Source organism: Kogia breviceps, chromosome 14 (assembly GCF_026419965.1).
Source record: "Kogia breviceps isolate mKogBre1 chromosome 14, mKogBre1 haplotype 1, whole genome shotgun sequence".
NCBI classification, from domain to species: Eukaryota; Metazoa; Chordata; class Mammalia; order Artiodactyla; family Physeteridae; genus Kogia; species Kogia breviceps.
In genome coordinates this window covers 81,500,548-81,640,479 of record NC_081323.1, presented here as the reverse complement: position 1 = coordinate 81,640,479, position 139,932 = coordinate 81,500,548, and the positions used below count along the sequence as shown (strand labels likewise).

General features: G+C 54.2%; 2 protein-coding genes and 1 non-coding gene across 31 annotated transcripts; 2 read left to right on the top strand and 1 right to left on the bottom strand.

Annotated features, from left to right (window-relative positions):
* Positions 1–50,217: 50,217 nt before the first annotated feature.
* Positions 50,218–82,582, top strand: ELN (elastin). Of its 29 annotated transcripts, none has more exons than XR_010836559.1 (37): positions 50,218–50,674; positions 56,547–56,597; positions 57,588–57,617; positions 58,501–58,533; positions 60,675–60,704; positions 61,975–62,010; positions 62,509–62,604; positions 62,850–62,912; positions 63,002–63,064; positions 63,748–63,795; positions 64,788–64,859; positions 65,139–65,168; positions 65,888–65,959; positions 66,586–66,627; positions 67,037–67,096; positions 67,680–67,748; positions 69,032–69,127; positions 69,213–69,263; positions 69,829–70,041; positions 71,219–71,272; positions 71,859–71,972; positions 72,188–72,226; positions 72,628–72,714; positions 73,566–73,622; positions 74,596–74,673; positions 74,758–74,817; positions 75,369–75,500; positions 76,179–76,217; positions 77,456–77,527; positions 77,613–77,672; positions 77,976–78,059; positions 78,384–78,631; positions 78,834–78,887; positions 79,268–79,312; positions 79,698–79,727; positions 80,373–80,423; positions 81,557–82,582. XR_010836559.1 is itself a non-coding variant. In XM_067013318.1 (37 exons), exons 1-37 carry the CDS (start codon positions 50,593–50,595, stop codon positions 81,598–81,600), a joined length of 2,376 nt encoding a protein of 791 aa, XP_066869419.1. In that variant the 5' UTR covers positions 50,218–50,592; the 3' UTR covers positions 81,601–82,582. The 29 variants fall into 29 exon arrangements, 25 of the variants coding, with proteins under 25 accessions (XP_066869419.1, XP_066869421.1, XP_066869420.1 ...); XM_067013318.1 differs by having other exon boundaries at positions 78,593–78,631; XR_010836560.1 differs by lacking the exon at positions 60,675–60,704.
* A 10,302-nt stretch (positions 82,583–92,884) lies between these two features.
* On the top strand, positions 92,885–117,800 carry LIMK1 (LIM domain kinase 1). Its single transcript, XM_059037231.2, has 16 exons — positions 92,885–92,994; positions 94,939–95,035; positions 101,543–101,681; positions 102,006–102,115; positions 103,609–103,815; positions 108,520–108,625; positions 108,715–108,881; positions 109,970–110,153; positions 111,002–111,088; positions 111,413–111,544; positions 112,862–112,921; positions 113,298–113,363; positions 113,741–113,897; positions 115,917–115,972; positions 116,193–116,350; positions 116,428–117,800. The coding sequence occupies exons 1-16, from the start codon at positions 92,940–92,942 to the stop codon at positions 116,588–116,590; spliced, it is 1,944 nt and encodes a 647-aa protein (XP_058893214.1). The 5' UTR covers positions 92,885–92,939; the 3' UTR covers positions 116,591–117,800.
* A 14,176-nt stretch (positions 117,801–131,976) lies between these two features.
* Positions 131,977–132,049, bottom strand: TRNAG-CCC (transfer RNA glycine (anticodon CCC)). Its single transcript has one exon. It is a non-coding gene; the product is annotated as a tRNA-Gly (tRNA).
* Between the last annotated feature and the right edge of the window lie 7,883 nt (positions 132,050–139,932).

The following is a 139,932-nucleotide window of genomic DNA, read 5'->3' as shown; positions in this document are numbered from 1 at the left end:
GGGCATTTCAGGAGGGAATTTCCAGGCAAGAGGACCAATTTGAGGCCCACGGACCCAACCTTCTCCCCCTGGATGGTCCCGGTCGCTGCCCCTCGCCCACCTCTCCCTGCTCCTCCTCTGTGGGTCCTGCCTCAGCGGGTGAACCTGCCAGCCCCTCACTTCCCACCAGAGTCCTGGCAGCTCTCTAATGACAGCCACATGACTGTTGCTCCAGGACAGACCTCTCCATCCCTTACACAATCATTCACCAGCCTCTGCCAGAGACCTCCCCCCTCCCCCTCCCCTCTCCCCCCCGCCCCCATTCCTCCTCCCCCCAGCCTGTCTGCCTGCCTGTCCAACCCCATCAAGAGTCAGGGCAGGCTTGTAAAAGTGGCACATGGGGCCATGTCACCTTGAGCCTTACGTCCTCCTTGGCTCCCTGTTGATGGCAGAGAAAGTTCCAGGTCCTTAGCTAGTTGTCAAGCCCCCTGGTATCCCAAGGCATTCTTGCTCTCCAGGCCCCAGTCTCCCTTCCAGGTAAAACATCTCTGGCCCCTGGAAGGTCTGGGCTGTTCGACAGCACCTCCTCAGTCCTAGGCCTGGATTTGGCTAAAACATGCCCCCTTCGTGAAGCGTTCCTGCTGATTCCTTTGGCCTGGGGGACTTGCTGTGGTGCAGCCACATGCACTGTTATGCTCAGGGGCACTGACTGGGGTCTTAGCCCTCCTTCCCCATTACGGTGAAAGCTCCTAGAGGCAGGAGTCAATCTTGTTTCCTGGTCTTTGCTGCCCCAGTGCCCAGCACAGGGTCTGCCCCAGAGAGAGGCTATGCAGGAAGTGCATTCATTCATTCATCCATCCATTCCCTGCTCTCGAGGTGTTTTTGGAAGACTGGACAGCATTCTCAAGCGGGACAGCCATGGGCAGCTGTGCTCAAAACCACAGGGTTTGGGGACAGCTGACAGGACCTGAGAAGCAAGGGGGGGGGTACAGATGATTGGTGTCTGAGGGGGAGACCTGGCCCCTGCCCCAGGGAGACCCGTTTTGCAGTAGCCTGGTGCACGGGACAGCTCGGGTTTAATTTTAAGCTCTCCTACTTCCTAGCTGTGTAGCCTGGGTAAGCTGATTACGTGCTCTGAGCCCACAGTGACGTTTTCCCCTAGAGTTTCGTGAGCAAGGAGGGGGTGCTGATAAAGCACACAGTGGGTACTTGCTAGATGGCTACTTTCCACCCCTTGCTCCTCTGGGGAGCTTCTTGTTCAATGTAGGACACTTGGAGCCTATTCTCAAAGAATCAGGGCGTTGGGACTCCTCAGCCTGTAGAAACCATCATGAGGTGGCCCTGGGGGAGTGAGGACGACACAGTGGTCCTGGAGGTCTCTGCCTCGGGAGAAGGGGCTGCCTGAGTCAGGGGCACAAGGGTGCGTGCCTGCCCTTCTTGCCCACGAGCTGCCACGGCCACTGTCCTCTACGCTCCTCGGCAGCACAACAGGGCCAGCACTGGGTGCGCCCAGCATTGGCCCTACAACCGCTGGCAGGGCCAAGCCTGCAGCCGGGCCTGGCCCTGCACCTGGTATCCCTCTGGCATTGCCCGGGCACTGGCTTCCTGCAGACGGGTGCAGGCTTGTGCCCTGTGCTGGCAGGCCCTCCCAGAGCTGAAGGTGCCTGGGGCCAGGCCCCCACCCGCTGACCCTCCCAGGGAAGGCCCGATGAACGGAGGCTTGTCAGAGAAGGGCCACATCTCCGCACAGGTCACAGCAACCAGGGCAGGGTGACACCTCCCTCCTCTGACTGGGGCTTTTCAGAGCAGGGCCTTGCCCACGGCCCTCCTCAGACTAGACTTTCTGAGCCAGGGCTGTGTCACCCCGCTCAGATTAACTTACTTTTTTGGGGGGGGGGGGCGGTCCATGCCTCCTCCCTCATAACCAGCTTCACGGGACAGAGTCATGACTCTTGCTCAGACTAAGAGAGAGGACGGATTGCAGGCAAGAACATCCTAGAAGCACCTGGTGGTGGGGGAAGCATGGGGAATCCAAGGCCCTACAAATGGTCCCATGGGTGATGGGTGTTCAGTGGTAGAGGAGGGAGAATAATGGATGAAGTGTGCTGGGCCCTACGGCACCCTCAGGCTGGACTTTTGTCCTGAAGATTATGGGGACCCGGGGAGGGAAGCAAGAGGGTCAGATGGGCGAGTCCCACAGATCCTTCTGGCTGCCGTGTGGACCACGGGAGACAGAGGCCTGGGCTGCCGAGTGGCGGAGGGTACGTGGCGGCGCACAGGGGGCCGTTTGGGAAGGACGGCTCTGGTGGAGTTGGGGGCGGGGGATGGCGGAGTCAGGCCCAGGCCCCTGAGCTCGGCTTGGGCAGTTGAGGCAGGGTCTCCAGCAGGGCAGCGATGAAGATGATCATTTGGGGCCTGCACCTGAGAGGTGCCCCGGGGCTGTGCAGGTGGCCGTGTCCAGAACGCAGCCCTGGGAGGGCTTTGAGTCTCAGGAGTCCGGGGAGGCGGGCAGCAGGTGCTGTCGCCCGGCGCATGGGAAGGCGGGGAGACGGAGAGGCAGAGATTTCCCCCACCGCCGCGCCCGCGTCCTCTTGCAGAGGAGCGGAGGACTCGTCCTGCCTGGCTGGGGTGAGGGCCCAAGGCAGCCGCTGCTCGCACGGCTCCGTGGGCTCCCTAAAGGGCCACCTTCCTAGCGTGAGGCCGCCTGCCCTCCGCTCCAGCCCTTCCACTCAACACGGAGCCCTCACACTCCCCTGGAGTTTTCCAGGTGGAAATTCACCTCAGAGGCCCTCTGGCCCCGCATACTCCATACATCTTGTCTCTGGTCCCACCCACCCCTGAGCCCCAGCAGTCCTGAGCGGTCCAGGACCGAGGCTCCCCTGGAGCACTGGGCCCTCCTCCTAGGCGGGCAGCGGCCAGGGAAGGAGACAGGCCCCCTGGTGAACCCCACGTACTTCTCCCCACTCCCCACCAGATCCAGACACATTTGCGATTTATCTCTCTCTGTTGTTTATTATGTGGAGTCCAGGCCTCCCAGCCAACTTGGAGCTGGACCAGCTAGCCATGGCCCGAGACGGCCGTCCCAGCCAAGCCCTGAGCAGCCCCCCGCCTGCCGTCCTCTCCACCGCCTCTGAGCCAAGCAGGCCCTGAGCTCTGGCCGGGCCAGACGCTCTTTATGGAACCCCAGGGCGCGTCTCCCCTATTGTCTGTTCATGTTTACAGCCTCGCTGTGTTGGCCTCACGATTTTATTGCAGGTGACGCCCCAGTCTGGACAGGGCCTGCATGCCATCCTGCTAAGGCCTCTGTCATCGCCCGGGCCCTGGGCCCCTCATCCATCATTCCGTTGAACCTCACCCGCCTGCCACAGCACCACTGGGAGGGCTTTTCACCCACAGGAGAGCGGGTGAGAGCACGGCGGGTGAGCGGGGCAGGAGGGGTGCCTGCGTGTGTGTGCTCGTGTGTGTGCCTGTATAGGGGCACGTGCGTGTGTTCGGGGTTGGGGAAGGCACGTGCGCGCGCGCACACACACACGCGCTCTTACCCCCTGAGCCTGTCAACTGTTGCCCCATCTCTGCTGTTGCAACACAGCCTGAAGAGCTAAGGATGTGGATGCTCGCAGATCTCCAGGCCGGCTCTCTCCTCCCCAGGCTAAGTCACTCACCTGTCTGGGTCTCGGGTTCCTTTTGGGTAAAAAGAAGGCTGTGTTGATACCAGCCTCACAGCACGCCTTTGGGCAACCAGAAGGGCTGTGCAGGCCTCTGGCTGCAGCCCTAAGCCCTGTCTGTCCCTCCGTCCCTTGCTCCCTCAGCTGCAGTTGTTAATTTTTGAGGCTTTTCCCAGAAAAACACAAATGTACACATACAGGTAAAATTCGGTAAGTCACCTGAAGCACCTCCCTCAACCTTCTGGTGAAAAACCTCTATGAGGCTGGACAGAAAACTCTCCAGGAGGCCTAGAGTTTCCCATCACAAATGCAATAAGAGTGGTAATCACCGTGATGTCCCAAGAGGCCAACAAGGGACCCAGGCAGCCGCCCGGGCCCGTCTCCTCTGTCCACCAAGAAACAAAATAAGGGGGCAGGTCTCAGACACCCTGAGGCCAGGTATGGCAGATAACCTGAGGTCATACCCTGACACTGGATTGTTTGATGACAAAGGTTGGTGCCCCCAAGTCTAGAAACCGGGGGTGCTGGAGTGCTCACTTAGCTGTGTGATCCTGGGCTTAGGTCCCCTGCCAGCCCCCTGGCTGGAGTGACTGGGGCAGACCGTGGCTGAGAGCCTGTAGCTCTCCGGGCCGGGGAGCGGACGTGAGGGGAGGATGGGGCCGGGTGGTGTGCAAGATGGCAGAGCTTTGTGGACATTGCTGGTTCTTTATGGGGTGCTGACAACCAGGCAGCGCTGCATAACACTTCCCAAGCGCACTCCTGTCCCTTGGGGCTGGAGCTCTAGAGGCCAACGGTGGCAATCAGATGGCCACCACCTGAGAATCCCAGGGGCAGGCCCCGGAGGTTTGTAACTCCTTGGAGACATCAATGCCCAAGGCCACCTGCCTGGGATGCCTACCCGCCGACAGGGCTGGATTCCCAGGCTCTCCCTTCCTGGGGAGCCACAGCTATATTTCTGTGGCCCCCGGTCCTCTCTCTGGCACCAGACTGGAGACTGGGGGCCAGCGGCTCCCCAGTGGGTCCCCTGTCCCTACCCATGGGCCAGTCCCCCAGGAGCCTGGCTGGAGGGAGGGACGGACGGTTCTGGGGAGCCAAGCTCCTCGTCCCTCTCTGCGGCCAAACCTGGCGCTCAGGAAAGGCTGCGCTGTGCACATGTGTGAATCCATGTACACTCGAAGCCTCGGGGGTCTGTCCAGCGTCTACAGAGACAATCAGACACGCCCTGTGACTCCGCGGCAGACCACGCGGCTCCATCTGGGAGCCCGCGGTCCCGGCCAAGCACGGGCTCGTGGCTCACCCGCCCCGCGCACACGCAGAGGCCAACATCCCTCTGATCGCCCGCCTTTCGGAGAACAGAGCATTGGGAGCTGAAGGTCTTGGGAGAGCCCATAAAAGCGCCAATAAGTGCACTTATGTTCCTCCAAATGACACCGTAACGAAGCACACAGAAGAAAAAGGCAACGTTTCGCTTGCCTTAAATCATGGCCATGAGGACCGTGCGATTAATTTCCATTTATCAGCTTCCCTGTGCACTCGAAACGTCCACGTCTCAGACTAGCCCCCTCCCCCACAAGCCGGTTTCAACCAGACGCTCATAAATCTGTTTTGCTGGTTCCACACGAGCTGCCTGGGAAAAGGCCCCATGTGCCGCCTCTGCTCCGCTGTCCAAGCGTTCAACGCCTTCGAGATTTTATGGTTCCAAGTTATTGCCTTGGCTTCCCGGGTCTCCTGGGGCAGGAGGTTGTTTGAGAGCATGGCAAGAGACTTGGGGTGACCTCAGGTTCACCCCCTCGCCTGGCCGGAGCAGGTAGGACCATGCAAAAGGCATGTAGCTGCCCAGGGGCCCTGCGGCCTCACCTGGGAACTCCTGGCGGACCCTGACAGGGCTGCCCCTCTGGGACCTGACTCAGACCCCACACCACACCCATCCTGAGGCCCGTTTGTCCTCAAGTTCCCCAACCTGCCTTGCCAAACCCTCAGCTTCTGCTTCCCTCTCCTCCCTCCCTCCCCAGCCCAGCTCCTCCTTTCCCCAAGGATGCCCCCAAGGGAACAGACCTGAAGTCAGAGTGTCCTGAAAACAAAACGTCCAGGTGCAGGGAAAGGTGCGCAGGGGTAATGCCCAGGGTCATTCACTCCATAGCCACGCCAGGCCTCCTCCGTGCCACACGTAAAGGCTGGGCTGAGTTTCAGCCAGTACGTCCTGGAGAAGTGGCACGGGTTGTTAAGTACTTTGACTCAGGCCCAGAATAAGGGGCACGTGCCCTTGCCGGGAGGGAGCTCGTTCTTGAGGGGGAAACAGGCAAGTAACTAAATAATGATGATTCCAGTGTTCAGCATGACGTGGGCATTCAGAGGCACCATCTGCCCCTGATCAAGGCTCCTAGGGGAGGGGCAACCTCTAAATTAATCCCTGAAGGACCCGCAGAAAAACTAGAAGTTTATGGTGACAGAAGGGATTGGGCGGGGGGGGTGGGTGGGAGGTAGGAACTTACAGGCAGAAGGAAAAGCATGTCCAAAACCCAGAAGCAAGAGAGACACATTTGATGTGTTTGAGAAACAGCTTGTGGTGTTGATGAAACGGGGAGAAGAGGGCTGGATAGGTTGCCCAGGGCCAGGTGTGAGCTAAGGCATCTACACAGCTGGGCTTGGGAGGCTGAGGTTTGCCTGTGGGAGACAGTTTAAGCAGGAGAGTGATATGGTAAAGTTTGAATTTTGCCAAAACCATCTTTCAATGAGGGGAGTTGATTGGAAGAAAGAGTCAGACCGATAGAGGTCACCCTACCTCACACCATATACAAAGGTTAATTCAAAGTGGATCACAGACCTACCTGTAAGAGCTATAACTATGAAACTTCTAGAAAAAAACATAGGGAAAAAATCTTAATTACCCTGGGTTTGGAAAACATTTCTGAAATGCAATACAAAAAACACAAACAATAAAAGAAAAAAATCAATAAATTGGACTTCATTAAAATGCAAAAGTTTAGTTAGCCCTTCTGAGACACTATTAAGAAAATGATAAAGGCAAGGCACAGACTGGAAATTTTGTAAAATATATTCCAAACAAAGAATATATGGAGAAATTTTACAGCTAAGTTGTAAGATAAACACCCAATTTAAAAATGGGCCAATACCGGAACTCTTATTCATGGCTGGTGGGATTGTAAAATGGAACAACCACTCTGGAAAACAGAGTGGCAGTTCCTTAAAATGCGAAACGTACATATACCTCATGACCCAGCTATTCCACTCCTAGGTATTTCCCGAGAGAAATGAAAGCATCTGTCCACACAAAAAATTATACATGAGGATCCATAGTAGCTTTATTTGTAAGAGCCCCAAACTGAAAACAACCCAAATGTCCATTAATGGGTAAATCAATGAATAAACAAATTGAATTGTAATTATACAGCAGAATAAGACTCAGCAATAAAAAAAGAATAAGCTATTGATACACGCTGCAACATGGATGCATCTCAAAATAATCATTCTGAGTGAAAGAAGCCAGACCAAAAAAGAGTACAGAAAATCCTAGAAAATGAAAACAAATCTATAATGAGTTGTTGGAGGATGTGGTGGGAGGCTGGAGGGAGGGATTGTGAAGGGGCAGGAGGAAACTTTGGGGGGTGATGGATGTGTATGTTCATTATCTTAAAAGTGATGATGATTCCATGGGTGTATACATGTGTCAAAACATATTGAAATTAAACATTTCAGATTATCGATGTTAATATATGTCAATCGAACCTCAATAAAGCTGTAAAAACACAAACAAACATGCAAATTACAGTGGGCGACCAGAGAGGTGTGGGGTGATGTCATGACTGCGGGTGGAGTATTAAATACATGATCATTCATTCACTCATCTTTTGCTAAATTTTAAGTCCCATAAAGGAATAAAGGAAGTCCCCCATGCCCAGGTTATAGGAGGCACTGGGGCAGAGAAAAGTGGATTGTCTCAAGAGGCATTTAGAAGGTACTTGGCCAGACCTGAGGATGTCTAAGGTGAGAGAGGTTGAGGAACCAAAAATAACCCTCCATGTTTCCAGCTCAAGTAAATGCTGCTGGGGTACAGATCTGAAGGGGAGAGGAAGGTGCATTCAGACTTGGGGATGCTGAGTTCTTGGTGCTGGGGACCATGAAGTGGAGACAGACAGGATTTGGGGGTCACCAGTGTCTCTCCTAGTGGTTCTGAACATTGGCGTCATACTAGAATGAAAACTGGAAAGTGTTTTTAAAAATATTGATGCCTGGTCCCCACCCCTAGACCAATAGAATCTCTGAGGAATGATTCTGCTTGGCACTGGAATTCTCCTAAAGCTCCTAGGGTATTCTAAAGTTCAGCCAGGGTTGATACCCATCACTGGGGACGGTAATTGAAGTCTTCAGAGAAGTTGAGCTCCCCAGAGGAAGGTGTGGGGAGTGAGAGAGAAGAGGATCAGGGACCGAACCTTCAGGAGACTACAAATTAAAACCATGACAAGATGCTCCCACATGTCTCCCAGAATGCCCCAAATGAAAAAGACTGACAATTCCAAGTGTTGACAGGATGTAGGGCATTTTATACTTACACGATGATAGAGGAAGCATAAAATGGTCGACCACTTTGGAAAATTATGTTGTAATTTCTAATAAGGTTAAACACACATCAACCCTCTGACCTAACAATTTCATTTCTAGGCGTATAGCCAAGAGGAGTGAGTTCACAGGTCCTCCAGAAGACTTGCATAAGAATGTTCAAGGCAGTTTAATTCATAATGCCCCAAACTAGAAACAACTCACATATCCATCAGCAGAGAATAGATAAATGAATTGTGGTATATCCCATACAATGGAATCTACACAGCTGTAAAAGAAAGAACTAACTACTCATTCACACAAAACATGAATGAATCTCAGAAACATGTTACTGAGAAAAATAAACTGGGCACAAAAGAATGTATATTGTATGACTCCACTTTTGTGAAGTTCAAGAAGAGAAAAAAGCAGACGTGGTGATAGAAATGGAAGGGGATGTGCTTCCTTCTTCCCTTCTTCCTTCTTGATGACTGGAAAAGGGTACAATGGCTGGAGCTTGAACAACCATTTGGGGCCATGAGATGGATGCTCTATGTTGATGCTAAAGATAGCAGGGAAGCAAGAAGGAAGGATCCTGGGATCCTGATGATTCTTGAAGCTTGACCTTGACTGCCTTTCTCTAAACTCTTTTTAGAGAGCTATAAATCTCTTACTTATTTAATATACGTTTGTTTTTTTTGACTGCATTGGGTGTTCAATGTTGTGCGTGGGCCTTCTCTAGTTGTGGAAAGTGGGGGCCGCTCTTTGCTGCGGTGCACGGGCCTCTCATTGCAGTGGCTTCTTTTGTTGCGGAGCACAGGCTCCAGGCGCACGGGCTTCAGCAGCTGTGGCACGCGGGCTCAGTAGTTGTGGCTCGTGGGCTCCAGAGCACAGGCTCAGTAGCTGTGGCTCATGGGCCCAGTAGCTCCACAGCATGTGGAATCTTCCCGGACCAGGGATCGAATCTGTGTCCCCTCCACTGGCAGGTGGACTCTTAACCACTCTGCCACCAGGAAAGTCCCAAATATACTTTTATTTTGGATTTTCTATCACTTATGATCCAACATTTTCCTAACTGATACAGCAAGAGAGAGGTGGAATCTGGCCTGGAGAGGGAGGGTCATGAGGATCAAAGGTGATGGAAAATAGAAGGACCTACAGACTGGAGGTCCTGATGCAGTGGGGGCACAGTGGGAGTGGGAGCCGGGAGGCTCAGGATACTGGTGTCACAGAGTGGTAGTTACAGAAGGGGAACAGCGTAGTTGATGACACTCTTCAGGGTGGGTGGGATTGGGGGGCAGAAATAGCTTGGAGGTGAAGGTGGCCAAGAAGCATGCAGGCTGTCTGTGCTGTCCCTGGGCAGCAGGAGGCACTGGGGCTGGGCAGAGATGACGCATGCAAACTAGAAGCTGTCATCTCCTGTGAAGGACAGGGGTGACCAGGTGGTCAGCAGATGAGACAGGGGAGAGAGTGGCTTACCCACAGGGCCCGAGCCTTGGGCTCGGGTGGAGGAACGGCTTGGAAGAGGCGTTAGGAGGCAACAAGATTGGCAGGCAGCAAGGACTTGAGATCTGAGCTGGCCAGATTCTGAGCTCGCGGCCAGGTGAGCCTGCCCCAGCTGCCTGGTTGGTGCTAGAGACAGCCGTGGGGGAGAGGGGGCGCTCCGGGCTTCCTGGAAAGTATGCTTGTGGCCTGCTTTCCCATAGGCAGGGGGCAGGGACTCAAGCTTGGCAAGGAGTCACTGTGCTACGTCACGCTGCTCTCCTAGGCCTGGGTGCCCTCCATTCCCCACAGGGCACAGCTGGGGAACAGCTGTCTGAAGCCACACCGTCCCCGTTTCTCTCACATCTCTCCTGCCCCCAACCTTTCTCTCCATCCCCACCCCGCCGGCCCCGGGCACCCGAGATTACAAAGCACTGCCCTGGGCCCTCCTAACCAAGCCTTGAGGTCAGCAGTGCAGCCAGCACAAGTCCCAGCTCGCAGGGTGGACGGCAGAGGCTCAGCCCCCTCTGACGGCAGGGGTCCCCCTCTACCAGCCCGTCTCCTCTCTGCTGGCCAGTTCCGGCATCCTCCTCACTGCTCACCCAGCCTCCTGTCTCACCTCTCCCCCTTCGTGATCCACGTGCTACCTTACCAGGGGCTGCTGGAGCCCTTCAGTGGAGCCACTGCCTTCAGGCTAAAACTCAAGTCCCTTGGCGTGGCATTCAAGGCCTCTGAGGCCCACCCCATCTGCCTCTCCAGCCCGTGAGACCAGATGGGGGATATGGGACCTGTGCGGGATGTGGAGGGGTGTGGGGCTGAGTACACACTCAACAGGCAGGCTTTGGGGCGTGCCGGGGGAAGGCTCCAGAAGGCCCACGGCACTGTCCGGGGGTGAGACAGAGCAGACAAGGCTTGCGTGCAGGAAGGAGTGGAGGCGGGTTGCCGCCGGGGGTGGTCTCTCCGCCCCACCTAGGGATGCACGTGGCCAGGGCACAGGGGTGCAGCTCAGGCCAGTCACTGGTGACACATCTGACTCCCCGGGGAGGAGGTGTCAGCATGAGTGGGTCTGGCCCAAGGAAGTGGGAGTTCGGCACGGACGCTTGTCCCAGTGGGGAAACTGAGGCAGAAGCGTGGACCTGTGGACCAGGCTGTGCAGCAGATGAAGAGAAAGGGCAAAGCCTGGGCCGCTAGGAGAGTTCAGCCGATTGGTGGTGGGGTCTCAGGGCGGAAGGACCCAGGTCCCTGCTTTGCTGAGGTGAGGAAGGTTCTGGGAGCACCAGATCCTGTGCTGGGTTCTATAGCAGGAGGGTCTTGGCAGGGGGCCGGTGATACACCCAGAAGGATTAACAGAAGCAACTTTAAGGAAGGGAGTGTGTGAGGAAAGAGATGGGGGTGGGACACATAAACCCAGAAGGGTTGCCGAGGCCCAACATGGCAGACGTGGGCTGCCGTCATCTGCCCGCTTCCAGGCCCGGAGCGGCGCATGAGCTGGGACCACGCCAGAGAGTCTGAGACCCTGGCAAAGTCAGGACCGGTCATGAACCTGGCTGGGGATAAGCACCCCAACTTCTCCTGCCTTCCTTCCGAGGGCACCTCAGATGCATTGCTCCTTTATTGTCCCTCAAAGTGGCGATTTTTCGGCCATTTTATGGGAAAGGAGCGTAAAGGGCAGTAGTGAGGGGCCTGCCCACAGCCACGGCGCCATTGGTAAGTGGCTGAGGCCCACGCGTGGGGCCTTGACCTTGGCGCGCCTCGGGTGGAAGATGGAGCAGGCAGCCTGGGGTGGCGGGTGGACCGTGGTTAACGCTGGCTCTGAGGACGCTGAGCTTGTCACCGAGCAACAGGCTCCCTCAGGCTGGCAGCCTCAGCCTCGTCCTGGCTCTGAGGCAGGGCCCTGAGCCGAGCCTGGGCCCCCTCTGACGGCTCCCCTCACAGCCACGTCTGGATGCTGGCCCGTCGCGTGGCCGGGGCTGGTAGATTGGGTGTCTCCGGTGTGCCGGTGGCTGCTGCTGAGCGGCCTGCTGCCAGGGAGTCAGAGGTCACCGCTTCGCTGCTCTGCTAACAGTGTTGTCCTCCTCGGGGCACCTCCCACGTCTGTCTGCCAGGATCAGGTGTGTTCAGCATCACCTCTGAGATGTAGCCCTTGCCTGGTGACTCTCTGGGAAGAGCAGCTTCGGGAACCAGCAGCCTCACGGGGCAGATGAAGTGCTGGCCAGAGGGGCCCTGGGCCCCGGATTCAAGCGAGAGCTGGCAAGTCTCACCACCTGCGTACACGGCGTGCCACATGTGCAGGGCTGGTTGTGTCCAAGGAGCTTATATTCGATCCCCTTGCTCTGGCAGGTGGTGTCCAGGCCCCTGACTCCGGGCAAGCCTTTGACGTCAGAATTTTTCTTTTTCTTCTTGTAGTGTATTTTCCCCTCGAGGCCTGTCTGGGGCCTGGGGACTGGGTGAACCCGCCTCCAAGCCACCATCCAAGACTACGGTCCTGCTCAATGAGGCCACGCACCAGCGCGGGGAAGGGTCACAGTGGTCAGACCAGCACGATTCCAGGACCAGGGCCATCACCTAAGCTGAGTGACCCTGGGCAAGTCACTTCCCCTGCTTGGGGCTCAGTGTTCTTTGAAAAACAGTGAGAAGAGAGCCGAATACATAATAGGGCTTCAGCAACCCGGAGACGTGATCCGGGCTTGTGCGTCACTGCAAGGCTGGTCTGCCCTGCTCTCCCAGCAGTCCTGGGCCAGCCCTGTGCAGGGGGTTTAGACACAGCCCCAGCCAGGACGGGAAGCAAGTTTAGTACAGGGTGACAGGTGCCACTAGAAGATATGTCAGAAAGAAGGGGAAGCATGGACAAGGTGGAGATCAGGAAAGCCTTCTCGTCGTGACGTTGGAGCTGGTCCATGAGGCCGAATAGGGGTATTCTGGGTAGAAAGGAGGCGGAGGAACAAGGCTTCCAGATGGAGAGACCAGCACGTGGAAGAGGGAAGGTGATTGTGTTGGGGAAGCAGATATGGTTCTCGATGGTCAGAGCAGAGGGTGCATGGGCGGCGGGGTGGGGGGTGGTGACAGGAAGTCAGCTGGAAAAGTGGGGTCCTGGGGACCAGGGGGCAGAGGCCGGGTGAAGGCGCAGGCTTTCTCCAGGTGTGACCAGGGCCCCCTGCCTCCGATCACTTGAGGACCTGTTAAAATGCAGATTCCAGGCCTATAGCTCCACAGCTCCAGCTGAGTGGGTGACAGAGAGATCTCAGGAACAGGGAGCCAGCCCCATCTCAGCCCAGTCTAGGCCTGGGGCAGTTAGGGGACCATTTGCAGAGGGTGGCTGAGGCCCAGGGTGAGCCAGGCAACAGGCCCTGGGGGTCCTACCCGTGCCCCATCTGTGCCAGGCTCCTGGCGCTGGGGACAGGTGGGCCTCTGTGTGTTTCCCAGCAGGGAGAGGGCCCATTTACCTCCACTTTTCCCTTCGGAGGCAAGGAGGGGCAGAGGCTGAGCCTCTGGGGTCCCTGGCAGGGGCTGTAGGCCTGGATCCCTGCAGCAGAAAGCCTGGCCCCACACCCAGCCGGTGGAGCCCTGTCTGGCTGACACTCACACCTTGTCTGCATCCCAGCAGGGGAAGGTGCCTGGGACGGTGTCCAGCTTGGTTGGTGTCCAGGCCAGGTCAGCAGCGCCAGCCCCGCATCTGGCCCCGGCGATGCCCCCAGAGTTCCAGGGCTCCACTGAGAGAGGTCAGGATGCTGGCATCGGGGTTGGGGAAGCCTTGGGCTTTTCTACCAGCACAGGCTGAGGCTCAGTGGGGGCCCAGAGCCTGGCCGGGCCATTCTGGGCCAAACCTCCAACCCAGCTGGACCAGGGTGGCAGACCGCATGCTGCCCAGACAGCTCGGGCGCTCTGTGAGCTTGCACGTGGAAGTGAGGCGTTCCCCAGATCGCCAAGGATTCAGACTTGAAATAATCCCTGCTCAGTGAGGGCTGGGGGCTGAGGAGGCCAGGGAGGGTCCAGGGGCTCTGAGGGGGGCTTGTGTCCTGAGCTCAGGGATGAGTTGAGGCTGGGGTGGGTCTGGGTTGGCCTCTTCCAAAGCCCTCCTTGCTGGGCAGTGGGCGGGGTGGGCCGGGGGCTGTGCGCAGCAGCTCATATCCAACGCGTTACTTCATTCGTTTTGTTCCCACCAATCCCTTGTTTATCTCACTGGGAATGCAGCCGTGGTGGAAGCTGGGGTCAAGGGAAAAGCCAGAGCCTGGACCACCTCCAGGAGGGCCCCAGCCCCAGTAGCCTGCGTCCTTCACCTGGGTTCCTGGGCTGAGCCCCGCTGGGGACAGCCGTCTCGGCACCACCAATCTCTTACACGGAGCCCAGAGGCAGGGTTCTGGGCTGGGCCCTGCCATGGATGGGCTGTGTGACCAGGCCGAGAACGGACTGTCTCTGGGCCTTGCTTTCTCCGTCTGTGAGTTGGAAGTTGTCCTAAGTGACCTTTGGGAATGCTTATGGCCACGAACAATAAACCTACTATTTCATAAGTGCCGAGCCTGTGCCCACCCTGTGCTGGCTCTGGGGCTCCCTGCTCTCACCCAGTCCTCGCACATCTCCATGGATTACCGTGATCCCACTTTTAGAGAGGGGCGGGGGTACCTGGGGCATCCCCAGGGGGAGGCGGGGGTGGAGGCCAGACTGGGGAAGCCGCTCTGGGCGGGGTCGGGGGAAGCAGCATAGGAGGTCAGAGCTGCAATGGGCAGGGGTGTGAGGGCCCAGTAGGGCCGGTGCCTGAAAATGTCCTTTCGAAGCTGATCAGAGGGATGTGCCAGGCCTTCACCACACCTCCTGCTGCCGGGCCCCTGGCTGAGGGTGGAGGACGGGGGCGTTGGTGGCCTCGGGGGCTTGGGTTCAGTGGGCCCTAATCCCCATTACTGAGAAAACCTGTCTGCCCTGGAAGATTACCCCCCTGGGATTGGGGGAGGCGCTTTGGCTTTAAGCAGGCCAGTCTGAGCCCTTGTCCTTAGTCAGTGATATCCAAGGACACCACCACCCTGCCAGGGACGGGCTGCCTGTCCCCCGGTCACATGTGGAAACTGAGGCTCAGAGAAGCTGATCGAGCTGCTCAGGGCACACAGCTGTGAGTGGCGGGGCTGGGGTCCATCCACAGCCTGTCTGACCCAGAAGCTTACCCACCGCTGATCCGGGCCTTGACCCTCTTCCAGGGCCCTTGCCCTGAGTTCGGCGACCCAGAAGGGCGTGAATTCAGGCCGTGAGAGCGAGGAGAGCCAGAGCGTCAGGGCCCTCTTGTCTTCTTCCTCCCTGTGACTTGGTTTTCCAGTCTGTGAATTGGGGTGGGTGGGCCTAACTCCAGGCCTGTTACTGCCCTCCATCCCGAGGCCTTGGGGAGGGATGAGGTCATATTTGTCTAGGGGTTGAAGTGTCTTGGAAGGAGAAAGCTCGGCAAAGACAAGGGCCCATTGTCCCCTCTTCCCACCCCCGCCAGCTTCCACCCCAGTCACCAGACAGGGCCAGCCCTGCCTGTAGGCCCCAGAGGCCACCGCATGCCAGTAGGAGGTGACTCAGTGCCCCCTCCCTTCCCATTGGTTGCCACTGCCTGGAATCCCACCCTCAAAGCTTTGTCGGGGTGTGCAGAGGGGCAGGCAGGAAAAGAAGGGAAGGGTTTTGGGGTCCCGGCTTGGGGATCCCACATTCGGGGCGTCACAGTAGGCTTGAGTGAGGGGTCAAGGACAGTGATGTGTACACTTTCCTTTCAGGAGCCTTGCTGTGAACCTCTTACAAGCACCAGCTCAATGAAAGCTCACAGCACCCCTGGGGGGCCACCGATGCCATCACCGCCATTTCACAGTTGCGGAACTCTTGCCCTAGGCCACCCAGCTCATAACTAGTAGATGCGGAAGGAAGAGGTGGAATCCGAACTGGAGTCTGTGTGGTTCGAGAGAACCCTGCAGAGAGGATCCAGGATGTGCAGGCGAGGGCTGGACAGGGGGGACAGAGAAGGGACGGGCCCAGATGCTGGAGCTCACGGTGGATGAGTGGTCCCAACAGATATGCAACACCTCCCCACTGAGCCTGTCGACCAGGCCATGGTCCTTCTTTGCTGCAGAATGAAGAGGTTGGGGCCAATCGGCTCTTCCCCTGCTAGGGACTGGGAAGGCTCCTTGGCCTCCGGAACTTCGAAGGCAGGATAAAGGATACTTGCACAATTTCGGCACTTCGAAACACCTAACGGGGCCACACGTGGCCGGGGCCACTTCTGGGCGAGAGCCACCCCCTCTTTCTGGCCTTCCCGCAGCTCTGAGGCCCGTGGAGCTCTGTCAGCAATTAACCAGACAAGACAAATAACAGCTCAAGTGTAACAGGTCCAAAAGAAAACTCTTGATTTCCTCCCCAGCCTGCCCCCCCCCCCCCGTGTCTTCCCCATCTCAGGAAATGGCGCCATCGTCCGCCCGGTTGTTCAGGCCAGAAAACTGGGAGGCATCCTTGAATCCTCCCACGCCTCACCACCCACACCCATCCCTTGCCAAGATTTGTCGATTCTACTTCCAAAAAGTAAATCCCCAATCCACTTTCCTCTGTCCCCACTGCCACCACTGTGTCCGAGCCACCACCGGCCCTCCCCTGGACCACAGCGCCAGCCTCTGGCCTGCCTCCCCTCTGCCCCCTCCAACCCACTCTCTCCAACAAGAGCCAGAGGAACGGGCTTAACATGTAAATCAGATCCCACCCTTCTGCTTAAACAGCCCCTCCCCCCAACAGCTTCTTATTGCTTCCGAAGAAAAATTGACATCCCCTCAATGGTTATGAGGGCCTGGCGACCTGGCGCTACCTTACCTCCTTCCACTCTCCCTGCACGATCTTCTCTTTGCATCTGTATGTTTGCAAGTGCTGTTCCCTTTGCGTGGAAGCCCTTCCCCACAGTTCTACACCCAGCTTGTCCCTTCTTGTCATTCAGGTCTTGGCTCACGTATCACTTTCTTCACTCCCACTCGCAACTCGCAACTCGCTCTCTTCCAGGCTGTTCCTTCAGAGCCCCCTGTTTGTCTCCTTTATAGGAATTTGCCTTCATTTACAATTATGCATTTCCCCTTTGTCTCCACCACAAACTCTTAAGCTCCCTTGCTCTGTGCTTCTGGTTGGCACTCATATCTCTGCTGAATGAATTAGCAACCGAAATAATAGCAGCAGCTATTCCTAATTGAGCACTTCAACTTCTCTCTCACGTGGAATATAAGCATCTCCACCACCCAATGAGGTAGATATTATTAGTGCCCCCATTTCTCAGATGTGGAAACCGAGGCTCAGAAGCTGGGGTGAGTCACCAGTATTGACAGCCCAAATAGGGCAGAGCCGGGCTTAGAACCCAGGTCAGTCAAATCTGAGGTCTGACCTAACCACTATGCTGTAGTGCTGTAGTGCAATCAGTGCCATTACTATACTCCATCACATCTTAGAAGCCATTGAGTCAAGGGTGCACCATTGTTTTCTGGTCCGTTAAGCAAGAAAGGTTAAAAATCCTGACAATTCAACTAGGACATGCCATCCCAGTTCCAAGACGTGAAAATGTGAAAACAGTGTTTTTTGGGAATTGATGAAATATGGTGTTTCGGGAACAAAACCCATTCAATCCTTAGGACCCAAGGGAAAAAATAGATGGGCTTCTTAACAAGGCTGAGGATTGTTCTGTAGCTACCCGGGAGCAAGGAGAAGCCCCGCCCTTGGCCCTGGAGAGTTCAAGGTTAAGTGAGGACAGCCCAACGTACTGAACGTGCAGTGACCAAGAAGCCCAGGACTCCCTGGGAGTACGACGGGGAGACACCAGCCCTGCCGGGGAGGCAGGGGGCGGGAAGGACACAAACAGGCTTCCCGGAGGAGAGGGCATCTAAGGCAGACCCTGCAGGAGGAGCAGAGGGGCGGAGAAGGGCCGGGAAGTGTGCCAGGCGGCGGGAAGAGCCCCCAGAGAGGCCTGGAGTGCACTTCCCTCATGAGACATGACTTGTAGCTCCCTGTGACTGGAGCAGAAAGAGAGGACAGGCTAGAGGTGATGTGGGGTGAAGGGCGATGGTTCTTCCAGGGCTGATGAAGCCGCTGAGGCTGCAGTGCAGTGAACCCAGGAAGTCACGAGGCAGTGGAGTGACAAGGCCAAGTTTAAAAGCCAGAAGGATGGAATGAGGGGCGACAGGGGGCTTGAAGGCAGCATGGAGGCCTGGGAACGTCTGGGAAGATGCTGTCAAGGATCCCCGGTCACCCTTGGGCTGGACGGTACAGACGCTCGCTCTTGGGGCCTCCCCTGGCTGTGGCCCGATCCGCTAGTGAGGGGGAAGGGGAGAAGGCTGGGGTGGGGGGCAGCCTCCCTCCCCCAGGCCTGGGAATGTCCAGGCCGGCTGAGAGCCCGCTAGAGGCTGGTGAAAGGCCCACTTACCATGACAGATGGTGGCCCCGTCAGGCCACGCCAGTTAGGCAAGACGGAGTGCCAAGGCAGTGCTATAAATATCTTGGCCAAGGGCCGGCCCAAGAATGTACATGGTGATGTTGAACGAGCAGGAGAAAATGTTCAGTTCAGACATGATGGGTTTTTTGTGTTTTAAAAACATGTTCTTCCCTCTGCGAAGACTTCAACTGGGCAGCGGCGAGACTGGGTGCGCAAGAGCTGGCTACTTGTCCAGTCGGGCCAGAGCAAAGGCTCATGAGATTGAAGTTTCAGGGCAAGTCTCTGGGAAGATCCATGTATTTGAAGCCCAGAAAAATCCTGAACCCCACTTGCAGCTTTGGCCCTGGGTGAGGGAATGCATTAACCGTCCAGCGTGGGGACACACCGCCAGCTAGGTGTCAGGGGTGCGACTAGGGAGTAGAGGCGTCTCCCAACACCAGGCTGTTGCCCCAGAGCTCCCTGTCCAGCAGCGGGCACGCTGGACGGGGTGTCACAAATTGGGGCTGAGGGCACAGCTGTTCAAGGTGAGACAGGGGGCTCACGGGGGTCATGGAAGAGTGAGGCCCTCGGCGGTGCCTCTGAAGGTGGGATCCTAACCACCCTACACTTTTGAAAATCTCAGAGCAGCACTGACCAACAAGATGAGCTCACCACCTCTTTGTCTCTAACCATAGGGTTGCAGGGTCACAGGCAGGGGGGGATGAAGGTCTGGCTGAGAAGGGGAGGCAGTCAGGTGCCCGGCAGCATTGTTACCCGTCCCTCTGCACAGAGAGGCCGCCAGTGCCAAGGGCTTGGGGCAGCCTGGAAACCCTTGGTCAAACGCTGAGAGTGAAATATTTGTACTCAGAGGGGTCTGAGGACACCCAACACAGGAGGGACAGGGTGAGAGGCCTGGGCTTCCAAATGGAACGGTGGCTATAGCCCAGGGTGAGCCAGGGCTCCAGAAAACCTCGAGGCAACAGAGAGGGTGATGTCCAGGGAACCCCGTGGTGCTGGGGCCCTGCTCTGTGCGCCCAGGGGAAGGTGCTCCGAATCAGGAAGGGCGTACCCTCCCCAGGGAAAAGGGAGAGGCAAACAGGGTGCATGTGGGGGGCAAGAACAGAGTCGCATCGAGCACGGCCTCGTCTCCTGACCCAAAGCAGCCCACCCCTAGGGTCCAGGATGAGGGGAGGGGTCAAGGAGATCACTAGAATTTTCGAGGGGTCGTCGAGGAATTGACTCATTTGGTAAATCTTGATTGAGGACCTCATATGTGCCAGGCACTGTGCCCAGCCCTGGCTGGAGCCCCCGGGCAAGGAGGCGGGCAGGGGGTCTGGCTTTCCGGGGAAGGGGCTCCCAAGGGCTTGGAGATGGGATGAGGGCTCAGCCAAGCTCCAGACAGAGCTCAGGGCAGAACTCAAGTTCTAAGGGGAAGTTCTGAGTCTGGGGGTTAAGCCCAGGCAGGCACTGGGGGTTGGGCTGGACCGACTGGACAGGGGTAAAGGGTAGTGGGGCTTGCTGGGCAGGAGCAGACCTGGGAAGCACAAGGTGGAGGTCAGCTGTGCTCCCTTGGAGACCCCCCCCCCCACTGTCCCCGCAAGCAGGTGGCAGTGCCTCCTCCTAGCCTGGGTAGGTCGGAGGGCTTAAAGAACAGAACTGAGCCTGCAGGCGGAGGGGATCCTGTGACCTTGCCTGGAACATGGCGCTTGTCTTTCAAGGCCTACAGACAGGGATTAGGGCAGGCACAGATGCACCGTACTTCTTGGGCTGGAGAGGGGTCCAAGGTGGGAGTATGGGGGTGGGGCAGTAGGAAATGGAGCACAGCAGAGGGGTGAGCTAGTCCCAGGCTCCCAGTGGTCCAGACTGGGTGGGCCTCAGGCCTCCCTGCCTGGTGGGGTTCTGGCTGGGCACTCAGGTTCCACGCTCTGGAGTGAGGTGGCCACCAGGGAGGCCCAGGCTGTGCAGGTAGACGGGACCCCGGTCTGTGCTCAGCCACCAGCTGCATCTCCTCAGTGGGTGTGCACGTGCCCGTATAGCTCAAAGCGACTCCCAAGGGAGCACTTCTGTGGGACACAGATGGGATGCCTGAAGCCAAGAGCAGATGCATCGGTGGAAATCCAAGGGTGTGAGAGTGCAGCCAGGGACGTAGTACCCAGCCACGGGTGTGAGCGTGCCTTTGTGAACGTCCAAGGGCAGCCAGGCGATTCCAGTCACCGGCAAAATGGCAGCTGTATGTTGGTCTATTTCTCGGTCTTCACAGGCGATTTACACTGCTGGCCGCTGTGCCTTCGTCCCCCCCCATGGTCACTCGCAGGGGAATGCCCTCTGCTCCTTCCGCCTACGCCACCCATCCTGTAGCCAGAAAGGTTCATCTTTCTCCTCGTGATTTCTTCTATTGCTTGGAAACTTACAAACCCTTCAGGAAGTTTAAGAAAAGTTAAAGAATTTAAGGAATATATATAAATGCGTTTCCAGAGGGTAAGAAAGTCTTCAATATTTCCTACTAGCTACTGTAGAATTCTATTACTTATTTATATAAGTTTTAACTCTGTCTTCTGCCTGGAGATGACTTTAGTGTTAAATAGAAAGTGTTAGCTAATTGCCTCTCACCCCGAGTTGCTGACCCTTCAATTCATTTGATAGTCCTTGCTTCACCGTGCATTGCATTTTTATATATAATTGGTTCTTATATATAATTGCTGCTTTGTATTCTATTCCAATGTTGCATGTTTCTGATCTTACGCCAGTACCACACTGTTAAATTATTGTTCTTATAGGACATTTTTTTTTTTTTTTTTTGCAGTATGCGGGCCTCTCACTGTTGCGACCTTTCCCGTCGTGGAGCACAGGCTCTGGACGCGCAGGCTCAGCGGCCATGGCTCACGGGGCCAGCCGCTCCGCGGCATGTGGGACCCTCCCGGACTGGGGCTCGAACTTGTGCCCCCTGCATCGGCAGGCGGACTCTCAACCACTGCGCCACCAGGGAAGCCCAGGACATGTTTTATTGAAGGCTCTATAGCATAGTGATTAAGATTATGGCCTTTGAAGAACTTTGCCACTTAATAGATGTGTGATCTTGGGCAAGTTACCTCACAGTTCCTCCTCAGTAAAATGGAGTATTAGGAGGCCTATAAATGGCATCTCCTTCACAAGTTCTGAAAAAACTGAGAGCTACAGGAATCAGTCAGAGAGACAGCATTAGCCTTATTACTGTGGATTGCTGTCCATTGTCACCACTCGCATTCAACATTATACAGGAGGGCCTAGCCACTACAATAAGGCAAGAAAAAGAAATAAAAGGTATGATGATTAGAAAAATAAGCCCCAAACAAAGGCTCAGTGGACTTCCTAGCCCTTCATCCCTGACTTGGATAGACTTGAACCCCAGTCACAGGTAGTGTCAGACTCGCTAGATCTTTCTTCCACCCCTGCCAGGCAGAGCCTTCCCTCATAGAGTTACTATGGAGCTCAGCAGAAAATACAAGTGTCCTGGTGGAGGAAAAACAAGAATGGGGAGAGGACTGGAATGTCCTCTAGCTGAACTCTCTTCACGTAGATATGTGAGGTGGGGTGGCAGTGGAGACTCCCCCAGTGATAACCACGCATGGGCCCTAGTGATTGTGCAGTAAGATGATGTCCATGAGGCACTTAGCACAGTGCCTGACACACAGTGGATGCTGCTCATATTATGAATATGCATGGGGTCTCGTTCCATTTCATTTCTCCTCTTGTCATTTTTTTTTGGCCGTACCGCACAGCACGTGGAACTTCCCTGACCAGGGACTGAATCCGTGCCCCCCGCAGTGGAAGCTCGGAGTCTTAACCACCGGACCACTGGGGAAGTCCCTTTCCTCTTGTCTTGAATTTCTAAAAAAATTGTCACCCATGTATTTTTCCAGACGAAACATAGGATGCCTTGATGGTCTTTTAAGAAAAAAAAAACAACAAAAACACCTCTCTCCAACCCTTGCCCCCCACCACCATTTCAATAGTTGCTATATCAACATATAAATGACCCTCGGGTGTGGAGGCTTAATCTAGGGGTGGGCAAAGGTGGGCAGCAGGGATGGGAAGCATGGCATTCAGGTACGGCTGGAGGGAGACAAGGCACAGAGGGCTCCAGGGAGAGGGTCACCAAGTTCTGGCTGAGAGGGGAGCACGGTACACCCGGGTGCATCCACGATGGCTGGGGTAGAGCTGGAACAAGAGATTCCAGGGCAAGATGGGTGCAGTAGGCTTGAGCCGGATAACACAGGGCCTCGTGGGCATGGAGAGAATTTCTTCGGTCATCCTACTGGTGGTGGGACGTTATTGGTGGGTTTAAGGCAAGTGGCGTGATAAGACTGGCATTTTTTAAAGATCAAGCTGGATTAGAAGGGGGCAGGAGTGGATGACCTTAGGGGAATTGGAAAGCTATCCCAGTAAAGCGGGTGAAGGTGACGGCAGCTGGGTCTGGGAGAGGGAAGAGATGATGATAGAGGAGGGTGGTGGCGACGGGGAGGCGAGGGAAGGAAGGCGTGGGGGCGATGGCTGTAGCAGTGAAGGAGCAGTGGTGATGGAAGATGGTAGGGGTGGGGCGATGGGGATGCTTTGGGGGAAGGTGAAGAGCTGCGGTGAGGATGCTGGGGAGGGGGTGGATGAGGGTGGGAGTGGTGGCAGTGGTGGGGTGGGGGTGAGCAAGGGTAACGAGACAGTGCTGGGGTGGTGATGGAGTGAGCGCAGGGTAGAAACAGACAAGCAGACACATCCCAGAGGTACTCCCGAGGTCAGGTTTCCAGGGCACAGTCCCGGTTTGGACCTGGGGCGGGGAGGAAGCGGCAAGTGTGGGAAATGACTCGGGTTTGAGCGGCTGGGACGTGAGCACTGCAGGGGGAGCAGTCTAGGTTTGGACGACTGAGATTGAGGGGCCGAGGGACAGCCAGCGGAGGTGACACTGCCTGTCTCGACCAAGGAGGGCAGAGGAGGCTCCCAGGAGCCGGAGCCGGGAAAGAGAGGGTCTTGGGGAGCGGGTAGTCCGCAGTGTTGAATGCTGCTGAGACGGCAAGCTCAAAATCCGCGGTGATGTACGCGGGGCTGGGCTCCGTGGGGTCACCGCTGACCTCGGTGAGGGCCGGTGAGGGCCGTCTGGGCGGCGCGGTGCACGCAGCAGCCAGACAGGAGTGGGCTGAGGAGTGAGAGGGAGGTGAGGAGTGGAAACAACAGTGCAGACAGCTTTTTGGAGAGCTTGGCTGTGACAGGGGGGCGAGAGATAGGGAGCAGCCAAAGGTGGATGTGGGGTTCAAGGAAGCTTCTCTTTTTATTTTGCTCATGGAATCCCTAAATGCCATTGAGAAGGTACTGATGCAAAGGCAAGTGCTGCAAACCTAAGGGTGGTGGGTGGGCTGAGATGCTGAGCAGGCGGGGGAGGGGAGCCAGGCGCAGGTGGGTGCTCACTGGGAGAAATGGCGTCTCTTCTGCCTGGCTCGGCAGGAGGAGGGCGGACAGACAGCCAGAAGCTTGGAGACGGCAGGCTGAGGACGGTCCCACGGAACTAGCCTCAGGCTGTGGATAAAGGCTTGGAGTTGGGGCACCGTGAAGGGGGCATGGGAGGATTTCTGTGTAAGAGCTCAGTGACAGAGGAAAGCCCAGAATCAGCCTGGGGCTGAGCTCAGCAGTCATGGTGGACCTCGAGCCAGGTCTGAGTCTGGAGTTAGAGTCAAGCTTCCACCCAGGGGCAGGGGGGCTCTATCCAGAGTGGGAGGCAGATGGTTAAAATGAGGTCAGAGCCCCGCACCCCTGGGGTTCATCCCAAGCTCAGGGTGCAGCCCAGGAGCCACTGAGGTCAAAGGTGAACTCTCCCAGACGTTCAGTCTCCAAGTGTCTGTCTGATCTGGCCTGGCCCCCATCCAAGAACCCTCCACCCCGAGGGGCGATGCCAGCCCAGACCCCACTCCAGCTCACCCTGCAGGGTCCCCCAACTCAGCTCACCCTTCCCACAGCTGGGCATGAACCGAGTTCCACCCTGCCCAGGCCAGGGTGAGAATTCCAGCCACACATCTCTGTGATGTGGTAACGTTGGAAAAATGTTAATCAAATATTCTCCTCCGTGTTTCCTTTCTTTCCCAGGCTGGATTCCTAGAAGACAGGAATTTATGGTGTGAGAGCTCCAGCCCCCACAAACCCACAGCCAAGGTCAACAGCACGAGGCGGGCAGCACTGCCAAGCAAGGAGGGGAGCCCAGAAAATCAAAGTACATGCATTTAAAAAATTCCCTTCTCTCCCTCACGTTCCCAAAGGGAGGGCTCAAACAAGGTCTCCCAGACTGGCCCAGATCAGCCCCACGCAGAGACAGGGCCTGCAAAGCTGCGGGGCAGGGGGTCCCTTGGGCCCACGGAGGGTGTGGAAGTAGCCCTATCGCTGAACCCCAAGCACAGCAGCCCCCATCTGGTCCTAGGGGGTGGAAGACTGGCTGCCCCTGGTGCCCCCTCCTTCTGGCCAACCAAGGGCCACTGAGATGGACAGAGGTGCCCTGGGCCCTGTCACAAAGCCCCCTGAGGTGGGAGCCTGACGTGCCCAATCTCCCCTCTGCCTTTTGGGGTCTGGGGTCTTGACTGCCTACCCATAGTGACTTCTCCCCTTCCCCGGGGGCCAGGGCTCCCTGTCACAGGCCCTGACCCCGGAGCCTCTGGTAGACAACAAGCTCATTCCAGCCTCCCGGGGTAGCAGAGGGGAGGTGAGGAGAGGCCTGGAGACCACCTTGATGCAAACCGATGACTCAGTGCTGCCTTCACCCCGGCCGTGAGCCCCTGAAAGTATAACTAAACATCCACGAGGCACCCATGCACTTGCCACTTACTGAACCACGTGGAGGGGGGAGGCCAGGACCTGGGAAAGAACAGGGCAGCCTCCTGCCCCAGAGAAATGCCTCCAAGTGAGGGTGGAGGGAAGGCTGACGTGGAAATAGAGGGCGACTGGCACGGCACGTGAGGGGCTGTGGGCCTCCCAGGAGAGAGTGATGGCACGGCGGGGGGGTGGGTGGGGGCGGCGGAGGGGGGCGGGGGGAAGGGCTTGGGTCAGAGAAAGCTTCCTGAAGGAGGGGGCTAGAGCTCACCAGGCAGACACGGAGCAGGAGGGGGGCTTGGGGGGAACATTCCAGCTAAGTCTGCAGCATGTGCAAAGGCCCAGAATGTTTATACCTTGGTAAGACTTTTCACATAAATACCTTCTCAAATCCAAAACAAACAAGCCCAGGCCTCTGGCAAACCACACGTCTGGGTTTCTTGCTAGGAGAATGAGGCCTTGCGCCGCCTGGAACCCCGGGGGCCAGCAGAGCGTGTGGCCCGACACAGCCCTCAGGGTTCCGCTCTCCCTACCGGCCACCACCTCAACAGCACCGACCCTGCACCCCCAAGGGGTCCGTCCATGCCCTCAGCTCCGGCCTCACACGGCCTGCTTCCTCCCCACCATCTCCTTCCCAAGCCTGGCCAGGTACCACCTTCAGCCTGTTCTCCACGTGTGCCAGGAGTGAGGAAGGGATGGCGGACACTCACCTGGGACCGCAAGAGTCTCTCTCTCTCTCTTCCAGGGTCTCTGCTCCCCGGGTCCCTAGAGTAGAGGGAATCTGAACCTCCAGCTTATATTTTATTTTTGAAATCTCTTGTTGGCCTTCAGGCATAGAAGTTTCATTTACGTTGTGCCTTCCAGCCCCATGGCCCTACCCTACAGTCATCTTTATAACGAATGTCCTTTTATTCATGTGTGTTCGTGTAAAACGTGGAGTACGAGTGACTGCTTGATGGGTACGGGGTTTCCTTTCGGGGGGACGACATGTCTTGGAACTAAGTAGAGAGATGGTTCATTGCCCAACATCGGGAATGGACAAAATCCACTGGACTGCACGCTTTAAAATGGTAAATGGTTAACGTTATGTGAATTTCAGCTCGATCTTTTTAAAATGTGTGTCACTATTTGAAGGGCTCTTTATTTACATGAGTGGAATCGGGCTACGGGCTACATTTCTTTCCTACTTTTTCTACTCGGGGCTCTGTTTTTAAGATCTCATAGCGTAGTCTTGTCTCCATTGGGCTGGTCGCTTTGCACGGTTACCTGGTGCCCCCCGGGGGGTGGGTGGTGGCCACATTATATACCCACGCCCCAGTAATGGGCACCCAGGGGGCCCCCTCTCCCTGCCACCACGAGCAATACTGCCATGGACGTCCCTTTGTGGGCCTGGGTGGTAGTGTCTTGATGATATAGCTGGGAGGATTGTGAGGTCTGAAGGTACATGTGCACTTAATTTTTTAAAAAATAAATGTATTTATTTTATTTTTGGCTGCGTTGGGTCTTTGTTGCTGCGCGTGGACTTTCTCTAGTTGCGACGAGCAGGGGCTACTCTTCGTTGTGGTGCGTGGGCTTATCGCGGCGGGTTCTCTTGTTGCGGAGCATGGGGTCTAGGCAGGCGGGCTTCAGTAGTTGTGGCACGTGGGGTCAGTAGTTGTGGCGCACGGGCTTAGTTGCTCCGCGGCATGTGGGATCTTCCCGGACCGGGGCACGAACCCGTGTCCCCTGAATCAGCAGGCGGACTCTCAACCACTGCGCCACCAGGGAAGCCCACAGCTGGATATTTTTGAGGAACTCGATAAACTTACTCTAAGATTTATATAGAAAACAGATTCATGAATGGCTAGGTGACTTTGAAAAAGAGAGCAAAAAGGGGCACTTGCCTGCCCGATATTAGCACATACAACAAAGCCATCGGGAGGAAAACAGTATGGTGTGGGTGCAAGGACAAACACATGGGCGACGGAACAGATCAGCAAACTCAAGGACAGAGGTTAACCCGCCACAGGTCCACTGAGAAAGGATGGAACGCTTAATAGGGTTGAGGAAATGGGCTCACTTTACAGAGAAAAATTACAACTGGATCCCTACTTAATATCTCGTAAAAAGGTGACTCCAGATGGATTAAAGACCTCAACGTAAAAAGCAAGGCTGAATCTGCTAGAATGAACTGTTGGAGAATAGCTTTGTAACAGAGGAGTGGGGAAGGACTTAAAACAAAACCCCCAAAGCACAAGCCAGAAGGCAAAAACGGGGGGCCTGCCGCCTTATCCAGAGGAAGTGGCATTTCCTCCCGGATGCCAGCCTCGGCCCTGCCCACCTAGTGAGTCATGGGCGCTCTCGAGGCTGGCAGCCTGGCCCGCCCTTCCCGTTGGTCCCCAGGAGGGAGCAGTGTGCAATGCCCGTCTTATCTCGCCCTCGCCCAGGCCCTGCAGACATGAGATCAGGGCCGGGGATGTGATGGGGGGGGCGTGGGGGTGTTGGGCAGGGGACAGCGGGGGGACAGGGAGAGGTCAGGGGTCGCTGGCAAAGCTGCCACGTGGGAGTGGAAAACAAAGGAGGCCTGAGGGACCCCGACAGCCTCCGGGGCTAGGGACAGTGCAAGGCTCATGTCATCAGGGGGTGGCAGGGGTGAGGGGAACAGGGGCACGTGTGGCAGCCTAGTGGAGCAGAGGGCCCGAGATTCGGATGCCCAGTCTGGGAGTCTCTCTGCACCACCACCCTCACCTCCTAGCATCTTCTCCGGCTTCTCCAGTGGCTCTTTGGGACCAGCTCTTCCAGCCGAGACTCAGCCAGACTGAGAGCAAGCAAGGGTGTGTCTCCCTCCTGCCGTGGGTGTCTGTGCTCCACCTGGGCATTTTCCTGGGGCACTTTGTGTATCTGGGTCTCACCCTCTGGTCTCCCAGCACCAGCACCAGCCCTGTCCCCAGGGCACTCTGAGGCCAGGGTGGGCTGAGTCCCTCTCAGCAGCAGGATAAACATACATCCGGGTGCCCGTGTCCAAGCCTGTGCGCGCGGGTCCACGTGTGTCTGTGACCACGTGTGTGCAAATGTCCAGCCGCCTTTCCCCCTTCCTTTGTCCGTGAGTCTAGGCCGGCTGTGTCAACCACTCTTTTCTCCCAGAAGGTCCCTGATAAGTGAGACAAGATGGTGTGTCCTCCACCTGCCTCTCGGTATCCTGACCATTACTGCACAGGAGTCTACCAGCTGGGCAGTCAGTGGATCAACAGATATTTATTCAGGGGTGTATAGGTCAGACATGCGGGGCTTACAACTTGGTCTGCCTCTGTCTGCCAGCTTGCAGGGGCTGGAAGGGCGGTGCAGTCATCTGTCCTGGCCAGCACTGCTGTTTGTCTCTGCAGCTCGAGGGCCCCCCGGGACCCCTGCGCCTTCTGGGGGAGGGATGCCAGATCTGGGGGTCTCTGTCCAGGGTGAGCAGGGGAGGGGGGACCTGGTCCCACAGTCCTTACCTCCCTCCACCCACCCCCCTGCAGGGAACCCAACGTGCATAGAGAAAAAGTATTATCCAAGTTTTCCCCACATACACATAGCTAGGCAATGATAGATCGATAGAGAGAAGACGAATAGTAGATAGATAAACAGACATTAAATTTGTATGTACACACACATATATACATACATGTATATTAAAATACTGTGACTAATGTTTGAACTCTTTAATCACAGTATTATTTATATAGAAAAGCACCCAAATCAAATGTGAACTCTCATCAAATCGAATGTGAATTTTCACAAGCTGAACACCTCCGTGTTGACAGCAGACTGACCAGATCAATATATAGACCTTTGCTGGGTCCCCCAAAAGCCGCCTTACACCCACCTCCAGTCATGACTCACCTTCCCAGGATAACCTCTCTACTGGCCTCTCTCACCATAGATGGGTATTGACAGTTTCTGAACTTGAGGTAACTGGAATCCTGGAATATGTCCCCTTTTACGCCTGAGGTCGGTCAAAGCTGTCGCGTGTAGCGGCCCGTGTATACTTTGCGTGCTTGTCTGATGCGGGCAACGCTCTGTGCCCCCCAGCATTCTGCCCTCACCCCCACCTGAGCTCTCAGGAGCCCGTCCCTCTGAGGAAGATCCCAGAAGGAGCCTTTTCGAGAGAACAAACAACACCTCGGGACCCCTGAAGCTCTTGTCCTCCCAGAGGCGGGGGCGGCCTTGGGGGCGTCCAGCAAGCTGCCCAGACCAGGGCCCCTAACGCTGTGCAATAGGGACTGAGAGACCAGATGAACGGCCCCAAGCCGTCCCTGGCCGTTTCCAGAAACGTGCAGTGGGAAAGCAAGCCGGGGTTGACAGAGGCACGTCCTCGGCACAGCAGGAGACCCCAGCCATTCGCTGCTTCTCTCCAAGAAAGGGGGTGTTTGTGGGTCACTCAACCAACAGTGCTCCCTGCCAGAGCCCTGAGTCCGTCCCAGGCACAGGGTCACAGGTGTGGGTCAGATGCCCCTCCTCGAGGCCCAGATTGAGTGACACCTCCTCTCTGAAACTACCTTGACCCACTGTTGGGGCCCCTGCTGGACCCCACACCGCTTTCCTTGGTACCAATGGGTGGTGTTCTGCACGGAGGATGCGATGATGCCCTGAGGGTCATTCTAGGATGCAAATCTGGTCACGTGACCCTTCTGCTTTGAGCATCCTATGGCTCCCACTTACCTCTATAAAAGCGTTCAAACTCCTCCATCAGGCATTTCATGCCTGGAGAGATCCAGTCCCACTGGCCTCCCCACCTTTTTCTTTCCACTGTCCACTCTCAAGCACCCTACTCAAAACCCAGACTTGGATTTCTGGCTTGTGTGCTTTCTGAATTGTGGTTACCCTAATTGCAATGCCCCTGTCTCCCTTTAAACTAGCAAACTTCTCCTTGTCCTGGAAGACTTGGCTGAAATATCCCCTCCTCCAGGAAGCCCTCTCTGACTGCTGAGGCAGGGTCAGTGCCTCCTCTGGGCTCCCACAGCCTCACGCTCCCCTCAGAGTATCCCATTCCTCCAATGCAATATTATCAGTCCACATGACTTGGTGCATCTGGCAGTGGGCAGATGTCAGGGGGTCCTGGCCAGGCAGCCCAAGTGAGAAACATCTCCCCAGGGATGAGCAGGCCTCTCCTCCAAGGTGGCTCGGCAGCAGAGAAGGCGGTGTGACCCTTTGGTCACAGAAGCCAGTCTTGGACAGCGCCTCTGATTTAGGCCTCTTGGGACTCCCCCAATTACCCCCCAGGATCCCACAGTCCCCTAACAGGACTCTCCACCTGCTCCAGCTAGTTCTCCACACGGCAGCCAAAGGGCACCTGCCCCCATCCAGATCTGACCATGATGCTCCATGTCCCAAACCCTCCATGGCTCGCTCCCCAGCGCCTTAGTGGAAAGTCTTGGCCTGATTCCCGTGGTCTGTCACCCACCCCTCATCCCCAGCACTTCAGTCCATCAGCTAGACCATGGGCAGGTCCCTAGACTCTTCCCCAAGCCTTTGCCCACCCCACTGCCTCAGCCCGCAGCACTCTTTCCACACCCCATCCTGGCCCCAGGTATTCTATAAATGGATCCTGTTCTTTCCAGAGAGCACTGACCGCTCTGCCTTTTCCTCCCTGCGCCCCCCATACCATCTGTTCCAGACCTTGAGGCACTTTGGGGAACTCCTCTGTATTTGTCTATCATCCCCTCTAGACTGTAGCCTTGGGGCCAAGGCGCTGCTTGGTGCATCTCCATGCCTGGGGCCTGGCCTGCAGTCAATGTTTGTCGAATGAAGGAGTGAATGTACCCATTTTTTAGACAAGGGGCTTGAAGCCTGGTAGAGCAGTGACAGGGGCTCTGATGCATTGTGGCATGCAGACACAGGCCTCTGAGTTTCTTTTCTTCTTCTTTTTTTTTTTTTTTAATTAATTTATTATTTGTTTAGGCTGCGCTGGGTCTTAGTTGCGGCGCGCAGGATCTCCTTTGAGGCATGTGGCATATTTTAGTTGTGGCATGAGGGAGCTAGTTCCCCGTCCAGGGATCGAACCCAGGCCCCCTGCATTGGGAGCACAGAGTCTTACCCGCTGGACCACCGCGGAAGTCCTGGCCTCTGAGTTTCTCAGAGGGTGTAGGCCGGTTTCCAGCCTCTAGGCTCTGCCTGCTCCCCGTCCCACCCCAGATCAGTCCCCTGCAGGAGCAACAGGCCTTGACCTGTTGTTGTTCCTGGCTCCAGGAGCCAGGAAAACGGGGGTCCCCTGGAGCAGTCTTTGGAGACCTTTGGGGATGCGTACCGAGAACCAGGTCACCAGGACATCTGTTCCACAGAGCTGGGAGCTCTGGGCAGGTCCTAGGCTCACCTTTGGGCCCTCCTCTGCCTCCCCTGCTGGGTGGGACTCAGGGTAGGGCAGGCAGCAGGGGAGGGCGTGGCAGGAGAAGGGAGGTGTTGGGGAGAAACAGGCCTGATTTATGAGGCAAGCGACGATGGGACCGCTTGGCGAGGTGGGCATGCATGACAGACCCTTGGAGATAAGGGCCCAGGAGTATGTGAGCAAGGTAGACAGTGGGGTGCGGGCACCCCAGCTCCCCCGTACCAGCCGCAGACACTGAGACTGGGGCAGGTCAAGGTCATCTTGGATGGAAGGAGGCATCGGGACCTTCCAGGGCTGGGCCCGCATTTCCCCACGAGCCCACCTTGACCTCTCATTCTTCGTGGCTCCACACATCACTTTATTCTCTCTCCAAGCAAATCTGCTCCAGAATTTTCCCTGACTTCTCCAGGCTTTCTTTCATCACTGTCCCCTGGTCAGGTCAGTCTCTCCTTCACGGCTCATCATGGCCCTTTTCAAACTCAGCCTTCCCGACTTCCTGCACTTCCTGAGTGTACCTCACACTTCTTGCCACCTCGGCACCTTTGCACACATGATGCCTTGACGATAAAGTCCTCCAGGCTGATCTGCTGGCAAACTCCTACTCAACCTTCAAAACCAATCCCATAGGTCCCCTTCTTCAGAGTCATTCTTGCCTCCCTAAGGTAGGATAGGGGCTACCGTCAGCTTCCTCAACCCCCAACCCCATCCCAGTCCTCTTGGTCACAGTACTCGGTACTCTTGCCAACCTGCTTTTCCTTTGATGGGGCTCTCTAAGGCAGAGGCCTCATGCATGCCCTCTCTGGGTCCCTGACCTCCATCTTGGGCTGTTGAGGACTCAGAATCTCCAAGTTCAAGGCTAGAGGCTCCCTCCCTTTGTAAAGAGGCCCAAAGGATGAGGCCCCAGCATAATCCCCCCTCATACCCCCCCACATTCTCTCCGTTGTTCCCCCCAGCCCAGTCCTGGGCCAGAGACCAAGAGTGTTCTGGCTATCGCCCCTTATCCTGACCACAGCGGTCATGTGAAGGGAACGATGAGATCCCCTTAAAGAGGAGGAAACTGAGGCTGGCGCCTGGGGGCACATCCTTATCTAAGCTGCACTTGAACCAGCCCAAGTAGGTTGACCGAAATGGCCGTTTGTCCAGGGCAGGTTGAAGACACACCCACTCCAGGTACAGGGCAGGGGACACACAGCTGGTACTCGGGCGGGACCACACAGACGGGGAAAGGCCAGCGGGTGCGAGGGCAGAGGCTGCCCGGGCTGCCGGCTCAGGACTGAGGAGTCACGTGGGCACGGTCATATCGGTTACGTATGTGGGCCAGGGAGATGTACCCGCTGAGTGCCGGGGGCAGGACACAGAACAGGGAGTGAGCTGCGTGACACGGCCGGTGTCCCCTGGCCGCCTGCACGGGCAGGGCCACAGCTGCCTGCCCACGGCTCAGCCACCCGGCGGCGGACCCCCTTGGCTGTGCGCACGGCGCTGGGGCCCACGTCTGCAGACAGGACTGCGTGCCTCAGCAGAGGCCCCGCTCCTGCCGCCAGCCGAGACCCCTCCTCACAGCCCTCCCACAGGAATGTGTGACTTTGAATGGAGACTATGTCATCCAAGAAACATTCCATGTTTTCCTTGGTGCGTGCTCTGGGGACGTGGCAAGAACGGCTGTCCTCACTGCCGTCCACATACTTGGGCAGCTGCCGGGAAGCTGGGCTGCCTGGGGCCAGCTCTGTCCTCAGTCCCGAGAGGATGGGCCCCTGAGAGGCCAGCCCTCCCCTGCACCTGCCTGGAGACCAGGTGGGAATATCCCTGGGGCTGGGATCTGGGTCGGGGTGGGGGGAGGAAAGGGAGTTGGCAGGGAACAGAGGTCTACTGCCCTCCACCCAGGCCCTGGGCCCTGATGGCCAAGCACCGTCTTTGAGTCTGGGAGACAGAAATGTGGATGCCAGTTCCCTTAATGCCACAACCATGTGACTTTGGGCAAGCCACACCCCTCTCTGAGCCTCAGTCTTACCCTCCGGACAGTGGGCTCCCTCAGGGCCCTCTCACCTCTGAAGGGTCTGAAGTTAGAACCTGGGTCTTGGCCCGGACAGCTCACACCAAGAGGATAGAAAGGGGCTCGCTAGAATCCCCACACCCTGTGAGAGCAGGGACATACCAGCCTTTGGTCCTGCGGGCATCCTACCTGCAAAAGCATCCCTCCCTCTTCCTGCTTTGAGCACGGAGGCCAGCCAGCCACAGGGTCCTCTAGTCTCACACTGGTCCCTGCCCTTGTGCTACGAGTGACAAAGCAAAGCGGGGGTGATGGGGGGGCGTGCTGTCTGCCTTCCTCCCCCCTCGAATGGAGAGCCCAGGCCCAGCCCTCAGGTGGCTCTGAAACATCTCTGGGGTAGGTACACTACGCTGGGGAACACAAGGTGGCAGGAGAAAGTGTCAGGGACCCAGAAGTCCTCCAGCGACCAGCCTTTCCCTCCCTCATCCCCGCCTTCCCTCCGAAAGGCATCCCACTGGGGCAGTGGGTCCAGCGGGTCACTGGGCCCAGAGCGTGAGGCTGGCTGGCACGGAGCAGCCACCTGCCAGCTGGTCCTGAACGTGCCAGAGATGGAGCCTGCATCAGAGGTGTGCACCTGGACCCCAGCCCAGAGCCCCGGGCCCATCACCGGCTCTGCTGCGCTTAACAGCAGCGCTGCAGCCCCTTCTGCTTTCAATTCGGATGTGGTGGACAGAGCTTAAGGAGTTTCACGTTTCCTTAGACATTTCTGAGCTGGGGCCCAGGGCAGGGACTGAGGACAGAGACTTTAGGGCAAAGCAATAGGTACTACCTGCCCCCTCCCAGAAGGCCACGTCAGCACAGCAGACCTGATGTTGTCCTGGCCCACGGGCTCACAGGGCACTGGGGTCCCACGGGTGATGGACGAGGAAGCTGAGGCCCGCGGGGCACAGGCGCGGAGCCCAGGGCCTCTGCCCCCTCAGCCTTGGGCTGAGCAGCCCCTGAGGTGCGTCTTCTGGGACCCAGAGACCCAGGTTGGAAGGGCCTCTCCATCTGAACTGGGCCTCAGGCCCTTGCATGGGGGGTACAGGTGTATGTCCACTTGAGAGGTGTCAAGGTTATGCCCTAGGAGGCCTGGCCCCCTCTGACTGGCGTTCCGATTGGGGGATTCTGGGCGTGTAAAATGACCTTTCCGGGCCGAGTGACCAACCCTGCAGCTCAGGGCCTCAGCTGGGACCCCTGGAACTGAGAAGCAGGCCTAGGTCAACCTCTGGATCCCTTCACCTGCCGGGCCTGTCCTCCCTGCCCGCCGCCTGCCCAGCTGGCGTTTGCCTTGGCGTGCCTCTCACCAGCCCCAGGGAGGCCCAAGCGCCTGGAGTTCGGTCACATCCGGCCCAGCCGTCTAAACAGGTCTGAGGCCCCAGAGCCCGCTGGGCCCAAGGGAAGCCCAAAATAACATCTGAGTCAGCGTCCCTGCAGATGCCCCCACCCACCTGGGCCCACAGCGGGGAGGCCCAGACAGGGGACTGGGCCAGGTCAAGCGGCCACCTGCTCCAGTGGGGACCCAGCCAGTGACAGGCACAGCCCAGAGGGCAGCAAGACCATTAGGGTCAAGAGGGAGAGGCTGGGGAGTAGAAGGGAGGGGGGCCCTGCCCTGGGGCTCCTGTCAGAGGGAGACAGAGTGTCTGCGGAGGATGGCAGTCCAGTGTGGTCAGGGTCCCAGAAGAGGGAGAAGTAGGGGGCTGAGGAAAGAGAAGGGAGCCCTCAACCCAGCCTAGGGTCAGAGAAGGCTTCCAGAGACAAGCAAGCCCTGAAGGATGAGTTGGATCTGGACAGGACAGGAAGGGAGCAAACACACTGCAGACAGCCGGGTGAAACGAGTAGAAGCCCCGGGCACTGGGGGACTCATCCCAGAGCAAGTGGGGTACCTCCACCCCTCAGCAGGCAGACGCAGGCACCCCGAGACAACTCCTGCCCCGGCCCTCTAACCAGAATCCGCCCCTCACACCATGACCCAGCAGGCACGGCAGGGCCGTCGATCCCACACTATCCCGGCCGAGCACAAAGGTGGCCCCAGAGGAAGGGACTGTGCCCTGAGCCCCCCACATCCTCCCACTCCTTGCTCCAGCTGGGCCCCAACCCCGGGGGACTTAGAAGAGGTGAGATCCCAAGTCCGGGGTAGGGTTCAGCCTGGGATCGGGGACAGGAGCTAGGCCGCTGTCATCCAGGGTCTAGCCTGGCGCGGGGTCAGGCCTCAGCCCGGGCCGGAGGAGAGGGGCTCCAGGTTGTGAGACCCGGGCCTGTTGGGGGCAGAGGGGCAGGAGACATCTGGCCTTGGCGCCTGTTTGAAGGTTGTTCCCGAGCGAGCCGGTCTAGGGGGTATTCTGTCCGCATGTCCCTGGGAGGGTGGCAGCTGTGAGGTCATCCTGCCCCTCATCTCCAAGCCGGGACAAAGGCGGATACCTGAGTCCCCGCTGGCCTGCAGCTTAATCCCCCAGCTTTCCGGAGAACAGCTCTGCTGTTCTTGGCCAAGGGCCTCTGCAGAGCCTGGCACGGCCCCGGCCTGGCCCTCACCATTGAGTGAGGGCTTGGCGGAGGCCCAGCCAGGGCGGTGGACATGATGAAAGCACAGAACATGGGGCCCGGGCGGGCGGCAGGGGCCCAGCTGGGCTCTGGTCAGCAGCTCCGCTGCAGGGTTGGGTCTCACCTCCTGGGACCCCTCTTGTCCGGTGGAGGCTGCAGTGGTCATTTCCCAGCTTACCTGGTACAGAAGACAGACAGACCCTGTTCCTTCATGCCTCTGAAACAAATTAGAGCTTCCCCAGAGGGAAAGAACCAGAAGATGGAGAGCAAAACCCTGATCTTCCCTTCCTACCTCCCTCCTGTAACTGGCCTTGATTGTATCTCTACCATGTTCCCAGCTCAGTGCCAAACTCTGTGTGGGGGGTACAGGGATGAATTTGCTACAGAGCCCGGAGGGCCGGACCACGCCCCTCCTCACTGCCCCAGTTTCTCGGAATAGCCCCGAGCCAGGGATCTGAGCAGGGCTTGGGGCGGCTCTCCAGCGAACACTTGCTGAACAGCTACCCAATGCCTGACATGTGCAATGCGTTCCTTGACATCTCACCACCACCCTCTCTAATAGATGGGGACACTGAGGCTCCGGAGGCTAACCTGCCCAAGGTCAAATTGTTCAAAGTGGGATAATGGGAACTTGAGCCTGAGATATGGGAGCCCAGAACCTTATGGGGTAGAGAATGTGTGTCTATGCATACATTTATATATATGTCCCCGTGTGTGTCTGTGTGTCCCTCTGTGTGTGTGTGTGTGTCCTTTTGTTGTGTGTGTGTCTGCGTACATGTCTAGGCGTGTGTGTGTACATCTGGGGAAGAGTGGAGAGCCCTGAGGCTGGCTCAGAGGAAGAAAGGTGGTCCAGCAGGGCAGCACTAGGGGATTTGTCATAGAATGGTGCCCAGGCAGTCCCTGAGAACCGTTTTAGAAACCCTAAAGTCTCCCTGGTCCATTTAGTTAGCAATTTCACATCCTTTTGTTACAGGTCTCATCTGTGGATCACTTTCCTGAAAGTTATCTGGAGAGAAGCACTGTAGAAACTGGTGAGCTTAACACACACCAGGTAGAAATAGACATGCACATGGAGAGGGAATGGGGGACCCCACTTGCTGCCTGAATCCTGACAGAGTTTGGAAGCAGCCTTCAGCCTGAAAACCACAGGCAGCTCAGAGCTTTTATTAAATCCAGGGCCTGGGGGAAGGTCAGGGGCTAGTGAAAAAGACAGTGCAGCCAGCAACTCAGGAGGGAAGGAGTTCTCCCAAATGCTGGGGCCACCAAGCTTGGGGAGGGATTGGGTGGGCAGGCTGAGGCCCGGCCCTGCTGAGACTTAAAATGCTCTGTGTCAAAGTAGATCAGAGACCTAAAAGTGAAAGGTAATAGTATAAAGTTTCTAAAAGAAAACATAGGAGAATATCTTTAAGACTTTTGAGTAGGCAAAGATTTCTTAAACAGGACAGCAAAAGCACTGACCACTAGAGAAAAGATTGATAAATGTGCTTTCACTAAAATCAAGGACTTTTGTTCATCAAAAGACAACATTAAAAGAAAAGCAGGGCTTCCCTGGAGGCGCAGTGGTTGAGAATCCGCCTGCTGATGCAGTGGACACGGGTTCGTGCCCCGGTCCAGGAAGATCCCACAAGCTGTGGAGCGGCTGGGCCCGTGAGCTATGGCCACTGAGCCTGTGCGTCCGGAGCCTGTGCTCCGCAACGGGAGAGGCCACAACAGTGAGAGGCCCGCCTAGCACAAAAAAAAAAAAAAAAAAAAAAAAAAAAAAAAAAGAAAAGAAAAGCAAGCCACAGAGTGGAAGAAGATCTTTCTAATGTATAACTAACCACAGAACTGTATCAGCATATATAAAGAGTTCCTACAAATCAATAGGAAAATATCAAACAACTCAATTTTAAAAAGTGAACAGAAGTCTTGAATAGGCACTTCACAAACAAAGATATTCAAAGGCCCAAAAGTCATATGATAAGGTGTTCACCATCATTACTCATCAGGGAGATGAAAGTTAAAACCATAATGAGATACCCCTATACACCCACCAGAATGGCTAAAATTTAAAGACTGACAGTTCTAAGTGTTGATAGGAAGAGGAGCAACTGGAATGCTCTTAGACTGCTGGTAGGAATGTAAAATGGTACTACTTTAAAAAAATTGTCCAGAAGTTCTTCAAATAATTAAACATATGCTTACCATAGAAGCCGGCAATTCCAATCCTGGGTCTACACCCATGAGAAATGTGCACATATTTCTACAAAAGATGGGGATGTTCCTAGCAGCACTATTCATAATACGAAAAAAATGGAAGCAACCCCAAAGTACATTAACATTACAATAGGTGAACACACTGTGGTATATTTCTCAAATGGAATACTACATAGCAATGGAAAAGAATGAGCCCTAGCTATACACAACAACAGGATAAATCTCATAGTCACAATATGAGCAAAAGAAACCAAATGCAAAAAAGTACACACTGTGGGATTCCATTTAATATGAAGTTTGTATTAGCTTCCTGAGACTGCCATAATGAACTACCACACACTTGGTATGAAAACAACAGAAATGTATTCTCTCACAATTCTGGAGGCTAGAAGTCCAAACTCAAGGTGTTGAAAGGGCCATGCTCCTTCTGAAGGCTCTAGGGAAGAATGCTTCCATGCCTCTTTCTAGTTTCTGATGGTTGACAGCCATTCTTGGAGTTCCTTGGCTTGTAGGTGATTCATTCTGATCTCTGCTTCCATCTTCACATGGCCATCTTCTCCCTGTGGGTCTCTGTGTCCCTGCATCTTCACGTGACCTTCTTATGAAGACACTAGTCATTGGATGTAGGACCCGCCCTAATCCAATAGGACTTCATCTTAATTTGATTACATCTGCAAAGATTCTATTACCAAATAAGGTCATACTCACAGGTACCAGGGATTAGGGCTTGCACATATCTTTTGGGGGACACACTTCAGCCCACTGCAAAGGTCAAGAACAGGCAAAACTAATCTGTGGTGAGAGACATCAGCCAATGGTTATCTCTAGCGGGTACTGACTGGGAAGGGACACAGAGGAAGCTGCTGGGCTGGAAGTGTTCTACGTGTTGATGTGGGTGGTGGTGACATGGGTATGTACCCAAGTTACCCACCTACCCTCTGTGCACTTGACTCTGTATGTGTTATTCTCACTTTAAAATGCCTTTGTGGAGCTGAGTTAACTGTTGGGTGAGAGAGCGGATGTCATTATGTAGGTTAGTATGACAACACACACACACACATGCACACACAACACTATACAACCACAGACAGGCACACACAGAGACACACATACAGACCCACTCATCCTCACTGATACCTCCCCCAAGGCCTCAGTCTCCTCGTCTGTCATCAGCAGGGGTTGGCAGGAGCGTGGAACCCAAGGCAGAGGAGGATGCTTCTCCCCCAGAGCTGAGAGCCAAAACCCATTCTGGGGGTCACGGAGACCACCCCACCAGGCATCATTCTGGGACCTGGAAGGTGAGTTCAGGCAGCCAGGTCTGCTCAGGATAAACAACTTAATGCAAACCCAGGGACCTGAGAGCCTCGGGTCCTGTAGGAGTCAACCCCTGAGAGGCAGAGAAAGATGCAGGCAGGAACATGTAGAAACCAGCAGGAGAAAGAGAGAGACACACGGAGAAAGAGGTGGAGACACACAGAGAGAGTGAGACAGAGACACAGGAGTGGGATGGAGAGGAGGGGACATTCATCCATTCACTTCTTTCCCACCCAGCCACCCCCCCCCATGTGTTCTGGGCCAGGCCATGATGGGCGCTGGGGGCACAGAGGGCAAGACACAGCACTACCCACAAGGAGCTCCTGGCTGTGAAACAGAGACTCCAGCTGACCAAAGGGAGTGGGGAAGGCTTTAGGGCAGGTCTGCCTCCTTCTTTTCCCAAGGGAGTTTGTGTCCCATCCCCCTCCCTCCACCCCTTCTTCAAGAGTCCAGAGAGGGGACGGAGCCCAGAGAGCAGTGGAAGTGATGGGCCAGCCTGGAGAGGGCCACAGACTCAGCAGGGACAGACCCCCGCTGCAAAGGGCCAGCTCCAGGAGATGTGTCTCGGCCCCCGCTGCATCCTCTTCTTTCTCCCGGGCCTGCTCTACCTAAGGACAGGGGCCAGGGACAGATGCTGGGCTTGAAATAAGGTTCAAAGCCCAACTGCTATTATTGGCTTTGGGACCTTGGGTGGGTCACTTAATTTCTCTGGGCTTCAGTTTAGTCATTTGAAAAAATGGAAAGAGAATGTTTTAAAATATAAGTTTTCAGATATGGTGAGGCCCACAGATCAGGAGACCACTGCCATTGAAGGGGTAGTTTGAAATGGACAGCTAATGGGAAGCTGCTGCATAGCACAGGGAGATCAGCTCGATGCTTTGTGACCACCTAGAGCTGTGGGAAAGGGAGGGTGGGAGGGAGACACAAGAGGGAGGGGATATGGGGATATATGTGTACATAGAGCTGATTCACTTTGTTATACAGCAGACACTAACACACCACTGTAAAGCAATTATACTCCAATAAAGATATTTTTTTTAAAAAAGAAAGAAAAGGTAGTTTGTAATACTCAGAGATCCCAAGAGAAGAAGACACGCCATTCCGGGCCACACAGGGAAGCATCAGGGCTGGTCAGGGGGCAGACAGAGGGGGACACATGAGCAACAGCCTTTGTTGTGGTTTTTGCGGGAAGGAAGAGGGGAGGCAGGGTTAGGGTTGGCTACTTTGAATAATTTCAGCAGGCTCTGGGGCATAGGGCTGTCCCTGGTTGTCTGATGCCTGGCGTGGGGCCATGAGGGTCGGTGGGTAGTAGCCCTGAGTGTGAAAGCTCCATAAGGGAGGTGGTCGAGGTGTGAACTGTGGATTGGTTGGTTTATATATGAAAGGCCCTCTCCCAGGCAACTTGGGAGAGGTGGTCCCTCCAGTCAGCAAGGTCCCAAGATGGCAAAGCATCAACAATTTAGAAAAAAAAGATGCGATTGATACGGGGAAATAACAGCAGCTCCTCATTCATTTGGAGGTTAAACGAGTTACTGTTGTTGAAGCTCGCATCATAGTGTCTGACAGGTGAGAGGAACACAGTACAGGCTGGAATCCAAAGCCCCATCCCTCCTCGTCTGAGACGCCTTCCCGGGCTGACCACACCTGGCATCTCTTCTGCTTGACAGCCCCCAGGTCTCCATTAGTGACATCAGATTTTTTTTTTTCTATACCAGTGAATTCTACACACACATGGTTCTGAGGAACGAGGGTTCTCACCAGTCCGGGTTGATGGAGAAAGAGTGGGCAGCTCAGCCTGAATGCAAGGATATTTTAAAAGAAATGGATGAGAAGAATCGTACACCCGCCTGGAGACTCGACCATCTGGTAACACAGTGTGACCAGGGAAGATCCTTTGGCGAAGTTGGTACAGGGGAGGGGACTTCCTTCCTATATGGGACGTTTTGAATGTTGTGTCAGGAGGTACACACACTTCCTCAAACCCAGGCAAGAATCAGAACCAGAAGTTCTGCTCTCGGGAGAGGGTGCAATGAACATGTTGACGCAGTGAGCGTCTGGAGGGCTTAGTTCCAGAATGTTCCTTCACTGTACTTGGGGCCTGGGAGGAAGAAGGTGGCCCCCTCGCCAGCTCCCACAAGTCCTTTGTTATGGACTGACTTGTGTCCCCAACCCCAAAGTCTTATGATGAAGCTCTGATCCCCAGCACCTCAGAAGGTGACTGTATTTGGAGACAGGGTCTTTATAAAGAGGTAATTAAGCTAAAATGAGGTCATTAGGGTGGGTCCTAATCCAGTATGACTGGTGTCCTTATACGAAGAGGAGATTAGGACACAGACGCACAGAGGAAAGGCCACGCGAGGACACAGGGAGAAGACGGCCTACAAACCAAGGAAAGAGGAAAACCCAACTCTGCCCACACCTTGATCATGGACTTGCAGCCTCCAGAAATGTGAGAAAATAAATCCCTTTTGTTGAAGTCATCTGGTCCGTGGTACTTTGTCAGGGTAGCCTGAGAAAACCCATACACCCTCTAGAAACCTCTGGTGGCTCTGCCTTCTTTCCAGAAGCAGAAGCTGTGGTTGGGAGACAGGCGACCCTTTTTGCAGAGGACTCTCATGGTCAAGGTTAGGCCAGTGGTTCCCACACTTGAACGTTCATCAGCATCACCTTGTGGGCTTGCAAAGCTCAGATCACTGGTCCCACCCGCAGAGTTTCTGAGTCGGTAGATCTGGGGCAGGGCCTGAGAATATGCATTTCTAACAAGTTTGTTCTCATGTGGTGCTCACGTGGTGCTGCTGGTTCAGGGACCACACTCTGCTCTTGTTTTTGTTTTTTAATTTATCTATCTATCTATCTATCTATCTATCCGGCCGTGTCTTATTTGCAGCATGCGAACTCCTAGTTGCGGCATGTGGGATCTAGTTCCCTGACCAGCAATTGAACCCGGGCCCCTGCCTTGGGAGCGCGGAGTCTTATCCACTGGACCACCAGGGAAGTCCCAGGGACCACGCTTTGAGAACCAATGTTTATGATGCTCATTAAACTCTGAGAACCACTGGCCTCACAGCCGGAGTACCCTGTGGGAGGGTCACTTTTAGAGATGGGCCATTTAGCCCAGTGTTTCTCGAAGTCTGCTGTGCATTGCAAACACCTGAGAGGTTTGAAAAATACCAACTCCTGCACCCTCCCCCAGAGATTCCAGTCTGGGGTACAGCCTGGGCAGTGGAATTTAGAAACTCCCAGGATTCTAACGCGCGGCCAGGGTTGAGAGGCACTGCTCCAGTCCACACGCCCGTTGTCCCGAACCCCCTGCACCCTCAGGCCCAGAGCAGAGAGAAGTCACCCAGGATCACACAGCGACTGGGGTAGGTCAGAGAGTGGAACGCCAGTCTTCTGGGGCCCCTGCCTTCCCACCAGAGTGGTGGCTTTCATGATTTTTCAAGCCCCAGAAGTTTTCCTTCAAATGAAATGTTACTCAGAATCTTAGTATATAAACCAAACACAACTAGGTCTGCCTTGGCTGGAACCAGCTGGATGGGGCCTGGAGCCCTGCCACCGCCAACCCCCAGCAGCCCCACCTCTGTCCTCAGGGTTCTGAAGAACACACCCTAAGATCGATGAGCTCTCCAAGATGTCCTCTTGGGGGCCTCTGGGGAGTCTGGAGGGCTTTGGAGCCAGAAGCAGGCATAGCGCCCCCCTGAGAACAATGGTGACCCAAGCTTGGGGGCCAAGACCTCAGCTCTTTTTAAAAAATTTAATTAATTAATTTTTGGCTGCAATGGGTCTTCGTTGCTGCGCACGGGCTTTCTCTAGTTGCGGCGAGCGGGGGCTACTCTTCGTTGCGGTGCGTGGGCTTCTTCATTGCGGTGGCCTCTCCTGTTGGGGAGCACGGGCTCTAGAGTGCGGGCTCAGTAGCCGTGGCGCACGGGCTTAGTTGCTCCGCGGCATGTGGGATCTTCCCGGACCAGGGATCGAACCCGTGTCCCCTGCACTGGCAGGTGGATTCTTAACCACTGTGCCAGCAGGGAAGTCCCGGGGCCTCAGTTCTTATCAGCTTAGCAGGAGCCTAACCTGTGGCCAGACAAGGGGGTCGGGGAGGTGCGTAGGAATGGGGGCCTTCCTCCCCACCGTTCACTTGTGCACCTGCCAGCACTCAGCCGCATCGTGGGTGCCTCCTTCCCACGAGCAGGAGGACGGCCCCCAGCGCAGAGCGTGAGGGCAATTTGTAAACACTCACGGTAACAGTGTCTCTCAGACTTTCTGACTGTGGCGCGCAGGATGAAAGTTCATCTTCATCTAGCACTCCCATGCAAACACGTGAAACTCAGACAAAAGATTTAAGACACAAAGTTGATTTGGTCACATGTATTACACTTGCATCTCTTCTATTCTCTCGTTTTTAAATGCTGTTCCTGACCCACTAAATCAATTTTATACCCCACCAACGGGTCACAGCCTGCAATTTGAAAAGTGCTGGTAGAGCAGGAAAGGCTGAGCAGGAAGGGCTAGCGTCCTCGCGGGGTCAGTTACTGGTGGCTTGAAGCAGGACAGGGCCGGCTGGGATCTGTGCTTTCGGAAGCTCTCCTCCCTGTTCCCCCACCGCAGGCAGGCAGGCACGCAGGCAGGTAGGCGGCCTGTGGGTGCGCTGAAGGGCACAGGCCTTGGTCAGCGCTTTCAGCCTTCCTGCTTTTGCAGGGGTCACCCAGAGCGCATCTCCCTTTGAGAGAAGGGTACAGGATGCAGCTCTGGCGTCATCTCCTCCAGGAAGTCTGTCCTGGACTTCCAGCCCCCTGATCGCTCCTCTTTCCCAGGATTGCTGGTGCTGGTATCCTGTGTGTCCCCCACTCCCGAGGCTTGAAGCTCAGTCAGAGCAGGCAGCTCAGGATTGTGGAGGACAGAATGAACAAGGGAGTAGATAACCCAGGCCCAGCAGGAGCCCCTGGCCTGGTCTCGCCTGCCTCCTACCCTACGTCCTGGCAGCTGCCTTGGCCGCCCCGTGGGACCCGCCTGGGGCCACAGGGATCAGGCCAGCCGAGGGTTCCGGGCATGGGTGGCGGGGTCTGCCTAGGGCAAGGAGTGGCCACTGGCAGAGTCCAGGAGGAAGAGAACTCCCTGCCTGGCAGTGTTCCTGGGTCAGGCTCTTGGAAGAACTTCTGGGCATGGCAGGCTGGGGGAGGCGAGGCAATAAGGGTGATAAGGGCACTGCTGAGAGCCAGGCAGAGGGCGCACGGAGGAGGGCGGGGGCGCCCGGACAGCTCTGCGCACCAGCTCCCAGAGCCCCATGGGAGCCCCTGGGGGCAGGAGGCTCGGCCCCAGGCCCTACTCTGTGCCCAGCCCAGGGAAGACAAGGCCCTGCTCTCCAGTTGCCGAGTGTACCTCAAAGCTGCGGCCATCACCCCATCAGAGAATGGTGTGGCTGGCGGAGTGAAATACCCCGAAGGCCTCAGCCCCAGGCCACAATGCCTTGGGGTGACCCTGGGCCAGGGGCGTGCTTCCTCAAGACTCGGTTTCCTCATCCGGGGAGCAGGATAGTTTATTCGGTCATGAACACCTGTGTGTGTCAGTCCTGTATCCCTCCCCTCCTGCAGCTCACCGGGCTGCCGGCCAAAGCAGACTGAAGTCATCTTCTCTTTGAGTCAGAATCCCAGAGGAGCAGGAGGCCCAGAGGAAAGATGTCCTGCTCTGGGATTGGGACAGTCCCCTGTGAGTCCCGTGAGTGGATCAGCCCTTGCAAGCATCCCCGGAGGCGGCCCAGGCCCCAGGCTCCCCAGCTTCAGCACAGCGTCAGGGTGCACAAAGGCATAGAGTCTCCCACAAGGGAGTGATTGAGGCCAGGGCTTAGACGAGACTCCTGGATTTTGGTTGGGGATGGAGGGTGGAGGCCGAAAGACCCAGTAACTGGGATGGAATTTATTGCCCCCGCCCATGTGACAGGGGATCTGAGTTAAAATTAAATAGATCTAAAGGAGATAAGAGTGCTCTTTCTGGTGGCCCGGGTTGGTAGACAGGGCTCCTAACCCCTGTATTTATAAACTTGGCTAATAATAGCTCGGATGGAAAATGGAGATGTGCTTTGTAAACTGTCAAGTGCGAAAGCAATGAGAGGCGTGTTCTGCACTCCTCTGTCCTGGGTCCCCTGGGGAGGGGTGCACGAAGCACCTGGCTCACGGTGATCTCCCCAGACCGCAGCAGACAGCCCGCGAGGCAGTGTGGGGCCAGCACGGGGCAGAACTGCCCATCTGGGACCCCCCACCCCCCAGCTCGCACAGGCTAAGGACCCAGACTGACATATGCCTCAGACACACAAACCCCCAGGCCTGGGCAGAGGTGGCTGTATCAGAGACGCGTGCCACGGGAGCTGGGACGCCCTTGGCCGGTGGTGGAGCTGGCGCTTGTGGGGAGGGGGCTTGCCCCTGGGCCTCCCGCTCCCCCAGCCTCAAACGTCTGCTTCAGCTGCCTGAAATGGTGTCACGGACCCCGTCCCACTTTTGAGCCCTTGCTGTACACCAGACTCTTACGGACACGAGTCACCCATCTTAAAGGCTTGTGAAGACCCCTGTCTCCATAAGAGAAAGTGAGGGCTGCTGAGGGTTAATTACTATTAATGTCACCATTAACAGGTATGAATTACTAGGTGATCCATCCAAGCTCACACACTAATCGGCGTTAATCCATGTCACAACGATGACTACTGGCCCCTTTGCACCCCCAGCCTGCTCCCGGCACCCCAGCTTGCAAACCCCGCTCTGAGCACAGCCTGTACTTCCCTTGGGCTGATCCCGTGTGACAAAATGAGATTCCATGAGTCGCCCAGATCTGCAGCGTCCAACCTCTTTCAGCTACAGACACTTTACCTCCAGTGAGGTCCGCTGAGGAGGGCCCAGTCGCCGAGATGCAGAAGGTTTTTTCTGCTCTCCTGTCTGAGATGCTGGCTCTGGGCCGAGGCTGCCTGGTATCCTCTGCCGAGGATGCCGCCCCCTCTGGCTCAGTCATCGGCACGACGGCCTCTCTCCTGTGGTGGGTGCGCCTCAGGGCCCACCCCCCGCAGACCCCCGGGGACTTCCCTTCCTGCCTCTGTCCCTAACCCTCATGCCCTGTCCCGCCTGTAACGTGTCAGTAGCAGGAACCACCCTCGATAGTCCCTCCTCGCTTGTCCCAAGTCGGGCTTATCCCCACCTGACCCCTTGCGGTCTCGCCCTGCACCGTCCGCCCTGCAGCCACTGGTCACATGTGCTTATTGAGCACTTGAAATAGGACTAATCCAAATCAAGATGTGCTCTGAGTGTAACCTCCGCTCCAGTTGTAAGACTTAATACAAAAAAGAATGCAAAATACATCATGAATAATTTTTTATATCTGTTATCTCTTCAAGCGATCATCTTTTAGATATCTTGGGTTAAACATAGCTTATTATTCACATTAGTTTTACTTATGTTTTCTTTCATTTTATGTGGCTACTAGAAAATTTAAAATCAGAGGAGGGGAAAGCTCGGACTTAATGTCCGCAGCTGGGTCTCATGGATGAGAGGGGACGGGCCAGAGGTCCTTCACTCCACCTTCCTGCTAATTCTCTCTCGGAGCGTCTACGCTGGAACCTACGCTACCCAACCAGCATGCATTTCCTTCCCAGATCTCACTTGGGTCCATATGAGAAATTCATGTTTCCCCTATTGGTATAACCTGGACCTTATTTCCTGTGGGACCACCTGGAGGGACACTCACCCACACAGAGGTGTAAGTGACTGACAAGAGTGGCCCCCTCACTGGGAGGGACCCCAGTAGGGGTCCCAGGTCTGGCTGACACCCAGCTCTTCCCAGCCTAGCCCAGCAGTGCACGCTTACTCTCTCTGTTCCAAGGTCCCATGCAGACAGTGCATCCTGCATTCAACAGATAAAAGGACCACGTGAAGACAAGGAAGAAAACAGAAACCACACCTCCCGGGATTCTGGAGCTCTGTCCATACCACCAGAACTCTTCCCACATTTCCTGGCGTGCACGTCTGTGTTTGTCATCCCATACTCTTGGACAACGAGGGAGACAGAAATGGGTCTGTCCTCAAATTGCCTTCAGTGATGGCCAGGCCGGTCAGTGGGGGATAAGATGAAGTACTACGTTCAACCCAAGAACCCTCAGAGAGCTTCCAGGAGCAGGAATGCTCAGGGGCACAGACCTGGAGGAAGCTGAGAGCAGGGAACCTCAGCAACAAAGGTCTAGCACCTAGCCCTCCAGGACGAGTCCAGGCTGCTGGGAAGCAGCTCCACCAGCCAGAAGGAAGGAGGGCGGCAGAGCACTGGAGTTGGGTCAGGCAAGGCCTTGAAGGCCATACTCAGAAGTCTGGACTTTATCTGAGAGGCAACTGAGGGTTTCTGAGCAAAGCAATGACATGCTGAGAGCCGAGTGGAGGCTGGGGCTCTTTTTTTTCTAAACGGCTATACCTGGAGATGCTGGTGGACAGGGACAGCCTGTCAGTGACAGGCCAAGCTCCTCCAGCACTTGGTGCCCCAGGCAGTTCGACATTTATGACCTTATTTAATCTGTACAGCTATGCAGGAAGGTGAGCACTGAGCAATTGAGGACTGTTGCGTTTCTTGAATGAATGAATGTTGGTCTAAATTCTAACCCCCAGTCCTTACATTATGCATTGAATGCGTTGGGCTAAATTACACTGAATAATCAGTCTCCTGGCTTTGATTCTGAATTGAGGCCCCCTCTTGAGGTGTACAGAAGCCTTGTCGGATGTGAGTTCATGGAGCTCCTGTAATACAGATGCTAAGGAGAAGGGGGGACGCAGCTGGGGGACAGGACACGGGGCCCTGGCCCTGTGGGGAGCGGCCTGGCCCAGCAGCCTCAAGTCTATCCCTGCAAGCGCCCCTCCACACCTCTCCTGTATCCCCACAGCAAGCCCTCTCACGCTGGCACCAGCCTCTCTCCCAGTCCTGGAATTAATAAAGACTGAGCGGATTGCGGTTTGCAAGTCTGAAAGCCGGTTCCTGCCCACGTCACCGCTCCCAGAGAAATGGGGCCCAGCTGCTCCCCAGCACCTCCTTCCTCCCCCCTCCCCTCACCCCACCCCTCCGCCTCCCCTCCCTTCCCCTAGCAGGCACAAGTCAGTCCCTGAGCCTCAGACCCTAACCCTGAGCGCCGCTCCCACCAACAAGGGCTGGATTGGGCTCATAATCTCCATGAGCTACCCCCAGATCACCACCAAATAACACACATAGGAAGTAAGAGCCGGACACTTGCTGTGCACACACAGCTTCAAGACAGTTCTGCTAGCATGCACGCCCTTCCAAACTCTTGGAGCAGCTGCCACCTGAGACCAGGGAGAGGAAGGGATGGCCCAGGGTCCCACGGTGACCCAGCATAGAGCCAAGCCTAATACCTACACAGGAGTGGTTCTTGCAGAACTAACGTAGTTATGGTAACACTATAGGACCAGGACTAGTGTACAGAGCATTTTGGATCTGCAGACACAGTACAGAAATATATGACCACATCTTATCCATCTTTGCAATAACCTCCGAGGTGGGAATATTTATCACCATTTGCCAGATGAGGAAGCTGAAGTTCTCTGGAGAGGTTAACCTGCTAGAAAGTGCTAGAACCAGAATTTAGTCCTAGGTCCTACCAAGTCCAGTGCCTGGCCTTTGGCCTCTGCACTCCTGGCTGCCCCTGCAGGCCCTGCAGACTGCTTCAGTGCTCCTGGCTGGAGGAGGGGTCCTTTAACCCCTTTCCTCTGACTTGTGGCTGTGTCCTCCTCTCATTCTCCATCTGGGTTCAGGGAAAAGCTCTCAGAACTCGTGGCCTCAACTTTTCCCCCTCACAGGCTGTGATGAGGGCAGGTACCAGTTTCCCTCTCCTGTCCTCTGGTTCCCAAAATTTCTTCCCCACTTGGGTGAGGCGGCTCATATGACCCCCTCGTTTCCTACCCCATCCCATCCCCCAAATCCCCGGGGCCCCCATACCGCAAAGACAGGCGGGAACAGCCCGAGTCCTTCTGGAAATGCTGGTCCCTGCTGTTTTAGCGCAGGGCCGCCCCCTCCTGGCCACCAGAGGAATATCAGCCCAGGGAGTTCTGGGGCAGGGAGAGAACCGGCAGTCTGGGGGCTCCTGAGTCTGGCCTGGGTGCTAGGGATGCTCAGCATTGGGACAGGTAGGGGCCAAGTGATAAAGGGGGGCTGGGCCCCCTATCAGTCTGGATGGGCTCCCCAGGCCCCTGGTTCTCTGCAGGGCACCTGGGGATCCAGCCTGACCTTCACCACACACTGTGGCCTCCACAGGCCTGCAGGGGGCTGCACCTCGATCCATGACAGATGGGACCCCTGTGATGTGTCAGAGTCTCCCACATGTCCCTAGATGCCCCGGGGAATGACACCAACAGAGTCTCAACTCCCAGGCTATTCTGCCTGCAGCCCCTCGGCCTCTGCAGACATGGATCCCAGACTGACCCATCACACCCTCCCCAGCTTCAGGCAGGAGGCTGTGACCTTAGCCAACAAAGAATGGAGCCCTGCAGTGCCTCAGGGTCCCCCTTCCTTTCCCCAGGTGCCCGTCGGGGCAGCGCCAACATGATCTCACCTTTCCGGCTATTTTGCCCACAGGCCCTTGACCTCTGTGGATACTGGCCTGGGCCCTGGACCCCAGATCCACCAACACCCCCGTCCCCAGCTTTGGGCAGGGCTGTCTCTTGCCAGGTCTGGGAGTGCTGAGGGAGTCTGGAAGGCTGGGGTGAGGGCAGAGGCACGGGACAGCTGGCCTGTCTCCCCACACTGGGCCCGGGGCCCAGCCACAGGGGCGGGGGCCTGGCCACTCAGGCCTTGGCTGGGGCCGGATCTTTGGCCGGGCTGCAGGGCCCTCCCTCCAGCTTCCTCTCCCGAGGGCTGTCCTGGCAGGGGCCCCCCTCGCACTTTCTGGCGGGGAACGGGGCCAGCAGTGAAAGAACAGCCACAGAGGGAAAGCAGGAGAGAGATGGGGGAAACTCTGTGTGTGTGTGTGTGTGTGTGTGTGTGTGTGTGTGTGTGCGCGCGCGCGCGCGCGCACGCACGTGTGTTTTAAGGAAAAAAGCCCACAGTCCAGTCCAGTCAGACCCAGCCTGAGAGGCTGTGAGCCGGCCTTTCGTAACTGCCCCCCCCGCGGCCCCCTCCCCGAGGCCTCCCCCTTCTCCCGCCCTCCCACCCGCCCTCTCTCCCTCCCTCTTTCCCTCGCAGACCGACAAGGCAGCAATTACGCTTTGGGGATAAAACGAGGCGCAGAGAGCGGGCTGGGGCATTTCTCCCCGAGATGGCGGGTCCGACAGCGGCAGCCCTGCGGCCCGGAGCCCTCCTGCTTCTGCTGTGCGCCCTCCACCCCTCGCAGCCCGGAGGTAGGCCTCACCCCACTCCCTGACGCCCCCGCAGCCCTCGGGCCTCCCGCTCAGGTAGCTGGACCGACGGACGGACGGACAAGAGGAAGCTCTTCACCCCCGGCATCCTCCAGGGGGTCCCAGGCAGGAGCCCCTCAGCCACTGGATCCTTGGAACCGCCCCTCCCGGGAGCCAGCCGTGCTGCGCAGAAACCTGTCACACGATCGCCCCGTGACTCAGGGTGGCCCCAAACCAGCACCGGCTTCTGCTGCCCCAAGGGGGCTGGTGGGCCTTGCTCTGTCCTGGGGGATCTCCCAGTATGGGGGTCGCGAGCATGCTGGGGAAGGGCCGACGAGGTCCCGTTGGGTCTGTGGGCACCGGCAGTTTGCACACCTGTGTGCACGTGTGCCCTGGGGGCAGGGAACTGGGCTGGAGGAAAGCTCGGCGGCACTGAACTCTCTGACCTCCACAGGTTGCATGTCCCCTGGGAAGTCAGGACCCACTCGGAGCAAAGTCAGGGTTAAGTTGATTATAGGGTTGTGAGTTGGAAAGCTGCCGCCGTGGTCTGTCCCTGGTGAGGAGCACTGGGAGCGCGCGTGTGTGCGTGTGCGTGTGCTACACGCTATTGCACAGGTGTGCATGTTGTGTATATGCCCAGACGTGCCACCAGTAGAGGAGGAGGTTTCTGCGAGGGGATGAATGTTCACAGGTTCATCCTTGGACAGGTGTGTGTGTGTGTGTGAGTGTGTGTGTGTGTGTGTTTGGGAGGAGGGGTGTTGTAGGTACGTGAAAGTGCCTGTTAGCATGTGTAAAAGTCTGCCACACAACAGGCATGTATATGTGGGAGATCTGGTGTCCAGGTGTGTCACTGGGTGTGGTGTGTCACTGTGTGTGTGAGTGTGTGTGTGTATGTGTGGTACGGAACACATGCGAGGACAAGGAAGCTGGGGAAGGTATCCGTCTCCTCGCAGACGGAGACTGGTGAGTGGCAGGGGTTTGCGTGGACCTCGGGGCCCTCCTGGGCCACCTGGCATGTTCCCTGCCTTGGGTCCCCAGGGCGCCCCCACCCCCCGGGGCTGCTAGCACCTAGGGGGACCCTGGGAGTGGCCTACCAGGGGTCCCTGATGGTGCTCCTGGCCACGGGAAAAGAGAGGTGTAGGCAGCCTCCCGAGCCTTTGGTGGGGTAGCCTGGGTGGGGTCTGCTTTCCGGGAGAGTCTTCCTCGCCATGAGAACCGGCCCTTCAGTGGCGGCCAGCGTGGGGAGGGGCACCGGGTGGAGCAGGGCCAGGCCGGAAGGCTGGAGCAGGGGCCTGGGAGCAGGGACTTCCTGCAGAGGTCCACTCCTGGGTCTGGACGAGGCCAAGGCATGGTGTGCACCCTCAGATGGGGCCCATGGGGGGGCAGCGAGACGATCCCAGAGGAGCTGCCACCCCCGCGTCCCAGAGTAGCAGCTCTGGTCCTGTCTGATCCTCCTCCCCGGAGTTTGGCCCCCGAACATCTGCCTTCCCAGAGAGAGCTCCCACCTCGAGCATGACGGTTAGTCCCCACAGGCACCCTGGGAGTAGAGGATTTTTATCTACGCTTTTCAAATGGGGAGACTGAGGCTCAGACAGGCTAAGGCAGCCCCAGGAGGGTTAGTACCAGCCAGCTGTCTGCCCTGGGCCAAAGATGAGGTGGCCAAAGATACAGGTTCTGAGCAGCATTTGGGGAGGGGCAGGCTGGGGGCCAAGCACTCTGGGGGGGGCCTGCCCTAAGAAGAATGCATCCTCAATGACCGGGCTAAATGCTCCGCTGGTCCTGTTCTTTCTTTGCAAACATAAATCTCAGCTCTGTCCCAGGTGGTAGAGTAGCTGGGTCCAAATAAGGGGTGTGTGAATTGATGAGGTCTCCTGGGGTTTGTGCCCAGAGCCTCCCAAAGGAAGTCTAGAGAGATGGGACGTGGGAGGGGCCCCCCACCCAAACGCATGTGCGCACACACGCACACACCTGCCTGGCTGTCCTGAGGGAACCCAGCTTCCCGCCACCCCAAGAAGATATTACCCTCATGCGTTCCCCAGTTCCAAAGAACCGTGTTGCCAGGGGAGACAAGGAAGGGGCATCCCGGGAAGACTCAGCGATGGTAAAAGTAGTTTAGACCCATTTAAGATGGGTCAAAAGGAGCTTTGAAGATCAGCTGCCACTAGAGAGAGAGAAATTAAATCAGTTATAATTGGGACCAGCTGCCCAAAACCCCCAGAAATTTTATCATTTTGGTTTTGGGTGGGTTTTTTTGTTGTTGTTTGTTTTCTTATTTCGGAACTGAAGACGGTTTGCAACAGGGATTTTCTGCCCTGGCTGCATAATTGGAGTTACCGGGGAACTTGAAACAATTCTGATGTGGGGTCTCACCCAAGAATCCTTGCTTTATTTGGTCCCCTACAGGGACCCAGACCTGTAGGTCTTGTAAAAAGCTGCCCAGGTGGCTCTGAGGAGCCCCCAGGACCCTGGACCTTGGGGTTAGGGGCTGATCCTGCCCCAAGTCTGCTGGGGCCGAGGCAGGAGGGCAGACATGTCCGGGGGAGGGAGGGGACAGAGTCAGTCACTGGAGGATTGTTTTTGAAAAACCCTTGGCGGCCTTTCTCCATTCAAACGACTAACAGCCTCGTGTGGTCTTATCTGCGCCCCAGGCCGGCCCCCTGGACTTGGAACTGGCAAAGCCCCCTGCCAAGGCCTGCTGGCCTGCTGCTAGCTCCCAAACAGCCGTCTCCCAGATCTTTGAACGTAGATTAAAGAATCTGGGATGCAGAATGCCCTGCATGTGATTGGGGTCAGATGTGGTTCCTGGGCCAGGCACTTCATTTCTCTGACTCTTGGTTTCCCTGGCTGTAAAATGGGGAGAAACATCCCTGCCCTTCTTACTGCCTAGGGCTGGTGGGAGGCTCCAGCAATGTAACATTGAAAAAAAAAAAACAAACAAAAAAAGCATCAAGTAAGAGGACTGTGGGAATGCAAAATTTAAAGACGGTATATTCTCTTATTCAGAATTTGGTATCTTGGACGGATCAACCCTTGTCATTCATGCACGTTTATGAGGTTTAATTTTCCCTCTTGCTACTCATGCCACGTTTTGTCCAGTGGGGTGGCAGCCCGTGTGTAAACAGAGGCGGCAGTAATGGAGGAAGCTGACAACACTGGGAGAGGGGGTGGCCTAGAGGAGTCCCAGGAAATCCAGAAAGGCTTCACGGAAGAAGTGACATTTGAGTTAGACCTTGAAAAAAGGTAAATGTTCCAGGAACTTCTGTGGATGAGAGGTGGGCCTCAGTCTTTGGCGCTCTGGGAGGAAGCACTAGAGAGACAGAGGGGCAGATTCTGTCTCAGCAGGAGGAAGATCTCTCTGCAGGTAGAGCGGACAGCATCGGGAGGTGGGAATTTGCCCGTCACCGGAGGCGTACAAGCAGGAACACAATAGGATGTTTGTAGAAGGAATTTCAGCCCAGGCCAGAAGACAGTTATGATCCCTGAGAGTATGGGATCATGATTCTGAGATGCAAGAGACAAGTTCTTCCCTGGGCTAGCCGGTGAAACAAGCCAAACCCACATAAAACAAGACAAGTATGCTCCAGGCCAGCTGCTTTGGGCCAGATGAGCAGTGAGAACCACAGGCTCAGAGACGGCAGGGGGGAGAAGCTGAGCCCAGTCTTGGTGGAAGGGTAGGACTTGGATAGAGGAGAGGGCATTCCTGGCAGGAGGAACTTCTCAGGCCAAGGAGGCGGGGGGGTGGGGAAGGAGGGTGCCCGTTCCCATGATGGGGCAGGAGAGGAGGCTGCTGCCTTTCGAAGGCCTTTGATCAACTACTGTCTTATTCTATTCCCACCTCTCCTGCACTTGAAGAGAGGCCGGGTGTGGATCCTTTACACCCGCTAAGCCTTCCCTATTTCCTCAGCGCAAAATGGGGATCAAAACCTCTGGCTCCCCAGGCCGTCATGGTTCAGGCGCGGAGTTTGGCAAACGCTATTGGGATCTGAATCATGGGGGTGGAGAGTGGGGAGAAGAAAAGAGCTGGAGACAGAAGAAGCAGAGAAGGAGCTGGCAGGCCCAGGAGGAACCTGGCCACCGGTCAGGGGACAGAATCCCAGGAGAGGAAGTGGGGCTTCCGCCAGGCCAGCCCGAGGTGGGGAGACCTCGAGGTGGGGAGACCCTTAGGCTGGTTGGGGATGGACCAGGTCAGACCAGACCCACAGGCAACCTCCTTGCCTCCCCTCCACCTAATTCACCCATCCTTTATTGAACACCTACCGTATACCTGGCCTCAGGCCACGTACTGTGTAGTGAAGTAGAAACAAAGTGTCACCTTTCTTTTAAGCGTTACCGAGTGCCAGGCCCAGGGTAGGACAGGTCTCTTGAACTCTTTGACAACTCGCAACAACCTGGCAAGGCAGCAGTTATCAGCCCCACGTTGCTACAAAGGAAACTGAGGTTCAGAGAGGTTAAGTGACTTGCCTGGGGTCACACAGATGGTAAGAAGTGGCACAGACAAGTAATATTAGAGGCCAGATGGGTCTTTCCTGAGCCTCTTGCTCCCTTCACCCACCCTTGTCGTTCCTGCAGTCTGCCCTGAAGCAGAGGGTTAGAGAGGGAGGAAGGGGAGCAGGGAGAGAGGCCGAGGCAGAGCACAACAGGGAAAGGCACATAAGAGACAGAGCTCAGAGCTCAGAGCGGGAGGCCAGGGCCAGAGAAGGCATCAAAGGCCTGGGGCGGACCATGTGTGCACTTGGCAGCTGATGACAGGACCCAGGCGCTCATTCCCAGCAGGCCCAGCCTCCTGGGGCCACTGCCCTGAGCCCCCGAGGCTCTAAGCAGATTGCTTAGACGCTCCAGGCCTGGACTGCAGTGCCTGTGGAGCCTCAGGCTCGGCGGTGGAGGCGGGGAGGGGGCCGAGGTAGGAGGGTGGCGCCGGGGCTTTGGCACGGGGTGGCCATGACAGCTTGGCATCCTCCACCCTGCTGGGCCGTGGCTTAGGCTGACAGGGCCCTGGGCCCAGCAGGCCAGACGTCTGCCGGGCACACTGCGGAGCCGCCCGACACTGTCCCCCAACCGAGTCTGTGCCCCATTCAGCAGGGTGGGTCTGGGGCCCTGCACCACAGTGTGCCCCGGTGAGAGCTTCACTGGTCCGTGGGGACTGAACTCGTGATCTGGGCTGGGCAGACAGCCCCTGGACTGGCCAGTGAATTAGCTTTTCCTTAGGAAACTATTCACTTCGCTCATTCATGGTGTCCCCCTCTGGGCCCCGGCGCCTCCTTAGGCAGCTCTGTGTCAGACAGCCAGAGCACCACCCAACCGCTGCTGCCGGGAGGCTGAGGATGCGGACCTCACACCGTCCTCTCAGCGTGGGGATGGCTGCGCTTTTGTCGGCAGCGGCCGCAGCAATTCCTTACCGCTCACTCTCACAGTCCGGCCTGCCCTCGCACAACTCTGGCCCCCTCCCGAGCCGCTCAGGGCTGGAGAGGCTTGGCCGCCCGGCGAAAGGTGCTCAGACCCAGCCCCATGCCAGACTCTCTCCAGGTAATGCGTTGCAAACCGTTATGCTCAGAGGAGTAGCCTGGCTTTGAATCCAGGCTCCATCTCTTTCCACCTGTGTGACACACACGCACACACACACACCCCGCCGCACATCCCTTAACCTCTCTGAGCCTGACTTCACATCTGTTAACATGAAGATAATCATCCCTGCCCTTCCAACCTCACCAGGCCATTTTGAGTAGCACGAATGAGAAAATGCTTTATAAACATTATTGGCTTAGTCAACCTGAATGGCTTTGCAGACTCGCGATATTATTATCATCATCATTATCTTTATCGTTAGCGTGCTTTTATTCATTCTGGCTAACGGGGGACTCTACCTACTTCATTCCAGGGGTCCCAGGGGCTGTTCCTGGTGGAGTGCCTGGAGGCGTCTTCTACCCAGGTAATGTACATGAAATTGTCACACGCCCAGGTAAGACAGAGGTTGATTACATTTGCAAGAGATGCACATTGTGACACTGCAGAAGCGAAGAACATTGGCACACCTACCCCAGAGGACCCATAAGTTACTCCTATTTTAAAAAGCAGTTACATGATGCTATTTTACAACTATTAAGAGCACAGATTTTCTGAAAGACGAAACGCAATGCTCGTGAGACTGTCAGAAAGTGGCCACCTCACCGATCCCTGCTGTTTAGTCTTTGAACCCTTCACCTCGCTCTTGGAAACCCATTCAAAGGGAATAACTGAAAAGAAGAGAAAAAGAACCATCTGCCCCACGGTTCATGGGAATGTTCCTTGCAAAAATGCAAACAAGAAACCCACCTGACTGGAGGGTGTGATTAAATAAACTTATATGCTGCAACTACTAAAAATTATGAAGATGCTATCTGTCAGGTAACATGGTAAAGTGATTTTCAAGTAAAAACAATATAAAAGCAAGGACTAGGTGCAGATGGAGATTGGGCCCCCCTCCAATAAAAGAAAACGGGCGGAATATTAACTCAATGGCATGGCGGGGTGGTGGGGGGGGGCGGGGGTGTATTTTCTTTTTTTTTTAAAACATCTTTATTGGACTATAATTGCTTTACAATTTTTCTTTTAATTTAGAAAAAAGCATATGTTTTAAAGTAGATTGAAACATCAAAACTAATATTTTCAATACTTACAAAGTGTCTGAGTGTTCAGAACCAACGTGGAAGTGAGGGCAGCTACCAGCACACTCCCAGGTACACACGGACACACAGCTATTTCCCCGATGAGATGGATGAGGAAACGGAGGCTCACAGAGGTCAAGGCTTGCCCGAGGTCATATGGCTAGGCAGCGGTGGATGTGACCAGGGTCAACGGATGCCTTTCTGGCTGGGGTCCTGATGGTCCTCTCTCTCTCTCTCTCTCTTTCTCTCTCTCTCTCTCTCTGCCCTCAACACAGGGGCTGGTCTCGGAGGCCTGGGAGGAGGAGGTGAGCTCAGACACCAAACTTGGTTCCTCAGCGATGGGGTCCGGGTCTCACTCTAGTCCACATATGTGCTCAGACCTCAGAACCTCAGAAGGCCCAGACATTAAGGGACCCCTCATTTCACAGACCGAGCATCCAGTGGGGAGGGATTTGTCTAAGAACTAGAATTCACGAGCCCCCTAAGCCCCTCCCCCTGGCCTCTTTCCCTGGGGGCCCTGTCTTCTTTCATATTCCTTTCTGTTTTTTTTTTTTTTTTAATTTATTTATTTATTTATTTTTGGCCGCGTTGGGTCTTAGTTGCTGCGCGCGGGCTTTCTCTAGTTGCTGAGGGCGGGGGCTACTCTTCATTGTGGTGCGCGGGCTTCTCATTGCGGTGGCTTCTCTTGTTGCGGAGCACGGGCTCTAGAGCGCAGGCTCAGTAGTTGTGGCACGTGGGCTCAGTAGTTGTGGCTCGCAGGCTCTAGAGCGCAGGCTCAGTAGTTGTGGCGCACGGGCTTAGTTGCTCCGCGGCATGTGGGATCTTCCCGGACCAGGGCTCCAACCCATGTCCCCTGCATTGACAGGCAGATTCTTAACCACTGCGCCACCAGGGAAGCCCCTCTTTCATATTTCTTTTGATCCTCAGTAATATCCCTGCAAAGCCAACTGCGCGGGAAGCATCACCCCCTTCAGAGGCTGGGAAACAGTGTGAGAGAGGGTAACCCCAAATCAGGGCCAGGGCTGGGCTTCCCACCCAGGCATGTGGACACTGGGCTCCCAGCAGCTCCCTATGCAGTGGGAAGGGACCGTTCCTCACCCCACAGTGAGAGCCCGCAGTGCCCTGGGGGATCGTGGTAGGTCAGGGGGGCTGGGACTCCCCATTTACCACCATCTCTTCCCTCTGCAGCTCTGGGCCCTGGAGGCAAACCACCCAAGCCAGGTAAGACCCGTGGCCTCAGAGCACTGAGTGAGTGCCGGCCGGGCAGGGGCGGGAAGGGTCCACAGAGCTGTGAACGCAGCCTATGGACGGAGGAGGGAGGGAAGTGGTGGGAGGCAACAGCCCCTCTGTCCCCTAGTCAACCCCACCTATGACCTGGCTAGGGCCAAGCTCTGGGGCATCCAGGGTCAGGAGGCTGGAGGCAGCTTGCTGTCCTCCACGTGTGAGGGGTGTCTGGCACCTACCTTGCCAGTACCTATGTGCCCAGCTGCCCTGACTGTTCCCTGTGTACAGGGTCCCAGAAACAGCTCTGGTGCTGGAGGCAAAGGTAGCAATTGATGTTCCGGTAGCCACCAAGCCTGTGGGATCAGACACCACAAATGGTGGGTCCCGTACTCTGCCTGAATGGTCCCTGACCACAAAACAAGCCCCCTCTTACTCCAGGCCAACATCCTAGATACCCCTGTCCTTAATGACAATCTGAGCCCTCATCCTGACCCCAGGTTGAATCTTGACCCCAGACCAAGCCCTGAACCTAACCCTAGGCTGCACCCTGACCCTGGCCCCAGATGAGCTTCCTTCCCAGGCCCCTTCCGGCTGTGTCCAGACCAAGGAGTTTTCCAGTATGAAGATGTGGCCAGATCTATCCTGGCCTTGCCCATGGGGCTTGGATCTGCCACGAGGGTCCACCATCAGCTCCAGAGAACACACCCCCAGGAAAGAGGGAGGGCGGGTTCCTCCTCCAGGAGGCCTTGGTGGATAAGGAGCAGGTAGAGGAAGGGGCGTCTCTGTCCGGATTTATGGCCCTAACATCATGAGACGCTTCACATGCAGCCCTGGCACCCCCCGACCCTGATCCGTGTCTCCCTGGCTCTGAAGCCTGGGACTACAGGACAGTTTGCATGTCCAACAGCTCTTACGAAATCCAGATGTTCGATGATTCAAGGGCATGTGAATCTACAGGACCCAACTTCCCCTTCCCTGAAAGCCCATCTGGGTTCTGAAACTACAGGGCTAGGGCTGGGGCCAGGCGAGAGAGATGCAGGAGGGCAGGAGGTCTGAGCAAGGGGTTTGCTGGGGTCTGTTGGGGTCTGCGAGGCTGGAGCCCTCGGGATTCACTGCTTATCCCACCTGAACCTGTTTCCTATCTTCTCGGAGGGGTGAGTGATCTTAGCAGGGTCTTTGACTGTAGTGAGAGAACAGGGAAAGGCTAGATAAACACAGGTGTGGAATTAGGATCGTGCTTAGCTGCAAAGACCCAGATGGTAGCGGCCGTGACTGCAGAGCTAGAACAGGGATTGATTGATCCCTTTGGCAGCAGGGAGCACATGGCAGGTTGTGATGAAACACCGAAGAGAAGACTGCAAAAACTGCATTCAGTTGCAGTTGATAAAGTGAAGCTTTTATTAATGAAAGGTTTAGTTTAGACTTCCAAAAGAACTTCTGGCTTGGGGGTGAAGGCGTAGACCGAGAGGAAAGTCAGAGCCTCTGCTGATGAAAAGGGGCTGGACTCCATGACCTTCCTGAGGTCATCTTTCAGCCTTCGGACTCTGGGCTACAAAGGCCTGGACAGGGCCACAGTGCCTCCCCCCCACAAAGGGCAGCTCCCCACATCTGGGCAGCCCGTCTGGGCCTGCCCAGATGGGATGGAAGTGGGCACAGACAATGCATGTCATGCTTGGGAACAACTAATCCATTGGCGAGTGGAGGGTGGGTGGCCTGGCAGCTGCTCCACGTGGGCCTTGGCGGGTGGCCCTCCCTGGGCTCTCAGTGGGGGACCAGGCAGCTGGGAGCCAGCCCCACCTACACCCCCAGCACCGGCTGGAGGCCAGTCACCCACGTGAGGGGACGGGAAGGAGCAGGGGCTCCACCCACTGGTCACCCTGGCAGGCTGCAGACACTGCACCCTCTGCCCACAAGCCCTCTGGCCCCAGGAAGGTCTGGAACATGCTGGCCATTTTGTAAGTGGGGAAACTGCGTCTCAGAGAGGTGACGTGACTTGCTCTTTCATGCAAGGAGTAGCTTGGGACAGCGGGATTTGAATCCAGGTCTCTCTGACTCCAGGGGAGAGAGACGGTTGGGTAAGCCAGGCCCCTGGGCAACCAGTCGTGGTCAACTCCTCGCCCCTCTCTCCTCCTTTCTAGGGGCTGGACTCCTTGGGGCATATGGGCTAGGTGAGTCCCCAAGAAGGAGGGCATGTAGCTCGTCATGCTATGGGGTGGCCCTGGGACCACACAGCTCTGGGGGGAGCACGGGACGAGGGCAGATGGCTGCACAGGGGCTGCATCCTCCACCCCACGCACCCAGCCTCTGCTCACTTCCTGTTCGGTCCCCATCCTCTCCTCCCAGCCCCTCTGTGGTCAGGAAAGGCCCGAGCGTGTCCGCTGCCCTGTTGGAGCTCAAGACGCAGGCCTGGCTTGAGAGAAACCCCTGCCAGAGCTGGGGAGGCGCAGGGCATGCAGTGCTGGGAAGTGGACCCAGGCACGCCCCACGCCCAGCTAGACCACACCACACCTGCCCAGGAGGGAGACTGGCCAGAGTCAGAGGCCCATCTTACAGAGGGTCTGGCTGGGTTTCAGACGGGCCAGCTCACAAAAGTAGGAAATGGGGTCGGGGGACCACACCCAGTGAAAGCCAGGTGGACTCTCCAGGGCTCAGCAGTCCTGCATGTTTGAGGTCAGTCCCCAGAGAGGCCGCCCCTGAACTTGGCACCCTGGTGGCCAGGACTGGTGCCTGTGGGAGAGATTCTCACATAATTGGAAACAAACCCGGCATGGTTGTGAACTCCAACCTGATTGTCCATCGGTCCTGGCCAGAGCCGTGGAATGTCTCCTGGAGGGGGAAAAGGAGAGATTGAGCCCAGATGTGGGAACGAGAGAGCCAGAGGGACCCATTTGGCTTTTCATAAACATTCTAGCATCTGTCTGCAGGCAGGGAGGCTCCCGGACTGCAGGGCAGGCGAGAGGGATGGAGAAAAGGGGCTCCAGATACAGGGGAGAGGGCGTGGCCTGAGGCAGGGGACCCCTGCGAGGAAGCCAGTGAGAGGCCTGGGGCGTTGCAGCTAACGTGGGAACAGAGCAGGGCCTGGCCTGGGTGAGGTCCTGCTGACAGCTCAGCTCCAGCCCTCACCGAAAGCCCTTGTGGGTCCCTCATCAGGTGGCGGGCCTTCTAAGGGAAGTGAGGTCTGTTCAGGGCATGTTGTAGGGAGTCAACAGTCCGTCCACTTGGCACATAGCAGTTGGTTGCTAAAGAGGGGCTGCTAGTTTATCAGATTGGCCCCTGAGTCCCAAAGGTTTGAGTCCAGCTGAGGGCCCTGAGCGGCCACACGCCGACCACGGCATCGCCAGGTTCCTGCCCCTACTCTACGAGACCCCTTCCGCCCTGGGCCCAGGAACGAGGCCCCATACCAGCCCCTCACCTGGCTCTGTCTTCTCCTCCCTGCAGGTGCCGGAGGGCTCATAGGCGCTGGCCTTGGAGCAGGTTAGTGTTGACACCGGGCAAGTTGCCCCTCTGGGAGCCGGAGCATCTGCCCAGTACGGAGGGCAGCTGGGGGTACAAGGATGCAGACCGGGCCTGTCCTGGGCGCTGGTGGAGGGGGCGGTGCTGAGACCACCGGCCCCGAGAGCCTGTCCAGGGCACAAGGGAATCACAGCTGGGGCCTGGGTGCTGTTATAACGTAGTAACGAGAGCCGGAGGGAAGCAGCCCCGGGAGCCCAAAGGAGTCGCCCACCTCGGCGGGGCTTCAGGAAGGCTTTTCGGAGGAGGGAGGTGTGGAAGTCTGACCCCCCCGAAAGATCCCTGCCGTTTGTCAGGCCGAGCGGAGCAGCCTGCCCCATGCCGCCCGCTGACACTGCACCCAGTCCCGGGAGCAGCCGTCACAGCTCTGCGTGGGGCAGAGGAGCCTCAAGTGTACCTCGTGGGCAGGGGTGGCCGGGGAAGGGCTGCGGGCAGGACCTCACCCTGTCCTCCTCTCCGCAGGGCTCGGGGCCTTTCCCGCAGGGGCCTACCCAGGAGCTCTGGTGCCCGGCGGCCCGGCTGGCGCTGCTGCAGCCTATAAAGCCGCTGCCAAGGCCGGTGAGTGTTACCCTTTGGGACGTGCCATAAGCCCTCTGGCCTCCGCAGGCTCTCCACTTTGCAAAGAGCCTTTCCTGAGGGGCAGGCAGACGGGAGCCTCAGCTGCATCTCCTGGGGGTGTGGGGAGGCAGCCAGATGTGTCCGAGTCTCAGAGGTGGTGGCAGGCCCAGACCTCAGCCCTGGGCACTCCTGCCTTTGACCGTTCCTGGTGTGACCTCTCTCCTCTCCCACTCCTGGCTCTGTAGGTGCTGCGGGGCTTGGTGGGATCGGTGGCGTTGGTGGCGTTGGTGGCTTAGGAGTGTCTACAGGTGTGGAGGCGAGGCCTGGGTGGTCCCAGTGAAGGCCGCGGAGCCGGGGAGGGGTGGAGCGCACTCTGACGTGGCCCCTTCCCTACCAGGTGCGGTGGTCCCTCAGCTTGGAGCAGGAGTTGGAGCTGGAGGGAAGCCTGGGAAGGTGCCAGGTCAGTGTGGATGGAGTCCCTGGGGGTGGAGGGCAGAGGTCAGGGAGGAGCGAGAGCTTCTAAGGCCCACGGGGCAGGAAGGACAGGGCCTGGCTGCAGCAGGGCAGGGGGCATAGCCAGGCCCAGAACATGGTGCCGTGTCCCACATAGGGGCGAGGGGCCCCGGTCTACCTTCCGGGCCCTTCTTCCAGGACCTTGGAGCAGACCTCAGAGACAGACTCTGTGACACCCACATTCAGGCGACAGACGGGAACGCTGAGGCTCAAAATAGGGAGTGGGCGCGCAAGGGCCCGCCCCGCCCCCGCGGAGCAGGGGTGAGGCGGCCTCCCCATCCGTGCTTGTGCGTCTGCACCAAGCCCTTCAGGAAGTGACTTCAGGTTAAACAAAAGCCTGCCTGAGTCCACACGGCAGGGAGGGAACATCTGGAAGCTGTTAACCCAGAGGTGGGCTGGGCCGGCCATGTAAACAGGCTTCAGGAGATGGGACAGATCCACGCACAGAAGGGTTTGCAGATGACTTCCGGACCTTACGGGAGGGGGGCTGCAGTCACCGCACGTGTCCCTCACGTTTCCCACCGGGTACCCAGGTGGCTGGTTCGGGAGCCCTGGAGCTGCCACGGCGGGAAGGGCCAGGAGGGGGCCCTGGAGGCCACGCTGCTGCTCACACTGTTTCTTTGGCCACAGGTGTGGGGCTCCCAGGCGTATACCCAGGTGGAGTGCTCCCAGGCACAGGTGAGAGCAAGGAGGAAAAGGGGACACTATAGCAAGGAGAGCAGACCCTGGCAGCCTCCCCGGTGGCCCGCCACCTCCCCCGAAGCTGAGGCCACCAGAGACCTTGGGTCCTGACCGGCATTTTCTCCCTAAGCGTCAAAGCTCAGGCTACAGACATAAGATCTCTGGTTGTCTTTCCCCTACGAAGATCAACAAGCTTCCCCTGGCCCCCCAGAGCCCTGAGCCCAGGCCCAGACCCAGACATCATCACAGCCTGCAGTGGGCCCCCAAGGACAGATCCAGTCCCCGGTGTGGCCAGCTGTTTCCCAAAAGCCATAAGTCACCAGGGGGCCCACCCAGTGCATCCTCCCTGCAGGAGATCCTCGGAGCTGCCCTCTCAACCTCCTTTCCCCACCAGGGCCCGGCCACCCCACCCAACATGTGACCTCTTGAATTCCCCCAAAAGCCCAGACTCGGGCTGCTCTGCGGGATTTGCTGGCAGAGCGTCCCTCCCTCGGCCCCTCCCTGACACGGTGGCCCAGCCCCAGGGGAGACAGGAGAGGTGGCAGCCCTGGACACCAGCAAATGGAGTGTCGCCCAGCCAGAGCAGATGACTGCTTTGTGTTTGCTTGTGGATCACATCCAGTGAGAGCCCCCCAAGGTCACGGGCCTCCCCGACCTGCAGGCTCTTCCCACTTCTGGCAGGCTTCTACCGTCTGCCTTCCCCGATGAGGGTGCGCAGGGCGGAGGGAAATTAACTCCAGTTTAGAGAGAGGCCAACAGAAACACAGAAGCACATGGCTAGCAAATCGGATTAAAACTTCTGACCCTGGGTCAGATGGGGAAGCAAAGTCACCACCAAAGGCCCTGCCCCCACCCCGTGAGCCATGCCAGTAGCTGACGGTCAGGGCAGGAGGAGGCCAGCTGTGTCACTGACGGGGGCGTGGTGCCGGGCTGGACCTTCCAGGCTGGCCTTCCCACGCCCACGGCGAGCCCCCTCTCTGCCCCTTCAGGAGCTCGGTTCCCGGGGGTAGGGGTGCTCCCTGGGGTTCCCACTGGAACAGGAGTCAAGGCCAAGGCCCCAGGTATGTTGCCAGCTGGGCTGGGGACCCGTGGTGGGAATCTCCATTCACCCTCGGTCCCCTCTGTCCTGGGGTGAGGGGCGGGGACCCCGGGCTCAGCTGGCTGAGATGGGCGGCACCCGTCTCAGAAATCCCCGAGTGTGTCTGAGGCGGCATGAGCTGGGAGGTCTGGGCAGAAGTGGCCACGGCTCGGGTCAGCCCGCCCCTCAGCGCTGCCTTTGGTGCGTGGGTGCCCTGTGCCCGTGGTGGCAGGGCTGCAGTGGTGGATCCTTGTCACTGCAGGTGGAGGCGGAGCTTTTGCTGGAATCCCAGGTAAGGCAAGGCTGGGTCCCCCACGCCAATGAGGGTGGGCAGGCCAACGGGTCGGCCAGCCGGGCAGGAGGTCCTCCCCTGGGAGGGGCTGGGCATGCCTGCTGCTCCAGGCCTCGGCCTGGCTTCAGCACAAAGTGGCATCAATCGTAGGCCTACTTCCCCAGTCCCAACCCTCTGTCTGGGAGCCCAGAGGAGCCCAGAAAACCCAGCAGTCTGTGCCAAATGCCACAAGGGCTACAGGCCCTGAGTGTGGCCCAAGCCCCAGGAGGGAGAGTGTCCTGCAGCTTCCAGAAGGAAGTGGCCCATCACTGGGGGTTGCTCTGCTGGCCGATGAGAAAGAGGCAGGAAGGCCCTCTAGGCACTAGGACGGTTTCCGGATTCCGGCTGCCATGGGAGCTCATTCTGGCTGAGCAGAAAGTGGAGCGACAGGCTTCCCTGGTGGCGCAGTGGTTGAGAGCCCGCCTGCCGATGCAGGGGACACGGGTTCGTGCCCCAGTCTGGGAGGATCCCACGTGCCGCGGAGCGGCTGGGCCCGTGAGCCGTGGCCGCTGAGCCTGCGCGTCCGGAGCCTGTGCTCCGCGGCGGGAGAGGCCACAACAGTGAGAGGCCCGCGTACCACAAAAAAAAGAAAGAAAGAAAGTGGAGTATGAGGCTGGGGCTTCTCAGAGGCTGCTGGCCCGAGTGGCTGGGACCTGATTTTGCTCTCCTGGTTCCCACAGGAGTTGGACCCTTTGGAGGTCAGCAGCCTGGAGTCCCTCTGGGGTACCCCATCAAGGCACCCAAGCTGCCAGGTAAGGCAGAAGGAGGATTTGAGAGACACCACTTGCTGGGCCTCCCTACTGGGAAGCCAGCTTGAGAGGGCACTTGTTTGGCCACCTGTGTCTTGGTGTGGTTGGGGGTAGTCAGGAAACCTGGTATTAAAGCCCAGCTTCCCAGCAAAGGGAAGCAGGGAGAAGCCATCCTGCAGGTGTTGGTCTCACTCCCACGCACACACATGCACAGAGACCCGTAGCCCTGGTGGGAAACCACCTGTGTTGTTGCTAAGAAACACCATTCACTGGAAAGACCCCTCTGATGTCAACCCACCGCCACCCCAGCAATCAGCTCACATGATGAGCTGTTTCCTGATGGGGAGGAGAGTAAGGAAGATACTCAGACTCTAGGGCCATGGCAGGGCCTGGGTTGGTAGAAGAACGGGTGTCCCATCATGCCCTGGGGCAGGGGTGTCCTCTCCCTCCTCCACCAAGGCCTCTGCTCTCCCGAGAGCCTCTGAGAGCAGCTCACAGCCCTGGTGGAGGCGGCGCAGTCTTGGGCTTCAGTACCTGTGGGGATAGGTCTGTCTACCCAGGTAGTGGGGGCTCAGTGAGGCATGGGGCCGCCATGGGGCAGCCCCTGATCCCACACTCCATCTCCTCAGGTGGCTACGGACTTCCCTACAGCACTGGGAAACTGCCCTATGGTAAGGCCCTCTTAGACTGGTGGGCTTCTGGCTCTCTCCAGCTGCAGGGTTCTGGCAAGGGAGCTGTGGCCCCAGCTCAGGGCTACGAGAGCACCAGCTGGAGGGAGGGGGTGGTGTGGAATCTTGGAATGGGAGTCCCCGAAGGAGGGGACGTGGAACTTGGACTCAGACAGCCTCGTTCTCAATCCTGGCCCTCACACTTATCACCAGGTCTTGGGAGAACCAGTTTCTTCTCTGAGCCTCAGTGTCTTTGTCTGTAAAATGGGAATAACCATCCCATACACATTTGTATTTAACTCTGGCTGGTGGGGGATAGGTGGAGACTCTGGGTGGCCTGGCCCTTGAAGGGCAGGGGAGGCGGCAGCCATGGTGAGGTCCACGTGGATGCCCAGAGCCTCTCGTTTCGCAGGCTATGGGCCTGGAGGAGTAGCTGGTGCCGCGGGCAAGGCCGGGTACCCGACGGGGACAGGTAAGGAGAGCCTCGCCCCACTGCCAGACAAAGGGGGCACTGATCACCGAGGCTCCATAAAGCAGGCCAGCCCACCCTACATCCAGACCCCAGTCTGAGCCTGGAGAAGGATCCTCGACCTCTGCATGCTATGATACCCCACATCCACACCCAGATGTGAACCAGTTGGCTTTCTTTTTTTTAAAAAAAAAAAATCTATGTATTTATTTATTTTTGGTTGTGCCAGGTCTCTGTTGCTGTGCGCGACTTTCTCTAGTTGCGGCGAGCGGGGGCTGCTCTTCATTGTGGTGCGCGGGCTTCTCACTGTGGTGGCTTCTCTTGTTGTGGAGCACAGGCGCTAGGTGTGCGGGCTTCAGTAGTTGTGGCACATAGGCTCAGCAGTTGTGGTGCACGGGCTTAGCTGCTCTGCGGCATCCTCCCGGACCAGGGCTTGAACCCGTGTCTCCTGCATTGGCAGGCGGATTCTTAACCACTGCGCCACCAGGGAAGCCCCAAACCAGTTGGTTTTCTTGGGGCTGGAATAGGTGGGCTCTGGAGATGCGGGGGCACACTTTCCAGAGTCTCTCTCCTTCCTCTCCCCCAGGGGTTGGCACGCAGGCTGCAGCAGCAGCAGCAGCAGCAGCAGCAGCAGCTAAAGCAGCAGCAAAGCTTGGTGAGTACACCTGGAGTCCCTGCCTGCTAGCCGCCAGCCCCCCAGCCTCTCCATCCCTATTACCACTGAGAGCCTTCCTCACAGATAACTAACTAAGGCGGCCCCGCCCCACTCTACCCCCATTTATCCAACTTTTGCAACACGACCTGCTCCTCTCTCCTTCTATCCATCCATCCATTCATTCTTTTTTCCATCCGTCCCTTCACTCCACCCTCCAATCCTCCATTCCTCCATCCCTCCCTCCTCTGTCCCTCCCTCCCTCCATCCATCCATGAATCCCTCCCTCCCTCCATCCATCCATCCTTACATCCATCTATCCACCCATTTATCTCTCCATGCATCCATTCATCCATCCATTTCAGAGACCAGGGACAGATAAGAGCTCGGCTGTGGGAGGCAAGAGAGAGACGCTGTTTCTACCTGGGGATAATCGGGAAGCGTTCTCAGAGAAAATATTTGATTCAGGCCTTAAACTATAGGTGGAATTTGCCATGTGGTTAAAATAGGAGGGAGCAGGCAAGAGGGAATGGGTAAAAGGGTGGTTAGAATGATAATTTTAGGTGGTACCTATATGAGCATTTAAACAATGTAATAGTTTAGTATCAATTGAATATGTACTAGCTCCTCAAACCCATGATTCCTTGGCTAGTAGATGTGGCATGGCCTTCTCTATGGCCACGTGGGGAGCAAAGTAGGCATCTGTCCCCCTGTCCCGGGTGATTCCCCAGTTCAGAGTCAGATCATGGGAGGTGAAGTCTTCACCTCTACCCCAGTCCCAGGGGAGCCCTTCCTGTAGCTTGTAGCACTGAGCTGGAGGCCTGCCCCACGGAGGCCCCACAAGCCCTCCCTCCAAGCCCCCGAGGCTGGAGGGGATGGCTGGAATGTGGGCCGGCAAGGGGCTGCCAGAGCCAGGCAGCCAGGCGCTTGGATTACAAACTTGGCCGCTTCTTCGGAACACAGGGAGAGGAAGTCTTGAACATTCTTGCAGGGGCCCCTCTGGCCTGGGGAGAGGCCGCTTGTGGTTTCTCAGTATGTGGCAGTGATTAGAATGGGATTTGTCTGAAAACACACAAGTCCCTTAATGAGGGTGTTGAAATGGACACTTTGGGGGTGAGTCAAGGAACAGTGGGGTGGGGGCCTTCCCAGGCGGGCCCAGCTAGAGATGCCTGGGCCTCGTTCCCAGAGGAGATCGCACTGTGAAAACACCAGCATCCAAGCAGCCTCCCGCCGGGCTTCAGGAGGGGCCCCTGGGAGCCACATTTGCACTATCCCCCTCCTAACAGGGGCTGGAGGAGCCGGAGTTCTCCCTGGCATTGGTGTTGGAGGTGGTGGCGTTCCTGGCGGGGCCGGCGTGATTCCTGGCATCGGAGGCATCGCAGGTCGTGTCCATTCCAGCAGGGGGTGGAGGGTGCCCTTGAGAACGCCGTAGGGGAAGGGCCTCACCCTCCATGGCTCTCTCTCCAGGGGTCGGGGCTCCAGATGCTGCTGCTGCTGCCGCAAAGGCAGCCAAATACGGTGAGTGTCCCCACAGGGGGCAGGACCAGGGCTCCGGCCAGCCCTGGCCTCTGCGTGGGCTTTGGAGACCCTGGTCCTATGAGGCTGGATGGACTTTGCCTCTGTCCATCTGGGGCACCGTCCCTCGCCAAGCGTCCGTGTCATGCCTCCTTGCTTCTGCCCATTCTGGCCACTCTTCCTGGGAGACACTCTCCAGTGCTGTCCACTGACTGGCTCAGCAGAGGGCAGGGGCCCTGTGGAGCATCTGTCTCCTCCCACTTTACCCCCAGGGCCACCCAGAGCTGTGCACCAACTGCCCGGGTGCCCCGTGGAGCGTTCTGACTCTGCTTTAGAGCTAGATCATGCTCTCCGACCATAGATCCAGACCCTGAGAGCTCCCTCAGGGTCCCCTCATTTCCCTCCCCTGCTCTTGGATGACTTGGCTCCGTGCAGACGCAATGCCCACTCACCTGGGATCCTGCACTCAGGACCTGCCACTCCCGTAGTTCCCCAGAGTCGCGGTCCTGGAGGCCCTCCGAGGTTCCCACAGGGCCCAGGCCCGGGGAACAGTTCTTTCCTTCCACAGGAGCTGCTGGAGGCTTAGTGCCTGGAGGGCCAGGCTTTGTTCCAGGAGCAGTCGGCATCCCAGGAGTTGGAGTCCCAGGAGTTGGAGTCCCAGGTGTTGGGCTCCCAGGTGTTGGAGTCCCTGGTGTTGGAGTCCCTGGTGTTGGAGTCCCAGGTGTTGGGGTCCCAGGTGTTGGAGTCCCAGGTGTTGGGGTCCCAGGTGTTGGAGTCCCAGGTATTGGCGGCCCGGGCATCATGGGTGGACCAGATGAGCTTGGCTCTGTGTGTGTGTGTGTGTGTGTGTGTGTGTGTGTGTGTGTGTGTGTAAGAGAGAGATGTTGAAATTATTGCCGAGACTTTTGTATTCTCCCCGACACCTCCCCACTCTATCCTCTTCTCTCCACACCCTTGGTCATCTCTCCTTTGGGATATAACCACCTCCTAATTAACTACAGCCAGCATCATCTTGAATTCACCTTTTGGCTGTCAGTGTGTGTGCTCCTGGGGGCAGGAACCATGTCTTTTTCATCTCTGTGTTCCCAGCCCTTAGCTGAATATGTGCTCAGTAAATGGTGGATAGATGGGTGGGTAGGTAGATGAGTGGACAGATGGATGGGGGTGGGTGGGTGCACAGCTAGGGAGGCAGGTGATTGGCTATGTGGGTGATTGGCCAAATTGACGGATGAGAGAGTGGATGGTGTGTGGACGAAGGGACAGGTACAAGGATGGGTGATTACATGGACGGATAGATACATGTAGGCAAAACGGTGGATGGTGAGATAAATGGGTAAATGAAAAGAGAGCTGAATAGGCAGGTGGGGGACAAGATAAGTGGTTAGAAGAATGGATGGATGGATGCATGGATGGATGGATGGATGGATAAGCACGTGGGTAGATGAATGGGTGTGTAGAAGAAAAACACAAAATGGATGGGGAACTTCCCTGGCAGTCCAGTGGTTAAGACTCTGCGCTCCCAATGCAGGGGGTGAGGGTTTGATCCCTGGTCGGGGAACAAAGATCCCACGTGCTGCGGGGCGCCACGAGAAAAAGAAAATCAAAATGGTTGGTTGTTTAGATATTTAGGTGAATGGACAGAGAGACAGATGGATGGATAAATGCGTGTGTGGATGGACAGAGAGATAAGTGGTTTGAGTGGGTAGGTTGAGGTCCAAAGATAGACAAATGGACAGCCATACGGGAAAGTCAGCAGATGGATGAATGGGTGGCTGGATAGACCGATGGACAGATGGCCTGATGGAGATGCGTGTGGGTAAATGGATGCACACCTCTGTGTTGGCTCAACAGATAGAAAGGAGATGGATTGAAAGACAGACGGGTGGACAGAGGGGTATATATAGCACATCTCTGCTCCATTCTCTCCTGAGCATTTGTGTTTCCCTTGGTCTCTCCAGGGGCTGTGTCACCAGCTGCAGCTGCTAAAGCAGCAGCCAAAGCAGCCAAATTCGGTGAGTCCTGGGCTGCTAGCTCCGCCCCACCCTATTCTGGCCTTTACTTGCCAGAACTAAAGGACCGTCATCTTCTAGTCCCCGTTGTACGGCCCAGAGAAGGGGAGTGACTTGCCCAGGGTCACACAGCAAGTCACTGGCAGAGCTGGGACTTGGCCCTGTTGGGCCCCAGGACTATGTCTCCCCCAGTTGTCTCCCACCATGAGGCCAAGGGACTGGGTGATAGGAGAGTCCCAGTACGGCGTTCCCAGTGGAGACAGTGTCCCTGACCCTCCCTGCTCTGGCCAGGACCCTCTCAGAGGAGCCCAAGCCTGGCTGGGGACAGGGGACCTGTGCACAGTTTTTCCATCTTCAACAAAGAGGCCCTTCCCCAAGCGCTCAGAGAAGAGAGGGGCTGGAGACACACTGGGGGGGGTGTCAGTAGGGAGGAAGTTGGTGGGGGCCCCAGGTATCCAATGGTTTCCTGCCCTTCATGGACCAGACTTGGGGGAAGCTCGCATCCTCTCCTCCAGTCCAGCGTCCCCCAGAGCCCTTCCCAGCCTCTCTCACTGAGGTCATTTTCCACTTGGTTCTCTTCTCTCTGCAGGGGCCAGAGGCGGAGTGGGAGTTGGGGGTATTCCCACTTACGGCGGCGTTGGTGCTGGGGGCTTTCCTGGCTACGGTGTTGGAGTCGGAGGTGTTCCTGGGGCTGGCATTTCCCGTGAGCCTTAGTTCCACGCAGGGGAAACAGGGAAGGGGCGGGGGCTTGGGGGTGGGGGGTGGGGGAGGGTAGACTGGGCTTCCCGGAGCTCAGGGAGGAGTTGGGGGAGAGCGCAGGGAGGGTCTCCAGTGCCTTTGGGACAGGAGCGCTGTCATCACAGCCTGGCTGTGAGCCAGCAAGGTTTCTGAGTCTCTTTCTTTCTCGGCTCCTCACAGCTGCAGCCCAGGCAGCCGCCGCCAAGGCAGCCAAGATCGGTAAGTGCCCCAACCCTGCCTGTCCTCACGCCCAGGGCCACGCCCTCCCCTCCTCCCCACCGCAGCCCTGCTCTCCTGCGGGGCCCAGGCTCAAAGCTCAGAACGATTCTCCAACACGAGGGCAGAGCAACCTCACACTAGGGCCTCCGGGGCTGAAATGGCCTGGGTCAAGGTCGGAAGCCCCTGGGCCCATCTTCCAAAGCCACAGTGAAGTTTTCTGCGCTTTTCAATTGCGCACCAGTAAGATCCCTGGTTCCTGGCTTATCACCGCCAGACCAGCGAGTTAAAGGTGCCCGTCCATACACAACCATTATGCCATTATGCAACCCCTACCTCCACCCTCCGCTCCCCCAAGAAGGGGGCACTTCAACGGCAGAGCTGGATGCTCTTCACCACTCCAGGTGCTGCAGGAGCAGGAGCCCTGGGAGGGCTGGTGCCAGGTGCGGTAGGAGAAATACCAGGTGTGCCAGGCGCTGAAGGGGTACCAGGTGAGCTGTGTCCCCAACCCAGACATGGGTTTGGCTTATCTCACGGAAGGGGCCCTGGAGGTAGCCTATGTCAAGTGTACCATTTTACAGATGACAAGACTGAGCCCAGAGACAAGGGTAGAGACAAAGCAATTTCCCTTAGTTTGGAGGAAAGAGCCCCCATGGGATTCCAGATTGCTGAGTGAACCCGGCAAGTCCCCTACTTGCCCCGGGGACGCTCCGGATGTCAGCCCAATAGGCAGTGGAACTCTGCTCTACCAGGGTTGGGGGGCCTCATTCACCCCTCACAGGGCCTTTCTGGTTTCTGATCAGGTGGGAGGGCCTGTGTCAGCCTTTGTTTTCCCAGGCACTCTTTCTCCAAGGGGAGGAGATAGAATTACAATGAGATGAATTTACAGCCTTCCTCTATTGTTTTTTTCCCACCAGAAGATTTCTCTTCTGCATTTCTTCTTCTTTCTGGGAGGAACTTCCCCTTTTGAGTTTCTCCCCAAGAAATGTGGCGCTTCCTCTAATAGTTTTGGATACAGGCGTGATTAGGATTTTTAAAAACTAACATCACCTTCAGCAGAAAGCTCCAGAAATCTTTGAGACTGAGGTTTAGGAGAGACAGCTTCGGGCTGCCCTCCACCATGGGCAGAGCTAGAAGGCCACAGTCTCAGAGCTGCTTCTCAGGGAAGCGACGTGCCAAGGGCGGCCGGTGGGCCATCTGAGAGCGGGCCTGCCTCACGCTGGGTTTCCTGGGTGAGGGGACAGTTCCCTAGAGGTGGTCTCCGAGAAGCCTTTCCACCGTGGAGGGTGGGTAAGAGGGGGAAGGGGTGCTGGGGACCACTCCCCACTCTTCACATCTCCAGGCGCAGGGATCCAGGCAGCTGCAGCCGCCAAAGCAGCCGCCAAAGCAGCCCAGTTTGGTAAGTGAGCCCCCTGCCAGTCCTGTCTTCGACCCTCAGCCTAGAGCACTGCTCTCTTGTGTCCCTGCTTTGGGGTCTGGCAGGCCCCCCTCCTTAGGCTGTCATGTTCTGGGCATGGGCCTTCCTCACAGCTTTTGGCCCATCTGACCACTTTGAGGGGTGTGGATGAAGTTTCTGATTAGGAAGGCAAAGTGAGAACAGGTGCTGGTGAGCCCTCCAGAACACCCCCCCTACCCTCCCCAAAGCCAGTCCAGCTGGGGCCTTGCCCTGCTTCTGGTACAAATGCTGGGCTCCTCTGGGCTGCCACCTGCCCCAAGGGACAGCCGTGTTCTTGCTCCCTGACAAGGTTCTCCATGTCTGCTTCATCTGAGGGCCACGCTGGCAGCCCCAGTTTCCCATACCTTCCTGAATGTGGCATAGTAAAATAGTTCACTTTAGAGCCAGAGAAATCTTAACTCCAGGTCTGCTGACCACCAAACTCACACATGACAAACAACTCTTTTTTGTAAAACTATCATTTGCTGAGGTAATCATTACCCCAGCCTTATGACATTGGTACTCTTATGCCCATTTCACAGATGTGGAAACCGAGGCTCCAAGAGCCTAAGAGACTTGCCCATAGTCACACAGCTAAATGGTGGCCGAGCTGAGCTTGGAAGCCAGTCCTGCCTGTCTTGCAGAGCTCCTTTTACTACATAACTCTGCCTCCATCACCCTCAGGAGTCTCAAAGGGGCCCTTGTAACTCCAAAGTTTAAGATCTCCTGATCTGCCCAGATCTCGTACTAGGGATGAAGAAGCTGAGGCCCATCAAGGGAAAGTAACTTGTCCAAGGTCACACAGCTAATCTGTGACCGGCTAAGGACCCAGGGCTCCTGACCTCCAGCCCGCTGCTCTTTCCATTAGCTTCTGCCCTCCTTGATCAGTACTTGGTTAAGTACTGTTAAGTACTTAACCAAGTACTCTGTCTTCCAGGGTTAGTCCCAGGTGTTGGCGTGGGTCCCGGTGTCGGTCTGGGTCCCGGTGTTGGCATCGGCCCCAGTGGTGTCATAGGTAAGCAGTGTGAGCAAGTGGGTCTGAGGGGCCTCTGAATGTTCCATGGGCGCCGTCCTTGAACCCCCCTCTCTCTTCTCCCAGGAGCAGGGACCCCAGCTGCAGCCAAATCCGCTGCTAAGGCGGCAGCCAAAGCCCAGCTCCGTGAGTGCCCTGCCTGCCTTCTCTCCTCGCCCCACAAGCCCAGGCCTGGCCCAGCATGACCCAAGCCTAAACTGGACCCCAGGACATGCCATATCTCAGGCCCGCCCGGCAGCCTCGTGAGGCCCTCAAGGCATCAGACAGAGGGATTGGAAGTGCAGATTTGGCCTGAGGGCGACCCGGGTTCGAGTCCTGAGCCACCCGCTAGCTGAGTGACCTCTGAGTTTCCTGTCGTCCCGTGTGGGTACCGATGGCACCTGTCACAGAGGCTTGTTAGGAGAATCAAAGGAGTTCATCCGAAAGGGAGAAACAGGAGGTTAGGCTGAAAAGGACAGCGGTGTCCAGAGTGTGTGTTCCTGAATGCCAGCCTGGGGAAGGGCCGGACTTGGTGGTCAACGAGAGCTTTAGGAAGACCATTCTGGTGGCAGCGTAGAGGGCAGATTAAGGGGGTCTGGGCCCCTTCCTTGGGGCCTGACTCAGCTCCCTGAGCCGGACACCCCCAAAAGGGCCTGTTCCCCGCCTGCTGCCGCCACCTCACTCCCCATCTTCCCAAGGGGCTGCCGCCGGGCTTCCTGCCGCCGTTCCCGGATTTGGAGCCGGTGTTGGAGTGCCCGGACTTGGAGTTGGTGCCGGTGTTCCTGGACTTGGAGCTGGTGTTGGTGTTCCTGGATTTGGGGCAGGTGCAGGTGAGGGGACTTCTAGGGGCTGAACAGCAACACCCCTGACCTCAGAGGAGGGAGACCTCTCCTCCCAGCACGCCCCCTCCGCTCAGAGGTGTGCAATACATTCCCCATTAGGTTCTCCTGAGCAATTAGAGACAATTGGGGTAACAGACGCGGGCAGGCCAGGCGAAGGGTCCTCTTCAGGAAGATTTCAGAGTTTCTGTCTCCTCAGTGGAAGGGTGCCAGGGCTCCAAACTGAGAAGCCCACCACCCAAGGAAGGAGGCTGGAGGTCCCTGGGGTCAGTGGTGTGGGTGGGCTAGCCTGGCCCCCCTTCGGCAGTGTGCTGTGGCAAGGGGGCCACTAGGAACTCTAGCTCTTCATCTACTAGTTACTGAGCCTGCTCTATGTCCAGCCTCAGGCAGACCACGCCGGGCCTAGAGGAGACGGGAGGGGACAGATGGGAGGAGGAGGCACAGTTCAGCCCTCAAGCACCCCCAGACTAGACTGGTAGAGGCACAGTTAGACACTGAAGCTCTGTACTTGGCTGGCTGAGCTTCTGGCTGCAGAGCCACAGCTTCAGGGCTTCGAGAGAAGCAAAGAAGGCTGAGGAAGTCAAGGAGGGCTCCCTGGAGGAAGCAGAATCCCCAGGCACAGAGCTCAGCTGCTGATCACCCCACTTTTCCTTTTGCCCTTTTCCTCAGTACCTGGAGCCCTGGCCGCAGCTAAAGCTGCCAAGTATGGTGAGTGCACCCCACACACCATCCCCGACAGCACCTGGTCACCCAGCTCCCCTCCCCGTGGGCCAGGGCCCAATGCCTGGAGCCTACAGCACAGGGCTGGGATGGTCAGGATGGAAAAAGGCAGTTTCTAGGAAGCATTAATGATGGTTCAGCAGACTCTGGCTCCTGCCCACGAAATGCCTAGCGTGCCTCCAGCCCCAGGACAACCAAAACCGCCCTTCACATTTCCAGCCCCCCCTGGGGGCAGTTTCACTTTGGGGAAGACCATGGTCCCTAAGACCCCTCAGGCCCTGACAGTTTCACGGGGCCCAAGGCCAGGGAGGGGCCAAGGCTGCTGTCCCAGCAAAGCCAGGACTCCTCATCTGGGCCCCAGCCTCCCAGTCAGCATGACTTGCACCCACCACGAGCCACGAGGATGTGGCAGACCTGCCCTCCCCCCACACCTGGCACTCGGGCAGCCCCGCCTGGCCAGATCCACACTGTCTATGTCCCCCTGCATTCCCGGCCTCCTGGGATCTGGGCCGGGGCCTCCGCCAGGGAACTGCCAACCAGGCCTGGCTGGTCCACGTGGGGCCAGTTTCCACCTTGGAAAATCCCAGCTTCCTCAGCCCCCGCCCATGGCGGGCCTGAGGACCCACAGGCCCCTCTCCCGTTCCTCGCTGGCGGCTCTGCTGGCCTGAGTTCGGCAGCCATTGCCAGGGAAACAGAACAGCTAAGGTCTCTGGCTCCGAAGTCGTTTCCTGCCCATGAAACCTTGAACACATCGCTTAACCACTGCTGTGCCTCAATTTTCTCATCTGCGAAATGGGGCTAATGGTACCTACCTTTCCTGCTGCCCGGGGCAGTCTGCTAAGTGTGACACACGGCCCGTGAGTGTCCCCCTAAAGCGTTAGCCGTAACTCCTGCTACTGCTCCTGGCAGCTCTGTACTGGACAGCGGCTCACACTCAGAGGTCCTTTCACTCTTCCACAGCCACCACTGTGACCACCAGGTCCCAGCACCAGCCCGGGAGGAAGGAGCGGAGACAGGCAGGCTGAGGCTCAAGGGATGTGCCCTTGCCCGATGGGTCAGGGCAGAACCGGACCTCAGACCCGGGTGTCTGGTTACGGACTTCTGTGCAATACTCCTTCCACTAGGTCACATGGCCTCAGCCACCTGTCTACTTGCCTAGTAGCCCTGGGGCCGGGAGACGCCGTCCTTCAAAAGGGGAGGATCGACTTTTTGTCCTCTCTCCACAGGAGCAGCAGGGCCCGGGGCCCTTGGAGAGGTTGGAGATCTTGGCGGAGCCGGTGTCCCAGGTGGTGTGGCAGGTGAGTTGAAACCCCAGGACAGGCTGGGCATTGCGGGAGACTGACCCACGGAGAGTCCCTCCCTGAGCCCCCTCTGTGGCCCCAGGAGCCGGACCTGATGCTGTGGCTGCCGCCGCCAAAGCTGCTGCCAAAGCCGCCCAATTTGGTGAGCACAGGCTTGAGGCGGGGGCTGCCCTGCCAGGCTTCTAGGATTTGACGGGAAGGGAGGGGTTCTGACCACGCGCCCCGGAGCGCATATTCCCTGCCCTGTCCCCGAGGCCCTCAGGGACATCGTCTCCCGCACCTCCTGGCCCCACTAGCCCTCCAAGGCCCTGGGGGCTCAGGCTCCGCCTGGGTCCTGGGATGACCTCCCCACCCCACCCCCACCCCCACCCTCCTCCCGCACCCCACCGCGCGGACAGACCAGCTGCTCTCACTTGCGGGGATTAATGCACAGCTCTCTCCTCAGGGCTGGGGGGAGTCGGTGGGCTCGGAGTCGGAGGACTGGGAGTTGGAGGGCTTGGAGCTGTCCCAGGGGTTGGGGGCCTTGGAGGTAAGGGGGACTCTGGAATCAGTGAGTGCATGGCCTCCCCCTTCTCTGGGCTCCTGCGGCATTTGGAGGGGCCTAAGCAGGCTTAGCGAGGGCTGCCCCTTGCGGTTGGGTGTCCCAGCCCTCTCCCTCTCTTTCAATTCACCCAACCACCTCAAGTGGGAGTTCACTAGGATAGTGATGCTTATGCCCATTTTCCAGAGAAGAAAAGCAAAGCTTGGAGGGAAATGACTTCCCCAAAGTCTCTGCCATCATGGTGGACCTTATGTTAACATTTCTCTCTCTCCCGGGTCATCATTGTGTCTCCCTACCTGGCCTGGCCTGAAGTCTCTTACCCCGTGTACTCCACAAGACTGGCCACACAGTAGGAGCTTAATAAAGACTTCTGGAAAGATGGACGGATTGAAGGTGGGGTGGAGGGATGGTGGAAGGGTGAGTCGGTAGGCAGACGGCAGATCGGTGAGCAGGTCAGGATGGGGACATGACCTGGGGAGGGAGGAAACATTCCTGAGCCCTCATGCGCCCCATCTCCCCAGGTGTGTCCCCAGCTGCAGCTGCTAAAGCAGCCAAATATGGTGAGTTGCTCCGGAAGCCCAGGCCTGCAGGCTGCATATACTCCACCCCCACTGCCCTGTCCCCGCCCCGGCACAGGCCTCAGTCCTGCTCACAGTACCCCTGAAGGCCCATCCGGGAGATCCCTGACCCCAGACCCCAGAGGGGATGCTCAGGGCCCCTTAAACTGTGGCTCGTCCTGACCCCCATCTGCCCTCTTCTCAGGTGCCGCTGGCCTTGGAGGTTTCCTAGGCATCACCAGGCCATTCCCGATTGGAGGTAGGGACCACCTCTGCTGTGAAATCCTCAGCTCGGCCCGGCCCTGGAGGAGGCCTGGCTGCCCAGCGGCTGGGACTCTGAAGCTGCATCTGGCACAGGGACACAGAGAGAGGGTGGAGGGGACAGTCCAGGAAAGGAGGCATCCTGGCCAGAGGGGCAGGCCTCAGGGTCAGGTGGACACATGTGCCTCAGGCGCCAGGCCAACGAGCTGAGGCTACAGAGCCGCATCCCAGGATGCCAGGAGGGGACCAGCTTCGTTAAGAAAGCTGCTTTGGCAGTGGGGAGGGGCCGGTGTGAGGAGGTGGTCCTCGTCGGAGAGGCGATAGGGGGCAAGGCTGGGGTGGGCCCTGCCCCCCACCAACCCCAAACCCCTCCTGCAGGTGTCGCAGCAAGGCCTGGCTTCGGACTGTCTCCTATTTTCCCAGGTATGATCAGGCTCCCCCGCCCTGGGCCCCATCCCTCCTCCTTCCCTGGTTCATCTCCTGCTCAGAAGGGCTGAGCCAGGACCCGAAGGGTACCCCACGCCCTCAGATTGCACAGAGTTGGGTTTCCCCTTCTCCTCTCCCTCCCGTGCCAGGCCAGGGAGCATCAGCTCTTCCAACACACCACGTTCATACGAGGCAAACTGAGGCTCAGAGAGTGCCAGGGACACGCTCAAGGTCACACAGTCACTGGTAGAGGCAGGGCCAAGGGCTTCCAACACCCAAGTCCAGAACTTGGCCCCTCTCAGACGAGGCCCAGGCTGCCCGGGAGGGCTTGGGGGGCACCCCAGAGGTGGGAACACTCACGACCCCTCTCCTTGCCTTGTAGGTGGCGGAGCCGGCGGCCTGGGAGTTGGTGGTGAGTCTATCATAAGAACAAGGGGCCCCATTTCAAGCAGGGCCCTGAGCTCCTTCGCAGGATGGGGGTCGATCCTGCTGAGGGAGCAGCTAGTGCAGCCACGGCCCTGGGCTGGCCCTCTGGAGTGGGGACCCGAGGGAGCCCCACGGGGAATCACAGAAGCTGAAGTCAGCCCTGGGATGTGGGGATATGGGGACCCCGATTCCTGGGGCTCCCATCCCGGCACTCGACTGGGCACCAGGGGTGAGACAGGGACCGGGGTTAGCCCGGGTCTTAGGGTCTAACCAGAGAGGTTGACAAGGTCCCATAGAGAAGGAAAGAAACCGTAGGGGAAGAACAAGACCTGTTCAAGCAGGTGGTCAGGGAGCCTGGAGCCTATCAGGGGGGGTAAGTCTGCCCCCGGGGAGCGTGGCCGGGGTCTGACTCTGGTGGGAGAAGGCGCCACAGAGCTGCTCAGTCCTCCACAGGCAGCAGGCCATCTGCAAGGAGCGAGGTTGGACAGGAGGGTTGGGCCGGGGTCAGAGAGGCCTTTGGAGAACCTGCTGCTGCAAGACGGAGGCGCGTGGAGGGGTGGGGGAAGGGGGCGGTGTCTGGGAGAGGCAGGAAGGCCTGGCCTCCTCCCCAATCCCGGCCTTCCCTCCACAGGCAAACCTCCCAAGCTCTACGGAGGGGCCCTGGGAGCCCTGGGATATCAAGGTGAGTAGAGACTCAGCCCCTGGAAGTGGGGGGGGGGTGTGAGGGGGTGGGTGTCGGGCAGAGGCGGAGTGATGGGGCCCATCAGCCCGGGAGAGAGGGCAGCACGTCAAACGAGGCCTGGCAGGGAGTGGGGAGGCTGGGGCAGAGCTGGACACCTTACCCACCTCTTCTTCTACCTGCGACACAGACATGCAGAGTTGAGAGTGGGCCCAGGACCCTCCAGGCTCATCCAGGCCAGGCCTGGCAGCCCCTCCCTCCCTGGTACCCACACCCGAAGGGATGAGGAGGAGCAAGGGGCTGGGAGGGGCAGAGGAGGAGAGAGAGGATGGAGGCGACAACAAAGGGAGCCCCGGAGTCAGGGGATCCGAGGGGTGGACCCGGCCCGGTGGGCAGAGGCGGCCCAGAGCCATATCCCCGCTCCAAGATGCACATGTGCCTCTGGCAGTGTGTGTGGGGGGGTCTGATCACCACCCCCGAGGCATCTCCCAACGATGCCCAAAAGAGACCCGGAGAAGCCCCAGCTCCGCCCCTGTGCCCAGCGCAGGCTGCGGATCCCCTCCCCCCTCCACCTGCTTCCCACTGAGCAGATGAGACAGCCCAGGCCAGGGCAGGGGGAGGCAGAGACAGGAGGAGCCTGACCTCGTCCAGGGCGCCCAGCTCTCAGTCCGGCACCAGCTGGTGCCTGTGGCCCTGTCACACAAGCTTTCTTTTTGTTGGCTTTCTTTCCCAACAAACACCCTGGATGAGCTTCACAGAGAGAGAGAGAAAGATGGTGCTCGCTGCCACCAGGTGGCAGTAATGAGCCACATCGAGCTCCCCCAGGGGGTAGGCGCTACCCCAGGCCCTACTACCAGACTTTGGTGCCTTGAAGATATGAAATAAGGTTAACCAATCAGACCCTCCGCCCGAGAGGGCAGGAGTCCTGCTACCACCCACCTGCCCAGTGGGAGTTTGTACAGCGGAAGAGCTCAGAGAGTGGCCTGGGGTCGTGTCCAGGCTTCCCGTGGCTTCTTGGAGCCTCTGTTCCCCGCTGTGATGATGTGGGTGTTAAGAACAGCTTGGAGTTGCGGGGAGTGGGCAAGGGCTTGAGAAGCAACCAAGACTGACCCTTGCGTGTGCCTCCCCGCACCCAGGTGGGGCCTGCCTGGGGAAATCCTGTGGCCGGAAGAGAAAGTGAGCTTCCCAGGACCCCCGACTCACGACCTCATCAACGTTGGTGCTACTGCTTGGTGGAGAATGTAAACCCTTTGTGACCCCCCCCATCCCATGCCCCCTCCTAAGTTCCCACCCCAGGAGGGAACAGGGCAGGCAGGGTGGCCTTGGAAATCCACAGGGCAAGGAAACAAGAGAGTGGTGGCTAAGTGGGCTCCTGGAAGCCCCCTCCTTCAGAGGCAAGGGGTGGGTGGGCTTGGCCCCTGCCCCCACCCCCTTCCCACCCAGGAGCTCTCCCTCCACACCCTCCATCTCCAAGGGAACTTGGTGCTAGTACTGGTGCTCTCATTCTTCCTGCGGGGAGGGAGGAGGGAGAGGCAGCCCCTTAGGGAACCCCTTCCCTGGGGCTCCTCTGAAGATGGTGCAGACACTTCCTGGGCAGTCTCACCTCCCCCTGCCTACTAGGACCCACCTCTGGCTGCGGTCCAGTTGGTACCCAAGCATCGAAACCCTCAAGCTGGTTCGGTCACACCATCTCTGGGCCCCCTTGGCCCCCTCTCCCCTACCAATCGCTATTCCCCATGTCTGGGGCACCTTCAGTTCGGAAGATTCCCCCCATTGGGAATAGCCCTCTTGCTCTTGTGGAATTCATCCACCCATATGCCCATCCGTCCATCCGTCCTGGTCCCCCCATTTGGCTGCCCGGCACCGCTAGCTGGCTGGGTGCCCCTACCATCAACTCGATTAACCTGTCATGGCAGCCTGTGCCCTGCCTCTGCCCCACCACACACACCCCTACGTAGGGGCCCCGAGCCCAGGTTGTGAGGGGCTGTCCCGACTGGGACAGAAGGAATCTCCCCCACAAACTGGGTCTCCCCCCACGCAGTACTGTATCCCCGGTCCCCCCACTGGAGCCACTGTACTTCAGAGCATTTCCCCCCCTGCCCCGCCCATCTCTTTGTGTCTCGCTGTGATAGATCAATAAATATTTTATTTTTTGTCCTGGATGTTTGGGGATTACTTTTGATTGTTGATGTTCTCCTTTGGTTTTATTTTTGTGGTTTATGGGAAAAAAAAAAAAACTTAAAAAAAATTTTTTTTTTCTGATCTGGGGAGCTACATCCCCAGAAGATTCATTTTAATCACTTTGGTATAACTCTGGGTGAAACACACATTTTTTTTTTAATAAGAAAAGAGAATTAACAGCTTCAGAAAAGACTAATAAATGAAAACCTTTTAAAGGAAACTATGTCTTGGCCTCCTTTGTCTTCCCTCATCTGCCTTCAGCTCCTGGTCCGGGTAGGGAACAGGGCTCAGAAATGGGTTAGGAAACAAGAGTGACCCTTCTGTCCAGACCAAACCCTTGGCCTTGGTGAACAGCCTTGCGGAGAGGAAAGAAATGGCCCGACCTAAGAAAAACAGAGGGATGTTTCCCTCTAAACATCCCCTTTAAGGAAGATTCACTGTCACACATGGCCACTAGGGCCCCACTTTACTTCTTTACGTAACAAAGCAAATGACACTCTGAGGGTGGCAACAGGTGCTCGGTGCTACCCTTGGATGCACCGATTCCCCAGGGTCGCCCCCCTCCCCTCAGGGCTACAAATCCACAGAGCACGGGGATGTGCCCCCCTGGAGCCCACAACTCCCTTCTAGAGCACCCTCTTGGGTACCAGATTCTGGAATTTCCTCCCCAGACCACCAAGTCCACTTCCAGGGCCCACATGTGTGCATCCGTCCCCCTGAGAGCAAACCCCATGGCCCGTGGGCACTCGTGGAGGCCGGAAGGATGGCGAGGGAGCTGTTTGTTGGGAGTGCGGGTGGAGTCTGCCGTGCAGAGGGCAGCAGACGGCAGTACGGGTATCGGTGCACCTGCGCACAAGGACCCTGAGGAAAGAGCAGGGGGGTGGGGCGGTGCTCAGGGACAGCTCCCCAGAGGACAGCAGAGCACAGGAAGCAATCTACCAGGCGGAGAATGGAGCGGAGAGTAGGGAGGGTCAGGCCTTTCAAGCAGGAAGGGCAGGAAGGGGAGCCTTGTGAGTGCCTGGTGGGAGGGAGCAGAGCCGAGGAAAGGCGAAGGATGGATCAGAAGCGGGTAGGGGGTAGGTTAAAGGAGACCACGGGGTGGGGGGCTGCTGTGACAGCCAGTGAGGAGTGAGAGCCTGCCCAAGAGCAGTGGCAAACCGGATTCATTCATTCGTTCGCTTGTTCAGCGGAAAGATCCCTTGCTCCTCCTGGGAAACCCCTCAGCCCCGGGGCAAATTGGGATAGTTGGTCACCCTCCCTTCCAGAGACATCTATTCATCACACGCAAACATATACACATATTAGTTGCATTACTCAGCATCTTGGTGTTATTTTAATCAAAACTATGTTTCAAAGATCATTCCTTATCAGCTGTATACTCATTTAACAAATACTTACGGAGTTGCCGACCACGCACTAGGTACTGTTTTAGAAGCTGAATATACAGTAGTAAACAAAATGGGCAAAAATCCCTTTCCTCATGGAGTGAACATACCAGTAACTATATCTGTTGTATTTATTTAATCAATTTGCTATTATGACCAATGCTGTCCTGGACATTTGTGTGTACGTATCTTTCCTACATGTCAGTGTGAGTTGGTCTATAGCAGCACTTGTCCACAGAACTTTCTGTGATGACGGAAACGTTCTCTATCTGCTGTGTCCAATGTGTACCCACTAGCTACGTGGGCTCTTGAGCTCTAAAAATATGACTAGTGAGACTGAGGAATTGAATTTTTAATTTAAATTTGTAAATGTAAATAGCCACAGTATTGGATGATGCAGGTCTATGGGAGAAAGTCCTGAAAATAGAAAAGATAAATCAAAAACCAAACCAAAACAAAAGATCCCTTGCTCAACCCTCTGCAGCTTTCCAGCCTCTGAAGGTTGGCCAGCCCCAGGATTCAGCCCTGGCGCCTCCCTGCTTCTATTTCTCATAATTCATGCCTTTAAATACCACGTATGCGTTGGCAGTTCCCAAACTGACACCCCCAACGCGGACCCCTCCCCTGAACTCTGGACTTGCACGTTCAAGGCCAGTTCTTAACATCTCCACCTGGAAGTCTCATAATCCTGCGTAGCATGGGTCCGCCCACCCCCACCAAAACCTGCTCTCCCCCACGACCTTCCCCATCTCAGTAAACAGCAGCTCCAGTGGCTCAGGACAGCAGATTTGGAGCCCTCTTCTCTTCTCACTGCCCACACCAGATTCACCAACAAATCCCGGGACACTGCCTTCAGAAGATAACAAGAGTTCAACCACTCCTCCCAACGCCAGGCGCTGGTCCACCAGCAGCTCTTGCCCGGGTGACTGACACAGCTTCCAGACTCGGCTCCCTGATTCTGCCCTGGCTCCCCTTCAGCCTTCTCTCCACACCGCAGCCAAAACAATCCTTTGAAAACCTAAGTCAGCTCAGGTCACACATCTGCTCAAAATCCTGCTCTGGCTCCCGTCTCATTCGGGGCCCAAGCCAGAGGCCTTTCAATGGCCGAGGAGCCCCTACCTGAGTTGGCCCAGCTCTTCTGACCAGCTGTTTGACCAGCATCCTGCTTCTCGGTCCCCTGCTAGGCCATGTGCTTACACTGCCCTCTTCCCTTCCCTGCACGCAGCAAGCCACCCCTCTGCAGCCTCCACATCTGCTGTCTCTCCTGCCCAGAAAGCTCTTCCCTCCCGTATCAGCATGCTTGGCACCCTCACCTCTTTCAGGTCTTGATTCAGATGTCACCTTCTCAGAAAGTCCTTCCCTGACCCCCTTTCTAAAACTGCAAACTATAGGGACTTCCCTGGCGGTCCAGTGGTTAGGATTCCGAGCTTTCACTGCAAAGGATGCGGGTTCAATCCCTGGTCAGGGAATTAGGATCTTGCAAGCCGTGTGGTGCGGCCAAAAGTAATAAGAATGATTAAATAAAATTGCAAACTCTACCTTCCTCCCCCACTTGGGAGACCAATGACTTGGCCCTGCCTTCTCTTTGTGCAGAGTACCCATCATGTCACCACATAGCACAGTATACTTTGCGCCTTTGTTTATTGTCTGACTCTCCCCACCAGAATGCAACTCCCTAAGGATGGACATTGTTTTGAGATCAAAATAGTTTAAACTCCCTGCTTTCATTAGTTATACACTCTGGTAGAAAGATGGTAATGGCAAGCAAATGTGCTAGGCTGATAATAGCTTCAAAGATATCCAGGTCCTAATCCCTGAAACCTTGTAAATATTACTGTTATTATTATTAGTCTGCTCAGGCTGTCATAGCAAATTGCCACAGGCTGGGTGGCAGAAATTTATTTTCTCACAGTTCTGGAGGCTGGAAGTCCAAGATCAAGGTGTCCACAGGGTTGATTTCTCCTGAGGGCTCTCTCCTAGGCATGTAGGTGGCTGTCTTCTCCCTGTGTCCTCACACGGTGTTTCCTCTGTGCATATGTCTCTTACTCTCCTCTTCTTATAAGGACGCCAGTCATAGTGGATTAGGGCCCGTTCTGATGACCTCGTTCTAACCTAATTGCCTCTTTAAAGATTCTATCTCCAAATACAGTGACATTCTGAAGTGTTGGGGGTCGGGACTTCGACATACAAATTTTAGGGGGGATGCAATTTAGCCCCTAACAGTGACCTCATATGGAGAAAGAGTCTCTGCAGATGTGATTAAGTTAAGGATCTTGAGATGGGGAGATTATCCCGCTGGGCCCTAAATGCTGTCACAAGTATCCTTAAAAGAAGCTGGAAGAATTGTATGCCAACGAATTGAATAACCTAAAGAAACGAATAAATTCCTAAAAACACACAACCTGCCAAGACTGAATTGGGAAAAAATGGAAAATCTGAAGAGACCAATGACAAGAAAGGAGAATGAATCAGTAATCAATCCTCCCAACAAAGAAAAGTCAGGACCAGATGGTTTCCACTGGTGAATTCTACCAAATATTTAAAGAAGAATTGATACCAATTCTCCTGAAACTCTTCCAAAAGACTGAGGAGGAGAAACAGTTCCAAGTTCATTCCAGGAGGCCAGCATTATCCTGATACCAAAGCCAGACAAAGACACTACAAGAAGAGGGCTTCCCTGGTGGTGCAGTGGTTAAGAATCTGCCTGCCAATGCAGGGGACACGGGTTCGAGCCCTGATCCGGGAAGGTCCCACATGCCGCAGAGCACTAAGCCCGTGCGCCACAACTACTGAAGCCCGCGTGCCTAGAGCCTGTGCTCCGTAACAAGAGAAGCCGCCGCAATGAGAAGCCTGTGCACTTGCTCTTTGCAACTAGAGAAAGCCCATGAGCAGCAACAAAGACCCAACGCAGACAAAAATAAAATTAATTAATTAAGGAAAAAAAATCAAGACTACAAAAAGAGAAAACTACAGAGAAGTGACATTAGTAAGATGGCAGAATAGGAGGTCTTCAGTCCATATCCTCCCACAAACAATCCTAAAATTCATGTAGAACCACAAAAGACCCCAAATAACAAAAACAATCTTGAACAGGAAGAATAAAGCTGGAGGCATGACACTGCCTGATTTCAAAATATATTACAAAGCTACAGTAATAAAGAGAGAGAAAGAGAGAGAGGCCAATGAACAGAATAGAGAGCCCAGAAGTAAATCCATGCATTTATGATCAACTGATTTTCAACAAGTGTACCAAAAACACACAGTGGGGTAAGGATAATCTATCTCATCAATAAATGGTGCTGGAAAAAAAAATAAATGGTACTGGAAAAACTGAATATCTAGATGCAGAAGAAGGAAACTGAACCCTTATCTCACACCATAACACAAAAATCGACTCAAAATGGATTAAAGACAAACATAAGACCTGAAACTGTAAAACTACTAGAAGAAAGCATAGGGAAACAGCTTCTTGACATTGGCCTGGGCAATGATTTTTTGCATATGACTCCAGGAGCACAGATGACAAAAGTGCAAATGGACAAGTGGGACAGCCTCAAACTAAAAAGTTTCCACAGAGCAAAGGAAACCATCAACAGAGTGAAGAGACCACCTACGAAATGGGAGAAAATCTTTTCAGACCATACATTTGATACAGGTTAATATCCATGGAACTCAAGAAACTCAACATTTAAAAAAGAAAAAGAACTAATTTTAAAATAAGCAAAGAACTTGAGCAGACATTTCTCAGGAGAACACATATAAAGGGTCAATAGGTATATGAAAAGGTACTCAGCGTCACCAATCACCAGGTCATGCAAATACAAATCAAAGCCACAATGAGATATCACCCCCTACCTGTTTAAATGGCTATTATCAAAAAAAAAAAAAAAAAGATAAGCGTTGGAGAGGATGTGCAGTAAAGGGCACCCTTGTATACTGCTAGTGGGAATGTAAGTTGGAACAAATGTCATGGAAACCAGTGTGGAGGTTCCTCAAAAAAATTAAAATAGAGCTATCATATGATCCAGCAATTCCACTTCTGGTATATAACCGAAGGAAATGAAATCACTCTCTTGAAGAGATGTTTGCACTCTCATGTTTATTGCAGCATTATCCACAATAGCCAAGCTGTGGAAACAGCCTACATATCCAACAGATGGATGAATGAATAAAGAAAATGCGTTATATATCTACGGTGGAATATTATTCAACCTTATAAAGGAAGGAAATCCTAAATAAATAAATAAGTACAGGAAGGAAGGAAGGAAGGAAGGAAGGAAATCCTGCCACATGCTACAAAATGGATGAACCTAGGGGACGTTATGCTAAGTGAAATAAGCCACTCACAGACAAATACTGTGTGATCCCACTTACATGAAGCATCTAAAGTCGTCGAATTCATGGAAACAGGAAGTAGAATGGTGGTCACCAGGGCCTGGGGGAGGGGAAGAAGGGAGTTTGTTTAATGGGTACAGAGCTTCAGATTTGCAAGATGAAAAATTTTGGGACTCTGTAATGACCTATATGGGAAAACAATCTTTTAAAAAAGTGGATAATGAAAAAAAAAAAGAAGTGGATAATGTATATGTATAACTGATTCATTGTGCTGTACACCTGAAACTAACACAACACTGTAAGCCAACTATATTCCATATAAAGAAGGAACGAAAGAAAAGGTTAAAAAAAAAGTTTGGGAGATCTGTTTCACAACAGTGTGAATATACAGTTTACCCTTGAACAACGCTGGTTTGAACTGGGAGAGTTCACTTATATGCAGATATTTTTTCAATAAATATAACGCCTGTATTTTCATTTTACAGGTCTTTAAGTGTGGGAAAAAGTTTGTGTGTGATTAGAGATCACAATATGTAGAATCAAAAGAACAGGGGGTTGAGTCCTGATTCTCTCCAAACGGTTTCTGCTTCCTGGCCTTGGGTGAGTCATTTATCAATTCCTTTGTTTTTGAGGCAGAGATAGCAGCGTTCAGATTTTCCACTGTGTGTGTGTGTGTGTGTGTGTGTGTGTGTGTGTGTGTGTGTGTGTGTGTGTTGAGGGCAGCAGGGGGAGGGGAGTGTGTGTTGGTGCCCCTAACCTCTGAATCGTTCAAAGGTCAACTGTACTTAACACTATTGAAACGTACACTTAAAAATGGTTAAGATGATAAATTTATATTATGTGTTTTGGTGACACAGTTTTAAAAAGAAAAGAAGCCAGAAGGGAGAAGGAACTGATTTCTCCTCTAGAGACTCCGGAAGGAATGCAGCCCTTGTTTTTAGCCCAAAGCCACTGAGTTAGGTCTTCTGGCCTCCAAAACCGTTAGCAAAATTATTTGTGACCACAGCCACAGGAAACGAATACAGTGAATAAATGATTAATTCTAACGTCAGGTGAATCAGTGCTATGAGGATTAAAAGCCAGGGAAGGAGACGGAGAGTGAGAAAGAATGTTAAGTTAGCTGGGATGGTTGGGGACACCTAATCTCAGGTCAAAGGCCCTGTAATGAACACATGCTTGGAAAGTTAGAAGAGCAGAGAGGTGCCCTGTAGTTAACTAGAAAGAGCAAAGGAGAGAAGAAATATGAGCAAAGAAGTAGCCAGGGACTAGGTCCCATAAAGGTTGCAGTAAGGGCTTTGGGTCTGAAAGCAAGGAAATGTCACACTTTGACCCTTCAGAGGCTCTGGAGGGTCACAGGGGTGCATGACTCAGGGGCTGTCATACTGTACACCCAGCTAGACCAGGGAGGAGAGAGGAGTGGAGGGAGAGGTGGTGGAATTCTATATCTGCTTTGTGCAGGGAGCCAATAGGATCTGCCAGTAGGATTTGCTGACGGATCGATCAAGTGCAAAGAAAAGGAATAGGGAGAGAGGAGAGAAGTTGAGGATGCCTTCAAATTTTGGCTGAGCCACTAAAGGACAGGGATGTCATTTACTGAGATGAGAAACACTGGGGGAGGAGCAGATCCAGGCACAAATGAAGAGCTCTGATCCGGATGCATTAAGCTTGAGGTGCCCGTTTGCCATCCAGGTGGAGATGATGCCAAGTAGATATTTGGGTTCTTGCATCCGCAGCTCAAGGAGAGGGCAGGGGAGTCAACGAGCCACGTGTCTGGGTGATGTCACAGAGTGGGCAAGGAGGGGGCAGGCTGCATCTGACAGCAGGGATCCTGTGATGCCAGCTCCCTTTTCCTCCCTAGGCTAGGACAGTTCAGGCTCTGGCCCCTGCCCTGGGTCACAGTCTTGGGCTAATCCAGTGAGTATCCCCACGGAGCCTCTTGTCACCAGCCTATGTTCAGCCAGGTATCAATTTGGCAATTTGGACAAATCCTAATCATTGACCTGGAGTGAGTCTTTCCCAAAGGGCTCTGGACCCATCTAGAAAACCTTTATCACGAACCCCATCAGTAAAATATTTTTGAGCAAATATCACATATATTTGCCACTTGGATGGCAGACAGGCACCTAAAACTTAACACATCCAAGGCAGAGCTCTTAATTTGCACCCAAATTAATATTTGTTCCCCAACACACACATAGACACATTCACTTATAAATTACATACATAATTGACTATATAAATAATAAAAAATGTTCATCACATAACAATGCAAAAGCAGAGTTTAATAAGAATGTTCGAAAGATGAAATGAACAACAGTTGAATGCTTTTATTTATTAAAAGTACAAAATTGCTTTTTTGCTTTCAGTTAAAAAAAGACTTAATAACTGGGATGAGCAACGTGACCGAATCTGTCAGATCTGATGAGTCGGTCCTTGGTTTCACCGAGAAACGGGAAACGGGGCTGACAAGGAGCTCCGACAAGAGAGGGAAGTGCCAGCTCTGTCTTTTCGCTCATCTTGCAGTATCAGCATCATCTTCAACCTGCTTTCTTCTCAAGACTCTTTTGCAGCCACAAGTCTACTCTGTAAGGTCTAGCTGTGTTATAAAAGTGGGTGAGAGGGGCTTCCCTTGTGGTGCAGTGGTTGGGACTCCGCCTGCCAATGCAGGGGACACGGGTTCGAGTCGTGGTCCGGGAAGATCCCGCTTGCCGCGGAGCAACGGAGCCCATGCGCCACAACTGCTGAGCCCGCGTGCCACGGCTGCTGAGGCCCGCGCGCCTGGAGCCCGTGCTCCGCAGCGAGAGAGGCCGCCGTGGTGAGGGGCCTGCATGCCGCGCGAGGAGTGGCCCTCGCTCTCTGCAACTGGAGAGGGCCCGCACGCAGCAACGACGACCCGGTGCAGCCAAAAATATATATATAAATGAAAAAAAAAAAATTTTAAATAAATAAATTAAAAAAAACCACAACTGGGTGAGATCCTCTACCTAACCAGGCACAGGCCCACGGCCCCTCTAGGTCCACTCAGTATCCCCCTGCACCCTGCACTGGGGTCCTCTCCCAAGCCGCTTCACCCAGGGGTGCTACATGCTGCCACCTCCTGAGGGCCGTGAGTGTCCTCATGGGTTTCCCTTAATGTTGCCCAGTCTGTTGTAGAATCCCCTTTATTAAACTCTCCTCAATAATCCCTGCTGAGTGCCTCTCTGTTTCCTGCCAGGACCCTGCCTGATATATACCCTATAGGAAAGCAGCAAACAAGCAAAAAACGTTGCTGTCCAGCCTCCCAGGACCTCCACACCTCCTTGCGACACTTTACTATAAGTGCTTTAGGGCCATCTGACCAGCAGACAGAAGGAGGGCGACAGCATCAATCTGAATATTAAGAAAGGAGGGAGGGAGGGAGGAAAAGAAAGAAGGAGAGAGGGAGGGAGGAAGGAAGAAAGAAAAATTATATTTTGTTCCCTCTCCCAGGTAATTGTTTTGCACCCAGGGGTGAATGCCCCACCTTGTAGCCCACTGAACCCAAGCCCTGACTAGAGAAAAACCTATACAAACTTGATGGCTGGAGCTGGAGTGTGGGCAGTTCTGTCCCTTGTTCACTGGGTGAACTTAAGCATGTGGCTCAACCTCTCCCCGAATAGGGTCCCAGGCAGTAGGACGACGAAGTGGGCGGTGGGCCTCGCGGAGACAGGATTCTCCACTTGTTGGCAGGGTGCTCCACGCTTCCAGTGCTGGACTGAGCACCTATGGGTTGGGGACCACCCAGCTCCTCTGGCCACTTCCCTCAGCCAAAACCCCATTCAGCCATGCCTCCTCCGGAACGCTGGGCAGGGCGGCGCCAGCTCCAGGTCTCCAGCACTGGGAGGAGCAAATCACCGAGCACGGTCGTCACAGTCTCCCCTGCCTAGCTGGTGAGAGCCTGAGACGTGGGCCATCGCCTTCGCCCCCAAACCCTGCTGGGGCCTGCCCTCCCTGCAGGCCTCAGAAAGGGAGAGGACCTGGCCGGCGCCCCTGCCCAAGGCATCCACTATGGTCCTCAGGTCAGAGTCCATCCACAACGTCTCCTCCGGGTCGGGTCTCGGTTCTTGGCCCCCATCCAGCAGGCTTGGGTCTAGGGGCTCCCCGCAGGGAAACCGAGGCCCCTAATTGGCGCTCCTACAACCCCTAGGTTGCCGCATCAGAGCACGCATTCCACCGAAGCCGCAGCTTTGGGCTTACGCGTCTTGGTCAAGTGGCGCGGAGCAGTGCTGTCACTCCATGAAGAATGAATGAAAGGCGAAGCTGAGCGGGGCGGGGCGCCGCCGAGGGCGCGGGGCGGGGCCGCGCAGGGCAGTTCGACCGCTCGCCCGCGCCCCGCCCCGCCCCCGTGCCGCAGCTCCGAGGCCCCGCCCCGGCCCGCCCCTCCGCTTGCTCCCCAGGCTGCCGCGGCGCGGAGCCGGTGCCGGAGCCGGTGTTTGAGAGGCGGCGGCGGCGGCGGCGGCGCCGCGAGCCCCGAGTCCATCCCGGCCCGGCCCGCGCTCTCCGCCCCCGCCTCCCGGGCCGGCGGCGACTGCGGGCGAGCGTGCGGGGCCCGGGCCGCCCCCAGCCCCAGCCCCGCCGGGCCCCGCCCCCCGCCGAGTGCATGAGGTTGACGCTACTTTGTTGCACCTGGAGGGAAGAACGTATGGGAGAGGAAGGTGCGCGGGGTGCGGGCTGGAGGGCCGCCGACCCAGGGGCCGGGCGGGCGGGGGCGCCGCGCTGGGGGAGAAGGGGAAGCGGGGGGCACGGGTGGGGGCCGGGCCTGGCCGCCGCGGAGGCTGGGTCTGCCGCGAGGCCGCGCCCCTGTGTCCTCCGGGTTGAGCTCGTCCTTCGGAAGCCCTCAGGCCCCTCCCTGAAAAGCTCCCACCCTGTTTCCCCCTCCTCGGCCCCGGTGGGCTGCCCTCCCGCAGTCGGAGGGCCCCTCCTCCCTTTCATCCCCGCCTTCTCCCATCCCCCGACCGATGACCACTAGGGAGGAATCCCAGGCACAGCCGGCCCAGGCCTGGCCTCCATCCGCGTGCTGTGTCCACCCGGGTTTCGTCCTTACCCCGTCTCTAACCGGCCTTGGAAGGAAAGAGTCGCTGGGAAAGCCTCAGCCCTGACTCGCAGCCCAGCGTTTGGCCGGCTCCGTGACCTTGAGCCAGGTGCTGCCTGCTGGGCCTCAGCTTCCCCGTTTGTACAGTTGAGGACCGCATACTTGGCCCGTGGTGCTGGTGGTTGGGAGCCTGGGGGCAGGATGGGCAGAGCAGAGATGCGCCTCTGGGGAACCTTTGGATGTATGCTGGGGCCCCCACCCCCTCTCCCTGCACCAAACCCGGAGCCTGCCATCAGTCTTGGCTGGGAGGATGACTCTTGTCCTAGCCTCCTCTTCTGCCCCTTCCCCTACTGGGGCCCAAGGCTTGGGTTTGCAGGACAGTTAGGGTTATGAAGACCCCAAGATTCCCTCCCTGGGGTCTCCTTTCCTGGGTTTCCTTATCTGAGCCATCTCATAGGTCCACCAGGTTCAACAAAAGTCCTGTTATGCCAGCTCCTCCAGCCCTGCCCTCCCCTGGCGCTACTGCCAACCCTCCCCCAGGTCCTTGAAGGCCCGCTTGGAGCAGGGGCCCACCTTACGGTAGCTCCTAGGTCCCTGGGTCCTCATGGAGGGGCAGACTGTGGCCTTGGAGCCTGGCTGGTGACCTCGCAAGCCTTACCTTCTCCAGGGCTCAGTCTCCCCATCTGTACAATGGGAAGGGGCAGGCTGTGAGATCAACCAGGGCCCATCCAGCTCCAAGGGTGTCAGGCCCCAAGGATGACTAAGCATGCCTAGTGGCCGTCTTGAAGAGGTGTCAGGCCTCCCTGGAGCAGGTGTCTGGGAGCCCAGCCCTACGGCCCTGGCCCCTTGTTAGGCCACCGCATAGCCAAGCCTTCCACAGGGCTTCGGTACAGAACGCACCAACCTAGCCCTGTCGAGTCCCTGCCTTTGAAGGGACTGGGCAGGCAGGAGAGGAAGGGGGGCTGTGACAAGAGTGTCACCTCACCCACTGCCTTATTTCTTTTCTTTTTTTTTTTTTTTTTTTTGCGGTATGCGGGCCTCTCACTGCTGTGGCCTCTCCCGTTGCAGAGCACAGGCTCCGGACGCGCAGGCCCAGCAGCCATGGCTCATGGGCCTAGCCGCTCCGCGGCACATGGGATCTTCCTGGACCGGGGCACGAACCCGCGTCCCCTGCATCGGCAGGCGGACTCTCAACCACTGCGCCACCAGGGAAGCCCACCCACTGCCTTATTTCTAAATCGTGCTGCTTTCTTTCTCCGCATTTACCGTGCCAGCCCCTGAGTTGAAGGATGCCATTGCTGGGGGTTGGCGGATATCTGCTCCTCCTCCTCAGTTTACAGGGAGAGAAACTGAGGCCCAGAGGAGCTTGGTCGTTCAACTGTGGTCTCTGCAAGACTCTCAGACCTGCATTCTCTCTCCTGCTCTGTACAGTGACTACTCAGCCTGGGTGCTGCGTGTGTACAGGAGGATTTGTGGAGATGCATGTGGAGTTGGGGCAGGGCAGGGCAGGCCTGCAGCAAACTGCACCTCCTGAGAATGGTTCCTAATGCCCTTTCCACCCCTGCAGGAAGCGAGTTGCCCGTGTGTGCAAGCTGCGGCCAGAGGATCTATGATGGCCAGTACCTCCAGGCCCTGAATGCTGACTGGCACACAGACTGCTTCAGGTAGGGCAGGCTGACCTGAGCTCGGGGGCCCTGAGCAAGGCCTGCCAGAGATGTGGCGATCCCTCCTGGTGCCATCTCTGGTTGTGACTTCCAGCAAGTCCTTGGCTTCCGTTTCCCCATCTGTAAAATGAAGCATTTGGGCTAGAAGATCCCTGGAGGCCTTTCTTTTTTTGTCATTCTAGACAGAAAAGGAGAGAAAAGGCGAGACTTGCGTTTATGCTCATAATACCAAGGCCTGTTGGCACCTTGGTGGGGGAGGAGTGGAGGGCAGTGCGCCCCTGCCTTCTGCGTGCTGGTGCTCCAGAGAGAGGCCTTGGGAGGAGCTGGGCCTCCTTCATGGGCCCCAGGCTAGTGTGGAAGCTGCATATCCAGTAAGACCAGTCCCTTCTCTCCGGACACCAACTCCCAAGTGTAGGAGAGTAGGATCAGAGCCGTGGTGGAGCACATGGGGACCCAGAGGTGGCCCAGCAGTCCCGGAGCACCATCCTGAGAAGCAGGGGCAGAGGGTAGCCTTAGAGAGCTCTGCAGGGCCAGAGCTGGGGATGTGAGACTTCCCACGTGGAGAAGTGTGGTAGGAAGCAATTCCAGACAGAGGGCCCAGCAGGTGCAAAGGGTAGGATGGTGACGGGGCCTGGCCCAGTCAGTGAACAGCAGAGTTCAGGCAGGAAAGCACCGAAAAGGAGGGAAGGTAAAGTGGCGAGGCCCAGCTGGGGTCAGGGCATCAACCACCGGCCGAAGGAGTTGAATTTAGGCAGAGTGGGAGGCTCCGACAAGGATTTTTTTTTTCTTTTGTAAAAATAACGTCTAACATTTTCTACAATTTAGGAAGGGCCAGGCACTGTTTTTAAGGACTTTTTATAGTTGGATATGTGTTGTCTCCATGAATCGGAACACAGAGAGGTTAATTCTCTTGACCAAAGATGCACAGCCAGTGAGCGAAATGAACACACAGTACCCGCACTGGCTGGGGAGCCCAGCGGAGAGGCGGGCTCCGTGTCCTGGGCTTCCCAATCAGGTGTTCAGAAGGAGACCCTCAGGGAGGAAAGGGCCTCTGAACAGGCAGAGACGGGGGAGTGGGACGGTGCAAACCGTTGAAGGCCCGGGATCAGTTCATCTGGTTGGAACAGGGTGAGTCGAGGGACATAATGAGGAGGCAAAGTTAGGATCGATTCCGTGTAGGGCCCTGAATGCCAAGATAAGTAGCTTCTGAGGGCAGTAGGGAGCCAGCAGAGAGCGTCAGGAAGCAGGGGAGGGACGTGGGCAGAAGTGCTACTGAAAAATGCCATCCCGGTGGGCAGATGGTGGTCATATGGCAGGGAAGGGACTGTCAATAGTTCAGGGCTCTGTGCCCATAAGACCTGACACAGGACAGTGACTAAGAGTGGAGAGAGTTTCAGATCTAGAAGGGACAGTATTTGGCAAGGATTAGTCATATTAGCCACTATTCATGGGTGACTCTTGTAATGTCATTTCATTAAACCTTCACCATAACCGTAGGAGGTGCCATTATTTGCTCGATTTCCACGTAAGAAATGGAGGTTCGGAGAGATCAGGTAACTTGCTGAAAGTTGCAACAGCCAGAGCTGGGACTCGAACCTATGTCTGTCTCACTCCAAGTCACTGCAGAGCTGAAGAAGTCAGGGGCTGTGGGGTGGAGCTGGGGGCTGGTGAGTGGCAGGGGCAGAATCTACCGCAGTCTGGTTTTTCAGCCCGGGTGCAGAAGAGGCCAGTGGTCTGTTGACTCTGGTGGAGCTGGGGGCCAGGTCGGTGAGGAGTTGTGCCCTGTCCTTGTTGAGGTGGAGGTTCAGGAGGCTAGCCCGGGTGGCAGTGCCCTCCCGAGAGCTGGCCGAGGTGATCTGAGACCGGTCAGAGGTGGGAAGGCCAGAGAGAACAGCCCACTCAGTGCTGGGGGATGGGATTTGAGAAGAGGCCGAGAGAAATCCAGGGAAGAACTTTGGGGGCCCCGGCGCATGGGGTGGGGAGGGAGATAGGGCCTTGGGAGCCACTGGGGAGGGCCAGGCGTGCAGCCGCAGAAGGGCAGCAGTGGGGCAGGATGCGTGGAACCTAGCTTTGGAGGGGTCCCTGCCCCGTTGACCAGTGGGGGGCTGAGGCCCCGGGAGGGGGCGGTAGGGAGGGGGCACATTGGGTTTGGCCCTGGTGCGGTGGGGACACAGGGGAGGCTCCCACAGTGAGGGAGGGCCCACAGGCAGTAAGAGCCATGGCTTCCACATGGTTCCACGACCTACACAGTGTTTCTGGCCCCGCGGCGCGTGGTTCTTCCAACAGCCCCCAAAATCTGGTTGAGGCCAACAGTGTCCTCACTCCCATGACAGTCAGGAAAGCAGCTCAGAGAGGAGTCGCTGCTTGCTGGGCCACTGGAAGCATCTCAGTGCCGTGAAGCGGGGCTGCCGCCAGCCCCTGGGCTCCGAGAGCCTCGCAGCGGGAGAGTTGCTGTGGGCCCACAGAATGCCTCTGACATTAGTACTAGGTGTCATTGTCACCGCAGAGCCAGCCCCTTTCTCTTTTCCAGCCTCCTGGAAGGTTGTGGCCAGACCCAGGGGGGTCCAGCCTTCCCTTTGCCCAGCTGCTGCTTCTGGGAGGTCCCTTCCCAGAAGCCTGCAGCGCAGGAGCCCTGGGGCTGCCGTAACTCGGGTAACATCTCCCCGGAGGCTGGTTGGGCTGACCCTGGATGAGGAGGGCTGAGTGCACAGCTGGCTCTGGGGGCCGGAGCCTGGGCTGGGATGCCCCCCTCTTTGGGGGACTTGCAGGCAAAGAGGATGGACTGTACATGGAAGTCAAGCTCTGTTCCCTCGGGGGCAGCACCAGAAGAAGCAGCTGCTCCCTGTCCCCAGAGAGTCTCCAGTGCCTTTGTCACAGCAGAGGCCTGGCGGCACGGAGGGTGCCTTTCTCGGGTGTGCAGGGCTGAGGATACAGTGCCGGCCAAGCTTCCCCACCTGCACCAGAGCCCAGGCAGTAGGCCCTTCAGCTGCTTCCTGTTGTGAGCTAAGACCAAGTCCTCTTGCACCCACATCACTGCATCCTCCTCCCCTGCCATGTGGCCACGCTGGCCCCTCCCTCTGCAGCCTCCAATCCTGAGTGCCTGGAGTAGGATGGGGAAACAGCCTGTCCGGCCCACCCCTGCACTCCCCATAGGCCTCTGGGGCCCGCCTGCGATAGGTAGCAGCAAAGGATGCTGGCCTCGAACCTGAGAAGATGCCGCTTCCTCCGAGGGGCTAAGTAAGTGGACAGCCCCCTCCCCACCTGTCCCAGGCCTCAGGCAGGGCCCCTGGTGTGAGGGCTGGGGCTGGAGGCCACGGTGGGACAGACCCACCTGAGGCCGGGCAGTGGGGCTGGAGAACTGAAACTCCTTGGTCACTGTTGGCCGCCTGTCAAGGGGAAGCAGGCCACCGCTGAGGCTCCTGGCCCTTCTGGTACAGGTCTCCCTTGAGGCTTGTCCCTCAGCTGCTCTTTGTCACCCTTGGTGTCTGGGATGTGGCTCTGGGTAGAGGGCACCCCTGGGAGGGAAGGACCTGTCGCTGTAGGGGTTGCCGCTGCTTCCCAGCCTGGCGTGTCCGTGCCCCCCTCCAGCTCCACAGTGCCCTCCTCTCCTGCCCAAGCCTGGCTCTGCCTTTGCCTGCTCAGGGAGAGGGTTACACTGTACCTGGTATTACTCTCTTGACACCCTTTGTAGCGGCAGGGGCATTGGGGGGGCACCCCAAGAGCCAGGCATGCCCTGCCCCACCTGCCTCCTCTGGCTCCTGGCCAGATGCGGGCCTGAGGGGTGAGGGGATGTACAGGGTCAGGGGCTCCTGCGTGCCTTCCATCGGCAAAGGTCCACTGAGGCCGCAGACGCCAGCCACCAAACCACTATGGGAGCCTGGGCTAGATCCCCTATCTGAGATGGAGGCTGAGCCAGGGCTCCCTGGAGCAGTTCTGAGGGCGCTGGGGGTGGGAGCTGCCCCTGGTTGAGTGCACAGAGCGAGCAAGTCTGGCAGGAAGCACTTCTGTTCTCTGCGGGGACCAGCGTTTGTAGGTGCCTGGCCTGGGACCTCGGGGAGCCGGCAGGTTAATGGCAGAGGCTGGCGGTGCAGGCTGCGCGGCGGGGGGGCCATGGGCGCATCTGAGCGGGCTTCAGGGAAGTGGTTATCAGGGAGCTGACTGCACTCACAGAGCTTGAGTGAAGCAACGTGGGCTCTTCCAGGGCTACTACAGTGATGAATGTTTGTGCGTGAGAAGGACTAGGAGTTTGCAGGCAGAAGAGCATTCTCTCCCCTGGAGGAAGGCGGCCGCTCCAGAGCCCCGACTGACCCGCCCACCGAGATGGGGGAGGGGGGCTGCTTCCTGCAGCCTAGGGCTGTGGGGGAGACTCCCGCCGTGACACTCCTGTGACGCGCTTCGTGTCTGGTGGGTCTGGTCAGCGGAAGGGCAAAGTGAATCACCTATCCGCACAGGGAGTGGGGTATCTCCCCAAGGTCACCGTGCGCTGCCTGCGCCCCACCTCTTTGCGGAGTCTGCTCTCCTGCTGCGCACCTTCCTGCTAGGTTAGAGCCCCCTGGGGGCTGCGCTGGGGACCTCCCCGTCCCCGGGCGTCCTCCCTTCTGGCTCGGTGCCTTCCTTGCCTTGTCGCCCGCCCCGTGGTAAGATGCCCACCCACTGCAGTCGCAGCGATTGTGGGGGCAGGAAGGGCTGCGGGGGCAACAGATGACGTCATGGCTCCCGTCCAGCCGCTGCTTCCGCTGCAGCCTCCCGCATCCCAGCGCTGCCTCCAGAGGCTTTCCCTCCCCACTCGCCATCCCACTGAGAGAACTCGTCAGACCCCGCTTTTCTGGCTTCAAAACCCGGGCATTTTGTGTTCCCCTGCCCGCCCCCTGCCCAAAGCCCCAAGCTGTGGTCCCCAGCCTCTCCCCTCAGGCTACCAGACAATGGGGAACTGGCTGGATCCTCTTAAAGTGACAGTGTCCCAGCAGCACTCTTGCTGCTATGTGCTCCCTCCTCCTCCTCCCTCCTCCCCCTCCTCCTCCCCCCTCCCCTCCCCAGTTCCCTAGTTCAGGAACAGTCATTGAGTGCAGTCACTGAGTGCTGCCCTGTGCAGGCTAACGGTAGAGCGGAGGCTTTCCCGGCTGCCTGGAGCACAGTGCTCTCTGACCCAGCCCGTCTTTCCTGCCCTCCTGTCTCCTGGTTTGATCCCCAACTGAGCCATGAGCTCTGAGCCTGGGCCCTCCTATCCCTGTGTGACCTTGGTACATCACCCGGAGCACCCAAACAGCAACAGAGCTGGACGGGTCCCCTAGCCGTTCTCTGCGCAGTGTATACTGCGGCCCAGACATACCTATGCATGCCAGGACCCTGGGCCAGGCTCTGCAGAACCCAGTGGGGCTCATGCCCGGGGTTGAGGAGGGTGTCTGTCGGTCACGGGGGGTGGGGGGAGGGTCCCACATTTTTGCATTTGCTTATTACCCTGGCTTAGCTGAGCTGCTGGTCCCCAACAGACCAGGACACTTGAGGGGAAAGACGTCAGGCATGTAGGTCTAGCTCCTGGCCTGGGGGGGCGGCACCTAGAAAGAAGCCTGTACATCATTTCCTCCCCATCTGCCCTTCAGGGGCCCCACCAGCCAGGCCTTCCTGCTACCTATGCTGAACCCCGTTCTTGCGACTGGTAGCACCCGTGGGGCTGGCTGAAGCCTAGGAAGCCGGGAGATCCCCTCTCTTAACGGACTGACTGGTCTATACTGAGCTGAACTCCTGCCTTGTATCTTGGTGGAACTGGGAGTATCTTCACGGGGCGTGTGGTGCCCACCTCTGTGACCTTGGGCAGGGTAGACCCTCCGAAGTTCATCTGCCTCATGTCTAAAATGAGGATAGCCATGCCTGCCTCATGGTGGCCTGTGAGGATTAGTAAATTTATTAAGCAAGAAAATGGGAGGGTGCCAGCACTTAGTAGGTCTTCACAGCACCAAAAGGTCACCACCATCTACATCAGCGGCCAGAGCTGCCTCCACTTTGCTGGGAGTGGGGGGAGGGGGAGGGAGAGGAAGCAGACTAGACTGGAAGTGGGGCTCACAGTTTCTTCCAGCCCCGCGCCCCCCCCCAACCTGAATCCTGGGCTCCCAGGTTCCAGCCCTCCCTGGGCCTGACTGGTGGGTGACTGAGAGTGACTTGCCTGCCCTTGCTGGCCATCTTCCTTCACGACAAGGGACAGGGGGCTCAGATGAGTAGCACCTCTCAACCCAGGTCTCGCAAGTGGGCCAGACACCCCGGGTGCAGAACTGCTGAGGGTGGTTGTTCAGGCTGCACGTGGTACCAAGGCTTCCGGCTGAGGGACCATGGCAGAGGGGGTGGGGGTGGGCACTGAATCCCTCTGTGGCTCCACTTGCCAAGCCCTGTGCCCCAGCACGGGCTGCTCCCGTCCAGGGGACACGCCTTTCTCTAGTGCTGCCTGTAGACTGGAAGGGCCCAGGTGTGCGGGAGGGGTGGGCCCCTCTGAGCCCCAGCTCCCCTTCCACCCAGGTGTTGCGAATGCAGTGCCTCCCTTTCACACCAGTACTATGAGAAGGATGGGCAGCTCTTCTGCAAGAAGGACTACTGGGCCCGCTATGGCGAGTCTTGTCACGGGTGCTCAGAGCACATCACCAAGGGGCTGGTCATGGTAAGCACCCCTCCCCCACTCACACAACTCACGTGTGTGTGTGTGTGTGTGTGTGTGTGTGTGTGTGTTTTCACAGGTTTCCCCGCTCCAGATCTCTCTCCCATCATCTCTGTTGTTCTTCTTTTCACCGGTTCTCTGACTCCTCTGTGCCTCCTGAGCCTGTTTCTCTGTCTGTATCCCTCAGCCCGCTATTATGGAGGCAACTCAGTCTGCCCCGAAGTTGGTTTGGGGCTGCCCTTCTGAGAGGAGGCCGAGGGGAGGAGCTATGGGGGTTGAAGGGGCTGCTGAGGTGGCTTGTCCCCGCCCCCCCCACTCCCCTTGCAGGTGGCCGGGGAGCTGAAGTACCACCCCGAGTGCTTCATCTGCCTCACATGTGGGACCTTCATCGGTGACGGAGACACCTACACTCTGGTGGAGCACTCCAAGCTGTACTGGTGAGTGCCCCGCCCCACCCTGCGCCTGGCGTGCCCACCCGTCTCCCACGCCAGGGCCCTTCCCCTTTCCATGGGGGGGGGCGGTCATAATGAAAGTGTAGAAACCACTGGGAAATAAGACACAGCAATCGGATGGAGAAAGCCTCAGGCATCAGCTTTCTTTTCTCTTCTTCTTTTTTTTTTTTTTTTTTTTTAATATTTATCTAATATTTTGGCTGCGTCCGGTCTTAGTTGCGGCATGCAGGATCTTTTGTTGTGGCGCGCGGGCTTCTCTGTAGTTGTGGCGCATGGGTTCTCTAGTTGCGGCGCGCAGGCTCAGTAGTTACAGTGCACGGGCTTAGTTGCCCTGCGGCATGTGGGATCTTAGTTCCCCGACCAGGGATCAAACCCACATCCCCTGCCTTGGAAGGCTTATTCTCAACCACTGGACCACCGGGGAAGTCCCACAGACATCAGCTTTCTTACTGACATCACTGCTGTGCAGTTCTGGCACCAACCCTCAGAGTTAGCTCCAACCCTGTGAGCTCAGGACCTGTCCCCAGCAAGACTGCCCTGACTTCAGACACCGGCCACAAGTTTGGGGGTCCCCAGGCCGCTCGCGTTTCTGACCGATTGGCTGCAAAGTCAGGGATTCCCACAACTCTCTCAGCTTTGATACTTCGCTCAATGACTCAGAGCTCAAGAGAGTACTATACTCACAATTATAGTTTTTTACTAAAGGCTACAAATCAGGACCAGCCAGATGAAGAGACGCAAAGGGCAAGGTCCGGGAGGGTTTCAAATGCACAACTTCCGTGCATTCCACCCGTGGAATCAAGACATGTGACCCGTCCTCCCTGGCATCACCAGAGTTTTTATTGGGGTTTCGTTATGTAGCATAATTGATTGAATCCCTGGGCACGGGATTGAACTCAGTTTCCTCGAGGTCAGGCTGGGTCAGAGCCACAGCCCTCTCATCATGTGGTCAGTCTTTCTGGTGACCAGCACCCCCCTCCCCACCGCCTGAGTCATCTCATTAGCATTAGCTCAAGTGTGGCTTGAAGGGCTCAAGACAAAGGAAGATACTCCTGTTCCGAGGATTTACAGCCTCTTTCCCAGGAGCCAGGGACAAAGACAAGGACAAATTCTTTATTATGGCAATACTGATAAAGCTGGATTTGAGGGCAGCATGACTTTTGAGGATCCCAAATGGACTCTTAAGGACTTCCTGCTGAACTGGATTTACCCCCAGGCCTCATCTTGGCCAGCTGACAGAGCATAGACAGCCCAGAATGAGCCCCGGAGAAGGGCAAGGTTGGGCTGAGCATGCCCAGTTCCTGCTCCCAGCCCAGCAGGCAGCCGAGATCCTCCTCTTCCCTTGGGGAGCAGTGAGGGGAGGGTGGGAGGAGAAGAGAGCCTGGGGCTGAGGGGTTGGGGTGGGGGTGATGCTGGTGACTGTCCTGACACGCTTTTCTTCCCACTCTCTGGGTCCCCACTGCCTGTGGCTCTTGCAGCGGACACTGCTACTACCAGACTGTGGTGACCCCCGTCATTGAGCAGATCCTGCCTGATTCCCCCAGCTCCCACCTGCCCCACACAGTCACCCTCGTATCCATCCCAGCCTCAGCTCCTGGCAAACGTGGCCTCTCGGTCTCCATCGACCCCCCTCACGGCCTGCCAGGCTGCAGCACAGAGCACTCCCACACCGTCCGCGTCCAGGGGTGAGTGGCTGGCCTGCTGAGGCTGCAGCTGGTGCGGCTGTGGGCACGGATGCTCTAGGTGGGTGGCCGACTCTGGGGCAGGGGGGCCCTGGGAATGGGTGAGCACATGGGCCCGGATGGAACCCAGCTCTGACAACCTGGTATACCAGATGCCTGGTCCAATCATTCCTCCAAAAAAACATAACAAATGCTAGATAAAATATTTTAAATGTTTTCTTTAATCCCCGCATGACCCAACAAGAAAGAGAAGTAACCAGGTCAGGAATAAGTGAAGGAAGGAGCCCAGGGGTATCAACAGAGCACGGAAGGCAGCCATGACTTAAGGGCAAATCTGAATTGCCCTTAACTGAATTGCCCTTAACTGAATTAAGCTTCAGTTTTCAAGTCTTCTCATGGCTGAGCCTCTCAAAGCCCTGACTTGCTCAAGGAAAGTGAGTCTATTAAGAGAACGCCTCCCCACCCCATAAAGCTGCAGCTCCCAAAGGGCTCTCAGGGTGAGGAAGAACAAGAAACAAACCATACCTTCCACCAGCCCCCCTCCCACCGCCCCTGGCAACCAACTCCCAGAACTAGAAAATAAACTGATTTGAACCTAAATGGAAGGGGAGAGGGAATCTCCCCTGAGAATTCATACACTTGGGTTTGCCAACCAAGTTCACATGCCTGGGTGGTTCAGAAAACCTCCAGGCAAAATTGTAAAAGTTTAAAGTACCTCTCGGGGCTTCCCTGGTGGCGCAGTGGTTGAGAGTCCGCCTGCCGATGCAGGGGACGCGGATTCGTGCCCTGGTCTGGGAGGATCCCACGTGCCGCGGAGCGGCTGGGCCCGTGAGCCATGGCCGCTGAGCCTGCGCATCCGGAGCCTGTGCTCTGCAACGGGAGAGGCCACAACAGTGAGAGGCCCGCCTAGCACAAAAAAAAAAAAAAAAAAGGCTTAAAGTACTTCTCCACTAGGGGTAATGTCCCTAGGCCCTGACAGAATCAGATGCAGATCCTTTCTGGAGGAACCCGCCTCCAGGCTTCACAGAATTTCTCGAGATAAGCGTCCCAAGGAAGGTCAGCCGTTAGGTCAAAAATCACAGAGAACAAGGCACTGTGAGCAAGAACCAGCAGAAACAACAGGTGGCAGAAGCGGACCTACAAAACATGCAGATAGTAGGATTATCAGAAACAATACAAAATAATTATGCTCCATATTTTTTTTCATATGTTTTAATAAATAAGAGATCCTTGGAAAAAGTGAGTAAAGAGCAAATGAATTTGGAAAAGAACCAAATAGAACCCCTAGAAGTGAAAGATGGGTTTAGCAGTAGAGGAGGGTTTTAAACAGCTGAAGGGAGAAGCAGAAACACAACAAGGTGAAAATAGGGAAAGAGAGGTTAAGATGTACAGAGGACAGAGTGAGCAGCTCTAATCATCCATCTAGAATCACAGGAGAAAAGAGAATGGGAGAGAGGCAGTATTTGAAGATACGATGGCTGAGAAATTCCCAGAGCTGATAAAAGATACCAGTCCACAGTCTCAAACCCAGTAAATCCCAAACAGGAAAACTAAAAAGAAATTCACCCATGGATTACCCCACCTGGTGAAACTACTACACCAAAGGCAAAAGAAAAGACTTTAAAAGTAGCCATAGGGAGGACTTCCCTGGTGGCTCAGTGGATTCTTAACCACTTAACCCAATGTAGGGGACATGGGTTCGAGCCCCGGTCTGGGAAGATCCCACATGCCGAGGAGCAACTAAACCTGTGTGCCACAACTACTGAGCCTGTGCTCTAGAGCCCGCGAGCCACAACTGCTGAGCCCGTGTGCCACAGCTACTGAAGCCCTTGCACATAGAGCCCATGCTCCACAACAAGAGAAACCACTACAATGAGAAGCCTGTGAGCTGCAACAAAGAGTAGCCCCGACTTGCCCCAATAGAGAGAAAGCCTGCATGCAGCAGCAACGAAGACCCAACGCAGCCAAAAATAAATAAGTTTATTTATTTATTAAAAAAAAAATTTCCTTCTAAAAAAGAACAGGCTGACAGCTGATTTCTCAACAGAAACAATGAAAGCCAGAAATAGTGAAATGATACATTCAATGCACTCAGCAAAGAAGAACCATCAACCTAGAATTCTATCCTTGATGAAAATATCCTTCAAGTATGAAGGCGAAATAAAGACATGTTAAGGCAGACAAAATGGGATTTGATACTAGCAGATCATCCCTAAAGAAAATTCTAAAGGTTGTAGAAAAGGTCTGAGAGGTAAGAAGAAATGAAGGTTAAGGGGCTGACGCAGTTGATAACATGCCGTGAGACGTTGAGCAGTTCCCTTGTCCTCTCGGGGCTTTGGGGTCTCTGTCTGAACAACGAGGAAGTCAGATACCTTGGAGCCTTCTAAGATTTCTCCTGGGCCTTCATGGACCCTTGAGAAATAGTTTTAACCGTTGCCCATGTCTGGGTGTGGGAGCCACATGCCAGCTTTCTTTGGATTCAGTGAACGTTTCTCACATACCTGCCAGGTACCAGGCCCCATGCCTAAGCACTGGTGAGAAGTGAAGATGGTACTGGGGGAGGAGGAGGAGGCCAGGCTTGACTCTGCATCTCCACCCCCATCTTGAGCATCAGCCAGGCCAGCAGCTGCCTTCCACACACAAGTGAGCAGACAGATTGGTGAGAGAGATGGGGAAACTCCCAGACCAGCTGGCCCCTGACAACTGGGCAGAATTTTAGGAGTAGAGGGTCCATGGCACCTCCTCCCTGCCTCCCTCACTGGGTGAGCATTCTTTCCTGCCTCTTTTCCCCGCTTTGGCCACACCGTGCAGCTTGTGGGATCTTAGTTCCCTGACCAGGGATCGAACCCAGGCCACAGCAGTGAGAGCACCAAGTCCTAACCACTGGGCCACCAGGCAGTTCCCTAAGGAATATATTTTTAAGGCTATATCCATAAGAAGTCTTTATCCATGAAAATATATTCACTATTTTTTAACTTTTTTAATCCTGAAAATTTCAAATTTACAGAAAAATTACTAAAATTATAAGTATATTGAATACCTATACACCTTTTACCTAAGTTCACCAATTTTTAACTTTCTGCTACACTTGAGGTATGTGTGTCGCTCCCTCTGTCTATATATTAGTGTGTATATACATATACACTTATTTGTATATACACACATACATGTACATGTTGCTATTTTTTACTAAATCGTCTGAGTGGAGGTTGTAGGCACCATTGGGCCATCCTCCCCCCCACATACTTCAGACCTTCTCCTAAAAGCAAGGGCATTCCCTTACATAATTGTCCATTGTATCTTATAGTGTAATTATGATATTTAGGAAGTCTAACACTGATACTTTTATTCAGTATACAATCCACATTCAAATTTTGCCAGTTGTCTCAATACTGTCCTTTATGGCAGTTTCCCCCTTGATCCAAGATCCAATCCAGGATCACACAGTGCACTGAATCCTCATGTCTCTTCAATCTCTTTTAATCTGTGCCAGTTCCTCAGCTTTTCACTGTCCTTTATGACCTTGACATTTGTGAAGAGTGCAAGTCAGTTAAGGAGCATGCCCCTCCATTTGGGTTTGACGGAGGGTTCCTCTTCCTCAGGTTTAAGTCATGCATTTTAACCAGATAGCTGATGCTGTGTCCTTCTCTGTGCATCTTACTGGTAGACACAGGATGTCAGTGAAGTGCTCCCTTTATTGGGGATGTCAACTTCGATTATTTGGTTAAAGTACAGTCCACTCTCTCTGCTGTAAAGGATTTTTTTTCCTCTTTGCAGTGTAACCGGTTTGAGTCATCTGTGAGATATGAGTCTGTAACTGTCCTGTTCCCAACAGCCTTTCACTAACTCTGGCATCCACAGATAATTCTGTGATGGCTACAAAATGGTGATTTTCTAACTGTCCTTCCCGTTGCATTTATTACCTGACTTCCCTGTGGAAGGAAGCAGTTCTCCCCGATGTGAGAAAATACTCTCGATAATTGAAAAATCGCTAGCAATCTGTTCTTCTTAAAGCTCTCAGTCTCCTTTCTGTCCTGCCCCGCCTCCCCCAGCCCTTCCCCATCTCAGGGCAGAGACAAAATGACCATTCTTTGACAAGCTTTTACAAAGACGCAATGACAATCGGATAGTTAACACCAAGGAGTTAAAAGAAGCAAGTAAATTTGGCAAGTTGGCCATTCTGTGAGTTCGTTTATGGCCGTGTGATCCAGGGCACCAGCCCCATCTCCACCCTGCAGCTGTGGCTCAGCCCAGGCTCCTCGCTCCTTCCCGCCGCCGATTCCAGAGGAGTGGGAGCCTTAGCTTCATCTTGCAGGGCGAGGTTGGGGGTCAGGTAGGAAGCAGTGGGTCCAGACGCTCTTAGGACTCTGACACGTGTCTGCCCCACACGTACCAGCCAGGTAGAAGGAGAGGTCTGTCCTCCATGGCAGAGACAAGGCTCTGTTGAACAGGAGCCCCCGAGCATCCGGTATAGGGGGGGCGAATACCTGGAAGGCGTGCCACTCTTCCCCAGTTCCACACCCACGGCAAGCATTGTAATTAGTATAGAACTCTTCCCACCAAACCAGAATTCGGTGTTCCCGCCAGTTGCCACCTGCCGACCACACAAGATAGAGTGGTTTGCCCTCACGCTCCTGATCGGATCCCCCTTGGCCTCGGTTTCCTAGCGGGGTGAGCAGGGGTCTGACCACCGCTCTGTGCCCACAGAGTGGACCCGGGCTGTATGAGCCCGGATGTGAAGAATTCTATCCACGTTGGAGACCGGATCCTGGAAATCAATGGCACGCCCATCCGGAATGTGCCCTTGGACGAGGTATGGGTCCTGAGTCTGTGGTTGGAGGTGGTGCTCCCCTGAGAGCACCACCCCTGAGACTGACCTGTCCACACTCCTGCTCTCCCCAGATTGATCTGCTGATCCAGGAAACCAGCCGCCTGCTCCAGCTGACTCTTGAGCATGACCCCCATGACACACTGGGCCACGGGCCAGGGCCTGAGTCCAGCCCCCTGGTCTCCCCGGTTCGCACTCCCAGCGGGGAGGCGGGCAGCTCCGGCCGGCAGAAGCGTGTCCTGTAAGTCAGCCCTGCACCTTGATGTACTGTATCTTGGTACTTTCACTGACGCTGGGCCTCAGGGGGCACGGGACCTGGTCCCTACCCTCCGGTAGCTCACAGTCTGATGGGGGAGTCAGCCCGGCAAAAAGAAGGAGGCCGGCAAGGGGTGCGGGGGGCTAGAAAGAGGAAGGAGAACGAAGGAGCAAACGGGGAAAGCAGCACCCCCAGCTGGGGATGACAGAGCGCGTCCAGGGTGGACCAGCGCCCTGGCTCTGGGGCGCAGCCGGCCAGTAGCTCAGGATGCTGGGGCATCGGATGTGTTGGGGAGCGGTGGGCTCTGAGGCGGAAACTCGTGGCCGGGGTCTTTGGGCTTTGCCCATCCCGGGACGCCCCCGAAGGGTGTTGCAGCACAGTGACGCGTTTCACAGAGACCACTCTGGTCCCCTTTGCGGGGAGGTGCCCAGGACCAGAGACAGCTGGTCCAGGCCAGAGGGCCCAAGTGCCCTGTACCCTCTTAAAGGGAGGTTGGGGGGCACCAGGAAGAAGCCCAGAAGCAGCCTGGTCCTCGTGCCCCTCACTGCGGGGGGTCTGCTCAGGACGCCTGGTCAAGGCTTTGAGGGGGACACCTGGGATGACAGCCTTTACGCTAAGAGACAGTGATATTGTTTATCAAGGGGCATGTGTTTCCTCCTCCCCTGCGTTTGTCTGGGGCTCAGGCCACCCTGCAAGGCCACCTGTGGGCATCCTGGGCAGGTAGTCTGCCTCTGCACTCCGAGGCCTGGGACTCAAATGCTGGGAGCCAAAGCGTCTGATCCAGGGTCACCAGGCAGAGAAGGCCAAGGGCAAACATTCCTACCTCAACAGGAAGTCCAAGCCAGACGGGGCACTGGGTGCTGGCATCAGGATGGGGCAAGAGCCTTATGACTGCCCCAGGGGAGCTGTCCTGTGCCGCCCTTTCTGGCTGTGTGGGTGACTGTACGTAGACTGGCGTCGATGGGGCATGGCAGGCGGGGGGAAGGGGGCAGGGCCAAGACCTGGCCTCCCCCCGAGGGGGCCTCGTCTGGGTGCCCACCTGGTGGCAGCGAGCACTGGGTGTGTCCCCCCAGGAGGAGCTGCAGCATCGACAGGTCCCCAGGCGCCGGCTCGCTGGGCTCCCCGGCCTCCCAGCGCAAGGACCTGGGTCGCTCCGAGTCCCTCCGTGTGGTCTGCCGGCCGCACCGCATCTTCCGGCCTTCGGACCTCATCCACGGGGAGGTGTTGGGCAAGGGCTGCTTCGGCCAGGCCATCAAGGTACTGGGCACACCAGGCAGGGATGGGGCCGTGGCTGGGAGCAGGGGGGCAGTCTGTGTGTGACCCGTTGCTCCTCCACCCTCCTCCCACCAGTGTCCCTAGGAAGCCCCAGTGGAAGGGTATCTGGCTTCCAGACTCGCTGGCCAGAGCTCTCCTCCGCCTGGGCCTCCCTGAGCTAGTTAGGGGGAGGGGACTTATTACAGATAGACCGTGCGGAGGAGGTCGTCGGAAAGTGGCTCCTCGGGGTGGGGGATGGGAGGGCACCCCGGACTGACCCTGAAGGCTCCCGCCCCCAGGCCCCCTGACTGAGCCCAGTGCCAGCGCCCTCCTGGCCTCTGGGCTGCTCACCCGCTTCACACTCTCCCCCAGCAAGACACGAGCCCTTCCCTGGCTCTGGTATCACCTGGCTATGACCAGACTGGAAGGTTCAGAGTTATACAGAAGGCACCATCCAGGTTGCCCACGTGTGCAGACAGGTCCCAGCCCCGTCCCTGGTCAGAATCTCTGGTAGAGCTACCATTTGACCTCCAGGAGACAGCCCAGCAGAGCAGAGGAAGGAGAGCTGGCCTCTGGGTCAGGCGGTCCTGGACCCAAGCCCTGGCCACCCCCTTTCCTGCCACGTGGGTGACCGTGGGCCCTGGTGGGAAACCTTCTTGAGCCTCAGTTTCCTCACCTGTAAAGGACTTAAGTCCCACCCCCCGGGGGCTGGGAGCATCCCATGAAAAGTCTGCGAAGAGCTTGAAGCCGTCTGTCCATCCGCCTGGGGTGGGGATGGGCCTCCTGCAGGGCGGGCCTAGAGCAGAGCATGTGCCTGTGCTGAGTCTCAGGCCCTGGGGGTCCCCACGCAGGTGACACACCGGGAGACAGGCGAGGTGATGGTGATGAAGGAGCTGATCCGCTTCGATGAGGAGACCCAGCGGACCTTCCTCAAGGAGGTGGGTGAGGGGCCTGCTGCACTCTCCGCACCAGACTCCTAGGACCGGTCCCACCCTTCGCCATTGAGAGGGGGTGGGTGGCAGAGGGCTCCGGGAGGATGTGATGCTCAGTCCCACGCTGGAAGAAGAGAAACTGTCTGCCAGGAGGGCGAGAGGGGCAAGGACGTCCCTCGGGGTGGGAGAAGCCCAAGCAAAGAGCACGGCAGCCGGCGGGTGTGACCCCGGGGGCTTGAAGGCTGCTCCGTCTTTGGAACTGTCCGTGGCGGCCTCTGGTGGGAAACGGGGAGAAGGAGACGTGGGCCCAGCCTGTTTGCACCCCACCAGGTGAAGGTCATGCGATGCCTGGAGCACCCCAACGTGCTCAAGTTCATCGGGGTGCTCTACAAGGACAAGAGGCTCAATTTCATCACCGAGTACATCAAGGGTGGCACGCTCCGGGCCCTCATCAAGGGCATGGTGAGTGCCGGGCAGAGCCCCCGCCTGAGACCCGTCCCAGCCGCCCCTGCCCTAGGACCCTGGGCCCAGCGGCTCCTCTGTGGGTCCCAGTCTCCTCCCAGGCTCTTCACTGGGGATCAGCCTCTGGTGTCAGAGGCCCTCCAGATCCTGATTCTGATTCGAATAAGGGAGGAACTGACTCCGTCTAAGGTGGGGGTGGGGGGGAAGCTGGGGCCCAGAGAAGGGTGGCAGCTTCTCTGAGGGGGCGCACAGGCTGTCAGGTTAACCCCGTGCACCTGCCATAGGTTACCTCTCCCAGAGGGTCTTTGTTTTGCTTCTAAGCAAAACCAAGTCATTTACTGTTTGCCATGATGAATAAAATTCAGAACTTGCTGTAAGAGCTTGGATGAAGTTACCGATCCTCCTCTAAAAAAGAAGCGTTTGGAGGGGAGCTTCCAGCTTTCCCGGGATGCCGACGGTGCCCTGGGATCCGACGCTCACCCACCCCAGCATCACCCTCAGACCCGGAGACCCTGTTCCCTTCCCTCACCACTGAGTCCTCGGTCCCTCAGGGTGGATTCCCTGCTGTTGCCAGAGTGTGGTCCCTGCGGGCTCCGGACAGGTGTAACTTCTCAGCGGGATTCTGTGGTCCAGTGCAACTTAGAAATGCTGGGCTGCACCAGCGTAGGCTTCCTGGCTGCACCTGCGTCTTTAATACGCTCTGATGTCCTTGCTCTCCTACTTGAGGTCTCCAAGGAGATGGGGGGAGAGAATGGGGTGTTTCCCCAAATGATTGGAGCCCAGAGCCCTGCTCTCTGGAGTGACTCACTGCAGCTCTCTGCAGGCAACCTTGCCAGGCCCGTCTCTGTTGGTCCATGAAAGCAGGTTCAGGTTTTTTAAAAACTCGAAAAAATGGAATTTTGTAGAAGAGAGAGTTTTTGTTCTCAGAGGAGGTGGTCAGGAACTATAGAAGAGTATCTCCCACCCCATCACTGTTTGGAACCAGTTCTGTTAGAAAATTGTTTTGAATTATTCACCCACAGCCCTTAGAGGGGACAGTTGTGAGGGACTGCCCTGGCAGTCTAGTGGTTAGGACTCAGCAGTCCCACTGCCGGGGCCGCAGGTTCAATCCCTGGTTGGGGAGCTAAGATCCCACAAGCCACGTGGCAAAAAAAGAAAAAAAAAAAAAAAAAAGAAGGGACAGTTGTGGGTTTAGAAGAGAGTTGGGGGTGCGTCATCGGACTCTGCAGGACACTCGCCCCTTCCTGTCTCTCTCTCACCCAATGTCCTGCAACTGTGGCCCCATTGGCCCATCCTGGTCGTTCTCCCCACCTCCAGGACAGCCAGTACCCGTGGAGTCAGAGGGTGAGCTTTGCCAAGGACATCGCTTCGGGGATGGTGAGTAGGCTCTGGTTGCCGGGGGCGCATGTGGGCTGGGTGATCCGGCCCCACGTATGAAAGCATCTCGGGCCTTCCCTGGTGGTCCGGTGGCTAAGACTCCGCGCTTCCACTGCAGGGGGCGCGGGTTCCATCCCTGGTCGGGGAAGTAAGATCCCGCAGGCCACTCGGTGCAGCAAAAAACGAAAAACAAAACACGTTCTCCAGCGCTCACCGAAACTTCACAAGGAGTTTAGAAATGGAAGCCACAACGAGCTTTGAGAGAGGACAGAGGGGATCCAGTGGGAGGGGGAAGGTGGGAGCCTTGGGGCGACCAGGGCGGGGCTGGGGGCCCTCAGCACGGCTGCCCCCTGACCCCCGTGCCCCCCACCCTCAGGCCTACCTCCACTCCATGAACATCATCCACCGGGACCTGAACTCCCACAACTGCCTGGTTCGTGAGGTGAGCGGCCGGGCCGGGAGGGGACAGCGGGGGCCCCGCCCATCACGCCGCTAGACGTGCAGGGGCGGGGGCTCTGCTGTGAGCGGCCTTCGCAGAGAGCGGCCCACAGGGTGGCCGCAGCCTACACCAGTCTGCACTAGGGGCTGCGGGCCCGGAGGAGGGCCCGGGTGTGTGGACTGGGGTGGTCAGGGCAGGCTTCCTAAAAGAAGCTTTGCCGGGGGGGATGTACTTCAACTGGGGACAAGTGGGCCCAGGGAGCCCGGCGACCAAGGGGCAGTGATTGAGGGACCACAGGCTATCCCCAAAAGGCCGAGGAGGGAGTGGGCAGATGGTGCCAGGGGCGTGTCTCAGTGTGGCTCTGCTTCCGGGTCACCCAGAACAAGAACGTGGTGGTGGCCGACTTCGGGCTGGCGCGGCTTATGGTGGACGAGAAGACGCAGCCCGAGGACCTGCGGAGCCTCAAGAAGCCAGACCGGAAAAAGCGTTACACGGTGGTGGGCAACCCCTACTGGATGGCGCCCGAGATGATCCACGGTGAGTCGGCAGCCCTGCCTGGCACATCCCCCAGGGCCCCGTGGTCCGGGGCCGAGCTGCAGGAGGCGGAGGTCTGCCCTGCCCCTCTTTGAGTCCTGTCGTTGGTTTCCTTGTGCCGATGCAGCCAGTCATCACACACTTGGCTTAAAAAACACAAGTTAGGACTTCCCTGGTGATGCAGTGGTTGGGAATCCGCCTGCCAGTGCAGGGGACACGGGTTCGAGCCCTGGTCCGGGAAGATCCCACATGCCGCGGAGCAACTAAGCCCGTGTGCCACAACTACTGAGCCTGCGCTCTGGAGCCTGTGAGCCACAGCTACTGAACTGCACGCGCCTAGAGCCCGTGCTCCGCAGCAAGAGAAGCCACCACAAATGAGAAGCCTGCGCACCGCAACGAAGAGTAGCCCCCGCTCACCCCAACTAGAGAAAGCCTGTGGGCAGCAACGAAGACCCAGTGCAGCCAAAAATAAAATAAATAAGTAAATAAATTTATTTTTTAAAAAACACAAATCATCCTGTAGTTCTGGATGTCAGGAGTCAAGTATCAGGCTTACTGAGCTGAAGTCTGGTGTCAGCAGGGCTGCATTCCTTCTGGAGGCTCAAGGGGAGAGGATCTGTTTGCTTTTCCAGTTTCTAGAAGCTGCCTCATTCCCTGGCTCCTGGTCCCTCCTCCAGCAAGGCCAGCAACGTAGCCTCTTCTCTCTGACATCTGTGTCCATTGTCACATCTCCTTCCCTGACTCTGACCCTCCACCCTCCTTCATAAAGACCTTTGTGAACCCATAGGGCTCAGCTGGATGATCCAAGATAATCTCATCTCGAGATCCCTAACTGAGTCACACCTGCAAAGTCCCGTATAAGGCAACGTGTTCACAGCGTCCAGGAATTAGGACGAGGACACCTCTGGGGCCATTATTCAGCCTCCCACAGGTCCCCTTTCTCCCACTCCATTTCTTTTTTTTTTCAGGCCTGTTACACAGTGGTTCCATGTGTACCCAGACTGGGGCTTGTAAAGCCTCTCCACAGGCAGGGGACACGCAAACACAGGGTCAGGGCCGCGGAGGCAGGGTCATCTCAATGCCAGCTCTGACCAAAGTTAACATAACCCACCCCCCAATAACTTAACCTGTAAATTGGGGTTAATAGTCCCTATCTTTAAGGAGTAGTGTGAGAATTAGATAAGGTTTTAAGCTAGTCAGAATTCAATAAATGAGAGTGGCTGTCCTGATTATTTTTAACATCGTTAGAGAGAAGGTATTGTTTCCATGTTACGGCTGAGGCAGCTGAGGCTCAGAGAGTCTGTATCAATCCTTGAGGCTGCTGTAACAAATTACCACAAACTGGGTGGCTTCACAACAGACACTATTCTCTTGTATTCTGGAAGCCAGAAGTCTGAAATCCAGTAGGACTGTGCTCCCTCTGGGGATTTTAAGGGAGAATCCATTCCTTGCTGCTTCTAGGTTCTGATCCTGACGTTCCCGGACTTGTGGCCACATCGGTCCAGTCTCTGCCTCTGTCTTCATGTGACTGCCTCCTCCTCTGTGTCTTTTCCTTTTCAGTCTCTGTTATAAGGACAGTTGTGATGGCATTTAGGGCCTGTCCGGATAATCCAGGACTGTCTCATCTCAGGATCTTTAACTTAATTGTAACTTCAAAGACCCTTTTTCCAATAACATTCACAGGTGCCAGGGGTCTGACACAGTTATCTTTCGGGGTCACCACAAGGTCCATGACCTGCCCAGAGTCACATAGCTGGTTGGTGACCGAGCTGGGCCTAGAACGCCCTGCCCAGGGCTTTCACCTTTACCCACCCCACTCCCCCACAACAGGTTGGCTCAGACTGGGTGGGCTCGGATAGGGTCAGAGCCTAAGGCCTGATCCTAAAGAGGTTTCTAGCACCTGCCTCCTGTCCTGACCTGCTGGCCAGGGCATCCCCCCAGTGAGCGGGTCCCCGGCCCGGCACCCTCACCAGCTGGCATCCCTGGCCCCGTGCGCCCGCTGACAGTGGTCTCTTCATCCAGGCCGCAGCTACGATGAGAAGGTGGATGTGTTTTCCTTTGGAATCGTCCTGTGCGAGGTAGGTCCGGGGTGGGCTCACGCTCCCAGGCTGCAGGCTGAAGTCTGTAGGGGCCCCAGGCCAGGGAGGCTCTGGAAATGCGGCTGCCCACAGCAACCTGCATTCCCGGGGTGTGGTGGTCCAGGGGGCGCCAGGCTCGGGTGTGACCTGCCCTCGAACCCACCTGGGTGATGCCCAGTCCCAGGGGCCCCAGGTAACTGCTCGGCTTCGTGCTGGACAGATCATTGGGCGGGTGAACGCTGACCCAGACTACCTGCCGCGCACCATGGATTTTGGCCTCAATGTGCGAGGCTTCCTGGACCGCTACTGCCCCCCAAACTGCCCCCCAAGCTTCTTCCCCATTACTGTGCACTGCTGCGATCTGGACCCTGAGAAGAGGTGAGTGGGGTGGGGGCTTAGGGTGGGGTGGTCGCCAGCAGAGCCCGAACCCACCGTTCCCCCGCCTGTCTCCGCAGGCCCTCTTTCGTGAAGCTGGAGCAGTGGCTGGAGACGCTCCGCATGCACTTGGCCGGCCACCTGCCACTGGGCCCACAGCTGGAGCAGCTAGACAGGGGCTTCTGGGAGACCTACCGGCACGGCGAGAGTGGACTGCCCGCCCACGCCGAGGTCCCCGACTGAGACCGGCCCGCCCAGCTGCCCCTGTCCCCGACTCGGGAGAATCCACCCTGCACCAGATTCTTCTGGATGCGGTGGCCAGGTGTGGCACCCTCAGTGGGGCAGCAGACACCCAGACCCCTCCCCAGCACCAGGCCCTAACTTGCCTTCTACCCTGTGGGCCGTGGCCCCTGCCCTTTCTCTGCCCCCGTCCCCAGAGCTGGCCTGGCTGCACAGAGACCATCACCTCACCCTGCCTTACCTCTGTCTTGGTGGGGCCGCCCCCTCACGCTTCTCCTTGCATGAGCTGGAGGACCCGTGTGAACTGTACCCCATCCCATACCCGGTACCCTATCCCACACCCGCTGCCCCGGCTGTCCTGTGCACACTCTACCCGTCTGCAGCTCCTCTGAGGCTGGGCCAGAGGACAGACAGCCTCAGACTGTAGCTCGTCACATGTGTTCCCAGGAGCCAAACAGGGAGTCTGGGGCCCATCACCCCCCCCCCAGGGGGTGTCTAGGTAGCGTCAGGTATTGATAATTATCCAAACCCCCAAAGCAGAGAGAGGTTTTCTCCTGTGGGGTGGAAATCCCCGTGGCTGGGCAACAGCCCTCCCTCGCTTTGGGTCTTTTTGTTTCTTTATTGAAGCCACTTCAGTGAGAAGCAGGTACCAGGCCTCAGGGTGAAGGGAGGGTCCCTGGAGGGAGAGGGGAGCCGTGGTGCCGGGGCCAGAGCTGCTGGGAGGGGCATCAGAAGGAGGCTGGGCAGAGTGGACGAGGCAGTGTCCGCCAGCGTCCCAGCCCCTGAAGTTCATCTCAGCGCCCATCCCAGGCCGCTTCCCGAGGCGCCCTGCCAGTGGCCAGAGCAGCCCCTGCCCCTCCCCATACCCCTCTGTTCTCTGGGTTCTTTCTGTGTAATCTATTTTTTAAGAAGAGTTTGTATTATTTTTTCATACGGCTGCAGCAGCAGCAGCTGCTGGGGGCTTTGGGGTTTTATTTTTTTGGCGGGCGGGGGTGGGGGGGCCATTTTGTCACTTTGCCTCAGTTGAGCATCTAGGAAGTATTAAGACTGTGAAGCCTTCTCAGTGCACTTTGAACCTGGAAAGCAATTGAAACAGGCCCATGGGACTATGACTCAGGGAGGTGGGACACAGTCACCTCCATCCAGGAATCACGATGTCTAAGGAACGAAACCCAGACTCAGAATAATAAAATAAATTCTGTACTCCCCACCAGATCCCGCTTTGTGACATGTGTCTGGGGGCCCTGAGGAAACAGGAGGAGAGAGGAACTTTTTGGATTAGAAGCCTTGTGGGAAGACAGGAATGGAGGTGTGAGAATGGAGGTGTGGATGGAGGGCATAGACGGTGGGAATGGAGGTGGTGGCCCAGCTGGGACAAGTGAGGACTTTCCAAAGCTGGGTTTGGGGGTGGGGGAGGATTGGGGAAGAGTGACACAGACTAGGGAATGCATTGCTCTTATTTCGTGCTTGCTTTTTTTTCTAAAATGTAAAGGGTCCAATCAGGAAAACAGAAACCACCCTAGTTATTTCAAATATAGGTCATTTAATCCAGGGAATTGTTTATACAGGTGGCGAAAACACAGTGGAAGGGCGAAAAGTGGATACTGAGATAACCATTTCTGATGAACTGCAGGAAGCAGCTGCTACCCCTTGGCTGGGGCATTTAAGGAAAGAGGAGGTTAGTTTAGTTATCTCGTGTCGGGTAACACTTCACCCCTTAAATTTAGTGGCTTGAAATGACAGTGATCACTCATGGATCACAACTGCTCTGTCAAGGATATGGGAGCAGCTCGGGTGGGTGGTTTTGGTCTGGGTTCTCTCCTAGGGTTGCGTTGGTGTCTTGGGTCTGGGGTCTCTCCTAAGTTTGTGGTCAGATAGTGCCTTGGGCTACAGACATTTGAGGGCTTGAGTGGGACCAGAGGGTCCACTTCCAGGGGCCCTCTGTATGTGGCTCACACCCATGGCTGCAAGTTGATGCTGGCTGCTGATGAGAAGCCTCAGTCCCTGTCAGGGGCCTCGCCATATGCTCCTTGAATGTCCCTACAGCATCCTCTAGGGGTGAGTATCCCCTAGGGTGAGCGTCCCAAGAGACGAAAGCAGAGGCTCCACTGCCTTTTAGGACGTGCTCTCAGAAGCCGCACAGGGTCACTTCTACCGTACTTCACTGGTCACACAGACCAACCCTGATTCAACGTGGGAAGTGTCTACACAAGGCCACAAGTACGGTCCAGGAGATATCACTGGGGTCTTCTTGGACACTGGCTAGAGACGTGGAGGGCGGAGCCCCAGGAGACCAGTGCTTGGATTTTTGACTTTTTGCGGGGGAAGGGTTGGATTCCAGTTGGTGCTGGAACTTCTAAGAAGGTAGATGCGGAAATAGTGCTAGAGCTAAACATCTGCTCCTGCTGGACTGGAGGGCAGTAGAAAGTCCCTCCTCGTTCACATTCCAGTCTCCCTCAGCTGGTCCCTGTTAGCAGGCCCACCTCAACAGGAATCCAGTTGCAAGGGGGTCTGGGAAATGTAGTTTTCAGTGGTCCGGCAACTGTACCACAGAACAGAAAGTGGAGTGGGCTTGAGGCTGAGGTACCACAAGCAAGCAGCACAACCCACCCCTTTGGCTACTCATCACCCGTACGCATCTTTCTACCATATTTGATTTCCATACAACTCTTACCAGCTTCACGCCTCCACCTAACAAGACGCAAGTATCCTTTGTACACAGATGTGTCATCCTCTTCCTAACATCGAAATCAGAAATAGTACAAGAAGAGGAAAATTACACACCATTATCATTCTAGAAATATCTAAAAAGAGTAATATACTATGATCAAGTAGGGTTTATCCCAGGAATGTAATCGTGTTTAAGTATTTCAAAAGTAAATCCATGGAAAACCACAGTGAGGTAACCACTTAACACCCACAAGGATGGCAGTAATTTTTTAAAAATTTATTTAATTAATTTATTTATTTTTGGCTGCATTGGGTCTTTGTGGCTGTGCGTGGGCTTTCTCTAGTTGCAGAGAGCAGGGGCTACTCTTAGTTGCAGTGTACGGGGCTTCTCATTACGGTGGCTTCTCATTGTGGAGCACAGGCTATGGGCGTGCGGACTCTAGAGCACAGGCTCAGTAGTTGTGGCACACGGGCTTAGTTGCTCCGCAGCACGTGGGCTCTTCCCGGACCAGGGATTGAACCCATGTCTCCTGCATTGGCAGGCGGATTCTCAACCACTGTGCCACCAGGGAAGTCCCCATAATTTTTTAAAAGAAAGAAAAAAAGTGTTGGTGAGGACGTGGAGAAATTGGAAACCTCATTCTCTGCTAATGGGAATATAAAATGGTGCAGCTGCTGTGCAAAACAGTCTGGCAGTTCCTCAAAATGTTAAAACAGAGTTCTGACCCAGCAGTTCCACTCTCAGGTATATAAGCAGGAGAAGTGGAAACGTACACACAGAAACTTGTACATGAAGGTGCATAGCAACATTATTCATAACAGCCAAAAAGTGGGAATAACCCAAATGTCCACCACCTGTTGAATGGATAAACAAAATCTGGTCTATACATACAATGGAATATTATTCAGCCATGAAAAAGAATGAAATACCGATACATGCTACAACACGGATGAACCTTGAAAGCATTATGCTAAGAGAAAGAAGCCAGACAGAAAAGGTCACATGTTGATGATTCTGTGTACATGAAATGTCCAGAATAAGCAAATTCATAGAGACAGAAAGTAGATTAGTTGGGGGAAGAAGGGTGCATAGGGAGTGATTGCTAATGGGTGTAGAGTTTATTTGAGAGGTGAAGAAAATGTTCTGGAATTAGACAGTGGTGATGGTTGCACAACTCTGTGAGCATGTTAAAAACCACTGAATTGTACATTTTAAAATGGTGAATTTTAAGGTATGTGAATTATCTCAATCTTTAATCCATCAGTCAACGAAATCCATCATATGACCAGATCATATCACATGATGTTGATAGTGTCTGACAAAAATTCAACATCCATTCCTGGTTTTAAAAAAAAAAATCTCAGCAAACTAAAAATAGAAGGTAACTTCCTTAAGCTGAGTGAAGGCAGCTACAAAACAAACAAACAAACAAAACCCCACAGCTCACACTATACTTAATGGTAAAATAATGCATGCTTTCTTCCTAAGATCAGGAAAAAAAGGCAAGGAGGTCTAGCCTCACCACTCCTATTCACCATTGAACTGAAATCCTGGTCCTGCAGGAAGAGAAGGAAACAGACAAGTAAGATGTGTACAGATTGGGAAGGAAGAAATAAAACTGTTCCTATTTCAGAAGACATGATTGTCTAGGTAGACAATACTAACAAATCTACGAAAACAAACAAACACCCTCCGAGGAACTAAATTCAGCGAAGTCAGAATATAAAAAGGTCAAAGTCAGCCTGAAAAATCCGTCTACATACTACCAGTGCACAATTGGAAACCAAAATATATTTATTTATTTATTTATTTTGGGCCATGCCACGTGGCTTGCGGAATCTTAGTTCCCCAACCAGGGATCGAACCCGTGCCCTCTGCAATGGAAGCATGGAGTCCTAGCCACTGGACCGCCAGGGAATTCCAAAATATTTTTAAAGCACCATTCACAATAGTCCCTCCCGAAAGGAAATAGATCTAACAAAATCTAATCTAAAAGTTACAGATCTAACAAGATATGTGTAAGATCTGTATGCTGAAAACTGTAAAATGCTGAAGAAAGAACTCAAAGAAGACCTAAATAAATAGACATAGTGCTTATGAACTGGATTGCTCAATACAGTTAAGATGTTAATTCTCCCCAAATTGATCTGTTGATTTCACACAATTCCAATAAAAATCCCAAGAACATTTTTTTGTAGAAATAGACAAGCTGAGTCTAAAATTTATATGCAATAGCAAAAGGACTAGAAAAGTTAAAGTACTTTTGAAAAAAGAAAAAGTTGAAAGACACACACTACCCAATTTCATGACCTATAGGAACGATAGTAATCATGACAGGTATTGGTGAAGGGATAGACATGTGCACCAATGGAACAGAAGGGAGTCCAGAAGTAGACCCACATGTATATAGCCAATTGCTTTTTTAAAAAATTAATTAATTTCTTTATTTGGGGCTGTATTGGGTCCTCGTTGCTGCGTGCGGGCTTTCTCTAGTTGCAGCAAGCGGGGGCTACTCTTCATTGTGGTAGGCAGGCTTCTCATTGCGGTGGCTTCTCTTGTTGCAGACCACAGGCTCTAGGCACGTGGGCTTCAGTAGTTGTGGCACACGGGCTTAGTTGCTCCGCGGCATGTGGGATCTTCCCGGACCAGAGATCGAACCCGTATCCTCTGCACTGGCAGGCGGATTCTTAACCACTGCACCACCAGGGAAGTCCAGTTGCTTTTTGACAAAGATGCAAAGGCAATTCAATGAAGAAAGGATAGTCTTTCTAACAAATGGTGTTGGAAAAGTTAGACATCCATATATCCTAAATAAATAAATAAGATCCCAACCTAAACCTCAAACTCTAGAAAAATTAACTCAAAATGGATCGTAGTGGGACTTCCCTGGTGGTCCAGTGGCTAAGACTCTGCACTCCCAATGCCAAGGGCCTGGGGTTCGATCCCTGGTCAGGGAACTAGATCCCACGTGCTGCAACTGAGACCCAGCACAGCCAAATAAATAAATAAATATATATATATATATATATATATATATTTTAAATGGATCATAGATCTAAATGTAAAATGTGAAAGTATAAAATGTTTATACGAAAACAAAGAAGAAAATCTGCATTACTTGGGTTAAACAAAGATTTCTTAGATGCGACACCAAAAGCACAATCAAAAAAAAAAAAAAAGGTTGATAAATTAGACTTCATCAAAATTAAAACACTTCCTCTGTAAAATACAATGATCGTGGTGGTGGTTATATGAATCTAGAAATGTGTTAAAACACCTAGAACTGTAAGTGGAAAAAGAAGTTAATTTTACTCTGTGTAAATTTTTTAAATAATATTTTTTAAATCATACCAAAGCAGATGGCAAGCCGGAAGGAATATTTGCAACATACAGAAAATATTTGCAAACCATGTAATAGTCAAAGAATTCTATAATATATTGAATATAAAGTGTTTTCCTACAAAAAAAAAAAAGATTGTCAGATTGGATTCAAAAAATAATTTATATGCTGCTTACAAGAAACCAACTTGAAATGTAATTATATAGTTAAAGTGAAAGGATGAAACGATATACCACACAAACACTAATTTTTGTTAAAGCTGGACTGGCTATATTTAGATTAGATTAGATAGATTAGATTAATATCAATCAAAGTAGACTTCAGAACTGGGAAGAAGATTAGGGATAAAGAGAGAGAGTTACATAATAATAAAAGAATCAACTAGCCAAGAAGACAAAACTATCTGAAATGTGTATGCATCTAAAAACATTGTTTTTAAATACATAAAGCAAAAATTCCTAGAACTGACAGGAAAAATAGATATTATAGAAGTACCACCTTCACAGCCATGTGAAGTAGTACCTTTGAAGTGGATTCACCAGCCCTAGTAAAGCCTTCAGCTGACTGTGGTCCCAGTCAATATCTTGACTGCAACCTTATCAGAGACCCTGAGCCAGAACTGTCCAGATAAGACACTCCTGAATTCCAGACCATCAGAAACTGAGAGATAAGTGTTTATTAATATTTTAAGACACTAACTTCTAGACGAATTCGTCACACAGCTTATATACACAGCTTGTATACACAGTTTGTATACATAGATGCCTAATCAAGCCACCATAAAGCCTCTCTGGTTCTTCGACCATGACTTAAGCTGAGAATTAAAAGCCCTAAGCTAGTCCCTTTCTTCCTGTAACTCTGCAGTACAGTCAGAAATAGCCAGCCTACTTCACCATTCTTATAGTTTTCCTTAGCTATTTGTTTTCACATGGCACTGGGCACTTTTCAAGAAACCACGAGTGGTAATCAGTTTATCTGAGATGTCTCTTTATGCCAGGGGACATCAGAATCCCATTTACATTGGCAAGGTGTTCAGTACTGAGCTCAAGGTCAGGGATGTAACCAAATCACTTTCATGATCCCAGCTTTTAAGGTCTCCTTCTCTTGCCAGCTGGCTTCCTTCTAACTTCTGACAACGGGAATCACTAAAGGGACCTTAGAAGATGGACAAAGAGGAAAAAGGACTCCTTCTAGCTTTCCAGGGATTGTCTGTATTTCTCAAGCAACAGCAAACACTTGACTTCTGCCCCTAACTACTTGCAGCAGGCATAGCCCAGGCTGCCCATAGCTCTCTCTTCACAGGTCTGAGTACCAGCCACATGACACAGCCTCCTCAGTAGTCTGGGTACCACCCAAGGGCTCCCTTTCCTCAGGGTTCTGAACACCAGCTTCATGGAGATACAATGTGGAGCTCCTAGGTCTTGGTAAATTATAAGGTTTGGTTTCCATTATCCTGACTAGTCCCTGATTGATATAGTACTTGGTACTGGAGTGGGGTTGAAATGTTTGCTGGATAAATGAACAGAATAATGAATAATTGAGCTTGTAAGATCTAGGACTCCCAGGCGCCATCTTACTCTCAGGAGGTGCAACTAAATTATTCCTTCAGTAATTAAATCATTCAACATCTGCTCTTTGTCTATGTTAACCTCTTTACCACTCCATCAAACCAGTCCATCAATGGCTTTCTGCTTCCATCTCTTAGCCCGATAAATTTATTTTTTTTAATTTATTTTGCTGAAGTAGAGTTGATTTATGTTGTTTTAATTTCTGCTGTAGAGCAAAGTGAGTCAGTTATACATGTATATACATTCTTTTTCATGTTCTTTTCCATTGTGGTTTATCAGTATATTGAATATAATTCCCTGTGCTATATAGTAGGACCTTGTTGTTTAATCCATTCTGTATATAATAGTTTGCATCTGCTAATCCCAAGCTCCCACTCCATCCCTCACCTACCCCCCTCCCCCTTGGCAACCACAAGTCTGTTCTCTATGTCTGTGAGTCTGTTCCTGTTTCATAGATATGTTCATTTGTGTCGTATTTTAGGTTCCACATATAAGTGATATCGTATGGTATTTGTCTTTCTCTGTCTGGCTTACTTCATTTAGTATGATAATCTCTAGGTTCATCCATGTTGCTGCAAATGGCATTTTTTCATTCTTTTTTATGGCTAAGTAGTATTCCATTGTATATATGTACAACATCTTCTTTATCCATTCATCTGTCGATGGACATTTAGGTTGTTTCCATGTCTTGGCTATTGTGAATAGTGCTGCTATGAATATAGAGATGCAGGTATCTTTTTGAAGTATAGTTTTGTCCATATATATGCCCAGGAATGGGATTGCTGGATCATATGGCAACTCCATTTTGTTTTTTTCAGGAACATCCATACTGTTTTCCATAGTGGCTGCATCAATTTACATTCCCACCAACAATATAGGAAGGTTCCCTTTTTTCCACACCCTCTCCAGCATTTGTTATTTGTAAAATTTTTTTTTTCTTTTTGCTGTATGTGGGCCTCTCACTGTTGTGGCCTCTCCTGTTGCGGGGCACAGGCTCCGGACGCGCAGGCTCAGCAGCCATGGCTCACGGGCCCAGCCACGCTGCGGCACGTGGGATCTTCCTGGACCGGGGCACAAACCCGTGTCCCCTGCATTGGCAGGCGGATTCTCAACCACTGCGCCACCAGGGAAGCCCAAACATAACACTTTTTAAGGAACAAATCTACCTTACACATATTCTACAAACCAACTTGTTTCCAAATATAAATAGTTACCTACATTTTGTTTAGTTAAAATGTTGTTTTGGGGACTTCCCTGGCGGTCCAGTGGTTAGGACCCCGTGCTTCCATCGCAGGGGGCATGGGTTCCATCCCTGGTCGGGGAACTGAGATCCCGCATGCCGTGAGGTGTGGCCAAAAGAAAAAAAAAAAAAAGTTGTTTTGGTTGTAAAACCAATCTTCTGTTTCCAAAAAAAATCAAATACTTAATGTATTTGAGCTGCTTTTACAAATGGGCTAATAAACCTTAAGCTAAACAATATTTTATACATGTATTTTTCATTAAGATATAATTCACATAAAATTCATCCTTCTACAGATAATCAAGCAATTTTTAACATCTTTACTGGTGTATAATTGCTTTACAATGGTGTGTTAGTTTCTGCTTTACAACAAAGTGAATCAGTTATACATATACATATATTCCCATATCTCTTCCCTCTTGCGTCTCCCTCCCTCCCACCCTCCCTATCCCACCCCTCTAGGTGGTCACAAACCACCGAGCTGATCTCCCTCCCTGTGCCATGCAGCTGCAATCAAGCATTTTTAAAGTGAATCATGTTTTTTTAAATTCCATCGGTATTTTTATTTGTTTGTTTATTTATTTTTGGCTGTGTTGGGTCTTCGTTAATGCGCACGGGTTTTCTCTTAGTTTCTCTTAGTTTTCTCTTAGTTGCGGCGAGTGGGAGCTACTCTTCATTGTGGTGCACGGGCTTCTCACTGCAGTGTCCTCTCTTGTTGCAGAGCACGGGCTCTAGGCGCACGGTCTTCAGTAGTTGTGGCACGTGGACTCAGTAGTTGTGGCTCGCAGGCTTCGTTGCTCCACGGCCTGTGGGATCTTCCCGGACCAGGGCTCGAACCCGTGTCCCCTGCATTGGCAGGCGGATTCTTAACCACTGCGCCACCAGGGAAGTCCCTCAAGCGGTTTTTAATGTATTTACAAAATTATATTTACAACCATCAGCACGATCAAATCACAGAACATTTCATCACCCCTAAAAGAAATCCCATCCGCACTAGTAGACACTCCCCATTCCCCCCCTCCACAGCCTCTGAAAACCACGAGTCTACTTTCCGTTTCTATGGATTTTCCTATTCTGGACATTCCAGAATCATACAGTACGTGGCCTTTTGTGTCTGGCTTCTTCCATTCAGAATAATGTTTTCAAAGTTCATCCATCTTGTAGCATGATTCATCCATTCCTCTTTATGGATGAATAATGTTCCATTGTATTCATGTACTGCATTTTGTTTATCCATTCATGAGCTGATGGACATTTGGATTGTTTCCACCTTTTGACTGTTATAATACTGCTATGGACATCTGTTACCAGTTTTTGTATGAACATGCATTTTCAGTTCTCTTCAGCATATACCTAAGAGTGGATTGCTGGCAGCTATGGCAACTCTATGTTTAACTTTTTGAAGAACTGCCAAACTGTTTTCCAAAGTGCCAAGAGTTTTATAGTTTCAGATCTTACATTTAGACCTATGATTTGAGTTAATTTTTGTATATGACATGAGGTAGGGGTCCAGCTTCAGTCTTTTGCATGTGGATAGTGAGTTGTTCCACTACATTTGTTGAAGAGACTATTCCTCCCCCATTGAATGATCTTGGCACTGTTGTCAAAAATCGATTGACCATATTCGTATGGGTTTATTTCTGAACTTTCCAGTCTATTCTATTGATTAATATGTTTATCTTTATGCCAGTATCAACAGTCTTGATCTCTGTTACTTTGTAGTAACCTTTGGAATTAGGAAATGTGAGCCCTCCAACTTTATTCTTCTTTTTCAAGATTGTTTTGGCTATTTGGGGTCCATTAAATTTCCATATGAATTTTAGGAACAGCTTATCCGTTTCTGGGGCAAAAAAAAAAAATCCAGCTAGCGTTTTTCTTGTTTGTTTTTTGGGGGGGTTGTTTTTTGTTTTGGGGGTTTTGTTGTTGTTTTTTTGGGTTTTTCTGTTTGTGTTTTTTTGACTGCTTTGGGTCTTCGTCGCTGTGCGCGGGCTTTCTCTAGTTGCGGCAAGCGGGGGCTACTCTTGGTTGCAGTGCGTGGGCTTCTCATTGCAGTGGCTTCTCTTGTGGAGCACAGGCTCTAGGCACGCGGGCTTCAGTAGTTGTGGCACTTCGGTTCAGTAGTTGTGGCTCCTGGGCTCTAGAGCACAGGCTCAGTAGCTGTGGCTCGAGGGCTTAGTTGCTCCGTGGCATGTGGGATCTTCCCGGACCAGGGCTTGAACATGTGTCCCCTGCATTGGCAGGTGGATTCTTAACCACTGCGCCACCGGAAAAGTCCCCTAGCTAGGGTTTTTGATAGAGATTGCTTTGAATCTGTAGATCAGTTGAGGAGTATTGGAGTATTGATATCTTAACAATATTAACTCTTCTAATCCATGAACATGTCTTTCCATTTATTTGGGTCTTAAATTTCTTTCAATGATGTTTTGAAGTTTTCATTGTATAAATTGTGCACTTCTTTTGTTACATTTATTCCTAAGCACTTTGTCCTTTTAATGAAATTGTTCATTTTGGGGAGGTGTTCATTGCTAGTGAACGCAAATACAATTGATTTTTGTATATTAATCTTGTTTCCTTGCTGAACTCTTTTATTAGCTCTACTAATTTTTTGTGGATTTCTCGGGATCTTCTATATACAAGATCATGTCATCTGCAAATAAAGATAGTTTTTATTTTTCCCTTCCAGCCTGAATGCCTTTCTCTGCCTTTCTTCCCTAATTGCCCTGACTAGAACCTCCAGTACAATGTTGAACAGAAGTGGCAGGAGCAGACGCCCTTGTCTTGTTCCTGATCTTAGAAAGCTTTCAACCTTTCACCATTACGTATGATGTTAAGCTGTGGGTTTATGCCCTTTATCAGGCTGAGGAAGTTTCCTTCTGTTCTTAGTTTGTTGAGTGTTATCATGACAGGGTGTTGAATTTTGTCAAATGCTTCTTCTGCATCTATTGAGATGATCACGCGGGTTTTGTAACCAATATTCTAAGTAGAAAGAACTCTATTTTTCAAATAAGTTAGTATCTGTTTCTGTGGTTTACCATGCATATATTAACTTTCTCTTTTATATGAAACTTTAAGTTGATCACTTACATTAAGCATTATAAAATAAAGGCAAAGTGGGCTTCCCTGGTGGCACAGTGGATGAGAATCTGCCTGCCAGTGCAGGAGACACAGGTTCGATCCCTGGTCCGGGAAGATCCCACATGCTGCGGAGCAACTAAGCCCGTGCACCACAACTACTGAGCCTGTGCTCTAGCGCCTGTGAGCCATAACTACTGAAGCCCGTGCGCTTAGAGCCCGTGCACTGCAATGAAGAGAAGCCTCGGCTTGCCACAACTAGAGAGCCCGCGCGCAGCAACTAAGACCCAACGCAGCCAAAAATAAATACATTTATAAATTTTTTTAAAAATAAAAAAACTTTTAATTTAAATAAACTATTAAAAAATATAAATAAAGGCAAAGCTAATTGCCTATTAGCAAACTACTCTGTATGCAACAATTACCAATATCAGAAATACTATTTAGTGGTTGTCAATTACATGCCCTGAAATAGGAAACAAAATTCACTTACTGTCTTGTTTTTCAGATAGCCCCTGGCCTTCAGAATCAGAAATAGGGACTTGCCTGGCAGTCCAGTGGTTAAGACTCCACACTTCCACTTCAGGGGGCGGGTTCGATCCCTGATTGGGGAACTAAGATCCCACATGCCACATGGTGCAGCAAAAAAAAAAGAAAAAATTTTATATATATATATATATATATATACACACACATATACATATACGTATATATATACGTATGTATATATACGTGTATATATATATATATATATATACACACACACACATACATACAGAATCAGAAATAAGGATTTCCCATAAATAAGAAGCCCTTCAGTGCATCTAGTGGTTAAGTCAGTTATTTCTCCCCAGCTGTGGCACCACATTAAAAGCGTTAAGCACCTAGGAATTATGCTGCAGTTAGTTGATAAGTCAAATAATGCCTGTCTCCTTTTAAAAAGAATGTTCTGTGTTCACAATTACTTCAAAATGGGATTACATTCAAATAATCTGATATATCATGCTCTAGCAATTACAGAAGTGTGATTTTTGACACACGGCAATTTTATAAATTAGGCAAATGTAAAATGTTAAAAGATGTGAACAACTGTTCCGTTTAAGCTTCGAGTGCTGTGAAATGTAGGTAATAGATTTCAGTTAACATAGTCAGCCTATAATACAGCCTTCTAAATCATAAAGACTTTTGGAAATACAAACATAAACAAGGTAATTACTTTTCCAAATTACAAAATTTGGGCAAATCAATACAGTACTTTGTAATGCAGTAAAGCTGTGTTGTATTTGTTGGACTCATAGATTACTTTAATGATAATTCCCACCACAAAAATACTATTTAAGTATGAAATCAAATTACTAAGTCTTTTTATCAGAGTTTATAGTAGAACCGGCTGTTTTATACAGATTAATATGGCTTTTAAAATTATATACTTTCCTTCTTTTAGAGTGCATTCCTTGTAAGCTGCTGAGTTAATACAGCAAAGCAATCACATGTTTGTAAAATGGGCTCTGTTTCCTTCTGAGGTTGGCCCAAAACCATTCATGAAAAGGTTTAAAATTCTACTTTAAGAAGCTCAAACATGCCAATGACAAATTCATTTTGCAAATATTGTTAATTCTTCCATAAATAGGAAAACCCTCAATGATAGATGATCACATATATAGTTTTTTTTTTTTAATTGTGAACCAACATGACCTATTTCAAGCCCAATACCCTTAGATTATTTTTCTGGTTTCGATGTACTGGCTAGTACCATCTATACATTGTTGAACAGAAGTGGATATTGGGCAAGCTTTTCTTGTTCCTACTTTTAAAAGGATACTTTCAACATGTCTCTTTTGAAAATTATTCTTATTATAGGATTTTGGTAAATACTCTGTATCCAGTTAAAGAAGTTCCCTGCTTTCATTATTTGCTAAGAGGTTGTAACACGAATAGATTTTGAAAAGTATGGAATATTTCCTATTCATCTATTGGGGTGCTTATGGTTTTTCTTTGTAAAACTGACAATGTGATAACTTACATTAATTTTTTTAAGATTATTTTATTTTATTTTGGCCACACCACGCGGCATGCAGGATCTTAGTTCCCTGAACAGAGATCGAACCCATGCCCCCTGCGGTGGAAGCGCAGAGGCTTAACAACTGGACCGCCGGAGAAGTCCCTACGTTAATTCTTTTTTAATGTTAAAAACCTTGCATTCTTGGAACAAACCCAATTCTGCTATAATGTGTTCATTTTTGTATATACTGTTGGATTTTATTGGCTAAGATTTTTTCATGATACTTACACCTGTAATTCAAAGGAAGATGGTCCTCTAGCTTTCCATTCCCCTGTTATCCTTGTTTTGTTTTGGCACTGAGCTTATACTAGCCTCATATAACATTTGGGTACTGTCCTTTTTGTTTTTTCTTTTTCTATTCTCTAGAAGACTATGTATTACACTCTTGTGAAATTCCTTGAATGTCTGGCAGAAGTCACCTATAGAGCTGCGGTGAATGTTGTCATTTTTAAAAGATTTAACATAGCGTTCAGTTTCTTTCATTGACTGAAAGAAAAGCACACAACGTTAAGAGCTGTGAGTTGAATTTTATTCAGTGTTTTGCTGAGGACTATAGCCCAGGAGACAGCCTCTTAGATAGCTCTGAGAAACTGCTCTGAAGATGTGGAGGGAGAAGCCAGTATATATATGATTTTGGCTAAGGAGCACATGCAGTCAGGCATACACCTCCGTAGGAAGTTACTGCTAGTCACAAGGAACAGATATCCCAGTTAATGATTCTAGTGCTTTTCTAAGTATGGGAAGATGCAAGAATCTGGGTTCATAAAGATATTTCCCAAAATATAGCTAATGATCTAAGGGCCTGTTTTGCCTGTTTTCCCAAAGCACAAAGTGCCTCATCCTGTTCTTGGTGTTGAATTCCTTTCAGGGTGCACTGTAGGTCAGCGACTGCAGTGGCTAATGACTTGATTCTTGTAAAACTGTATGGTATGCAACATTTTTGTTTTACACTTTGATGATTTTCTATGTCATCTTGAGTCAGTTTTGATAATTTGCATTTTTCTAGAAAACTCACCGTTCGACTTAAGATTTTAAATTATTGTTAGCAAATGATAGTTTAAATCTCTCTGTCCTCTTTATCATTTCTGAAAATGTTAATTTGTACCTCTTTTTTTCTTGATAATTTTCTTTTTCTAGATCTTTATTATTTATTTGTTTGATGGTTCATTAATTTTTGCTCTTGTTTAGGTTCCTTCCTTCCTTCTGATTTCTTTACATTTGCTCCATTTTTCTTTTTCTACATTTCTGAGATTACTTGCTCTTTCTTATTTTATATATAATTTATTTTTAAATACAGGTATTTATGGTTGTACATTGAACTCCTATAGCCACATCCTACAGTGTTTTTTAAAAATATTAATTAATGTATTTATTTGGTTGCGCTGGCTCTTAGTTGCGGCATGGGGGACCTTTCAGTTGCAGCATGTGGGATCTAGTTCCCTGACCAGGGATCGAACCTGGGCCCCCTGCATTGGGAGTGCAGCGTCTTAACCACTGGACCACCAGGGAAGTCCCTACAGACATTTAGTGTTTGTATTAGTTTCCTATGGCTGCTATAACGAATTGCCACAAACTTGTTGGCTTAAAACGACAGAAATATTTTCTCTCACTGTTTTGGAAATCTGAAAATCAGTGTCACTGGGCCAAAATCAGGGTGTCAGCAGGTTTCCATATAACATTTACAAGTCCCACAAGTATCTCCAAGCCTGTAAGTGCACAACATTAAATAGCAAACTAAAAAACACCATGAAGGGGCTTCCCTGGTGGCGCAGTGGTTGAGAATCTGCCTGCTAATGCAGGGGACACGGTTTCGAGCCCTGGTCTGGGAGGATCCCACATGCCACGGAGCAACTAGGCCCGTGAGCCACAACTACTGAGCCTGCGCGTCTGGAGCCTGTGCTCCGCAACAAGAGAGGCTGCGACAGTGAGAGGCCTGCGATGAAGAGGGGCCCCCGCTTGCCACAACTAGAGAAAGCCCGCTCACAGAAACGAAGACCCAACACAGCAAAAACAAATAAATAAATAAACTCCTACCCCCAACATCTTCTTTAAAAAAAACAAACACCATGAAAAGTCAACACATTTTCATGGAATAAAGAAAGAGTCCTTACATTTTCATTTTGCACTGGGACCCACAAATTACATAGCTGGCCCTGCTTCTGGGACTCCCGTTACATGTATGTTGATATACTCGATAGCGTTCCACTCAACAATTTTTCTTTATTCTATTTTCTGTCTAGTCTTCAGACTGGATCATCTGTATGGACCTATGTATCTTCAAATTTGCTAATGCCTTCTTCTGTCAACTCAAACGTGTTGTTGAGTCTCTCTAGTGAATTTTTTATTTCAGTTACTGTATTTTTCAACTCCAGAATTCCTATTTGGTTCTTTTTAAGCCATTTCCATTTCTTTATTGATGTTCTTTATTTGATGAATAATTGTCACACTTTCCTTTCATTCAATAAACATGTATACTTTAGTGCTTTGAACATATTTATAATAGCTGATTTAAAGTCTTTGTCTACTAAGTCCAGTGTCTGGGCCCCTTCAGACAGTTTCTTATTACTTCTTTTCCCCCTGCGTTTGGGCTATACTTTCCTGTTCCTTTGCATGTCAGTCAGACCAGAATTGGTGTGTCAGTGCAGCCGTGTCCTAGCTGTGTGATTTGGAGCAAGCAACTTTATCACTCTGAGCCTCATTTTCCACGAATGTGAGTTAGAAATAGCTCTGTTGGGAGGATTAAATGAGATCTGCCTCATAATTTTTTACTGAAACCTGAACATCTTAGAGAATATATTGTAACTCTGGATCCTGATCTCCCAGGGACTGTTGTCGTTGATTCTGTCATTGTTGTTGTTTGCTGCTTGGCTGGTTGGTTGACTAAGTGACTTGTCTGGATTAATTCTTTATAGTTTGTCTTCCCCACAGTGTGCAGCCACCCAAGTCTCCGTTCAGTTTTATTCTGGTGTGGTGTTTTGTTGTTGTTGTTTTTTTCATCTTGTTTTTACTTTAAAGCTTGACTTCCTAGGTATCACCCCTGGGTCAGCATAGCTTAGTGGCCAGCCAGTGGTTGGTCACAAGTTTTTCTTAAACACCTTGAGCCCGTGCCTTCCACCCTTTGCCAAGGGGGTCTGTGTGTGGACTGGGGCACACAAAGTTCAGGCAGGTTACGAGTCTGCCTTGGTTTTTCTTTCTGCTTGCAAAAGGCCTGATGTTCAGCCAGGGATCTGGAGTGGGGGTCCTCAACTGCACGCACATGTGTGTGCACACCTCTAGATCCCCAGGAATATGTCAGAGCTTCTCAAAGCCCCCTGTGGCTATCTTGTGCCCTACATCTCCTTTTCAGACTCTTGACTGCTCTCTTGCTTGCCCCAGGCAGCATTGTAGCCTTAGGCAACTGTGACACTGGCCTTTCCCAATTGTTTGCCACCAATTGATATTATTTTCAACATCACCCCTCCACATGAGCTTTTTGGCAGAGCTCCAAATCAGGTCAGTTCCTCCAGCAGCAGAAGTGAGGCTGCCCGTTTTCATGGCTACCATGTCATGGCATTGGGGTGGGGGAAGGGAAATGGAAGCAGCCTGGAGATAAAATGCCACAGACCCACTGTTATTACTGAGGTTCACTTTTTCTTGAATAAATGCCTTTCCATTTGCTGTATGCCTTTAGTTACCTTCCAGAGTACTGAAATAGTTGTATTGGATAATTTTGCCAGTTTTATCATTGCTTTTTCTGAGGAGAGGATTTGCCAAGGTCACTTCCCTCTGTCACTTCCCCTCCTCATTCTTTACTGCTTCTTATAATGCTCTAAGTGGGAATTTCTTCCTGAAGTACATCCATTAGGAACTTTTTCAGAAAGGATCTGTGAGAAATAAAATCTTTTTTTTTTACCTTTATCTGCTTTTTATTACCATGGGAATCTATTTGGACCTATTTTAAATTATATTTAGTATTTGTAGTGTTTCTTCATTCTTGAGAATCGTGTCTCAACAATTCTGGAAAATTCTTAGTCATTATATCTTCAAATATCTCTACTTCATTCTTTTCGTACTCTTTCTGGAATCTCTAGTAGACATATGTTGACTATTCTGATTCTATTATCTGTGTCTCCTAACTTCTTTTTCACCATTTCAGTTCTCTGTTCTTCTTCAACTCTCTTTTCCAGTTCATTAATCCTCTCTTCTACTGTGTTCAATCTGCTGTTAAATCCACCCCTTGAGGGCTTTATTGTGCAGTTTGTTTCAGTGACTACCTTTTCTGTTTTTAGAAACTTTGTTTCTTTGTCAAATTCTGGGGGTTTTATTGTTTGTTTTCTTAGAGTCTGGATTTCTAACATTGAATTTTATGTTCTCTTCCATTGCTATTGTATAATCTCAAGATCTAGGGGCTCTGATTGTCCTAATTGTAATTTTGAGTCTCATATGTGAAAAACTGTGTCAGGGCTTTGACATTTTTTAACTGTAATAATGGGTACAATTTCCATTGTAGGTGGGTCCAACTGCCATACTTAGCCAAAAAAAAAATATATATATATATATATATATATATGCTTGTTTATACATACATATTTTATATATATATATACACACACACATAATACAGGATGCCTGTATACATGTATATATATATGCATATATATATATAGGCATCCTGTATTGTTCTGTATTTTTTTTCTTGTAACCCTAGTGCAGGGCCTCATCTCCTGTCACTCCTGGTTATGGACCCTCACTGACACCTAAGGGAAGACCCATTATCAACTCATCGACTGTCATCTCTGCTGTTTAGTCCCCTCTTTGTTTCTGGACGCCTGAGTTTTCTCTTTCTTCCATGGGAACTCAGCTGTGCATCTAAAATCGTTTTTAATTTAATCAAACATTTCAAACAATTTTACGAGTAGAGTTTTCTGGTTTTCCTAGCTGACAAATCAGAAACGTATGGGGAGATTTTTCAGAACATGTTTCATAGTCCTTCTTCCCCTGCCAAAATTCTGATACCACCTCCTAGAGAGTCTGCCAAAATCTGGGTGGAGCTGGGACCAGAAATGGGGTGGCAGTGGGGATCATTCCTGTATAGTTTGAAAAACAACACAACTCACTTCCTTAGTGTTCTGATTCCGTTCCTGGTGTCTTAGACTTCTGTGCCTAATGCAGTTTCATGGCCCACAGGAGACACCGGGTAAAGATATGCTGAATACATGAATGCACAACTGATTACTGACTGATACTTGTGTGCAGCATAATGCGCATCGTGCAGGTCCGACATGTGATTAAGCTAGATAGTAACTGCTCGGTAAAGATCCTTTTCCCTTCCCCTAAAACAGGAAGGAGGAGCTTACCACCATCCCACGGGCATGGCAGGCTCAGGTCAGACTACCCTCAAGGTGGACAACCTGTATTCCAGCCTTGATCCAGGTCTCTGAGGACTGTGAATGGAGGTCACGAGGGAAGCATGTGAGTTGGCCTGGATTCCATTCTGTGGATTTTCACCCTCATGTGCTTGATGAATGGGCCAATCAGCCTGGAGGACAGGCCCTAGGGGGTGCCTCGGGGGTCTGTATTAGGCCCTACCTATTTATCTGTTTGGGGTGTGACACAGAGTTGAGAAGGATCAGGACACCTTAGGTGACAGTCAGGACCCTGGATCGCCTCTTTGGCCCCTCAAAGCCTCAGCTTTCCTTCTCCCTCCCCTCCCGCTCTTCCAATCTGTCCCCAGCCCTTTCCTGACTCTGCCTCTCTGCAGAGGACTCCTCCTCCAGCAGGGCTGCCCACACCAGCGCCTCCAGCTCATCTCTCCAGGTCACCGGCCCATTGCAGGAAGACCCAAAGGCTCTTCAAAGGCCAAGTGCACAGACACAGACTCCTCTTTCCCCCAGCATCCTGCCCTCCTTCTGTGATCCCAACTCCAGAGTGTCACCCTTACCCATCCAACCCATGCAGGCACCTGGGAGTCACCCTGGACTCCACCCTCCTCTTTCCAAATCTGTTTACACCAAGTCTCCTGGATGGAATCCACTTCTGGGTATGTCTGCAATCAGGCCTCTGCCTGCCACCCTCCCTCGGCACCATCACCTGAGGTCAGTCACCAGCATGGCCCTCTGGATTATCATACCTCCTACCTCACCTGCAGCCTCTAGTCCGGGGTTGGTGGCCCCTGAGCCTGATGAGGGCCTCAGACTTGCTTTGTCTGCCTCCAACTGTGGTTTGCTTTGCTTCTGCTTTTAAATGAGCTAACCCTATAAACTAGAAGATTTCACATACACGGAAAGAATTCTGGCTGCTCTTGAGTAATGTGCGGGGCCCAAACGCATGCTGTCCCCTGGGAGGGGCTATTAGCTGCCCCCACGTGGCAGCTGCTCCCTGATGATCACAGACCCCTAACCAGTCTGCCTTGCCCCTCAGGGCACTTGAGATGTGAAGGCTTTTCTCCAGTCCGTAATCATCCTCACTGCTCCCAGCTAAAACTCAAAGTTGACGCTGTCATTCAGCAGTTTGTCCAACTTTCTGCAGAGGAAATCAACCTCTTTAACCTGGCATTCGAGTCCCTTCCCCACTCCACCCAGGCCAACCCTCTAGCCTCACCCCAGTCCTCCTTCTCCCCTGGAGAAGCACAGCTTACGGGTCTCACAATTCCCATACACATTCCTGCTTTCCCAAACCTTTCTGCCTATAATTGGGCTTTTGTTCCTACTTAGCTCATGTAAGAATGATTGTACTGGACCATATACACAAAAGTGAGTATACTGAGTATAAAACACTGTCTCAATGAATGAGAGCTGTCTTGGACGAAAGGCTTTATTTTTTATTTTTTTGGCAAACTTTTCATTATGATAAATTTCAAATACTAAGAAATAATAAGTTAATGAGTCCCTTATGCCCACTACCTGTATTCAACAATTGTTAACATTTGTTGATGTATGTATAGGGTTAGCTAGTTGGTTGGTTGGTTTTGCTGAACTATGTGAAATCAATTCGCAAATATCATTGCATTTCACTTCCTGAATATATCAAATACTTAAGCATGCGTCTCCTAAAAACACATTTTCTTCAAAACCACAATACCATTATCAGACTCAAGAAAATTCACACTAATTCCTAGTATTATCTAATACCTAGTCCGTAGTCAGTTTCCCCAGGGCTTTACGGCAACTTTGCCTGTTGTGTCTCTTTGTCCTGGTGCCCCCACCAATCCTTTTGCCCCTGACCTTTTTTTGTCCCAGGCCAATCGTCTTGTATAAATCCCACCTTCTGGATTTGTCATGTTTCCTTGAGGTGTCATTTAACTTGTTCCTCTGTCCCCTTTATTTCCTGTAAATGGGGAGGGAGGTTAAATATAAAGGCTTGACTGGGCTCAGTTAAATACTTTGACAGGAACCTCTCGTGGGCGATGCGGTGTAAATAGGGGAACGGAGTTTGGTTTAGTCTCCGTGGTTTTCTGTTGTTGTTGTTTTCGTGGCAGTGGCGCACAGCATGCGGGACCTTAGTTCCCCAGCCAGGGACCAAACCCATGCCCCCTTCCATGGAAGCACAGAGTCTTAACCACTGGACTGCCAGGGAAGTCCCAAGTCTCCATGTGTAGACTGATGTCTGGAACTGGTGGACATTACAGGGAAAAAGGGAGCTGTGTACAGACATCAGAGCTGCTGAATGTGGCATGGGCTGCCTCGTGAGGTGGTGAGCTCCTCATCACCGGGGGCATCCCAGCAGGCGCTGGTGGACCATCAAGTACATTGGTGAGGAGTCTGCTGCTTTGGTTAGAGTGCCAGACCCCCTCACCCGCTGGATACTTTCAGGGGTGCTTTTGGTCGTCACAATGACTGCAAATGTTGTTGACAGACGGTGGACGCTGAGAGCCTTGCAACTTGTGGGACAGTCCCGTAAAAAAGAGCTGGGTACCCAAGATGCTGTTGAGAACCTTGGTTAGAAAGGGGTCTTTCGAACCACTTTTAGGGATGGAGCCATTTTTCAAACAATAGCTTCACAGAACTGAGTATAACAGAATAGAACCACGGTGCTTAAAGCTGGGGTGGCTGCACTGTGGCCCTTCTCCAGAACCCTAAGGCACCAAAGAACACATGTGGAAACCACAGAGCTGGGTAACCCGAGATCCAGATGCTTCTGAAATTCTCTATCACAGGCGCGGGGTGGTCTGTTCCAAGCCCCACGGCCACCATCACTCACGCCGTGGGTACCTGCAGGCAAGTGCTGGCCCTCTCAGGCTCAGGTGAGGGGACAGCAGTGCCCACTTGCCCTTACAAGGACTGCAGGAAGCGTGGCCCAGCCAATGCCTGGCTGATGGCAGGGGCTCCATAATGTTTGTTAAAACTTAATCCGAAACTCATTTATTGTCTTGAATAAGAAATACATTCACATGGTAGGAAATTCAGAAGGCACACGCAGTTATACTGCAGCTTCCCCAGCAGATGGGGATTAATGCTTTTCCCAGCACACACTCGCTTTTGTTTGTTTGTTTGTTTGCGGTACGCGGGCCTCTCACTGTTGTGGCCTCTCCCGTTGCGGAGCGCAGGCTCCGGACGCGCAGGCGCAGCGGCCGTGGCTCACGGGCCCAGCCGCTCCGCGGCACGTGGGAGCTTCCCGGACCGGGGCGCGAACCGGCGTCCCCTGCATCGGCAGGTGGACTCTCAACCACTGCGCCACCAGGGAAGCCCACACACTTGTTTTTAATGGGCATGTACTCCTCTGTGTTTTTCTTTCCATCTCAGACTCTCAGAGATCACTTCATTCCAGTACATGGAAAGGTTTTTCATTCCTTTTCTGTAACTTCTTTTTTTAAGTATAATATACATATATAAGTGAACGTAAGGGAAAAGCTCAATGGATTTTCACACAGCCAAGAGACCAGCACCCAGATGAAGAGGCAGATTCCAGCCTCCCAACGCCAGCATGTGCTACCCCAAAAGTAACCGCTATCCTGACTTCTAACCCTGGAGTTTAGTTTTGCCTGCTTTGGGACTTTTATTATATAAACAGAGTCAGTATGTGCTCTTCTGTGTCTGGCTTCTTTCATTCGACATTATGTCTGTGAAATTCATCCACACCGTGTGCAGTTGTAGCTGATTCATTCTCACATTTGCGAGCTAGTCCATTGAATGACATGACTATATTCATCTGTTCTACTGTTGCTGGGCTCCTGGGTGTGTTCCAAGGTTTTGTTATACCTAATAGTGCTGTTTCTGGATCAGGCACTGCCCAGGAACAAATCCAGCTCCCACCCTCGGTGCCCTGGGGAAGCTGGTGGGTGCATTTTGCAGTTGCACTGTCATTCATTCTTGTGGCAGGAGTCCATGAGTTTGAGTTTCAGCCCAGACCCCTCATTACATTTCCTTTATACTCCCTCTTACTAACCCTGTCCTCAGATGGCCGTGGTTTACCCA

Bases quoted from the DNA above. Each gene is read 5' to 3' on its own strand.
- ELN (XM_067013318.1), top strand. From the start codon at position 50,593: ATGGCGGGTCCGACAGCGGCAGCCCTGCGGCCCGGAGCCCTCCTGCTT. The intron at 77,528-77,612 runs GTGAGTTGAAAC...CTGTGGCCCCAG, and splicing joins TGTCCCAGGTGGTGTGGCAG to GAGCCGGACCTGATGCTGTG. The intron at 79,728-80,372 runs GTGAGTCTATCA...TTCCCTCCACAG, and splicing joins CGGCGGCCTGGGAGTTGGTG to GCAAACCTCCCAAGCTCTAC.
- LIMK1 (XM_059037231.2), top strand. From the start codon at position 92,940: ATGAGGTTGACGCTACTTTGTTGCACCTGGAGGGAAGAACGTATGGGA. The intron at 95,036-101,542 runs GTAGGGCAGGCT...CCTTCCACCCAG, and splicing joins TGGCACACAGACTGCTTCAG to GTGTTGCGAATGCAGTGCCT. The intron at 111,089-111,412 runs GTGGGTGAGGGG...GCACCCCACCAG, and splicing joins AGCGGACCTTCCTCAAGGAG to GTGAAGGTCATGCGATGCCT.